Source organism: Juglans microcarpa x Juglans regia, chromosome 3D, assembly GCF_004785595.1.
Source record: "Juglans microcarpa x Juglans regia isolate MS1-56 chromosome 3D, Jm3101_v1.0, whole genome shotgun sequence".
NCBI lineage: Eukaryota > Viridiplantae > Streptophyta > Magnoliopsida > Fagales > Juglandaceae > Juglans > Juglans microcarpa x Juglans regia.
The window spans coordinates 25,967,701-26,111,879 of NC_054598.1; the positions used below are offsets into that span (position 1 = coordinate 25,967,701).

General features: G+C 36.1%; 5 protein-coding genes across 13 annotated transcripts; 4 read left to right on the forward strand and 1 right to left on the reverse strand.

Moving 5' to 3' along the window:
- The first annotated feature begins 10,813 nt into the window (after positions 1 to 10,813).
- Positions 10,814 to 18,349, forward strand: LOC121256340 (microtubule-associated protein 70-1-like). The gene is made up of 11 exons (XM_041157107.1): positions 10,814 to 11,398; positions 11,497 to 11,582; positions 12,299 to 12,364; positions 12,458 to 12,628; positions 12,797 to 12,967; positions 13,086 to 13,241; positions 13,382 to 13,528; positions 13,646 to 13,717; positions 13,808 to 14,350; positions 14,561 to 14,748; positions 17,746 to 18,349. Exons 1-11 carry the CDS (start codon positions 11,140 to 11,142, stop codon positions 17,783 to 17,785), a joined length of 1,899 nt encoding a protein of 632 aa, XP_041013041.1. The 5' UTR covers positions 10,814 to 11,139; the 3' UTR covers positions 17,786 to 18,349.
- A 2,709-nt stretch (positions 18,350 to 21,058) lies between these two features.
- On the forward strand, positions 21,059 to 47,800 carry LOC121256341 (dynamin-related protein 1C-like). 2 transcript variants are annotated; one of them, XM_041157108.1, is made up of 17 exons: positions 21,059 to 21,453; positions 21,559 to 21,622; positions 23,035 to 23,142; positions 32,393 to 32,494; positions 35,390 to 35,440; positions 35,548 to 35,609; positions 36,907 to 36,997; positions 37,107 to 37,171; positions 37,348 to 37,542; positions 37,645 to 37,764; positions 37,858 to 37,928; positions 41,417 to 41,642; positions 42,628 to 42,678; positions 46,182 to 46,410; positions 46,581 to 46,720; positions 47,512 to 47,570; positions 47,653 to 47,800. In XM_041157108.1, the coding sequence occupies exons 1-17, from the start codon at positions 21,322 to 21,324 to the stop codon at positions 47,753 to 47,755; spliced, it is 1,869 nt and encodes a 622-aa protein (XP_041013042.1). In that variant the 5' UTR covers positions 21,059 to 21,321; the 3' UTR covers positions 47,756 to 47,800. The 2 variants fall into 2 exon arrangements, with proteins under 2 accessions (XP_041013042.1, XP_041013043.1); XM_041157109.1 differs by having other exon boundaries at positions 21,061 to 21,453; positions 47,512 to 47,800.
- An 18,896-nt stretch (positions 47,801 to 66,696) lies between these two features.
- LOC121256304 (protein VAC14 homolog) lies at positions 66,697 to 92,487 on the forward strand. Of its 8 annotated transcripts, XR_005938967.1 has the most exons (23): positions 66,698 to 67,114; positions 67,274 to 67,387; positions 67,527 to 67,592; positions 74,312 to 74,401; positions 74,495 to 74,614; positions 74,733 to 74,761; positions 74,895 to 75,037; positions 75,134 to 75,228; positions 75,486 to 75,572; positions 75,751 to 75,858; positions 76,036 to 76,127; positions 76,334 to 76,415; positions 79,862 to 79,927; positions 86,044 to 86,112; positions 86,335 to 86,450; positions 86,577 to 86,697; positions 87,030 to 87,191; positions 87,316 to 87,486; positions 89,475 to 89,543; positions 90,180 to 90,476; positions 91,006 to 91,178; positions 91,559 to 91,633; positions 92,157 to 92,487. XR_005938967.1 is itself a non-coding variant. In XM_041157052.1 (21 exons), the coding sequence occupies exons 1-21, from the start codon at positions 67,025 to 67,027 to the stop codon at positions 91,102 to 91,104; spliced, it is 2,205 nt and encodes a 734-aa protein (XP_041012986.1). In that variant the 5' UTR covers positions 66,697 to 67,024; the 3' UTR covers positions 91,105 to 91,452. The 8 variants fall into 8 exon arrangements, 6 of the variants coding, with proteins under 6 accessions (XP_041012986.1, XP_041012982.1, XP_041012984.1 ...); XR_005938968.1 differs by lacking the exon at positions 91,559 to 91,633; XM_041157052.1 differs by lacking the exons at positions 91,559 to 91,633; positions 92,157 to 92,487 and having other exon boundaries at positions 66,697 to 67,114; positions 74,733 to 74,744; positions 74,959 to 75,037; positions 91,006 to 91,452.
- Positions 91,893 to 96,080, reverse strand: LOC121256305 (ankyrin repeat-containing protein At2g01680-like). The gene is made up of 3 exons (XM_041157055.1): positions 95,550 to 96,080; positions 94,261 to 94,670; positions 91,893 to 92,973 (listed from the first exon to the last, which is right to left on the reverse strand). Exons 1-3 carry the CDS (start codon positions 95,857 to 95,859, stop codon positions 92,095 to 92,097), a joined length of 1,599 nt encoding a protein of 532 aa, XP_041012989.1. The 5' UTR covers positions 95,860 to 96,080; the 3' UTR covers positions 91,893 to 92,094.
- Positions 96,081 to 136,248: 40,168 nt separating this feature from the next.
- LOC121256333 (probable calcium-binding protein CML25) lies at positions 136,249 to 137,278 on the forward strand. Its single transcript, XM_041157101.1, has one exon. It carries the CDS (start codon positions 136,543 to 136,545, stop codon positions 137,116 to 137,118), a length of 576 nt encoding a protein of 191 aa, XP_041013035.1. The 5' UTR covers positions 136,249 to 136,542; the 3' UTR covers positions 137,119 to 137,278.
- The last annotated feature ends 6,901 nt before the right edge of the window (positions 137,279 to 144,179 follow it).

Consider the following 144,179-nt stretch of genomic DNA (forward strand, 5'->3'; position numbering starts at 1 on the left):
CATTAGAGATCTGTCGACTGTGTTTCACTGACCCAAGGGTTAACACTTCCAACTTTATGCACTCTAGAGTGAACAAAGGAGATCCACTAGAACATTCCCCCTCCTAGTATTTGGGGTCATGACAAAACATATAATGAACTTTTCTTTTTGAAAACAATGCACAATCCGAAATGCATGTGACATGAACTTGGGACTCCTTCCTTTCATATGCAACTTGAATATGTGGATGTTGTGCCTATGTAATCATAACATTTTATCAAACAACATAGCAAAACGTTTCCCGTTATGGCTTGAAGATATTAAAACATGCAATTTAATTATCACGAAACATGGGAATAACAATCGATGCTCAACATGGCAAGAAACACTTTCTTCATCATGCAAGTATACATGGTCGAAACATCACATACATGTAAGCATGGCAAACATCACTTAAAATCGAATACAAGACATACCATATCATAGATTCCTTTCTATGCAATCGATATAACAACATTGCAAAGATCACATAGTATCAATAATAATGCAAAGTTCACACCTCATATACAAACATGATCCAAGGGTAGGTTAAGAGTCAACTTACAAATATCCAAAGCAAATACAAGTTTCACAATCAAGCAAGCTGAAAAATATAATTTGAACTAGACGTAGCAACAATACACACACTAATCCAAGTAGGTGTAGGTGTGTGTGTCGTGTCTAGGGTTTTTTCCCTCATGGTTTGTGAAACCTATTTCATGGCTAGAATGGCTCTCCGTGAACTCGGCCTATAAGAGGTTGTTGCCCTAGGCCGAATGTTATTCATGTTTCCTAACAAGGCTTGGTCATGACATGAGGTCTGGCATAGCTGTGTGTGTTCTTCACTCTTATGGCTGAAACCCTATAGAGAATGGAACCCTATCTTGGCTTCAAAAGGTGGCCATGGGTCATTTTTCCCTTCGAAGCTTTACCACATGTTCATACTAGTGGTAATTTGGTTTTTCTTCTTTGAGGAAAATCCTAACTCCTTCATGGTTTTAAAATAATCAAGTGAAATCCTCCAATCCCCTTCAAGCCTCAGGATGGAGTGTGTGTCCTTTCACTCAAACCAAACCATTTCTTTCCCAAGAGAATCCTCGTGAACGTGTGTGTTTCAATGAAAAGTAACGTGTAGAGATGTAATGGTCGTTATCGTGCGGGTCTTCTCTCAACGTGGGTTCCTTGCTCCTCTTTTCCTTTGTGTGGTTGGATGGGTGGATATGGTAGAGTGTAAATGGGGTTTAGAAGGAGAGAAATGGTGAGAAAATGGACAGGTGAGCTTCTATCCAAGGTGGGCAGAGTGTCCCCTTGGCGTGTGCCTCCATTGGGCTCCGACCCTTGAGCTACAGTTTATATAGACCACCGAGTTCCCACCTTCCCATGACATAGAGAATCTCAAAAGTTGGATGCATGTATGCCATTTGTCACTAATCCCTTAACTTCCACCGAAACCCTTTCTCTTCTCCTTCGGGATTGTTCTTCCTTGGTAAAGTCCAAGTGACTTATGTAGCTTGAGTGACAAGTGGCTTGCCTTCTTTTTTAAGAAATCTGAATTCCCTAAGTGCCCTTAGGCATGTGACACAAAGTGGTCTAGGTTCATTGAAACTTTTGGGGCATGTTGGTCTTTTTGACAAAACCTTAATCCTAGACTTTGGCTTCCTAGGCGTGTACATGTTTGGCAAGTGGCAAGTGGCGTGTAGGGATGTGTGTGTTTGTGCCTCTTTGTCGTCCACCTCTTGCTCTTCCCTCATAGGAATTCTTCTAGAACCTCAATGGGTGAGTGTGTGAGTTCCCCATGTGCCCTTTCCTTTTCCCCATGCGTCCTTTCCTTTCCCAATCATCACCTCTTTCTGGAAAGCTCCAAAATCTAGTGCATGCATGACACTTGGCTAAGTAAGGGTTGGTGTCCCCTAGGTAGGCGTAAAGCCCCTTTGGCCGAAACCCTAAGGCCTCTTGGGAAATTATGCAAGTGACTCTTGACATCTACCATGCGCCTCCACCCCTTCTTCCACTTTTGAGTCTAGATTCAATGCATCTAAGGGATGAGTTCGCATGTGTGCCAAATGGCAAGTGATTGGGTGAGTGGGGCTTGTGCCCTAGGTGTGTCGAACCCTCCATGCCCTTCTCTTCCTTTGGCTTCTTCTAAAAGCCCTCATGCATGGTTGTCAAGTGGCAATGAGGTACTTACCAAGAAAGCTTCTTCCTTAGGTTTTAAATGATGGGATTCCTAGGGAAAGAGTAAAACAACCCTTTCTCTTCCAAGTCGGCACCACCATGACCTAACCCTAGTTAGGGTTTTTGCCTATTCCCCTAATTGCCCTTCCCTTGGCCTACATAGCCCCTTGGGCCTCAAATGGACTTGAACAAATAGGCTATTAGGCCCAAGTAATCTCTTCAAAATTCTAGTTAATCAACCATTGGGCCAAAAATTCTATCAAACCAAAATTAAAATAAAATAATAAGTGAAGGTTTTGGCAAAAATATTGGGTCGTCACAATGCTACTCTGAAGACAATATGTTATGTTCTATTTCATGTAATGAACTATTGGATGTAAGAAACAATGATGGGATGTTTAATATTATCTAATGTTTGTGACTTAATTTATAATGGTACAACTATTTAAAAATACTTTTCTTTTGCGATTTTTCACACTGCAAGATGCATGTTAAGTACTTTTAATTTTAACTGTCATGTACGATAGGGGTATGTAACACAATGTTACATGCCCTGATATTTCAATCTTTGCCAAATTCCAAGTGGGGGTTGAGATTGTTTGAAGCTGGCCCTCTACATTAACTTAAAGTCTATAAATGTTTTATTAGGTTGTTGAAAGCTTGAGGACCCATTTTGTAATTGTTTTTAACTCTAGGGTGTTGAAATCAACTCAACTCAACTCATTTCAAGCCAATCATTGATATGGCCCACTACTTTTTAAATTTTCATAAAAAAGTTAAACTCATCTTAACCTACTTCATACATTCAAACACATATCTCAATCTATTTATATTTAAATACATCTCAATGGGATCCACAAAATATTACTATTAACAAATCAATTCAGATCATCTAAAATCACCACAATATCCAAACGCTGCCTAAATCTTTTTTATCCATGGACTTTGGATTCTCGGTTTTGATATCATAATGTCATGTAAACTGAAAGGAGATTCGTATAGTAAATCCAAAGTAGTGATGAATATTATATTATTCATTGGGGGAGGTGGGTCAAACCCATGATCTCCATTTTGGAGATGTGAGTCTTGTGCTTAAAAGAGAAGTTAGTTAACGAGAATAGATGATGTTAGAGATAATAGGAATATTAAAATTAATAGTAGAGGATAGACCAAAAAAGAAGAAAACAACTAGCAAGCAAAAGAAAAAAAAAATGACTAGTAGGCCAAATCTCCATTGAAATCTAGCACCACTAATGTCCATGATTGGTTAGGTCCCCTGCAATCACTCTCTCGGGCGTCTTGATGTAACACCCCTCTCCTTAGGTTTAAAAATAAAGTCACTTTTAAAAATTCTCAAGAGTTGAAGTGTTACTACTAAACCTTGACTTAAAAATATTTTCTTTTATTCTAAGGGAAGCGCCAAGTATAAAGATTCTTTATAATAAATAGAGTCATTTTGAATTAAAATACTGAAATCATAAATGAGAGTGCGCGGAAGCATCTATTAAGATTTCTCAAAATCTGTGTCATAAATATCATAACTAAAAACCTCTATAAGTGATTTAGGCCACTGTCACGCCTCCTTGGACTAAGTCTCGTCCTGCAGCTTTATCGTCATAATTATCCTGACCTGGAGTGGTTTAAAAAATATAAAAATAAACTAAAATGAGTCAATGACTCGGTAAGAAACCCATCATAACGTAAACATATTTAAGATAAGATTGTTCATAAAAAATTTCATGTTGAGAATTTAAAATCAGGATTGATCAAACTAATGTTTATGTTATGCATGACTGATTTATCTAAATTAACTGACTAATCTGATTAATCTGACTAGATAACACTTAACCATGTGTGCAAGCTTATGCTCTAACTTCTTCTCCTACATCAAAGGAAGCCGACTGTGCAGTCCTCCTCTGCGTACCATGGTGGACCACGTTTGAGTCTATGGCTTGCACGCCAACCCTGAAAATTGCATTGGTACCATGCATCTGAATAGTCATCTGATTAACTATTATGAGTTTATCCTACACTTGATTTTATGATAGCTTACGTGTCTTATGCAACGTGAGATGCATAATACATCTATAACTATAATATGCGAAATGAAACATGATAAATGACGTGCTTGCAAATATCATGACATGCGTGATATGTAAACACTGGCTTCGAAAGAAATGGCTTTAATAATAATATATATAACTAGCTAACGTATGTTAATCCTAATTTATGATCAAGCTACTTACATTGTAGTGTTATTTCCTAATATTTTTCGACACAAAATCGATCACGGTGCTGGACTGGGAGGTTTATGGTTTTTTTCAAAATAACATGCGGAAGAGAGATATTTATAGAGAGATTTGAGAGAGAATGACGACCAGTTTGGGTTGGACTCGGTTAAAAAGTGTTAAAGTGAATATGATTTGTAGAGTTGTATCCCTATTGGAATAGTATGCCGACAAGTTCGAGTTCAAGTTGGACTTGGTCACGATCATTCAAGAAGAGAATTTGAATTTAAAAATATGATCTAGTAATTCATTCAATGTAGGATTGGCAATGACTGAGATTACGTAGGGAAATTCAATCAATGATGATTTTGAATTGAAATAAGGTCGATCTTTAAATTTTAAAAGCAGTCTAACTCGTTTAATAAATATTGAATGAGATTTAACTTAGTTATTGAGTCTAATTAAAACTCTTAATCAACTTTAATAATTCATCGCACGTGGGCTATCCAATATGACCCATTAAATATAATTTAGGTCCAATAAAAATTATCAATATTCCATCTTTAAAATTATTAGGTCAAATCGTTACACTTGAAAACCCATGATTTTGTACCCAAAACATGGGGTTTCACTAAGCCATTCTAATAAAAGGCTACAAAACAAACCTCCAATATAATATATCGTTGGGTGCCGGCATCCAAAGTATGTTAAAAGCACAAGTAATAATGAGACCTGGCCATTGGTTTCTTTTGATGGGTGCTTGCAAAATGTGAAATTGTGGGTTGTGCAGTATGTGACATCCTTCGAAATGGTTGGGGTACTTATGGAGACTTCCTTCGGAATAAATATCATCAGATTATAAGATCATTGATACAAGGACGAAACCTCTTGATGTGTTTGATTGAATTCAATTTTTTATTGTTAATGTCAAAAATTGCACAGCAGATCGGAATGGAGGAAAGAATTATCTTAGCTCACAATAGTGATTCGGGCGTTGATACGGTACTCTTCATGTTTATCCTAACATAAATAACAAATAAAAATAAAAAGACACAGAAATTTACGTGGTTCGGCATAATGCCTACCTCCACAGTTGTTTAGGGGCAAAATCCACTATGATTGGTGATTTTACAATCTCTCATAGCCTCACATATCTCTCTATATAATAGAGGAATTTAATCTAAGCGTAGAGAAGTTGTGCTGAGTTTGGGCATATGGAGTTTCTGTCGAGGGCATGTGTAGAGTCTGTGGAGAGTTCTTGTTAGATTTATGGGGGATCTGCTCTTTATATAAAGGTCTATTTCTTTGGAGGGGTTGAGTACAACTTCCCTTGTGAAACTTTTTCTTTTTAGAAGTCTAAGTCCTTTTCATTTTAGGAGTCTGAGTCTCTTTCCTTTTAGAATTCTGAGTGTCTTTCCTTATCTCTTCTTAGTCTTATCTCTTAGCTTGATTTTTGACTTTATCTCCAATATAAATTATAGGCTGTTGACTTAACCCCTATACTTATTATGCCAACTTGCTACTAGAAACCAAATCCTTATCATACCAACTTGCTACAAGAAACCTTTCTATTTTTTTCTTAAAAAATAAAAACAAGTCCTTTCTTATGAGTTCTTATTTGTTGTAAAACTCATATTGTACCGAATTTTCTTTCAGGTTTGGAACCTCTTGGGATCAATGTTTTGAATACCGTACCGGACGCCGTACCGGTCAAGGCACTGGAACGAAATATTTCGGTACCGGTACCGTTTCAGGATAACGTTTGGGGATAACGTTTTGGGATAGTCGATATATAAATAAATTATGTATATAAATATATATAAAAATTATATTCCAAAATAATAATCTATATATAAATAAATTATATATAAATACACATATATATATATAAATTATAAATAGTCTAGTCAAGGGTTAAAAAATAAGTTTGTAGTTTGAAAAAACGAAAAAAAAAAACACACAGGCCGAAATATCGGCTGGTACAGGCCCAAATTGAGGCTGGTACGAAACAGATATAGTACCGGCCGGTACGAAAAATTTCAACCGTACCGGCCGGTACGATACGAAATTTAAAACACTGCTTGGGATGCCCATTAAACAAAATTATGGTACAACTATTATGATCTTGAGGGTTAAAAGTTTAATTAAATTAGTATCCAATAGTTCTAGAATTTTTGGATCAATTGTTAGATTTTTAACAATTGGTATCAGAACATGGATCATATTACAAGTTCAAGTCATAAAGAGGCAAACTATAGGCTGGATTAAAATGTCTTGGTACTATGCATGTGCATGGTGTTAAGTCATTGGATACTGATAGATGAATGAAACTCTCAAAAGGAAAAGGGCTAGCACAAAGTCAGTGTCAATTGATTGGGACGCCGTGGACGTCAAATTCGGAAGCGTGTTGGAATGTTATGATTTTGAGAATTAAATATTTAATTAAATTAGTATCCGGTTGTTCTAGGACTTTTGGATCAATAGTTGAGTCTTTAACAATAACAAACCCACCGTGAGTGATAGTATTAACCTCTATTGCCAAATCAAAACTCCGCTAAATTCTTTGAGTGTTTCGTCTTTGAGTAATTCTTTCGATAGTTTTCCACTTCGAAAAATAGGTGGTAATGATTTGCCGTAAATTGTAATTTTTCCAATACTCTGCATTTTTTTTTTTATCTCGTTAGATTAAACTTCATTTTTGGATGAATCAGTTTGATTTTATATATATGATTTAATCCATCTCAATGTTAAGACCTACCATGCAAGAGGTGATAAAGTTCGATTAAACTACTAATTGTAGGAAGGTAATGGCAACTGTGGTAATTTTCGAGCCGATCCACTAAACTAGGAAAAAAGTGAGCATTGACATGGAGGTATTCGTTTAAAATATTAAACCTTCCTTACCCGACCGACCAAATCCAAGTCCCCACCAATTTGCCTTTAAAAGGAAACCCCATGCACTAACCATTTATGTTGGTTTTGCTGTCAATTCTCGATGTTGAAACCCAAAAAACTGAATTGAATATTACACCAAGCCTTTGATGCCTCGTGTTCAAATCCTGGCAAGGCATCCACGTGTTTTCAAACACCTAAATAATAAAAGAATATAGATCTGAAAGATTACTGAAATTAAACTCCTAATGGGTAGTGGAATAGTAAAAATAGACCAAATATAGTTACCGGAATTCTTTGAATACATGAGAACATCCCCATTTTGAAAGGATTCTTATAATCTAGGGAAATGATACTCTTCTCGTTGGGGGGCTATTGTCGATAGCTTCCGCTTTAATTGTAATTTTTTTAAATTTTTTTTAATATTTAAAAATGTTAAAAAATACAGGTGTGAAAAAATATAAAATAAATATATTTTATAGACGAAATATTCAGACTTGTAATCATAGTTTTGTAATGAAAATAATTTTTTATATTTATGAAAGTCTTAAGAAAAAAATAAAATTGTTCAAATGAACCTATCAACTGCCACCACAATCACAAGTGGTTAGCGGTTGGGCGCTAGAAGGTTGCTAGAACTTGGCCGCCGTGCAGGTGGCCATTTCTCAGTCAGCCACTCGCATGGTGTCGAGATTTGGCAACCAAAGGGTGGCCACTAATGTGGTAACCGTCTTAGGTGAATTGAAACATTTTTTTTTTTCTCAATTTTAAGTTTTTCATGAATATAAAAAAAAAAAAATCAGATTTTTTAATAAGAATATATTTCTAAATTAAGAAATATATATTTGATTAAATCATTTTAGGGAGAAACTAAATAAACATGTGCCAATATTTAATTAGACTAGATATTATATGTTTCTCGTAAACATTGATAGATGAAAAAAACTTAATGGAAGTTCCTATGTCTAATAAACTAAAACCGCGACACTGTCCTAAATCTAACAAACCCATATCACAACAGGTGTTTCAACATAATACATATGATCTACTACATAATAATAATAATAATTAAATTATTATTATTATTATTATTATTGTAAACCTAATATTTTGGTGGGATGAATCTCTTATAAAGTCTAAACAGATAGGATTAGCCGGGTGGATAATATTGTCTAGAGAGAGAACCTCCACCTTCACCCTAAGAAAAAAACCTCCCCAAGCATCAACGAGCTTGAAGATGAGGGGGTGGGAGCTTGGCTCGCTCCCTTCCTTTTTTTCCAGTTTTTAGTTTATGTTTTGTTCTCTTTTGTGTTTTTATTAGGTCTAATAAACGAGGTGATCCATTCTCAACAATTTTTTTTTTTTGTTCTTCATCACAAACCCACAAATCCTTTGTGTTTGGAAGTGCGGCCTGATGTATTTTGTTCGAAGGTTTTTGGATGTGCCGGTTGGGTTTGGCGCGATGGTGCTTGTGTAGTGCGCGATGGTCGTGATGGTTGTGCTCTGTGCAATGGACGCCGGTGCTCATGATGGATGCAATCTGCTGGAGCCGCCTAGGTGGTCGTTATGGTCATCGATGGGTGGTTGTGCGATGGCAATCGAAAGGTCGTGCGATGGTCGGGCTCATGATGAGTGCCGCCTGGTGCGATGGCCATCGGCTGGCAAGTGTTCATGAGGAAGAAGAAAAACAGTAAAGGGAGGGGGTCACGGGTATAGCAAGAGGTAGAAAAAAAAAATTAATGAGAGAGAGAGAAGAGGGGTGGTGGAGTAGAAAAGTCAGTTTGAAGGCCTAGAATGGACGTAGCGAGGCAAGAGCTACTCGAGAGGTCGGTGTCGTGCGGCGGAGCTCATGCATAGGAGAGTCTTCTGCACAGTGGAGGCTGATGTTCGTGCGAGCTGGGTGCTTGTGCCTTCTTGGCTCGGAAAGCTGATGCTTGCGGTGGGCGCGCCGTTTGGTTTCATGTTGGTGCTCGTGGTGGGCAGCGGGAACAAAGAGCAGGACGGGCTAGGGAGAGAGCAGCATAGGAAGGAGAAGAATAAGAAGATAGTAAAAGGAAAAGAAAAAAAAAATAAAGAATAAAGATAGTAGAAGGGGGCGGCGGGCAGAGAATGAGATGATGCCCTAGTTCCTATTTGTAGTTTTAAGTGTTTTATGTAGTTTTTAATGTGTTTTTGTACTTATGTTTTTAGTAAATGGACTTGGTGTCTATAGCGCTAGTGCTTCTCTTCCTTGGAAGAGGAGCCGTTTAGTTCTGCTTTTACAGAGCGCTCTTCTTTATTAGAAAAAAGTTTTATAGAAGTTAAGATAATGTCCGTCACAAAGAAATTTACGTGCGGGGTGCCCCAAAGCAGATGAGTAGTCTAGCTTGTAGTCTAAATTTTTCCTATATTGATAGGTCATAGTTGTAACTTCGGTTTCATTAAATGAAATGAAGTTTATTTCTATAAAAACTAAAAAAAAGAAAAAAAAGATAGGACTCTAATTGGCTATAAATACATATTTTTATAATATATATACAATATCGAAGTCAAATTCGAAGAGTAAAATGGGAGTCAGAGTTGGAGTCGGTCCAATGACATCTTTGACTTCGACTAAAAAACTAAAATCCCAGTCCAATTCTATTTTATCAAAATTGAAATGGAACTGAAACAAAATCCAAACAGAATCTGATTTGAAATGGAATTTTGGGAGTTTTGCTCCCTACATAATTGCTTACAGATGAAAAATCGTTTAGGCAAAGCGATTTGAACCAAGTTTTAAAGTCAAATTTACTTGTAACCATAGATAGAGCAAGTCTTAAGTTTATTTTTTGGAACACTCTCTCTTCTCTTAATATTTTCTATTAAAACTATCGCAGTTTTTTTTCTCTAATTTTAGATGAGTTTAATTAAACATTTGTGATTATTTGCATTAAATGATCATTGAAAATGTGATTTTTTAATTAATAATTTAATTATAATATGATTACTAATTAATATATAATCGGTAAAATGGTAAAATATAATAAAATTAAATAAATTAAAAATTAAAAAATATTATTTTATTATTATATAATAAATAAATGAACAATCTAATATAGAAATTTGACCAAATAGATAAAGATAAATTTATATCATATTAAGCTAAATCTTTTTTTTTTCCTCAGCATATTAAGTCATGGAATGGTTTGGATTCAGAGATGGGTTGAGATAATTTGTGAATAGTAGAATAAAAATTGAATTATTTATTCTATTTTATGTGAAAATTTGAAAAAATTATTTTGAGATTTAAAAAAGTTAAATTATTTATTATATTTTATATAAAAATTTAAAATAATAATAATAATAAAATAAAATGAGTTGAAATATATTGAGATAGATTTTGAATGCAAACTAAACTTAAATTTGACTTTAAATCTTAACCGCAAATATAGTAGCGGAATTTTTAAATTTTGTTTATTTATTTCCCAGAGCCATCGGATCCGGGTTAAGGTTAAAAACTCCCCTAACTAAATGCGCTACTCCGATTAACAACAAAGCGTCCCTCTGTCTCTCTCAGTGTACTGACACACTCCTAGACCGAGAAACAGAAACCAGAGCCACAATCAGATTTAAATCACAGTATCTTTAGAGAGAGACACATACAGAAAGCACTATCTCTCTCTCTCTCTCTCTCTCCCTCTCTGACCATTTTCAATCCCACAAGCACTGTCGTTACATCTACGTAAATATACATCTCAATCATTTTATATATACATCCGATTCGAAACCCTAGCTTTTGGATCCTGAGAACGAGGTGCATTTTGATGTGAGATACGTAGGTAGTGTGGAATCGGTCAGATCAGCTATGGTGGAGGTGTACGAAGGAGGAACAGTGGCTCCTGAGACGGCGGCGCCGGAGGAGAGCAATGGCAGTGCCGAGCCGACGCACGCTCCGACTCCACCGGCGCCGCTGATGGTGTCGGGATCGTTCAAGGATGGTAAGAGCTCGTCGCGGAGAAGGGTGTCAGTGAGGCCCAGCCTGGACGCGGACGAGTTCTTTAACCTGCTTCACGGGTCGGATCCGGTCAAGGTCGAGCTCAATCGGCTCGAGAACGAAGTCCGAGGTGCGGAATGCGGCTCGATCCGCTGCGTTTCAAGCTGATTTGGAAGAGATGCGTGTTGATGTATTTCTTTAATTGGTGTTTTTGTTGGTATTGTGCAGACAAGGACCGGGAGTTGGGAGAGGCCCAGGCGGAGATCAAGGCCTTGAGGTTATCTGAACGACTTAGAGAAAAGGCCGTGGAAGAGGTCATTTCTATTTTTCTCATATTATCTTGGTTTTTTTTTTTTTTTTTTTTTTTCTGCTCGTTCTTATTGTTAGATGAGATATTTTTTTATATTCATTCGTGGTTGTTCTCTTTGCCATGCGCATTAAAAATTACGCCAATGTATCTTCAATTTATATGGATTCTTAATGATAAGAAACACTTATAATAGGGGTTTGAAGCCCATGGAGGATCTCGGTTTTTGTTTGATTAAATTGGTGTTATTTTATTTTCGAATTAGTTTTTTTTTTCTTTTATTTGGAAATGCAGATCACAGGAATTGTATAAGAAGGCATTCGTAGAAAAGAACAACTGCAAAAGAAATTTCCAAAACTTCAGTTTTTAGTGCAGATAATGTGTCCGTTGTTCTTTAAATGCTCATCGTGCTTTCTTTTCGTCCCATGTCACTTGGACTTAATTTTCCAACAGCCTAATATCTCACTTCACTTTTCCTGATTTTGCTGGCTTTATGGTTGTGATGATTCTAGATTGCTTGTTGGTATTGAGAGAGTTGAATATGTTGTATTGAACCATTTTCGAGGCAAGTGAAAGTATTCTAGTTTTACATTTTCTAGAATATTGGACTCTCTTAATTTCGACAAACATAATATACTTGATCAGGCATTCTAGTCTTTATTACCTTTTTCTGTTGAGATGAATACTGACTTTGTTTTCCTTTGCATTTTGATCACTCTGTAGCTCACTGAAGAACTGTCAAAGGTTGAGGAGAAGCTGAAGTTAACAGAATCTCTTCTAGAAAGCAGAGTATTGCTCAAAGCCTCTTTCTATACTGCTGTGGTGATTTGATTCCTGTTGCACGATGCTCTATTTATTCTACCAAAAACAAATGTTTTGCAGAATCTTGAAATTAAGAAAATCAACGACGAGAAGAAGGCTTCCATGGCAGCTCAGTTTGCTGCTGAAGCCACTCTTCGAAGGGTTCATGCTGCTCAAAAAGATGATGATATGCCTCCAATTGAAGCCATTCTTGCCCCTCTAGAAGCTGAGCTCAAGATTGCTAAACAGGAGGCATGTGCTGTCGTTACAAACTATAATGATACTTTAAAATGTTGCCAGGAAAAAAGATTGAACTATAAATTTTTCTTCTTTCTATCACTATAAGAACTAAATAAAAAAAGGGAATTAATTACAGGTAATATGAGTTTGCCATTGATTTGTCACCTTGATTTCTGACAGATTGCAAAACTTCAAGACGATAACAAAGCATTAGACCGTCTTACAAAATCAAAAGAAGCAGCTTTAATTGAAGCTGAGAGGACAGTTCAGGTTGCCCTGGCAAAGGCCTCTTTGGTGGATGATCTCCAAAATAAAAACCAGGAACTAATGAAGCAGATAGAAATATGCCAGGTAAATAAAATTTTGCATGATGTTCTTTTTACCCAAGGTATTGGATCTTGGGAAGTGTAATCTTTCTGCTTATTGTTTAATATTAGAATGGACTTTAATCTGTACTTGGGTGTGCTAGGAAGAAAATAAAATCTTGGACAAAATGCATAGACAGAAGGTTGCAGAAGTTGAAAAGCTTACTCAAACTGTTCGGGAGTTGGAAGAGGCTGTTCTTGCCGGTGGTGCGGCTGCGAATGCTGTGAGGGATTATCAGAGAAAAGTTCAGGAGATGAATGTAATGTGCCTAACATAGTAGAATGCTCAATGCTGGAAGTTGCATATATTTACCCATAATCTTCCTCTAGCGGATGCATTCCTTAAAATTCTGAGGGTTTTATTTTTGTTTTCTTATAAAAAAAAAAAATTGCTCCTCAGGAGGAAAGGAAAACACTTGACCGGGAGCTGGCCCGCGCAAAGGTTACTGCTAATAGAGTGGCTGTAGTGGTTGCAAATGAGTGGAAGGATGCTAATGACAAAGTGATGCCTGTGAAGCAATGGCTTGAAGAACGAAGATTCTTGCAGGTAAATGGTGACTTTTGTTTCTTTCTGATTTAATACTGAGCTCTTATGATATGCTTTCTTTGAAACACCCCTTTGTACTTTCCATCGTCTAATTATTACCAAATTATGTTGTTACAGGGAGAAATGCAGCAACTACGGGACAAGCTTGCTGTAACTGAGAGAGCTGCAAAGTCTGAAGCACAGTTGAAAGTAATCATCTGGTTTTATAGTTATTGCTGTTTATTTGTGCCATTGTTTTCTTTGTTGGTGAATATAGAGTTTTTTTCTTTATTTATTTAGGAAAAATATCATTTACGACTAAAAGTGCTAGAGGAGAGTTTGAGAGGATCTTCTAGTAGTAATCCTCGGAGTACACCAGAGGGACGAAGCATAAGCAATGGGTCTTCTCGTCGACAGTCCCTGGGTGGAGCTGATAACATCTCAAGATTAACCTCCAATGGTTATTTATCAAAGAGAACACCAGCCTCTCAGTTTAGATCCACTTCTTCGTCCTCTAGCAGCAGTGCAGTATTGAAGCATGCTAAAGGCACTTCAAAATCATTTGATGGTGGCTCAAGGTCTTTGGAAAGGAGTAAGATTATTTTAAATGGGACAAGCCCCAGCCATTCATTCAACCAATCTTGTGAGGGAACAAAGGATGGTGAGGCAAATAGTAACTGGAAAGAAAGTTTGGATGAGAAACCAAATGAGTTCCAGATGGTGGATACAGATGATAGTGTCCCAGGGGTTTTGTATGATTTACTGCAAAAAGAGGTCATAATTTTGAGGAAAGCTGGCCATGAGAAAGATCAAAGCCTGAAAGACAAGGATGATGCTATTGAGGTTAATTTCTTATCTCGACTGTTATAGGGTTGTATAAACTGGTAGTTCTAGTTCTCTAAGGCCAGTGAAAGCAGTCTGCTTTAGGTAGTTACTACTTATCCTATGCTTATCTGCTTGTAGCTCTTAGTTGTAATATAATTGCCTTTGGTAGCTGATCAAAAAATAATAAATGCCTCTGGTTAATATTAAGTTTTGGTTGGTGCTTTTCAGATGTTAGCTAAGAAGGTAGAGACATTGACCAAGGCAATGGAAGTCGAAGCAAAGAAGATGAGAAGAGAAGTAGCTGCCATGGAAAAGGAGGTAGCTGCCATGCGAGTAGAAAAAGAACATGAGAATCGGGCGAAGAGGTTTGGTAATGCAAAGGGCCCTGTCACCAGTGCTCAGCTGCTTTCTGCAAGGTACTTGATATCCTTTTCACCTCAATCCTCCTGCTAAATTAGTTGTATCAATTACACATTGCAATGCTGTGACATGCATCTGTTGTTTGGTGATCGTTAGATGAGCAGCCAATATATTTCTTGCTCCCACATCAGTTATGCATGTTGATCTTGAGGTTTTTGTGTTGCACCAAATCTTCAAATTTCATCCTTTGATTCTATTCTCAAGTTGAATTTATTTTAATCAATTCTGGACATATACGTTTTACCTATTATGAGTAAGATTTGCCTTAGTATCAAAACCCTTTCAAATTTTAATATCCTGTTGGTATGCCATCCCAAGTGTTGCTCATTGTATTCCGTTTAAGTTTACTCCTATGAAAACATTCATAGGCTTTAGTCCGCATAAATTCACAGTAAGGTGTGGACTCTCATTTGCACTTTTAAATACATTTTTCATTTGTAATTGAGTATTATTTCCATTAAATGAAACTTAACACAAACTTACCATGGAAATTAGACTAAAAACAATATAAAAGGACAGAAGCTTGAGCAACCTCAGTTGACAGTTGCATTTGGTGTAGAAACTAAGATAATTCAACTCTTTCTAATGGGGCCTTAATTTTTAAAGTGCACATTTTTGTTCCCTTGAATTTAGCTATGTTTGATTTTGGTTCCAGAAATTTGAAAAGTTCATGTTGTCCTCGAGTAATTTAAAAGATAGAATGTCGTTTTTTTGTATGTCGGCCATAATTCAAATGCACACTTGGCTGACAAGGTTGATGTGATATGGTTATAATATGATGTGGCATGTACAGTTCACTTACAGGATTGCATTGCTGCTTTCATAATTTTCGAGGATGAAAATGGAACTTCTTAAATTTCAAGAACCAAAACCAAACTTGGCCCAAATTTAAACCCAAGCAAACTTGTCGTGAGAGCTAGTCTCATTAGTAACCCCAAGGGTGACTTAGACCTTGTTTGTTTTCATGAAACTTTTTAACTCATCATCTCATCATTACAACTTTCTCAAATTCTCATACAAAATAAAATAAACAATTTAACCATCTCAAATCCCAAAACAAAGATAATATTAAAAATATATATTTTAATAATATTTTATTAAACTTTTTAACTTTAATCTCAACTCATTTCATCTCATCTCATCTGCGAAAACAAATGAGGATTTAGTGGTCCTTGGGCGAGCTATAGAAATTGAATATCCTAGGTTCGAAAACTTTGCTTTCACACTCTTGGGGCTATTAGATTGGGAGAATTTTCTCTTGAATTATCCGAGGTGCACTTGCCGGAAGCTCATTGCTGATGGCCTATGAACCCTGGGTTTAGTTGGTACTTTGTCCTTGACACCTGATGCCAATAAAAAAAGGTAGTCTTGTTGGTACTATTGTCTACCTGATGTTCTATATGGTTAACATGTATCATTAATGTCTTTTGCTATATATTCTAAAAGGACTAGTCAATGATATAATTAGAGTCTCATTGAAATCTTATAAAGAGCAAGAACTTCTCATTCCTAAGCAATGTGAAATCCTATACACTACCTACCCTTATCCTTAGCATATCCCCTCACAATTTTCCCCTCTTAAATTTCCGACGTCCTCGTTGGACCCCTCCGTCGTAGGTGGCATGGCTCAAGTTCCACATTTCTGGTTGGGATAAGCTCTGATACTATTTGTAACGTCCCAATAGAAGGCCCAAACCATATAGCCTATACTCCAAAAAGACTAATCAATGATACAATTCAAGTTCCATTGGAACCTTATAAAGAGTAAGAGCTTCTCCTTCCCAAACAATGTGAGATCCTATACACTACCTATTATTATCCTTATCATATGGGGTATCACCTATCTTTATCCCATACACACCATTTCTTGTAGTTAGACATTCCTCACATGCACACAGACACATGTCATGGATAAACATGTCCAGATAGGTACACACTCCACAGGTATGCACAGGATCCCCTATAATTAGCATTCTATAAAGTGAAAACGTTGTGTAGTCGACAATTTTTAAGGAATCATCATGGCTTGATAGTTTAATACACTCATATCATATTTAATATCCGACATCGAATGTCATAATGGTTGTATTTACATAATATAAGAATCCAGTGGTTTTAAAGACCGAGTCACAGCTACATGTTAAAAAAAAAAAAAAACCGAGAGGCTTAATTCTTAAAGAGAATTAGGTTAAGAAGTTCATTTTAGTGATAATATTTTTTTTTTTACGAGTAGTTAGTGATAATATCGTAATTCATTTTGTTAAAAATTCAAGTAAAACAATACTATGACTAGTTAAATGTACGCATACATACACAAGCTTGACATTGATTTATAAGGAAGCATATAATGAATAGTTGAGGGTACAAAAGTGATTAATGACTTGTAGCATAATATGCATAGCATTTTCTGGCACTAAATTATCGACTGTGAGCATAAATTTAACTTACAGTAAATTCCTTTCCTGTATGAATTGACACAGACCTTTTACATCCTTTATCCAAGGGCAGTGCAAAAGTTTTCAGTCAAGGGCTTCGTGGGGTTGGCATTGCTTTATTCTAACTTTATGAAATTCTACCTGTTTGAGTACATAGTTCTGATCAGTTTGGTGGCATTGGCTTGTTTGTTAGACGCTTGTATAAAAAATTATTATGTATAAAAATGATCTAAAGCTCTTTTATTTCCCCCAGTAATAAGAGGACAATGACCCTAAATAATAGTCACTGAGGTTAGGTTTGGATAATGAGTTGAGATGAGATAAGTTGAGATGAAAGTTAAAAATTAAATAAAATATTTTTAGAATATTATTTAATATTATTATTATTTTGAGATTTGAAAAAGTTGAATTGTTTGTTGTATTTTGTGTGGGAATTTGTGAAAGTTGTAATGATAAGATAAGATGAGATGGGTTGAGATTATTTTCAATCCAAACCAAGCCGAAGTGCTATCTTTGTTGAACTTATTATAAGTTGATCGAGTCCTTGAACTTGTGCAGAAACGTGACACGAGGGGGGTTGACACGCAGCACCCAATGACAAGGAATCCTTATTGCAGTCCTTCAGTAAATCTGGATAGGCCTTGCTCTTTTTTTATTTTCTTTCTTTTTATTTGTATTTCTAAATTTCCCCTTCTTTTGTGATCGACTATATGTAACCGGCATGCTGACGGTCAGACACGTCTCTACATTCACTGAAGTTCGCATAGAGAAGAAAATCCAACGGACAAGAATGTGATGAAGAAATCAGTGTGCTGCTGACGTAGATTGTAATTCCACTGCTTAGGGATCGGTAAAAAGAGAAAACAAATGGGAGATAAATTGACTTTGGGCTAACATTTTGTCAGGTTTTCTTTGTCTGAGTGGCCAGTCTGGTGGTTGTATAGGTAGTGTATTGTTTTTTTTTTTTTTTTCTTTTTCTTTCAGTCTATATTTTGTATTCGGTGCCTAGTGTGATTGTTCTTGGGTTCAGGTTTGTTAATATTTTTGTAATCAGATCAAGATCCTCAGATCTTCTATGGTTGTGTTATTCCTTTGTAGTTCTCTTGTTGGCTGGCTATAAATCTCTGGTAGAATAATCCTGGAAAAGTAGCAGTTCTTGATTTGTTTTATGTCGCAATCATACAAAACGGTAATATGCTGCCTTTTGATTTTTACTGATTTTGTTCCTTTTCCGGACAGAGTCTTGTCTTTTATAGCCTGTGACTAAATAAATACTAAAATGTTATGTATAGTCATTTTCTTATTGCCAAATTATGACAGGAAATCTTAACCCCTCTGATGTGAATGCAATTAAAGAGGCGTTTCCTAGATCAAGTTATGCGACCCAAATAGAAGTGACAGAATAGATGCTTGGCGTCGATAAATGCAAGCATCGTTCTTCCCAAAGCTCGTCCTCGGCGTGGTTCATATTTACGTCGTTTCGAATCTTGATTTGTTTGCAATCGATCCTTGTAGACTAGTTGTGTTTAAGGTGACATTGCTGGGCGGTAGCCTAGCAGTGACAGCTGGTCATGATGCTTAGGCAAAATTTATATTTTTTATATATATTTTTTTTCACATTTTTTTAACATCTTTAAATGTTTTTAAAAAATAAAAAATATATCAATACACTATTAGTTATTTTTTTAATTAATAAGCAAATATATATATATATATATATATATATATGAGCGGTCAAAATGAGAGGATAAAATAGTATTTTTTTCATCATTTTCTTATCATTCATTTTCTCATCATCTATGTACTCTTAAATTATAGGGATTGTTCGGGACTAATGGAATTTGGTGTGTTTTATTTTGGAAAAAATAAGTGCTGCAACCATAAATAGAATTTTTAAAAATAAATTTATAAATTGACATGATTTTACGTAATATGTTAGATTTATTTTATAATAAAAATAATTTTATAATATGATGTAAAACATGAAATCATGTGAGTATATTTTTATAAAGCTTTTTTATGGATGAAACATTTCTATTTAGAAAAAAGGTAGAAAAAGGGAGATGCCATATAGGCTTATAGCCCATTTCTGTTCCCGAAGAGCCCTACCCAAAATATGCAATGACAAAATTATATCTAATAAAACTATATAAATAATTAAAATTTCTTTCTATTATGAATACAGTATTTATAAATAACAATCAGTTGTATTTACTAAATCATATAAAAAAGTGTGTTGATAAAAACACTACTCTTTTATAGCCTTATTTTAATCATTTTAAATAGGCGATGTTTTAGTAAAATAATATTAATTTTATGATTATGTTTTTATAAAAATATCCTTAATTTAAAAAAATATGAAAAGTCATATAATTCGATCATACCTCTTTTAACATTGAGAAATGATTTGTATAAATTTTAAATAGACAAATTTCATACAAGCTTTTGTAAAAAAGTAGACCTCACCTTAGAAAAATGTAAAAAAACTATTATTTATTAGTGAGATCTATTATTTTACAAAAATTTTATATAAAATTTATCTATTTGAGACTTATATCTAGTATTACTCTTTAACATTATGATTTCAATGGTGTTATTGCGATGGCCATGCTAGAGGCACAGAAGAAATCCACCCAAGATTTATACCGTTATTGTCAAAAGAAAAAAAAAATTTTGTTTTTTATGAACATTTTTTTAATTTTTTTAAAATATAATATCATTAAAAAATAATTTCTTAATTATTAAATAAAAAAATTCAAAATTCAATACAAAATCTAGATAGAGATTTTGATGGAAGTACTATTTTCTATAGTGGTTGATGTCTTCTTTCGCACATATTGAAATCCATGTCAGAAAAACAGTTCGAAGCCATGCTTCCTATTGTCTACGTGGCCATTTCCCACCGAAGTCTTTAAAGCACTTTCATTAAATTAATTAAAAATTAAATTTAATGAATATCTAGTTATTAGAGAGTAAAATATACTCACATTATATTAGTTAAATTTTAAATATTTAGAATTTAATTATAGTGATTTTTAATTTTTTTTTTAAATTTAAAGGTTAATGTACATACATCAAATACATATTTTATTAATTATTTTTCTCTCCCTTTCTTTCTATCACATATTTTATCACAATTGATATATTAATTTGAATTAATGATATATTAATTTAATAAGAATATGATTATTAATTAATATATAATAGGTAGAATAGTAAAATATGATAAAATAAAATAAATTAATAATTAAAAAAATTAAATATTTTTGAAATTATTAGTTATTCATTACTATATAATGAATAAATGTATAATCTAATGTGGAGATTTGATGTGAATAACTAAAATCAAATTCATCTTATATTATTTTATTATTATATAATGAAAAAATAACTATTCTAATATAGAGATTTATGTGAATGAAATAGTCAAAAATTAAATTTTTCTTATATTCATAAAAAATGTCCTTTAACTTTGACTAATCGAATGAGAGTACTCTTAGAAAGAGCGGTGCTACTTGCCGTTTTGACCGATAGGTTAGAATTGTGTTTTTATTTTTTCTATTTATATATATTTTATTATTTTAAAATATTTTTAAAAAATATAAAAAAAATGTCAATATTTTAATAGTCAATTCTATAACTATTAAGTAAAAATAAATAATAAAAATATATGAAGTATTAAAATGAGAGAATAAATTGAGTGGACAAAATAGTATTTTTTTTCTTCAAAAAATGGAAGAGAGATAAGGAAAATGCAAAAAAGTAAGCAAAAGAGAGGAAAAATAAATACACAAGTAAAAAGGAGCGAAGAGGTTATCATGGAGGTCATAGTTTGTCGGATAATATATCACATCTTTTTCATAAATATTCTTTCTAATATTAACCTAAGCTTAAGCAAATTACATAAATATTCAAGCATGCAACTATAGTATTATAGCAGTTTTTTCCGTTTATTCTTCTTTTCTCTCTCAGATTGACGTAGTGCATGCGATTGAATTCAAAGCCTCATTCTTGATCCTGCATTTTCTTCTCGGATCCAAATCATTCTATACCCTAAACCCAGATCCCATATTAAATCTCCTGCGATTCTACTAGACCATTTTGATTAGATCTTCGATCTCTTTCAATCCCAAGATGGCAACGATGGAGAGCTTGATCGGCCTCGTCAACCGCATCCAGCGAGCCTGCACCGTCCTAGGCGATTACGGCGGCGAGGGAATGTCTCTATGGGAAGCTCTTCCTTCGGTCGCTGTTGTCGGAGGCCAGGTTCCGATCTTTCAACGTCCTTTTCTTCATTTTACAATTTCTGGGTTGGTCATATTCTTGTTTGCTTGTTGGTTTCGAAATTCTTGTTCTGTTTGTGTAAATCAGAGTTCCGGGAAATCTTCGGTTTTGGAAAGCGTGGTTGGAAGGGACTTCCTGCCTCGTGGATCCGGTAATTCTTTGATTGTTGTGCCCATCTTTCTGAGTACCCACGTTTATTTTGTTGCTTGTATTGTTCTCTTTAGTTATGACGCTGGATCTACGGTTTTTTTTTTGTATGACAATTAAATCTAGTTATTCATCGCATCTTTGGTACCAAAGCTCATTTCTAAGTGAGGCATACGTTCAGCATTGCATTAAGCTCATTGGAGTGTGAGCAATCGATTATCGGGTCCTAAAATGAAGCCAGAATCCAGAAACAGTTTTTGGTTTCTTTGCTAGCTTGCTAAGATAAAAATTTATTTATAGAAGTTTTTATAATATTTTTATATCGATCTGGATCACAAATATTTATTGATATAGGATATGATATTTTTATTAAAATCTAAATTTGCTTTGCTTATCCTTCTATTTTTTAATTAGATGTGATAATCAGTACCTTTGCGAATATGATTATCAATGTAATTTTATTTTCAATATCATCTTCTAATTATATTAAAATGATTCTTCATTACTAATTATTTGGTTGAACTTTTTGTCTATTAGTTTTTTTTATATGTAAAATAAAAAATTTTATTAATTACAAGAATTTTGGGAGCTCCAATTTTAAAATTGAATAATATTTTCTATTTTTTTGCTCTTTTTTTAAAGTATTTCATAGCCAAAATCATATCATGGAATCAAATTTTTAAAAAGATGTTGAAAAGAGGGAGATATGAAAGGCAATTCCCTTTAAATTCTCAATTTTCCTTAAGTAGATATTAAAGGCACTTCATATAGTCAATAGATTTCGTTCTAGTACAATTTAGACTTCTGTCTAGGATTCAATTTGCTGAATTTTTTAAGCCCTCCACGTCTCTCCTCTCTTTGATACAATGGTCTGAAATGAATACAATTTATACACGTCTGCCATGGTAGCCATTTTCAACCTTTTTTCCCTGATAGATTTGCAATGGCTAATCACTAGCTTTTTTGCTGTAAAAAAAAATCAGAATATTTAAATTAGTGGGTATCTAGGAGGCAAATGATTTTTACTGAAGAAACATGTCTGAAATAGTGCACTTATTGCAAGTGAATGTCTTACTTACATAATTTTCTGGAAAAGTATGCAAAGCCTTTTTATCTTGTCAGGGGGCCTTGTGGTTTTTGGGGTCTTGGGCAGTTCCCTACCCCTTTGCCCAGCAGTCTTTCAAGTCACATTTCTCTCCATCTTATTGATTATTATTATATCGCCAATATTAGAATAATATGGTAGGATGATATGCTCTTCTCTTGGACAAACACAAATATTTGGTTTGTAGTTCCTATTTGAATAGCTTCTTTTGTGTGCCCCCAGTGTAATTGGGTTGCGCCTTCTGCGCTTTTTAATTAGATTACTTAGAAATTAAGATTTTTTGTTCTTAATTAAAGTTCTCTGATTCTAAGGTATTGTTACACGGAGGCCGTTGGTGTTGCAACTTCATAAGTTGGACAAGGGGCAGTCTGAATATGCAGAGTTTCTGCACGCACCAAAGAAAAGGTTTACTGAGTTTGGTATGTCTACTTTCAGTAAAAGCTGCAATTTTCTCTTGGATTGTAGTCTATTTTCTATCAGTTGTGTTTTTCAAATGTCTAAATTAATGTATAGTTATCCATAAGGATTCAATTTATTGTGGGTAGCTACTCCCTACGTACCTGGATATCAACTTCCTTGTTTATCAATAAAGCTTAACTTATTTATAATAAAAAATTGAGGGTAGCTATTCAACATTTTCAATATCTTTAACATAATACTATATGTTCATTTTAACTATAGGAATTCTTTGCTAGCTAGTTTTTATTAAATTCTTTGATTTACCCAAATTCATAGATAAAGTTGTCTTGATAAAAGGAATACATGGGTTGAAGATGAGGTTGGGTCTTTTGAGACTCCATTTGGCATTTTGATATGAGATGTAAGCTTAGAGACATATAACTTCTTTTGGTTATATTGAGGCATGTGACTGGGAGGTGGATTACTTCACTTTTTTTTTTTTTTTTTTGATTGGCTGCATTCCAAACAAGCTGAGATAGGTTTGCGAAGCCAAGCTTTGGTGGGCACTTTCAAAGTGAGGGGGTATCTGAAGTCAGATCGTTCTACAAGGCCATGTCCCATGCTAGCACTCATCAATAGCATTTGGAATTCTAAGGTCCCAATGAATGTTTTGTGACGCCCCCAGACTCCCGCTTGGTATGTAACGGAGACTTAGAGTATCGGGACATGCTACACATGGTTACATACTCCCCGTTTATGACAGTTAATATGTAATGCATCCTAGTATGCAACTAGCAGTATGTAATAATCGCAACGGAAATAGAGTGACTAATAAAAATTTTATGCCAAAATGAACTAAACATCCCAATAGATTAAATTAACCATAAATAGATACTGCCTTACTTCAGAGGTCCAGATAGTAAGGCATGAGTTCAGACATACAGTGAGAGATAGAATCTTTTTACTACAAATACTACATCAAAGTTTCAAATCAATTTTCTTATCCGCTCTATGGTGTATAGAGTCATTGCTATAAACACTAAAATCAAATCCAGCCTCCGTTCAGGATCGAGCTCATCTTCAACCATCTGAAACCAACGGTTCATCGTGTTCGTCGTATGCCGGTCCTAACACAACTTCTACCATTCAGGAGGGAATGGTAGTGGGACTACCACAGTGAGATTCCTTGAAATCTCAGTAAGTGAAACAACCAACTTGCATAAAGATAAGTTATGCATGATTAATGATAAACATGAGATGCATGTAGAAAAATCCATATTTGTCTCCCATCTAGATTCCTACATCTTTTAGAAAAATTTAATACACATTTTTTTGCAGAGAATATTTTTCACTCCATCTTTTAAAAACCATAACATAGTTATTAAAGCCATAATTAACATAACGTATGGTATTGTCATAGCTCCCTATATGCACTGTGAGCACCTGCCAGTGACCGTAGTACAACTCATATTGAAACTACGTCTAGACATCGTAACCCAATGCATTGGTATCATAATATTTGATTATAACATATCATCATAACGTATACAACCACTAACATTAGGTGCCATATACAACTTCGCTCTAGCATTCTTTAAAAAGAATCCATTCGAAACCTATTGACGTTTCTTTGTCAACCTAAGGGTTACCACTCCACTTTTACTCACTCCAGAGTGGACAGAGGAATTTCACTAGAATGATTCTCTATTCTAGCCTTTAGGGTGGTGTTGCCACTTAGCCTAAACTTTCACTATTTGCATTTTGGCCTCAAATTTCACCAAATTTCACAAACCTCATATTTTCCAATTCTAAATCCATATATGACCTTGAAATTGTAGGAATCAATCAACTATGCAAAAGTCTATCCAACCCGTGGCATGCATTTTGTGGGCCTTTTTGTGATTTCAAGCCTATAACCAATTTGGATGCATGTGTGATCAAGATTCATCAAGTAGAAAACCTTAAATCTGATCTTGGAAACATGTTTATAACTTAGATTCAGGTCACACAAGTTTATCCCAATACTTATGCATTGATTAACACCAAATCATCATAAAACCTTGAAACCGAGTGCATGTATGATGTTTATAGCTTCTTTTTATCAATGTTGGTTTTAAAGCCTAAGTGAATTAGGCATTCAAACTCTCATCTTGATAACAAAGCATTTCTAGATGTTTAACACTCATGCTTTGGAAACTTAGCCAAGATTCCTCAAGATAAGCTTCAACCAAGTGTAACCTGAAACATGCTTGACGATCAACACAAGATATTGATTTATAAACCTATCATGACATGCTGTTTTCCTCAAATTTAAACCTCCAATCAATCATTCAAGACATTGGTAAAACTTGTAAGATCATATCCAGACATGTCATGGCTAAAATTTCATCCAAAAATAATTTATTTAAGCAAAAATCCAAATCTGAACTGAAATGCATGTCTTCAAGTTAAACCTCATATAACCCAATAAAATCTTCATTCTCATGCCATGATTCAAAGCCTAACATGTCAATCTAACACCCAACAAAAAGATAGGGTAGGATTACTCACCAAACAGTGGCTTTGATGCTCCAAAAAATCAACTCACTCCAAGAACTCACTCTTAAACACTTGGTTCCACCCTTTTCTCACACTAGGAGTATTTTGCTCTCCAAAATGCTAGGAGAATGCTTGAGGAAGTTGTGTGAGGAAGTGAGGGGTGAAGGGGGTATTTATAAGACTCAATGGAGGGGTGAGAGGCAAGGAGGGGCATGACATGGCTGAAGGGTGAGGGTTGTGAGTGGAGGATGTGGACGGTGGAGGGTGTTGAGTGCAATTTCAGTTGTATCATGGCTTGGTCAGTTGAATAGTGGCCTAAAGCTTCATGATTACCTCATGGTCAAGTGCTAGAAGATAGCCATAGGTGCAGGGGCTGAGTAGTTCTAGAAATTTGAAACAAAATTCACAAGGAAATACAAGTGATGGCCGACGGTTTTGGTTCCACCCAAAAGTGTCCAGTTTTGATCCCTCTCTTGTCCCATCCTCTTGGTCTGATTTGTGGGCATAATTACCACCATTGAGTGGCTTTCTCAAGTGGGTAAAGAGGTGGGGTTGGTTGCCAATTGATTGGGTTTAAGCAGAAAATGAAGACGAGGTTTTGGATGTGAATGGGTTTTGGTCAAAAAGATGTGCTTCACCATCCCAATTGCCAATCGGTTTTGATGCTCATGGGAGGGGATTGGCCAAGCTTGTAATGGAGTGCTTTGAAGCACTTTCTTAGGGTGAAATGGGCAGAGGTGGTGGCGTGTAGAGGTGGGTAATTTAGGTGCAGAAAACCCTTGAAGGAACGAGGGTACTCGGTTGGGAAAAAACTTCATTTCCTAGCTGAAATAGTTGTGATTTTGGCTTGGCTTATGGGGCTTTTTTTGGCCACCTCTTAGGTCTAATTTTAGGTGACATGATGAGGTTTGAATGGTGTAGAAAACCTCTTCAAAAGCTTGTGGAAGAGGCATGGCTTTGGTAGCTTATTGAAGGGTTGCATGGTTTTACACCAAGGGTGCCCATTGGTGGGTTGTTGTGGTATTGACATGTCTTTGCCTCAAGTGACATGGGTTGGGTTAGCTCTAACCTTTAAGGGTTGTCTAAGAGTGATGCAAAACAAGTATAAAAGACAAAAATTTCAGATCTAAAATTATGAAAAAGAGAGTTTCAAGAAAACCATGCAAGTCATAATGTTTGAGTTACTATTCATTGGTGTGATGAATAGTAACCTTAATTGTTAGAAGTCTTACCATGGTTGAAAGGGAACCCTAAAGGCGTGTGGGTTGGGTTTGAGAAGAATGGAAACCAATGGTATGGTGTATGTGGGTCCTACATGGAAGAGTGATATGAAATACAAGGCTTGGACTTCAAGTGTTGGGTTCTTATTGGGCCATATGAACAAACCTTTTGTGTGGGCCTAGGAGTGGACCTTTACTTGGCCGCATGTCCAGATTTATTGGGCCTTTCCTTGGCCTCAATAGTTTACTAAGTGTCCTAACTTTGGCTCTTTCCTAAATTGGGCCAATAGCTTTGGATCTTACTGAGTTGAGCTCAATAGTTTTATTTCTTCTGAGTGGGGCCTAATGTCTCGTGTCCAGCAAGTTGGGCTTAAAGTCTTTGTGTATATCCTTAGCCCATCTCATCTTAGTAAGCTGGGGCCCTTTAAAAACCACTTTTGGCCGTCTCCAAATTCATCTAATATTTTAACCAAGTCACTTAGCCCACCATGGCGGCAAGTCTCCACAATGCCATGTGTCATTCTTCCATTGGCCTCTTGACACATTTCCTCAAATTTAATGAAGCACTAAAATTTTCTAATAATTCTAACTAAAGCAAAGGTGTAAGTTCTTTTGCCAACTCAAGCTCCAAAATTTCCTTTCTCAAGTATCACAACCTCTACTTAGCTAGGGTCATACCTACTAGGGTTAAGGCCTAAGGTGTTTTTAAGTAGGGTGTTACATGTTTAACACCCCGTCCCCGTGGGTTAAAAATAATGCCATTGTTAGAAATCAAGGGGACTCGGAATGCTACTAACCTTTAAAAAGCATTACTTAGAAGCCAAATATAAAAGATTCCATAAATTCAAATAAACCAAAATCATCCTTTATTAAAATACTAAAAATTTAAAAGAGAGTCTGCGGAATCATTTATTAAAAATAATTCAAGTATTGTGCTTAACAAAATAACTTATTAAAAATTAAAATATAAACAAAAATCTCCATGACAATCTAGGCCTCTGCCTTCACTTCTTGAGTCATCTCTCGTCCTGCCGCATCATTCTCACATTGACCATAACCTGGGGTGGTTAAAAATTTAAAATATACAAAAATGAATCAAACACTCAATAAGCAATACATCACAGTAAATGTAATATAAACATTGGTTTTCCTTGAAAACATGCACTTTTAAATGCATAATCAAACTTGTACATGAATTGTGCAAATATGCCTTAAATTATCTTACACTTTCCTTATTGGCCAGTACCTATTGTTGACCCCAGTGAGTTAGGGTTAGCAATCTTGACTATCTCGATTCCGCCCATAGCCCCGGGTTAGGAATCCATACATAAGGATGACATCACTAAGTGCACTACCAATGTGCCCATCTTGGCAATGCAATATGCCCTTATCTTATAGTATCATCATACTTATCATAACATTGGCCATTACATATCTAACTGTCATCCATTCACTCATGATTATACTTGCATGCTTTCTTGTCATACTTTGTCTTATTATATCTTATCAAGAGGCAAGGAATTCACACAAAATTATGATAGTCATAACATATCATGATGCGTGTACAATAAAAAATAACCTAAAACATTTGCATAAAACCATGGCATTTACTCTTCATCATGGCGCTCAAAATCACTTTCATCATGACTTGGGTACGTAAAAAGGGGCTTCAATGAATAGGATTTACATATAATAATGCTTTGAAAACCATGATATGAGCAACAAGCTTTTCATTTCTAAAATGCATTCATGATTGCTTTTAAAAAATATGCAATTTGAAAGATATGATCATAATTTCTCACATAAATTTATAAAATATACGTGTCCAAATGACATGATCTTACTTATATAGCTTAGAAAATATGCGTGATAATGAAGGGTGTGATCATATTGCTTACCTCGCAACTTTAGACAACAATTAGCTCATTGATAGTCACCTATTCAATAAATTCTTAATATCACATCAATTTATAATCTCGTACATGATCACTTTAAAGACTAAAACCTCTCTTAATTGGACTACTTGAATGCCTATTGATTTACTAAACATTCAATTAGCCCTTAACTTTTGCTAGATCACTTCAATTATTTTGGTCCATCATCCTCCATCACAATGCATACCTATGCACCTAATCTTCTCTAAGCAAATCCCTGACTCTGCATGCTATTATCACTAGTTTATGATAATTCATATGACCCTAAGGCTGGGTTTGGATACACAAACCTCCTTATCTCATCTCATTATTACAACTTTCCCAAATTCCCATGCAAAAATATAATAAACAATTCAACTCTTTTAAATCCCAAAATAAAAATAATACTAAAAAATTATATCTAACAATATTTTATTCAACTACTATTTAAAACATCTCATCTCATCTCATCTCATCTGAACTATCTATCCAAACCTAATCTAAGCTTAATGCATCCATCCGTGTTCAAACCTATACTATATGTCACCTGAATTGCTCATGATTTCTCCTTGAAAAATCTGTCCCTATGTTTAAACCATCAAAACCGAGGGTCTAAGTCCTCAAATATGCATGATCTCATCCAAATAATCATCCTATATGTATGCTTGCCAAATCCCGTGTATAAACATGCATTCTAATGCCATAAAACCTAATTCTAGCATGTGACCCTAACCTTAATGCATCCATCCATGTTCAAGCCTATACTATATGTCACCCAAATTTCTCATGATCTCTCTTTGTAAAATCTGTCCCTTTCTTTAAACCATCAAAACCATGGGTATGCTTGCCCAATCCAGTGTATAAACATGCATTCTAATGCCATAAAACCTAATTCTAGCATGTGTATTTCCTAGCCCTATATGAAACCCGAATTTCACTAATTTCATATAATCTCATAAAATTAATCTAGCATACCTATCATAAAAGAGGGAGGGAGAGAGAGAGAGAGAGAGTTACCTAATGGAAGTCCTTGCCAAGGGTTGGGTTGGTGTACACGGCTTGGCTAAGTGATTTGGGTCTTGATCTTGTTGCTTAGGGTGTGAGTGTTGTAGCAAGGGTTATGGGGCTTAGGGTTTTCAGTTTTGGCACAAAATATAAATTTCGTGGCCTTGGAGTTGGGCAAGCTTGGGGTTCATGTGATGGGAGGTATGCTCTCATATGGGGTGTATAAATAGAGTTTAAAGGGTATAGAGTCCAAGGGGTGTGGCAGCCCTAGTATTCTGGGCTTAGTGGAGTGTTTGAATGTGATTTGGAGCCATAGTTGCCATAGCAGTTGGGATCATTGGGTGAAGAGAGAGTTGTGTTACCATAGGTCTTGTAGTTGGAGTAGAACTAGACTTGTGCATGCAATTAGAAGTGTAATGCTAATAGGTTTCGGGTATGATATATGTGGGCTTGACTTCATGGGCTATCTATGGGCTTGACAATGGTAATACTTGGGTTGCTCATCCTTACATGGGCCTACTGGGCTTGTGTAACACACCCCAGGTGTTTGATAAAAATACACACAGACCTACTTACTTCGAGGGGAGTACCTCCAAAAGAAAGAGAAAGAGAAGACCGTAAAAAGCGAAATAAATTTTGGATTCCGATTTTGCATGCTATTACAAGAGTCTCGTTCCCCTACTTATACTAACCAAACCATTAACTAACTACTGGGCCAAAGGCCAGCACAACTGAAAAAAAGGAAAATAACATAAGCATAACAAGTCTAACAAAGTAAGAAATGGGCCATGGCCCAACCCCACTAACCCAGGCATTAAACACTCAAAGCCACGGGCCGAGTCTAGCAACTACCCAACCCACTATGGCTTCAGCCCATATTGTCACTATAAACAGAATTGTGACAGCTTGGTGGGCTTAAAGGCTAATTTCAAACCTAACCCTAATTCACTCTCTACAAAGAGAAATCCTAATTATAATGTAACTCTAATTTTCCTAAATTAGAAAACTCAAACTTTCGGGTGTGTTACATAATGACTTTATTTTTTGTTTGGATGACTGCTTTAGGGAAGATACTCATTGGGGAAACGGTGATTGTATTGGTTGATTGGTGCAAGATGTGTTAGAGAAGTGGAGATTTGTAGACCATCTCTTGCTTTGTGTTATCTACTATCGGTTTATTGAATTCTATCTTTTGGATTTTTCTTGGGTTAGCTTGGGGTTGCTTCATCGAGTGAAGGATCTTCTTGTGTGCTAGAAATGACAGCTTGGTAATCATAATAATCAGTATTTATGGAAAGTAATTTTGTCTTGTCTGATGTGGCGCGTTTGGAGAGAGAATGAAATCTATAAAGATTATGAGAAGTCAACCCCTAGGGGTTGGCTCAAGTGGTAAGGGTCTTGTTCTTGATAGTATGCTCTCTCTAGATCTAAGGTTCGAACCCTTGGGTTCAAAAAATTTCTAGGGGCCAAGTCCCGTGAAAAGCCAATTGTTTTTACTAGTCCGTATGATGGGGACGCGTTACACGGATCTGGGTTTAACAAGGTAAAAAGACATATTGTATTTGTACAGTCTCTGAGATTCCCTGTCATAAAAAAAAAAAAATTGTGAGAAGTTGGTACTCATAAACAAAAAAGAGATTGTGAGAAGTCAGTGGTAAATCTAAAGGTCTTTATATCCAAAACCCTTTATATATGGGTGGCTGTTCATTTTGTTTCTAGGTTTTAGAGTTTTCTTCTTCCTTTTACATTTTTGCTCGGGTGTATTTTGTGTATACTTCCTGTGTACTTGAGTTTTAATAAAATCTTCATTTCCTTATCAAGAAAAAAGGTTGCCTTTCAGGGTTATATCCTTAAATCTTTTACTTGGTTCTACAAAACATGATTGTATATATGATTAACACAGAAATCACCATTCATATTTGCCAATTATAATTTCATTTAAGGCTAATATCAATGTGGAAATTTGATAGGATGGGAATAAACTTGGAAATGTTTATAGGACCCTATAAGTCCTTACATCATACTGTAATTGTTATTAATTTAGTAAGTATCAACAGCTAAATCATCTAATAGTCTGTTCACTTGAGCGAATTGGTGCAGCAGTCACCTTGCTCTCATGCAAGAAAACTCTATCATTCACCGAGTGAGGCAATTGGAAATGATGTTGGCAATGAACTCTCTTTCTACTCTGTTTTGGGTATCAATTCATGCTGTTATTGGTCCTCCAATGGACTCTAATGCATGCCAAGCATACAATATGGCAAGTCTTTGTAAAAGCAGATTGCTCAATGGAAATAATTGATGGCATTTTGTTCTTCAAATATTTTCTTTTCTGTACGCATTGAATTTGAATATTAAGTCTGATGCACTGACGTAAAGAGGCTAGCTTATGTAAAATTAAGGTGAGTATTGTCCTCTTTCTGTTAAGTACTATCTTATCTCCATTCTTTGACTGGGAGGATGTACTTGTCATATTTTTTACTTTCTTGCCCAAATTAAGAAGTTTGAGACTTTTTGAGGTTTCTTCATCAATCATTTACTTTTTCTTGCTGTCATTTGAAGTCAAATGATGTGTGTCCTGTGTGCTTAAACAGCTTCGGTTCGTAGGGAGATCCAAGAAGAAACAGATCGAATTACTGGGAAGACAAAACAGATCTCTAACATTCCAATTCACCTTAGCATATATTCTCCAAATGGTTTGTATTTACATATTTTTCTTAACTGCATGCTGACAAGTTTAAAATGAATAGCGTTCTCTTATATAAACCTCTTTCATGAATTCAGCAGAGTCACTTGTTCTTGTTCCAGTTATCCTCTCTGATTTACATTTTTGTTGTAAAGAAAATGAAATAGTTCCTATCTCTTGATGTACCAACTTCGAACTTGTAAATGGTCTGTTATCCTAGTTTGTTAATACGAATGCACTAAGTTGCCTTTTTTTATGCGTGTTTCTATATTTTATTAGTATTCTTGAGGCACTAGTAATATCTGATCTTATTTTTATTTGTGTATTTATTTATTATTAAGGGAGTTGCATTCTAGTTGTTGAGTTTTGAACATGTGTGTTTTTCTTGCAGATTTGAAAATTATCATGTCATAGGGGAAACTACTTCAAACTTTGTTGAGATAAAAACTAAGAGCAATATTATTTTTTCTGAGGTTGCGTTTAACATCTATGGTGGCCATCTATAAGTTCTTTGGTGTCAGCATTATCATTTCAGTACCAACTCTTATGGCTAACTTTCTCAGACATGTTCAATGCTACCAGGATCATAATGTTTAAGAAGAATAGTTAAGTATCATGATTTTGAGTATGCATCAGAGAAATTTAGCACAAGATATTTATATTAACTAACATTGAACCGTAATGTATGGTAAATCTTACTATTAGGTAAATAGTGAATGACACATGATATTTAAAATTAAAAGATGCTGGACTGCTGAGTTTACAGAAAGAAGATACCCTGGCTATGAAACTACAGAAATACACCTAGTGTGCATCCACTGCCAAGTATAGGTGCTTGAAGTTAAATGGAAAACCCTAGCTGTAGTGAGCATGTTGATGAAAACTTTCGGGGTACAGCTCTCACATTTTTTGAAAGTCTTGCACATTTATCTTGCTTTACGAGATGAAGGAGGTGAATATTTTTCTTTATTAAATATTGAATAGTGGATAATTAGTCAAATCTAGAGAAGTTATATGTATGATTTTTATCTAAGACCCAGCTTCTGTTGCTTTAAAAATTGGATTCTGTACTGTAAAGAACAAGCTTGTCTGTCATCATCTTCATCATGAAAATTGTCATCATCATCATCATCCATCATCATTATATTTCCATTCACGGAATGCAATCTGGGTCACAATGGGAGTTTGGTTGCCTCGGTAGGAAAGAGATAACCACAGTATAGCACACACAAGAATTCCTTTTCTTGCTCCTTCCTTCAGCTGGGTGAGCCTCAAGGGAAGAACCTTTATAAGGGAGCTGTGTTATAGACCCCAACGATCCCTTCCCTACAATGACACTTCTGCAACTCCAACTCGTGACCTCTAGTTTAAGTACTACTTATAAAATCACATTAGGACCCTATACCACTCCTAGGGGATGAATAGCTATGTGACACAATCTTTTTTTTTTTTTTTATATGTCGGGGAACCTCTCCAAGGCAGGGCCCTTCAGACCCACCCTTGCAGAGTAAACCCCGGTCTCGTGCACCGCACCCTTTGAAGTTTTCCTACATGGAACTGGTTAAATCGCTAGTTTTTCACTAGAGGGTGTGGCCTAAAAGGATTGCTTGCACCCATGAGGTGTTGAACCTTGGACCTTGAGGGAGTGATACCCCAAGACCAAAGCCTTCACCACTTGGGCCAACCCCTTGGGGTTTATGTGACACAATCTACAAGATGTGACACAATATACAAGATGTTTAAAAATTATTACGGACTAAATTTAATTGATTAGAGCAGATTTTTAAACAGTTTCAGTTTTGATGAATATACAAAGCCATCCATAGATATCATTAACAAATTCATGAAAATAAATAATATCAAGAGACAATATATTTGTTGCCAAGTGAAAACGTTTAAAGCAAGCGAGGGATGCTACTCATCATCCCACACCACACACGTTACATTTTTTTTTTTCTATTTTATATTATTCTTGCTAAACTAATTGAGTTGTTCTGCTCATCATCCATACACTACATATTTGTTATGGGAAAAAGGGAAAAATAAAATTAAAAGAGGTGTGGTGTGTGGCGTATGGGATGCTAAGTAGAATTCTTCAAAGCAAAAGAACACTTTAGGGCAGTCTACCTAAAAGGATCCAATGCACCATTTATAGGTTTACATACAAGTAGTCCAATTAGAAAACCTTTACAATCATCCCCTTCCACAAAACCTTTGTAAAAGAAAGAATCCTACTTGTACCGATCTGTTTGCCCCTACCATGGCAGCAGTGAAAATTCGAACAATCTTTGAACTTGGCCTTTTCTATTGGAACTTCAGTGGCTGAATGTGTCTCAGATAATACAAATCACCAACTTTGCCTTTCACGTGGTTTTCAAAAACTCTAGAGATTAAATGTAGAAGCATGGGAAATCCCTCTTTTTGCGTTTCTCTCTATTGGCTCATGATAATGTTGTTCTAATGAATGGGTCACTTTGGAAGTGAGAAGAGAGCTCCTGTGAAAACTTTAATTTTAAATTGCCCAATCTCAGACTTGAGAAATCAAGTTGTGGCTCTCACGACAAGTTCTTGACAGGCAAGTATCACAATTTATTGAATTTCTTAAAATTATATAACTGTGACCTGTAAGCCTCTCATTAGAGGCATTTAATTTACATAATAGACATGAAAAACCTTATGCGTCGATACATTTTTCTATCTTTCTTTCTTATGCAGGCATTTGTGAGCTTTTCTTATATTTTTTCTACACAGTATTTCTACTTTTCTTTATATTCATTATTCTTCATTGTGTTTTCTGAGAAACTCTAATTACTATATAAGCTCTACGTTGTTGGGAGTTTTTTCTGTTCGAGTCTCTTTATTGTTTTGTGTTATGATGATTATGTGTGTAGTTTTTGTCTGGCAGTTGTAAACTTAACCCTCATTGATCTTCCTGGCTTGACAAAGGTTGCTGTAGGTAATTTCTATTATACTTTGGGTTTGATCTGAAGCAATCGATCCCTTCTGTTTGCTTAAAAGTAGTCAATGCACACATTTAGATATGCAGAATTTTGGCTTTTGCAGAGGGACAGCCGGAAAGTATCGTTGAAGATATTGAGAACATGGTTCGTTCTTATGTTGAGAAGGTGAGGATGCTTTACATTGTCTCAATGAAAGATATAAATTTACTAAAGAAGAATTTGCATTGCTCAGAGATTGGATATCTAGAAAATAAATTCAATAAGAAAGATTTCAACCAACTAGATGGGTTTTAGTAAATTAAGAAAAGAAGATCCAGCTGCATTCCCATTTCATCCCCTTCACACTAGGATCCATGCTTCAAATAACTTTGTTACTTCACAGTAGTAATATATATTATATATATATATATATATATATATATATATATTCCATGGGCATAAGTAGCATCTCCTTAGGAGGTGAGAAGCAGCAGATTCTACTTCCTAGCTCGATGAGTTTAGCTTGATAACCAACTCTTTAATGGGTCACCATAAATGGTGACCATCCCAACTCATGTCCATACTTTGTATTTGCAACCTTCATCTCTGTATGCCAACTACTTTGGAATGTCAAAACAGTTTTCTATTAATCTTCTTTCTCCTCAGAAAATTATCGTATCATTCTAATTACAGACTTTTTCATGACCAATAAATGCCCAGAGCTTGATCCCCAGTCATAAAGGGTACTTTCATTTGGCCAATATCCCCGTGCACACTTTCTCTACAAGTTTTTAACAGTTAGTACAAAAGGAGTGACATAACCATAATGTTGGGAATGCTATGAGAAATGAGTGTGAAAGCCAAAAATATTGTAGGGCAGCTCCTAAAGCCACCCTACGCTCTGCCCAATGTCCAGCTAGTTTCAAAATCAATCTCCAAATTGATCCTTGTAGACCTAACAGTCTCACATCACCCATTCCACTGATCTGTCCTTCTCCATTTTGAAGTAGAAACTCCTCACATCTTACTTAGAGAGTCGTCCATTTTTTATTGGCATGTTGGTCTTTGGTTGGAAGCTTTCAATTGTGTCTATGTATTAATGAAAAATATATTGGGGTGGGATTTTTCTGTAAGGGAAGGGTGGGACTAGGGGTTGAGTTGAAGCTTTCAATTGTGTCTATGTATTAATTAAAAATATATTGGGGTGGGATTTTTCTGTAAGGGAAGGGTGGGACTAGGGGTTGAGTTCATACATAGACCAGAAAACTGAGGAATCTATGCTTTGAGATTTTTTGTCATTGATGTATTTCGTGTCTTTGGACTGTAATTTTGGTTAAGAGATTGCATTAGCTAGATATTTTCTACTTAGAATATCTAATTTGATTGTAAGCGTTTAAAACATAGGAAGTTGTTTGCACAGTAAATTATTGCTATACGGTTTTTACATCTGCCTAGTTCATCAAAGACTTTTCTGATTTTGTAGCCCAACTGCATTATATTGGCTATTTCTCCTGCTAATCAAGATATTGCCACCTCGGACGCTATAAAGCTTGCTAGAGAAGTTGATCCTGCAGGTACTATGAAGTAGTCTCCATAAGTTTAAGGCAAGAGTTCTTTATTAACAATCAGAATGTATTGTAAGCAAAAGATTTATTTATTTTTTGTTTCATTTTGTATTTTCAGGTGAAAGAACTTTTGGTGTCGTCACAAAACTTGATCTGATGGATAAAGGAACAAACGCTTTGGATGTATGGAGTCAATCATGCTTTCAGCAAAAACTAATGAAATATATATTAAATTCATGACTGCAATAACTTTATCTTCACCTGGTTCTTTTGTGTTTGTTCTTCTGTATGATTTCCTGCACTACTGAATATTGTTAGCTCTTGAAGTCACATTAAGTCTGGTTGTATTAATTTTTAAGGTTCTTGAAGGGAGGTCATACAGGCTGCAACATCCCTGGGTTGGAATTGTGAACCGTTCACAAGCTGATATCAATAAAAATGTAGACATGATTGCTGCACGTCGAAAGGAGCGTGAATATTTTGAAACAAGTCCTGAATATGGACACTTGTCACATAAAATGGGCTCAGAGTATCTTGCTAAACTTTTATCGAAGGTTTCTTTGATATTGCCTTATGGTTGTTTTCTCACTGGGTATATGCTTACACTGAAAAATTACTGAAATTCACCCCCCCCCCCCCACCTTATTTCTCATCAGCATTTGGAGACTGTTATCAGGCAGCGGATACCAAGTATCATTGCTCTGATAAATAAAACCATCGATGAGCTTAATGCAGAGTTGGACCGTATAGGAAGGCCAATTGCAGTAGACTCTGGGGTACCAATTGGACCTATTTGTACTCTTTTTATTAGACACAACTTGATATCTTTTTTATCTTACTGACTTGTAGTGTGTTACCTGTATGTACAGGCCCAGCTGTACACTATTTTAGAAATGTGCCGCGCATTTGACCGGGTATTTAAGGAACACCTAGATGGAGGGTAAATTCTATGAATTATTTCTTTCATAATCTACTTCATATTCCAATTAAACAATTCTTGACAGGTTCTGGTTGATGTTGTTGTTTGGCTTCATTGATATATTTGATTCATTTTTTGAATTTTTGAACAAATTTCTGGTAGTGGGGGAAATATGATGTACTTCAAAAAATATTTCGTAGAAGGGTGTTCAGATTTTGAAGGCACAAGCACCCATATGCCCACTGTTCACATGGATAACTTATTTGAATGGGAAACTACACATTTATAAGATTGACTCTTTGATGGCCTGATATAGGGTTTAAATCCTTTGCAGTTAGCCTTTAGTGGTAGAATTATGTTTCATAAATCACCAGTTTTTGTCATAAATTGTTCTTTTCTTTGAGGGGAAAAATCAATGCCACTTGGAGTACATTGGCATACTGGTAATTGCAGGGGTTGCAAGAGAAACAAATATTTAATAAAATTGCACATACACTGAGTTGGAATTGCTAGTCTGCGTAGCTTAAAAAGAAAGGTGTGTTAGGATTTTATCGAGCCTCTCTCTAATTGAACTCAGGCTGGTATAAGAAATCTTGACTGATGACCACATCTTATATTTTTTTGATAAATAAGAAGACAATTTTATTATACAAACAAAATAAACGAAGCCCATGTACACAGGACATACACAAGAAAAACATCTAAATACATTCAAGGAAGCAGAGAATGACAACGAAAAGTCGTGAGCGGAAGCTGCATTAATCACTAAAGCAGAAAACCATTGCAATAAAGAGTACACAAAAAAATTCTGAATTTCCTCCAAAGTGCACTCCTTATCATTAAAACACCACTCGCTCCTTTCCAACCAAATGCACCACATAAGACACGGAGGAACAATCTTCCACACTGCAGCCACTTGAGAGCAACCATATAACCCGTGCCAACAAGCAAGAAGATCCACCACTCTCAAAGGCATCACCCAAGCCAACCTAACTGCTAAAAACTCCATCCCACAAATCCTTTGCGACTTCACAATGCAAAAGTAAATGATCCATGGATTCCCCATGCTTCTTGCACGTGAAGCACCACTTCATAACAATTAGGCCACGCTTCCTCAAATTATCCATCCAAAATGTTCCCAAGTGTAGTTGTCCATGTAAAAAAAGCAAAAGCAACTTTGGAAGGCACGTGAGTCTTCCAAATGCGCTTCCAAGGAAATGGGGGGCTATGCTGAACAGTCAACACCTTATAATATGAACGAACCATGAACTTTTTACTTCCTATAGGCTTCCACATCATCTTATCTCTCTCATTACCCTCTATTCCCAGAGGATATAAGAAGCTGAAAAAAATCTGAAACATCATCAAGTTCCCAATCCTGTTCATCTCTAATGAAACAAACATCCCACTGCAAAGAACCATTGGAACAAACTAACAAACAGAAACGAAAGCGTGCCGATCAGAAACCATATGGAAAATAGCTGGAAACACCATGTTAAGGGCTTGATCTCCACACCTTCAAACCAAAAACGGATCTTAGAACCCTCTCCAACATCATGACTAACATGTTTAACAAAACTCTCCCTTGCCTTTCTAATGAACTTCCAAAGGCTCACACCATAGGTCCATATCCCCCCTAGCCTCCTTAGAGCACCAAATCCCCCAATCACACGCCCATATTTCCGCTCAATCACATCCCTCCATAATGAATCCCCTTCTGATTGATATCTCCACAACTATTTTCCTAACAAAGCCTTATTAAAAGTTCTCAAATTATGAATCCTCAACCCTCCATTCGAAATAGTAGCACAAACTTTATTCCAACCAACTAGATGAAATTTAGTTTGCACAGCTATGCCACCCCATAGGAATGCACGAAATAACTTCTTAATCCGGTTTGTCACCCGTGCAGGCAATGGAAATAAAGAGAGAGAGTAAGTTGGAAGATTGGAAAATGTACTTTTGATTAAGGTAATTTTGCCCCCTTTTGATAAATACAACCGCTTCCAACTAGCCAATCTTTTCTCAATCTTCTCAACCACCCCATTCCAAATAGCCTTAGCCTTGAAAGATGCCCCCAATGGAAGACCTAAGTATTTCATTGGTAGAAAAACAACTTTACAGCCCAAAAAGTTTGCCAAACAATTTATATTCCGCACCTCCCCCATCGGAACCATCTTAGACTTACCCAAATTCACCCTAAGGCCTGAGGCAGTTTCAGAACATAACTATGACGGCTGGGCCTCTTGGGACGTAATAGAGACTTAGAGCATTGAGACACACAACACAAGGTTAGATACTCCCTTTTCTATGCAATGCATCCTAGAAATGCAACTAGCAGTATGCAATAATCGCAGCGGAAAATAAGGGTGAAAATGAACTTATGCCAGAATAACTAAATCATCCCAATAATATAGATTTAACCATAAGTTTCAAAACATCAGGTAGCTTAATCTTAGTACAAAATATCAAGTTCTCCAAAAGGATCTAAACTTGCTGCTTCATGCGTTCTATAGCATGAAAGGTTAGGCCTAGAAATTTCATAATAAGATCAAGTCTCTTGTCGACGTATGGTTCATCCTCAATCCTCTTGATCCACTGGTCCATTGGGTCCATCTGCATCCAAAACCTTTTGCTTTGATATCATAGTAAATCACCACTTGTGCTTACTTGATGGGAAGAGGTGAATTTATTATCTAAATATATTCTAACTTTTTGTTCATCCAATAATGAGTTGAAAAGAAACAGGATAGGGACTAAAAGGGATTGAAATGTTCTCAATTTTTTCTAATTTCGCTTGTATCATCTATAGACCCATCAAAAGGAAATTTGTCCTACTTTTCAACCACAATCATTGCCCTTTTGTAGCCATCTGTAATATCTGATGCTCACTATTTCTAATACTAGTCAGCAAGTTCACACTTGAATTTGTGGTTCTGTTTCTGTGCTAGATAACCATTAATTTATAATCTCTTGAATATGATAGGGAAGTCCAAATTTTGCTTGGAAAAAAGATTTAATGCATGAAAAGTCTCTAAAGTTTAAACATGGGAATTACTTATAAAAAAAAGAAGTTTAAACATGGGAATTCAGGTAGAACAGAGGTTGTAATTTTGCTAAACTGGATGCAAATATACATTCACATGCTTGTCATGTAGCTTGTATATATATTTTGTGAAATATAGCAGAAGATTCATAGAGAGTAATTGGTTTCGTTACCAAAAAAGCATAACGTACTAGCCTTTTTGAGACTCATACAGACTCATATACATGTTGGACATGTATTGAGCTTGATTAGACACAATTTCTTTTCTTTTTTTTAATAAGTATATTAGAAAATTTTGTGTATGTGATATTTTCATTCTCCCCAGATATTTTTTAATATTTTAAATTCTTTAATTTTTAAGTGAATATTAAGCTAAAACTTCCAGTTCTTTTTTTTTTTTTTTTTTCTTTTGGTCACCTATTGGGAAAATTTATTATTACTTAAAAAATTCATACTACTTCAGGCGGCCTGGTGGAGATCGGATATATGGGGTTTTTGATCATCAGCTACCAGCTGCTCTAAAGAAGCTCCCCTTTGACCGCCATCTCTCTTTGAAAAATGTCCAAAAAATTGTTTCCGAGGCTGATGGTTATCAGCCCCATTTGATTGCTCCAGAACAAGGATACAGAAGACTCATTGATGGATCTATCAGCTATTTTAAAGGCCCAGCTGAAGCCTCTGTGGATGCTGTAATGTTCTTTATTTTATTTTATTCTAACTGATTATGTTTTCTTGGCATGCGTGTTTCTGCTAAAGATAAAGTTTCGCAGATTTATCATAGGAAAGGGTGACAATGTCATGATGTGCATTTAATGCAATAATTTTTCCCCCCTTCCCTGTTATTTACTCTTTAGACAAGTGTACAGTATGATACTCGGATTGTGTGAATGTTGTTTTATTGTGTGAATGGTAAAGTAGCACACCACGTGATGGCTGTGCAAAAGAAAAGAATATTTTCTTCTCTCTCTCTCTCTTTCATTTAGCTCTTTTGTTGGTCCATGTCTCTTGTATAAGAATTTTGAAAAAAGTGGTCATATGTTATTGCAGAATTAGAGTTTTTGAGCATCTTAGTTCCTTCATGCATAGGGAATCCTGCATGGAATGTTCATAAAAAGTCTTTCTTCAGATCTGCACTCAAGTTAATATTGATCTGTTAAATTTTGCTTCTCTGAATAGTACGTTGAGCCAGCTCATACAGCCTGTGAAATGAAGTGGGTAAGATCTCTTTTGCAACACTGCTCTTAGTGCAGTGGTGGGGGAGAAAAAGCTTGATATTAGGACCTTTTCAACGTTTTTATCATATGTTAAAAGAGTGGGTCTCTTGTATATTTCCTTTGTATTAAGGCCTTGGATTTTTTGTAATAAAATATTCTTTTACTTATTGAAAAAAAAGTTAAAGGAGTTGGGTTCCAATTGTGAATTACCTGAGTTGGAGCAAAAGATAATATTTCTTAATTCGGACTGCATAAAAAATATTAATAAGTATTGAAGATATTAATTTGCAGCAACCATCCATCACAGATTTTAGTGGCTTCTTTAGACAGTTTAATCCATTATTAGGGTGATAATAGACTATCAAGACAGCTTTTGTTTTATTTGCAGTAATGCTCTTTATGAGAGGGAATTCTTAGTTAAATCCCCATCATTAATTCTTTTCCCCTGTTATTTCCACAGGTGCACTTTGTTTTGAAAGAACTAGTGAGGAAATCAATAGCTGAAACGGAGGTAAGCAATTCTGTGGTTAGTAATTTTTTCCGAATTCTAGTAGAGTTTATGTAACTGTAATCTTTTAAATGCTCTGTGATTGGTTTCCATCTACTCTGCTCTGACCTTTATATGGCAAACAGTTGTCATTTTTGTGCCTAAGACCATTCTTGACTTCACTATTAATACTCCTACTTCTGTTCCCATCAGGTAGAAATCAGCATAAATATTTTTTTTGATAGGTAGAAATCAGCATAAATATGAGAGAGGAATATGGAATGTATTGTCAGTTCATTAGCTTTGAAAGTTACTTTAGCATGTGGTCATCCCATGGTGTCAAGTTGGTCTAACTATTAAATCTGGCCATGCTACTTGATAGACATTGAAGTATCCTTTACCCATATAGATATTTTACCTTCTTTTCTTTAGCTTCAGGATTATGCATTAAGAATAGAGTTTCTGTGGTCTCTAGAAAGATGTAGCCATTTAGTATATGGCTTCATGAGTTTTTCTTTCTGATGAACATGACAGCTGAAAGATGAAAAGAGAAACGGAATAGTAAAAAATCACTTTGTGGTGCTAGCTATAATATGACCCTGCTTGTCAGTGGAATAATGACGTAGGACAGCAGGTTGAGGGAACTTAGCAATGTTTGGGGGTTTTCTGGTAGAAAGGCTGGACAAAAGTTTGGCATTTAGGGTTTCAATTAGGCTAAGGAAAGGAACAGTTTGAGGTTGGTATACAGGGGATTAACTAAGGTTTTCAGTTGGCTGTCAAGGTTGTGAATAGTAACAAGAGAACAGTGTTTTTGTCACAGGAGTTAACTGTTTTAACGGCTAGAAGGCTGAAAGAAGAAAGCTGGAGAAAACGGAGTGTTTAGTGTTAATATGACGGTGCGTTTCAATGTAAAGGACTTTAATAAAAAGGTGTGTTTTATGTAGAGAAGAAGAATAGAGGGTGTGTTTTATTCTTTGTTTGCTGCGTTTTACATATTCTTGTAACGGTGCATTTTGATTCTTGTAATTAGCACTTCCCACGAGTATATAAGTGAGACAGTGTTCACTGTTCATCATCTTTGGACAGTGAAGGATTTCAGTGGAGGCTTTTAAGAATTCTTCGAAAATTCTCTCCAAGATTTTCCATTTGAATCTTGGTTCCATTCTTGTATTGTTGAGTCATTAGTTCAAGTTCTTTTCTTTCATTCTTTCCATTCTTTCGTGGGTCGAGTCACTGAAGTTTGAAGGCAAACCATGACAGTTTTGGCCTCAAGTATTTGATGGATAAGTGGGTCTTGGGTTTCTAAATCTTTTATGTTAAGGAAAGAGAGGGATTGCAACTCAGATCTGAGTTTGGTAAAAATTTATTGAAATTGGTAGAAAATCAAATGGAAGAAGAAAAAGAGAAAGGATCCAGAAATCACACCTAATTTTCCTAAGTATCTCACTTGTGTTTTCTTGGCATCATACCTTAAAGAAGGATGGCATCACACAAAACTTAAGAGCATAATTGCTGCAAAATTCTCGTAAAATATATTTACTAATTTTCACTATAATAGATAGAAGCCTTTTTGTATATTATTTCTAGTCCTTTTCACCAGAGACTAGGGTTTCAAACTAAAAATAATCAAAATATCTTCTAAACCAAGTAAGAAACTACTGGAACAAAATAAACAAAAACAATAACATAAAAGAAGACTCATGGGCCTCTAGTACAGCACAGTTCATAAAATCTAGCAATTACTATATTACTGCTACTTAATAAAACTGATTAAAACTGAAAGAAAATAATAACATAAAAGAAGACTCATGGGCCTCTAGTACAGCACAGTTCATAAAATCTAGCAATTACTATATTACTGCTACTTAATAAAACTGATTAAAACTGAAAGAAAATATTAAATAATACTAGTACAGCAGCTCCAAACCTAAGAAAATTAATATCAGTCATTAGTAGAGTAGCCTAGGAAGGGTGAATTTTAGGTCCCATATTAAAACTAGACCATATTTCAAATTGCTTTGACCTAGTTTTTCCAAGAGCTTTTTGCTGGCTTCATGGAACAAAAGGTTGTTTTTGTAGTTTGTAGGGGTAATATTCTAAAGAAATTTTCTATCTAACTCAACATTTGTTACAATATTTTCTGTTACTCCACCATAGCATTGAGCTTATAAGTATGGCAGCAATTGTAGAACTGCGTAGTGCCAATATGGCAGCGGGATGATAATTGTAGTGAACAGTAGTGTTGAGTACCACAAATGACGGGCATGATCTGGATTATTTGAAATTTTTCTATTTGTATTAACGTTTTTAGTAGTCACTTGTCCATATTGCATTTTTTTTTTTTTTTAAATGAAAGATCCTTCCTAATTCACAAGCGATGATGTTATTGGTTGCTTCCTACATATGTGATACAGTTATTGGAGGGTTGGATCTCTCAGTTTATACTGTGTTGTCGTTCTTGGGTATCATCAGCCCCAAAACAGAGTGCAAGCAATCAATATATTTATTGAAATATTAATTAAATGATTAAATTTTTCTCTTCCCATCAGCTTAATTTTTGGAGTGTTTTATTATCATACATTGCAGTAATCTTAAATTCAGAGTCTCAGACCCTGAATTTACACCTTTTCTCATTTTTTTTAAATCATATTCCATGTCTTGAGTTCACTTTCTAAGGGAGAGTCTGGCACCTGCCTGAGGGGGAGTTTATTTATTTGATTATATTGACTCCTCTTCTTAAGCTTTTAAGACAATTGTGGTCTAAAAATATTCTTGAATGGGTCTTTAGCATTTTTCCTGAACAATTCTTCTTCTTTTGGATACTATGTTGCATTTGGATGATAAGACTATCTCAGATCATCTGAGATAATTTTGTACGGATGGATATACTCTCCATCCAACACACGACTTGTTTCATCTGAAAGAACCTCACTTCTTCCATCTTAACTCAGCACTGTTCATTGAAATGACTTTTATTTGTAAAACATATAAATAAAATAATTATTCCATCACTACAACAACAAACCAATTATTGATGGGACCCACTACTTTTTCAATTTCCCATTAAAAGTTAAACATATCTCAACCTACTTGATACATCCAAAGACATCTCAATGAGACCCACAAAACCTACTCAAACATCTTAACTCACTACTATTTACAGATAAACTCAGATCATCTAAGATACTCTTAGCATCCAAACGGAGTTAATGTATTTGCATGTCTGTCTTTAACTAGCCTCATAAGATGAGTTTATGACCAACACATGGCAAGAAATGACGGAGCCTTGAAGATGCTTGTGAGAAATCAATGGAGGAGTTCATGACTTTTTCCTCAAAATTCATTATGGCTACTTATATTTTTGCATCTCTCCCTTGTTTTCAGAACTTTCTTCTTTTTCCTTTTCTTATGTTTAGGTGAATGTCTTGTACGCTTTCTGTATACTTGGTTGGCACTTTTTTTTGAGTTTGAATAAAACTATGGTATTACAAAAATGTTTATGCATTTCTATGTTATGGGAAATGCAGGAATTGAAACGATTCCCATCACTTCAGTCTGACATAGCAGCTGCTGCCACAGAAGCATTGGAAAAATTTCGAGATGAAAGTCGGAAAACAGTTCTGCGACTTGTGGATATGGAATCTAGCTATCTGACTGTGGAATTTTTCCGGAAGCTTCATCTTGAACCAGAGAAAAACTCAAACCCATCAGGCCCAAATATGGACCGTTATGCGGACAATCATTTCAGGAAGATTGGTCAGTTATTTTCTGCTTATTTTTAATCCACATAAAGATCCTCTTTAGGTGGTTTGGTTTGTTTCCTTATATTTCAGATACACGAGTTGTGAATCTAAACTTTGAAGCACATAAATATATTCTCAAGATGCAAGCTGTAAGTGCTGAATATACTATCCAATTTGATACAGGTTCAAATGTTAACGCTTACATTAACATGGTTTGTGATACACTGAAGAATTCAATTCCCAAGGCTGTGGTCTATTGTCAAGTTCGAGAGGCCAAGAGATCACTGCTCAACCAGTTTTATGCACACGTTGGAAGGAGGGAGGTAAGGTTTTCAAATCCTTGTGTGCCTTGTCCTTAAATCCGCCACCCCTCTCCTTAGAAGATACATCTATTGAATGAATTTTCGTGAGGGTATATTCCCATGATATTGGAAATATAAACGAGAAAGTTATATATGAACAATTTGAACTCAATTTTAATATATTTTTAATATGTTTATACTTGATCTAAAAAAGTATCCATAGGGTTTGGCAAAATCTTTACATGGATAGTGAACATCCTTAGAAGTTAGTTCTCTTCTCTCCACTCCCCTTCCCTTTACCAAGTTCTGTTTATACATGGCCCAATTTATCACAATTTCCACCCCCAAGCATCTTCATTTCCCTTCTATAGAAAACAAATCCCATTATTTGCTCATTCTTCATCAAATCATATAGATTGATCTAGCAATGATAGAATTTCTATTCCATTCACTGAATATTTAGCATCTTTTTTATATAAGCCTGTTTATTCATCTTTACAAAATTTGAACTTCTGGAACTTATTTCTTAATGTGTGTTCCCAATCGAGTTCTTTGGGGAAAAAAATATTAAATGTTGATATAACATGTGTTTATACCATCCTCTAGTTTGTCCAGATTTCCTTGTACTATTTTATTTCCTCAAAATTTGTTTCAGCAAGAAAATGGGACTGAATAATATTCAGACTTGAAGTAATAACACTATGAAGGGTTGGCATGGTCAGTTGTCGTTTCCTAGTGTTCCAAAGGAAGTAAAAATAGGCATCGTTGGACATATGAAAAGTTAACAATATTGTGCTGTGATGTATGTTCAGAAGGAACAGCTGGGTGCAATGTTGGACGAAGACCCAGCACTAATGGAAAGGAGAACAGCCATAGCTAAGAGGCTTGAACTGTACAAATCAGCCAGAGATGAGATCGACTCCGTGGCCTGGAAATAATTGCATACTACAAATCATTGCATATTCTTTTTGTACACTAAAAATAATGGTAGTCTACATCAGTGTGATTTGGTTTTCCGCCCCCTCTTATCGTTTCCTTTGTCAGCATCATTATTAAAAGTTGATTTAAGTTTTATGGGTTTCTCAACTCTCATTTTTAAAAGATCATATACTCCTAATCATGTCTGTGTGTACGTGCAACGTAGTAATCATGGTTTTTTCTTCTTTCTATATTGGATTGGAGTTTATATTGGGCCCTGGGATTGTAATTGGTTGATGGGTATTTTGTGGGGTTTATTTATTTATTTTTTTTTTCCCTCAAATTGATATGTTTGGTTCCTTTCACTTTACAATTCACAAACTGATATATTATATTGTTAAGTTTTTTTTCCCTTTAATTATAAGATCCTAACGTAACACAACCAGATTACAAGGGAATCGTAGTGTAAAAGTTCTTTTGAGGGAAGCACCTCCAAAATTAAAATTTATTTTATTATTTTGATTGCTATTACTATGTTCACTGGGCAGTATACAGATTGTCAGACTAACTTAATTCGTAACATTTCAATGGCCCATGAAATGTTATCTATGGTCCTTGGCCTGGGATAAAATAAGCGAAAAGCATTAAATTAATTCGTAACATAAATGGCCCATGAAATGTTATCTAAGGAACTTATTAAACTTAGATCAGTTACTTGGGTTATGTTTCATGTATAACTAGTTAGCTTAGGGGATGCTTAAGAATGAGATGAGATGAGAATTTTGAAAATAGTAGAGAAATAGTTTGTGAATAATAATGAATGGTTTGAATTAAGATTTCGTTGAGTTTTAAGAAATGAGAGATAAAAAATTGAATAAAAAATATTATAAAATTAAATATTCTTAGAATATAATTTTTACTATAATTTTTACTTTGAAATTTGAAAAAGTTGATTTTTTTTTAAAAAGTTTGAAAAAATTGTATTGATTAGATGAAAAAAATTAAAGATTTAAAATTAAAGTGTTTATTTTTTAGTGATGTTTGAAAAGAAAATTATAAAAAAAAATTTGAAATGAGATGAGTTATATTTCCAAACAATCTGAAGTGGTTTGGATTCAGAGATGAGTTGAGATGGTTTGTGAATAGTAGAATAAAAGTTGAATTATTTATTTATTTTGTGTGAAAATTTAGAAAAGTTGTTTTGGGATTTGAAAAAATTAAATTGTTTATTATATTTTGTGTGAAAAATTGAGAAAGTTGTAATGATGAAATGAGTTGATGTGTGTTTTGAATGCAAACGAAGCCTAAGAGTAATAGACATGGATAACCAAACAAGGAAAAATTAGAACAAAATGATGAGAAATAATAAAAATAAAAATCAAGCTTAAAACATGGTTTCAATATTACTAATCGTGTGGTGATCGATCAATGCTCTTAACCAAGATTCTAAACTTAATTTAATTCTTTCTAAAACTCCTAGGGTTGTGGACTACTCTAATGAGCTAGTTTTCTAAATTCAAATGTTGATCTATAAGGGTAAACAGGCGGAATGTTATATCACAACCATAACAAACTCATCAAGGCTGAAACACACATAGGCCATTTTTATTGATTTTTATTATAATTCTATCAAACCTCATTTCTAATGCTTAAACCAAAATATTATAACATGGAAAATCATATCTTATGTCCAAATAGCATACTAAAACAACCAACAAAATCCACTTCACAAAATCGATAAGAGATGAGTCGAGATGAAAGTTGAAAATTGAATAACATATTATTAGAATATTATTATTATTTTGAGATTTGAAAAAGCTGAATTGTTTATTATATTTTGTATGAAAATTTGAGAAAATTGTAATAATAAGATGAAATGAAACAGTTCTTGTATCCAAACAGAGCCTTAGTATTTAATCACTTGATTAAATTACTTTCACATGCTATTAACTAATCAAATTCATATTATGACATTATTATTCAACCTTTCAAATTTTAGAAATTTTATTGACCCAAGAAAAATCGGATTTGAGCTTGATAGCAACCCAAACCTTAGCCAAATCCTCTTTAAACCCCAAATTAAGACCCTTAGGTTAAGGACCATTAAGGCTACGTTTGGGTAGTGAGAATACTTAAGAAGTGTTGAAAATGTTTGTGAATAGTAGTGAAAAAATAATGAAAAAGTAAGAATAAAATATTAAAAAGTAGGTGAAAAGTAATGAATAGTAAAAAAGTAGGTAAAAAGCAATAATAAAGTAAAGAATAGTAGTGAGAGTACTTGAGGTACTCTCACTTGCCAAACACAGCCTAAGGCCCACAAAATTGAGCTACTTTTACAAGGCTTGTAGAGGAAGTTTTCTCCCATTTATGGCTGACCAAACTCTGCCCAACATAGCCCCTAATTGTACTTGATTTGAAGGCCAAAGCCACCTCACTCACCAAGTCTCACACAGCAACTCTAGGTAGGAATAACTTGGGCTGGTTTTGCCCATTGTTTTAGGCTGACACAACCATCACTCAAGGTCATTCACAACCCTCTTATCACCCCTTCAATTGTGTAAGAAAGCGTCCAGTCCATTTCTCTTTCATTTCATCCATTTCCAACACTTTTCTTGGAGACAAACTTAAAAGTACTTTCAGATAGTTTTTCTAAGTCACTTTGTATGACCTTTTTAAAAATTTTTGCAATAGTTGTTCCTCTTTGAGTCTATTTTCTGTAGATATCTTTTGTGTTGATTTACGTTGTTATTGTTCAGTCAAAAGTTGTTTTAACCATGAAAAGGTCGTTATGGCCAATAAACTAGATAGTTCTTATTATTTTAGAGTTTTTGATCAAGCTATTAAAAAGTTCTTGGTCCGAAATTTTTTAGGAGTGTAGTTAACATATTTATATGAAATTTTGATGAGTGAGCTTTTGATAAAAGTTTTTCTTAAATCTAAAAAGTTGGAAACTAGAAGTAATAAAACAGTTTCTGTTTTGTGAAAGCTTGAGTCTTTTGTTGTGAAATCATGCTCCAATGGGCTTTTATATTTTTATATGATGATCTCAATCTTTGATCGATGTATTAGGATGTTATTTTGAATATTTTTTGCTGTGATTTTAAAGTTATGATGTTTATGCATGAAGAGACACGGTTAGGCCATAAATTTGAGGTTTGTGGTTATATCCATGTTTTGATTTACTTTTGGCCATGTGATCTTGAGTTTAATTCTTGTCTCTACTCTAAGACACAATTTTTAACCATGTGATGTTGTTGGTTTGTAACATTTTTCATGGTATGTTTCGGATAAAAGGATTTGATCAAAACCAAACCTTAAGGTAATCGGTTTTGAGTTTAAGTGTTAAAGCCAAAAGTTTGGTGATGGATTTGTGGTTTTTGTGGTTTTTCGTGATGATTCAAAGCATGATATTCCTTAGGAGTATGTTAGGAATATATTAGAAGTGTATCTTTAAACTTTTGGAGTTCTTAGAGTTGTTTTAAAAGGGACAAAACCTTGAGAATCAAAAGTTTTGTTTTTAGTTAAAGCTTTGAGTTTTATTTTAAAAAGATTTTTGTGATTTTTGTAAAATGAGTTTTTTTGGTTGATCTTGTATGATTTTGAACATAGGAAGTGATTATCCATGTTGCAATATTTCGATCTTAAGCATGAGGAATGAGATTGATAGAATTGCAACAAAAATCAATGTGTTTTGCCCTCGAAAGTTTCAACCTTAGTGTATTTGTCATGGTTGTTATTTGTTTTAATTTTTTTTTAAATTAGATATTTGGATTTAGGACAAAAATTCTATGAGGACTGTAAATTTTGGCAGGTTTTGGAGTTAGAATGCAAAATCCTTAACTTAGGGGTAAAATTGTCATTTTTTCACATGCGAAGAGTAAAATGACAATTTTACTCGAAGATAACATTTTTCATGTTTCTAAGTTATTAGTGATTAAATTTTAACATTTATAAATCCTTGCCTATAGTTTCTCGTGTTTCATGTGTTTCTCTATAAACGCAGCAATCACTGTAAATTAGTTTCTAACTTACTGTGAGATTACTATATATGTATGTTGGTAAGAAAACTATTATTTGTGTATTTATGTTATCATATGTGTCATGCCACTATATGTTATTATGTAACGCATTATATTCTAACTCTACATGTTTATCTAGTTACACACTATATTCTGTCATGTAATTTATATCTGTTACACATTATGCCATGTCATATAATGTTAACTGTTACACATTATGCTATGTCATGAAATATTTATTTGTTTCATATTATGCCATGTCACAAAATTTTTGTTTGTTTTATGTTATGCCATGTCACGTAATGTTTATCTGTTACATGTTATACCATGTCATGAAATGTTGGTCTATGTCATGTTACGTCATGTAATTTGTCTTACATATATGTCACGTTACGTCAAGTCATCTAGCATTTTGTTCCATGTCACGCTATGTCTCGAGTATAGTTTGTGTATCTCGAAAACAATATTTTTCAAATCTAGTCATGTTACGTCCACGCACAATCAAGTTATTGTTCAATTCATTATCATTAAATCATGGTAATCCCATCAGACAATACTACTCTATCATGGTAACCCTATCTGACAAAACTACTCTATCATGGTAATCCCATGAGACAAGACTACACTATTGTGGTAACCCATGAGACAAGGACATCATGACAACTCCATGAGATACGGACATTGTGGTAACCTCATGAGACAAGAATACAATTCAAGCTCATAATTATTTCAAGTTTATGTTTAATTTCCAGGATCTCTTATAATAATTCAAAAGGTAATGGTCAGATAGGAAGAAACTTTCAAGAAATTCAGAATTTTGGTTATAATTATGTAAATTCAGAAAGTGAGTTTTGCATCGTGACATGAGTGACAGAGCCTTTGTTAAAGGTATAAAGTTAGACTTTCCAAGATTTGGAGGTAGAAATCCATCAGCTTGGATTTACAGGGCCAACCAATATTTTCTTTATCATCAAGTACCACCAGGGCAAAGAATTTTTTTTTGCATCATTTCATATAGATGAGGAGGCTCTTATCTGGTTTTAAGATGCAAGTGAGACCGGTTCTTTTCATTCTTAGGAGGAGTTTACTCAGGCTGTGCAAATTAGGTTTGGGTCATTTGTGTATAATGATCCAATGAAAGCTCTTATAAGATTAAAATAAGTAAGCTCTGCTACTCATTATAAAGTTGAGTTTGAGTTGCTATCCAATAGAATAAAAGGAGTTTTAGAAAAGCAAAAAAAAAAAAAAAAAAAAAAAAAAAAAAAAAACAAACTAGTTGTTTCTTGAGTGGCTTGTGTGATGAGATTGCCTGTAAGAATGTTGAATCTTACTTCATTAAATGATGCTTTTGGGTTAGCTAAAATCCAGGAGCAATATGTTTGGAGTACTAAGAAGTCATGAATAAATAGTTTTGTCAATTTTCATCAACAGAATTCTGAAGCCAAGAATGGTCATTTGGGATCTATTTTGGGTAATCTTAACTCATCACTAGTTACTAAGTTGCCTTATCAGAAAGTGTCTGAGGCTCAAATGCAGGAAAGAAGAAGAAATGGTCTGTGTTATTTTTGTGATGATAAGTGGCATCAAGGCTACAAGTGTGGTAAGCCAAAGATTTACTTGTTTGAGGGTATGGAGGCGCTTGATAGTGAGGTTGTTGAGGAGCAAGGTAAAATAGAATTCAATGAGAATTCTGAAGAATGTGGAGATATTGCCTCTATCTCTTTATATGCTATTGTTGGTTCCCCAAATCTTAAGACAATGAGAATTGTGGGCCAAATTAACAAGAAAAATGTGGTTATTTTAATTGACACTAGTAGTACTCACAACTTTGTAGATATTGTAGTGGTCACAAAATGTAGATTGGCTGTAAATGGTGATCAATCGATTTAAGTTAGAGTTGTTAATGGTGATGTGGTGCACAGTTTGGGTAGTACTATTGTTGTAGCAATGCATATGCAAAGAACTAAGTTTGTTGCTAATTTTTATACCCTTTGTTTGGGTGGATGTGATGTAGTAATGGGGATGCAATGGTTGTTATCATTGGATCCTATATTGTGAAATTTTGGTGAACTGCAGATAAAATTTTCTTATAAAGGCAGCATTGTTGTTCTTAAAGGCCTCACATCTCCTAATGCTGAGTTGGTTGATGATGAGGAGATATCCAGCATTTCTAAGATTGGATCTAAAGGGTTTTGGTTGTAATTGATGGCTGTGGAGACTAATCAGAACCTGTCTGGTTCTTGTGCTGAAATTGAGGAGTTGTTGCATAAGTATGATGGAGTCTTTGAGGAACCTAAGGGTCTTCCTCCTCATAGGCCTCAAGATCACCAAATTTTGTTGAAGAATGAGTATGTGCCCGTTTGTTTAAGATCATATAGATACCTTTTTTTTTTTTTATTAGAAAATCGAAATTGAAAAGATTGTTTTAGAATTGTTAAAGACTAGTGTCATCGGCCAAGCTAGTCACCGTTCTCTTCTCCTGTGTTGCTGGTCAGAAAGTCAGATAGCTCTTGGAGAATGTGTATAGATTATAGGGTGCTTAATGAGGCTACCATCAAAGATAAGTGCCCAATATCAATAGTTCATGAATTGTTGGATGAGCTATTTGGCTCAACTGTGTTTTCTAAACTTGGCCTAAGGTCAGGTTATTGTCAAATTAGAATGAGGCTTGAGGATGTACATAAAACTACATTTAGGACATGTGAGGGATATTATGAATTCCTTATTATGCCATTTGGACTCACTAATGTTCCCTCAATCTTTCAAGCTCTCATGAATGATATTTTTAAACCATTAATGAGAAAATTTGTAATTATATTCTTTGATAATATTCTAGTGTATAGCAAAGACCTAGAATCTCATTTGTTGCATTTATCAATTGTCTTGGAGGTTTTACAGCAGAATCAATTGTTTGCCAAGAAATCTATGTGCCATTTGCATGCCAAGAAATAAAAGTATTTGGGCCATTTAATTTCCATGGAAGGTGTGAGAGAAGATCCAAAGAAATTAGATTCTATGGTAAATTGACCAATTCCAACAACTCTTAGAACCTTTAGGGTTTTTTTGGGTTGACTGGATACTATAAGAAATTTGTTCGAAATTATGGACAAGTAGCTGTTTCACTTACTATCTTACTGAAGAATGATGCTTTCTTGTGGAGTGAGGCAACCATTGTGGCTTTTGAGGAGTTGTAGAAAGTTGTTGTGAATCCACCAGTTCTTGCCTTGTCAGATTTTACTCAGAAGTTTGTAATTGAGTGTAATGCTTGTGCAGTGGATATTGGTGCTGTTGATGCAGAATCTGGCCAATAACTTTTCTGAGTCAAGCTTTGAAGGGTAAAAATATGTCTTTCACTTATGAAAAAGAGTTATTACCCTTGGTGTTGGCTATTAAAAAATGGAGGTCTTACTTGTTGGATTCTACTTTTTTCATAAGAACTGACCACCTAAGTTTGAAGTATTTGTTGGAACAAAAAGTGGGTACAATAACTCAACAAAAATGGATCTCAAAGCTGTTGGGCTATGAGTTCTCCATTGAATATAAAAAGGGAGTAGAGAACAAGGTAGCCGATGCCTTGTCTTGAATGGATTTCCAAGAAGATGAAGCTGCAATGTGTTTAATTTCCTATCCTATACTAGTTTGGTTAGAGGAATTGAAATAGGCCTATATAATTGATCCACTAGTCCAACAACAGTTGCCTTTGTTACAAGATGGCTCTCATTCGACCTCTTCTTCCGCTCTTAATCATGGGGTTTTATTTAAGAAGAGGAAGATATATATGCCAAATTGTCAAGAACTGAAGTTGAAGGTGCTGCATTTCATACATGCTAGCCCATCTGCTGGGCATTCTGGTTTTCATAAGTCATTGCAAATGGCTAGGTATGATTTTTATTGGCCTGGTTTGAAGAAGGAAGTCAAGAATTTTATTAAAAAATGTGAGGTTTGTCAAAAAAAATAAAGTAGAAAATATTCATCCTGCTGGATTATTACAACTATTGCATGTTCCTCAGCATATTTGGATAATCCATGGATTTTGTTGAAAGGTTGCCAATCTCTAAAGGCTATTATGTAGTAATGGTGGTCGTGGATAGGCTCTCGAAATATTCACAGTTTATGCCTTTAAAGCACCCCTTTACAACAACAAAAGTGGCATTGGTGTTTTTTTTACAATGTCTTTAAATTGCATGGGATGCCTCAGAACATAGTCTCTGATAGAGGAGTTACTTTCACAAGTTTCTTTTGGAATGAGCTGTTTAGACTGCAAGGAGTCACTCTCTCTTATTCGTCTGCCTATCACCCTCAAAGTGAGGTCAGACCGAGGCAGTTAACAAATGCTTAGAGCATTTTCTGAGAAGTTTCACAACAAATAAGTCAAGATTATGGTTTGAGTGGTTAACCTTGGATAAATGGTGGTGTAACACCAATTTTCATATTTCAACAAAACTAGCCCCTTATGAGGTGGTTTATGGCAGATCACCAAGCAAGCTTCAGTCTTATGTTCCTAATTTAACTGCTAATCAGGTAGTGGATGAAGTGCTGAAGACAAGAGAGGAAATTTTGACCACACTGAAGGGTAATTTGAATGCTGCTCAAGAAAGAATGAAGTATCAAGCTGACAAGAGTAGAATTGGGAGAGAATTTCAATTTGGTGACTGGGTATTTCTCATATTATAGCCATATAGATAGCAGTCATAAGTGGCTTGGAGAAATTTTAAATTGTCTGCTAGGTTATATAGACCATTCCAGATTATTAAGAGAATTGGCCAAGTAGCTTATAAACTGAATTTGCCTCCAGAATTCTGTCATTCATCCAGTGTTTCATGTATCTTGTTTGAAGAAAAAGGTTGGGCAACATGTATCTCCTTTGTCAATATTACCACCAGTCAATTTTCAAGGAGAATTGATTCCAGAGCATGAGAGTATTTTACAACGCAGGACCAGGAAGTTGAATAATAAGCCAGTTGTAGAGGTGTTGGTGCATTGGAAAGGGTCTGCAATGGAGGATGCTACTTGGGAAGCTTAATGGCAGTTGTGTGACAATTTTCCTCACCTTCTGGGCAAAATTCTCTGAAAGTGGAGGGTATGTTATGGGCTGGAAGAAGATGAAGGCTGCAGTGTGGGAAGAGAATGAAGGGTTGGAGGTCTGAAGTGAAGTGCAGAAGCTGAAGAGAAACTCTGAAGTGCAGAAATGGAATATCGTGGCAGTTAGTTAGTTAACGCAGATTTCATATGGCATCGTTTTGTTAAATGAGTTTAATAAGTATTGTCAACGGCAATTCGTAAATGTGTTGTATAGTGATTAGACACTGTCATTTTGATCATCATCTTTCATAATCAATATAAATCAACCATGAATTGGAAGAAGAGGCCAACCATGGTATTCAGTCAAATTCCTATTGTAATATCCAAGTCCTACTACGTAGGTCCTTGTGTCATTTTATTAATTTTTTATGTTAAATATTTTGAAATAAAGATTTTTATTATTTTATTATTTTATTTTAAGATGAGTGTGCTTTTATTTTTATGTGGATTAATAAAACAATTTAAGGGCATGATTTTAAGGCCTTATAATATTTTCTCTTAAGTCCTCAAATTTTCTTTTATTCAATAAATGACCCAAGCTCTCTCAACCATTGGATGGGTAGGTGAGAAGAATATCTCCTCGCATTCAATCTCTACCGTTCATCTTCCTAGCTTATGGGATAAGTTTTGACCAAAACAATTGAGCCTTTTCTCCCTTGAACCCATAAGTTTCTTGAGCAAGCAATTAAATCATTTTCCTTCCTTTGCACCCGTCAGTTCTAAGGCAAGCCAAGAGAGAAAAATTTTATCTTCCTCTCCAAGCAAGCTAAATCCGATGCACACCTTCCTCTCTTCTTCTTCTCTTTTCTTTTTATCTTCAATAAAGCAAGCTCCTCTCATCTCCTTCAAACTTTATGACTTCACAGCAAGGGAAAAAGAAAAATATTTTTCTTCATCCTCATCAAGCCGTGTGAGAACTCTTTCCATACTCAAATTCGGTTTTATTCAAAACTTGGAACCAAAACTTGTTTTCATCTTTAAAAGGGTGAAATCTTGACAGTAATAAACTTTTGGTTCACTTCCTAACATGATTTTCATATGAGTTTCGATTTTCATCATTTATCTTATCCATTGATGTTACGGTCTTGGGGTAACATAATGCTATCATTTTGCTCTTCATCCACACGGCTATACCACTATTTGGTCTTCTGCTTGTGTTTTGAAAGGGGCTAAGAGCTCAAGATAAAAATTCTAATTTGACTCAGTTGTTTCTAATGTGATTTTGGAAGCCAACTAAGTTGTTTTAGGTTGTGTTTTGATATGTTTAATTTTCTACGTTGAAAATAAATGTATACTATGTTTTTAGCCCAAACCAAATGGTATTATGATTGTTTTGCTATGCATTTTCCTATATTTCAAAATGCTATGTTGTTACTAAACTTGGTAATCTAAGATTGGTACTATGTGTCTTGTGTTGAGGTTGGTTGGTAATCTGTTCTTACAATGCTAAGAGGTTCGGTCAAAGGTTTTGCTTAGTTCTATAAATTTATATTTTGCTTTTAAAGGGTATTAAGTGGATAAAGCATAAACTTGAGTGTTTAAAAGTTTAAAAGTTTGCTTAATGAGTAACTTTGTTATACCTTATGCTACTTTAATTTTAATGAGAGGTGTTATCTAAACTAATTAAAATATTGCTTATGTAAATAGGTTATAGTTTAGTTAGTTTAAATATAAGAAATTATTTAGGCATGATGTATTATGATATGTAAAACTGTCCAAGTATTCTTAAGTCCATGTCATGTCATGTCTTGATGTAAAGATAACCTATTTATGTTGTCCCTCGTTTGGTTAAATTCTACCTAATCCAAGAGTCTAAAATATTGATAAGCTAACCTTTTTATAATGAGGGACCACAAATTGATTTAAATGGCATGTTTCCTAAACTTGTTTAACCTACTTGAGATGCCTAAATTTATTTTAAAGCTCATTGTTGAGAATTTTCAGATTTTATCTCCTAATGTCTACAACCCAAAGTGAGCTTGAACCAAAGAGACATTGCTTGAAGCCTATGAATTCTTAAATACTTTTCATGTAAACTTTTAAAATAGTCTTTCCATAGACAAATAGCATATCTTAATATTTAAGTTATTTCTCTTGTAAGTTAAGGTGAGAAGTAGTCACTTGGGTTAATGCTAAGCATAGAAGGGACATTAGATTGTAATATTGTGGCTTTCTCTTTTAAAGGGAGGGAGCTAAAGAATATTGTATGGGTATTAATACGCTTATACTATTTATTGGAATATGACCTATATTGATGTTGGAAGTATCGAGGAACATAAAGGTAAGTAACTATGACCATACTTCTTACACAAAGTTCCCTTTATGAAAAAATGTTTCTCTCTCTTCTTGCAAATGTTCTTCTAAAGCAAAGAGTAAATAAATATAGTATGTACAAGTCATTTCTTGATAACCACTGTTAAGTACCCTATCGATTATAATTGTGTGTATGTGTATAAGGTAATGCATGCATGTAGGTTCTAAATCATGAGATTTTCATACATACTCTCTCAAGAAACTTATTGATTATCCCTATATCTAGTATAGCATAAAAATGTACCTTGTCCATAAAAATGCATGTGCAGCAGACTAAGAAAAATAATGAAAATGTTTTGATTGCAAAGGAAATGAAAGGAATGTATCATGCCTTATGCTTTAACTAATGCTTTAAATGATGCGAATAAAGCATTTTAAAATGTCTCTATGAACTGATATTTTAAATGATGCGAAGAAAGTGTTTTAACATATCCCTATAATCTTATGCTTTAAATGATGCGAAAAAGTATTTTAAAATGTCCATATGAATTGATGCTTTATGAATGCCATAAAAGATGATGTTTAAATTCATACTTTTAAATGACGTTTTTCCATGAATGAGCTATTAAATGAAAATGATCGAAAGGACTAAAATGAATGAAATAAAGGACTGAATGAATGAATATCTTATTGTATGAAAATACGTAACGACCATATGAATGAAAATGGTACCAAAGGAATGAATAGATTGCAATGCCAGGTAAGTAGTACTGGTAGTGCACTCAGTACTATCCCCTTACTGAAAGGGATTCTCAACCTATGGCTATGGGCGGAATCCAGGTTCAAAGGAAGACCGCTAGCCCTAACACATGTGGCGTAATAGTATGTACCGGCCAAAAGAACGTGAAACATGAAAGTATGGTTATTTCTTAAAATGTTATACATGAAAGCATAGTTATTTCTTAAAATGTTTATGCATAAAAGTATGGCTCATTGCTTAAATTGTTTATACATGAAAGCATTGTCACGATTAGCAAATGTTTACGTATGCATGTTTTCACAAGAAAAGATTATGTGATTAATAAGTTAACAGCATAGTATACTACTTACTGAGTATTTGACTCACTTTTATTTTAAATGTTTTAAACGTCCAGGTAATGACGAATAGGTTGGGGAGCACGACATTATTGCAGAGAGAGAGACGGGCGCTTAGTGTCTTTCCTGTTGGTTCGATTTTGCATGGATGATGGGTTATGTTTATGGATGTTGTATGTTGGTAGGGATGGAGTGCCTTCCTAACTATAACAGTTATGTTTTTATGAACGTATGATGGATTCTGAGTCTCTTATAGATGAATGTTTGGATAGGATGTCTACCAGGTGTTCCCCTTTATTAAATTAAAAATTTAGAATACATGTGTGTTATGTTCATGCTGATCGCATATTACTATAAAAGAAAAGGAAAAAAAGAAAGAAAGAAATGACAGGTATTTACGTAGCGATCCCACCCTTTCCGGGATGGGGTTGTTACACCTATCTCTCTTTCTCTACATTCACTTTCTCTCTCTAATTCTTGATCATAATTCTGGAGGTTGACTCCCTTGAAGTAGTCTAGTTCCATTGCAGAAGAAGTGCCCATCACAGTTACCACCGAGTTAGTGTCAATAGAGTGGGCCGCCATGGATATTGGATTCGGAAGCATGGTAAAATGTTATGATCCTGAGGGTTAAAGACTTAACCGAATTAGTATCCAACAGTCCTATGATTTTTGGATCAATAGTTGAGTCTTTAACAGATTAAGCTATCCTAATCGAGTTGCACGAGCTACTCCTTAGACTAGTCTAGTAGTTATAATGTTTGTCTAATAATGTATTTGAGGAGCTCTGTCTCCAGCACTAGTAATGTTGTAGATATTGTGGACAAATCACTATAACCATTGGATATCAATTATCATGTTACTTTTATGAAGTAAGTTTACGTTAATTACATAGTATTGCTCAAAGAAAAAAAAAATATCTGTTTTGAATATTGCATATTATTAATTGCATGCTAAGTACATTACATCTTTATCTGTCATGATCGGGAGTAGATAATACATCTTTATCTATTATTTACAAAATTTTCCTCTCATCTTATTCACCAAAGATCCCTTAATTAAATAAATATGAGCCATCTTAAAATATAGTTGATATAAATATAAATATCTACTTATATATAAAGTGCAAATGTTGGATCAACAGTGTTTTCATCTAACACTTTTTTTCCCGATTTTACCCTTGCTTGGTATACGTTATTACATTTTTGTCGATTCCTTTTGCTTTTAAACCAACAAAAATCTCTCCACCCTGTCATCTCTCTCTCTCTCTCTCTCTCTCAGTAGACAACCGTCTCTCAGTTTCTTTCTCCATTTGTTAAAACCCTCTCTTTTTCATTTATCCATAGTCGTCATTGTCCTCCACAAATCTTGGCAGAAATAGTCGATCTGTTAGTCTCCATCACCGACTTGTAGTTAGGCCCCGTAGTTCTTTAGATCTATTGCAGATCTTCAGCCCTGTTCTCTAGATCTGCTTCAAATCTGTTCAGAATTATGTGCTTATATTTTTTGTATAAACATCCTACAGGAATGATTTTTTTTTTTTTGGTGTATTTGTAGGCATGGTTGGTGCAAATCTTAGATATTTGGTGGACAAGGAGGAAGTGAGGATGAGGATGATGGATGGTCAGTGGTGTGTCGCAAGCCTCGTCGTTTGACAACATCTGAGTTTTTTTTTCCTGATCTTTTACCGTAACCGTATGATTTTTCTTTGTTTGGTTGTTGGGTAAGAGAGTGTAGGAAAGCAAACAAAGAACAAAATTTCTCTCCTTCTCATTCGATTCTCTTGTAAGATGATGGGACTTGGGGTCTTAAGGGAGGAGATAGAGCTAGCGTTTTTATTGGAACAGAGGAGGTTTCTGCTTAGTTTTAGCGCTCCCAGGGCTGAGACTTGAGCTTTGGCTTTCACCAAGATTAGAATCATGGCCATGCTTGGACTCTATTTGTTGCCAGGAGTGGAAAAAAAATTAAAAAAAAAAAAAAACAGTTGGACTTCCGAGTTTGTGTTTAGTTATAATAACAAGAATAGCTTTAACTTTGCACGAGCAAATGTTTGGTTCTCTGGCGGTCTCGGTTTGGCTCAATCAAGGAAGAAGGGCTCGGAATTATGATACTTTTGTTATTTTCTTATTATTTTCCCACGTATTCATTCATCCAAGCCCTATAAATAAATGGAATAAAACTTTTATATGGAGCATTTCACACCTACCTATTATCGCTCTAATTTAATTCAAATGAACTTTGATTTAAAAAAAAAGTCCCATCAGCCTGTACTAGACGTGACCGATTTAAGTAGCAATGCAATGTTATGCAGCAAGGCATTAATTGGTGCGTAAATGAATACACGTTCTTAAGAAGTTCTTGTCTCTACTACTCTTGACCTTTGTTTGCGAGTCCCTTTACTGATATTCCTTCCTTTGCCACTTACCGAATCTCTTTCCACTAGCGATTGAGTATTGATCCATCTTTCATACTCTATAATTAAGATCTCCACCATCTAAATTAGATTTTGGATAATTGTTAAGTCTCTGTCCAACTCATAGTTGAATTTTTGCATTGAAAGTGTTATACACAAATTACATAAAAGTAAATGAATATATTGATGTGATTTTATATGCACATTAAGTCACGTTAATTTATAAGAATATATTTTTATATACTCATTTTATAGTTAAAGTATTTTTACAACATAATGTTACGTACAATATTAAAATGTATAAGTCTAATATTGCATTTAATTTAATTTAATTATGAATAAGAATGATACACGCTTCAATCTTATATATATATATATATATAATTTAATTAAAACTATTTATTTTAATATTGATTCTAATTAGCATGATGTCTTATTATCACGTAACGTATCCTTGTGGAGACGGCCAGTTTCCTAAGCATTGAGTAAAGTCTTGGTCGCTTGTACATGTTTTAGGCCAAAATAACCCTACATCTATATAATCCAGAATTATCCCACCAAAGACCAAACATATACGACAAGTGAAGGAAGAAATTAATCTTGGAATCAAGCTGCTAAAGTCCAGAGATCATTCATGCACCATACCAAAACTAATTAATTAAAAATTATATTTACTAATAATTTAAACTACTTATAATGGTCGGATCTGACTCATGAGAATATATACGACTTTATTATCCCAAGTTTGAACAAATTAGCAAATCATTTGTTGTTCACTTGTTATTGTCCTTGGATTTTGATTTTTTTTTTTAATGTCCCTTCTAAGGGCAACCCGAACTTGTCCACCAAACATTATTATTATTTTTTTCATTTTAAATTGAAATAATAAATATCCGTGTTATCATTTAATTTTCAATCTGTCTTACTTCGATGCATGCATGCACGTTTGCATATTACTTCGAGGTGTTTTAAATTAAAAATATTTTTATAAAAATAATATTATTTTATAAAAATATTCTCATTTAATAATATTATTTAATAACATATTGTGTGTATATCATTCTACAAATATATTAAATATAGCAATCCAACGCCTTTGTACCCAATTCACAAAAACATTTCTTTAATTTTGGAGTGAATTTCGGAGTGTTGCTTTTTTTTTTTTTTTTTAATTTACCAACTTTTCAATAAAATGGATCAAATAAAGATAAAAAAAGAAAGCAATTTTTTATTTAATTATATCTTGATCTGCTGTAATAATTTGCAGACCAATAATAAATCCTTGGTATAATAATGGTTAAGACTACAATTTCCTAACATTACTTAATTTAAAAGAATAAGAGAATAAAGTAAAGATATATCATATGATTATTATTTTATTATGAATATACATTTTGTCCACGAAAAGTAAAGAGATATTTTCTCTCAACTTTAATTTCTCTTCTACCAATGCCAACAACCTACTTTATTTACTTTGAACAGGATGGATGCCTTCCATCTATTTACAAATAAAATAATCAAATTAACATTTTTAATGATTTTTTTTTTATTTTTTAAAATATATTATTTTTTTATTTTATATATTAATTGTTACAATATATTATATATTAGTTTATTTATTTTTTCTACGTATTATTTAAATATTATATTTTTTCATATTTTTTAATGAAAAATTAACAATAAAAGAGAAATTAATTTAAAATATTTACAATAATAAATACTTACTATAACAAAATGCAAAATAAGAATCAAATATAAAAAAGAAAGTTACATTTAAATGAATCTATTTATATTTTAAAAAAAATTATAATATAGAGTAGTGCTAAACTACACTCATCCATTACTTTTTTGGATTCATTTTTTTGGTTCCCCATTTTATGGAATTGTGAGTCCAAGGCTTAGAGCTTTTGGAATAAATTTCATTTTTTATTTTTTATTTTAAAAAGAAATATCTGCACCAAATCTTATATTCTTGGCTTTGATTTTAATTTAACCTAATCGATGCATGCCCACATTAATTATTTCTTGCATTTAATTCATTTCAATGCATACTAGAAATCATTGTGATTTTACATTTTTTTTAAAAAGAAAATAGGAAAAGAAAAATGTAATATAGATATCTTGTAATTGTATTTGATGATTCATAATTTCATACAATAGAAGTATAGAACCTCACCAAGTGACGAAACAATTAACTTAAATAACATCCTAACAAGCTGAGGGAAAGTATTTCTAAATGATTTATAAATATATATATTTTTATTTTTAAATAATAAATTTAACTTATTATATAAATTTATGAATTTATTTTAAAAAAAAATTCTATGTGGTTGTCCTTCCTACTTCTCAAGAGTTATCATTTATACGGCATAATCCCACCTACTTTAAGTAATTATTTATTACAAAAAATAAAAAATATACCAAAAAATACAATAAATATCCTAAAATAAATTAGATATTAAAATATTGGATTAAAGTCTGTGAAATAATGAAATGTTATTTATAATTTTTTAGCACGCAAACATTGAAGAGAGAGGGAGGGACGAAAAATCAACAATAATTAATTTCTTTATTAAATTCTCTGTTTTTCAAGTGATAGTGATAATTTTTTTAACAGAGAGTATGATAGTGATAATTGATAAATTTACTTACGTAGGTAAATAGATAAATAAAGTACGCATGATTTAGGAGGGAGTGAAGTTTTGATATAAAAGAGAGAACTCACAAGATCACCCGCGTCTGAAATTTAAGATACACAATGAGCCATCGATGCACGCAATCAATCTGTAGGGATGCCAGAAGCCTTCCACAGCCCAGATCGGCAACATCTCCTTTACCTTGAAGTTCCACTATATGTCCCGTGCAAATTATAATAAAGCAATCAGATACGACTACAATGAAAAAATTGTGTGCTATAATTGCAAAAATATGAGCATCTCATAGTCACGATAAATCATTTTATCTCAATTTTTTAAATGATCATTCCTAACATGATAAATATAACATAATAATTGTTAAAATTATGCAATTACTAATATTCTCATTAATTTTATCTGTCGAGTCTATGTAGAAGTAGATGAAGATACTGGACGTGTAGCGGTTGTTGTCTTCAGATTGATATCAAAAGAAATATTGAATCGTACAATTGTTGATCTCTTTGAACACACAGACGAGGTATAATGTTTAATGCATATATCTTTATATCTTTTCATTATTACAGGAGCACCTATTATATTTAGTAAATATTGCAATTACAGTTTTAGAAAATGAATAGATTATGTACTTTCATTGGGTAGAAATTAGGGGTGTGCAAAATTTCAAAAATTCCGACTCCGTCTGACTTCCGCTCCGACTCCGACTCCGACTTCGTCGGAGTCATCAGAATTCGGAGTCGGAATTCGGAGTAGCTCCGAATATCTATTCGGAGTCGGAGCTCCAAGAAGCTCCGATTCCGACTTCGAAATTTTTTTTACTGTACACTTGCGCGAGCGAGGTGTCGAGCGCAAGTCGAGCACACGTTGTATTGAACATTGGCTCGAGCGACATGTCGAGCGGAAGTCAAGCGAACCTCTCTGGAAGAGTTCTGCTCGAGCGACATGTCGAGCGGACCTCTCTGAAAGAATTCTGCTCGAGCGCCACGTCGAGCGCACGTCGAGCTCCGATCGGAGTCGGACTCCGACTCCAATTCAGAGTCGGAGTCGGAGCTCCAATTTAGCTTCGACTCTTGTCGGAGTCAGAGGTCAGAAACGAGCACTCAGACTCCGTCGGAGTCGGAGCCTAGCCCTAGTAGAAATGAATCGACATGGATAATTACGTTAGAATAAACTCAACGTACTCTCTGCTTATCTTATATATCAAATTACGTCATAAGCACTCAAAATTTTTTCTTCTTAAACTTCTCACTGTTATATATTTAAATAATTAAAATACTAAATTATATGTAAAGTCTTAATTCTTTCTTCACTTTGTATATTTTGTTCAATTTTTGATTAAGTTTCTCTTTTCACCTTCTCATTTACTTTCTTCACTTTCTTTTTTCATTTTGTATATTTTTTACTTTTGAATATCAAGTTAAATTTTAACTAATCTAAATTTTATTTTTTAATAATTAAATAGTCATGAGATTTAATTTTTAACTAATCTAATAAAATTACTCTTACTAGTAAACTAATAAAGTATTATCCCTCGGCGAGAAAAAAAATAAAAAAACAGAAAACTCAGACCAGACTTGACAGTTGACGCAAACGTTTTACGAACGGAAAAAAAATGAAACTGTGGTCTGTGGGAGAAAGTAGACTACGTAAAATTTTCCCGATTTCTTCTACCCTTTTTCCTAGATCTGAAACAGTCAAAGTTAGGTCAGTTTCCAAGTAACAATTACGATTCCATTGTCAATTTAATCGGTCCGTGATCTTTGGAAAAAGAGGAAAGATTAAAAACCCTTGAGATGTTCTGATTCGAGCAGGAGAAGACCCGAAAACGAGTTTGAGTTTGATTACTGGGGGAGAATTCAATTGGAGAGACTTCGAAGGGGTGGGGTTTACTATGACCGACGCGTTCTCTGTGATTCCCGCCTCTGTGCTGCGCAATCTCTCCGACAAGCTTTATGAGAAGCGCAAAAATGCCGCTCTTGAGGTCCCCTCTCTTTCTCTCTGTGGTTTTTTCTTTCCAATTTGCTCAGTCTTTGTTTCTAGGGTTTTGGGTGGTTTTGTTGCATCTTGGAGGACTTTTATGGATAACGTTTGTTTCTGTTGGATATATATATATATATGTATGTGTGTATGTATGTATTAGGTTGAGGGAATTGTGAAGCAGCTTGCAGTGGCTGGAGATCACGACAGGATTACGGCGGTGATCAATCTGTTGATCACAGAATTTACATATTCGCAGCAAGCGAATCACCGGAAGGTATTTCAGTGAATTAGAATGAGTAATGAATTGGTGAACTTGTTTGGAACTTTCGTTTAAATGCTATGGGGTTTGCATTGGATTTTGATTTGTACTCAATGAAATTTGAAATTTGGTTGCATTATTTTCTATGTTGTAGGGAGGATTGATAGGCTTAGCTGCTGCAACAGTTGGGCTGACTGGTGAAGCGGCTCTACATCTCGAGGTAAGGGGTTGGAAACAAATTTCTAAATGAGCCTAATCTCCGTAGAAATGAGCTTTCTGTAGCAGTCTTTTCTTAGAATTAAACACGATTTAAGTTGAATGTTGTTAATCTCATCCAGTGAGAGGCATGGACATGTGCAAAGCAGTGATTCTGGATTACTGGAATACTGAGTTTTTGACCTGCGGATAATATTATTGCGTGTCCAGTAGGTGGAAATGATGCGTGGTCCTATACCTTAGTATCATAAATTGGAAGAGGTGTGCTTGTTTTGGTCCTTTTACCAAAATTGCTTATGGAATTATGAAATGGTTATTTTGGCAATGAACGTATGTACATGATGAGACTCTTATGTGTTTGGTGCCTCATTATTTGACTTGGAGAACAGGCTTTAGCACTTGTAGGATGGGATGAGTCTGTTAGGGATGGTGAATTGGGCTTGCTTTCAGTCATTGTTTAATTGTACTGGGAGTAGCGATCCCTCTATAACTTATTTACTCTTTTTAAGCTAATATGGATGTGAAATGCCCCAAGGGAGCTCAAGCTACATTTGGGCCCACACTCTGAAAGGACTAATTAATGGTACAATTGGAACATTTTAGAATCATTACAAAGAATAAGAACTTCTTCGTCTAAAGTAATGTGAGATCCTATTGCCACCTATACTCACTTAGTACGGGGTATCACAACCTTTCCCCCTCTTAAATTTCCGATGTTCTCATCATAGGTAGCATTGCTCAAGTCCCACACTTCTAGTTATGATTGATTTTGTTACCATTTGTAACACCCCAAGGGGGTCTAACCCAAATCCGGGCCCACATTCCAAAATTACTAGTAAGTGGTACAATTGGAGCTTCTTGGAATCATTACAAAGAGAAGGAAATTCTCCCTTCTAAGCAATGCGGGATCCCATTCACACCTATACTCATCAGTCAGTTGGGGTATCAGAATCTCCCCCTTAAATTCCCGATAGTCTTGTTGGGCCATTTCATCATAAGTGGCTCAACTCATGGTCAATATCGTCACCATCATTAATAAGAAAATCCTTAGTCTTATTATCCATGAACTTGTTCGGAAGTACTCTAATGAAAGGAACTTATTTCTAAAATATGTTCCTATAGCATATTGTAGTATTTGACCAAATAGCATTGTCCAATTACTGCATAACCTATTACTAAAATACCCAGAGGGGGATGGGGCTAGGCATAGTGAAAAGGGATTTCCATGAGATGAGAAATCAAAATGATTACCCTACACGAAGTTTGTGAATAAGTGATTGTGCGCTAAACAAGATGTATTTTTTTTTTATATAAATAAAAATTTATTAATATCAATATGCGTAGCCAAGTATACTGGATGTATACAAGAGAAAATACCTAGCTAGAGAGCAGAATTAGATATAAGGAAATCATGAACATTAAGCTCGTGATAGGGAGATGATTCGAACAAAGCCCAAGAGTGAGAAATTAGAAACCTATCCAATCTAGACCAAGCCCAATCGAATGACCATATGAACATCCTCCAATCTCTTGCTTGGGATGAAGATGCACCTCCCACGATCTCTCACTTGGGAACCGGGTAATGTTGAAGCCACCACCAATGCAACAAGGCATGTCCTACCAATCCAGGTTTGGCCCATAGACTCCGGCCAAGCCCACTCAAAATCATCTACCGCTTTTTCTAAAAAGAGAAATGATATTTGTAGTACTAGGATGAGCAAGACTCACGCACTCCATTTGAAAAAAGTGGGTAAATCTGGGATCCACATGAAAAAATCATTTTTTTAATGGCTCACTTTTTTTTCAAAAGGGGTACGTGGGACTTGCACACCCTATATCTAACATTATTCTTCTTAGATATTGATTTTGTTCCAAGTAAGTGACCCACCTCAATTGCAGTGAGTAGTGCTGTGAAATGGTCCTCAAATCCTCCACATGTAATCCATATTCCTCCTCGCAAGGCACCAAGGACAACCACACCATTTCCTCCACACCATCTCATCCATACAAATACCACACCTCCTCAACAGCACCATTGTTGTTGTCACTACCTTGTTCGAAACTTTGTGTTGATCCACAAGGTGCCTAAAGAGATATTGACAAATTGGTTCTCTTTGTCATGGGTGGTGGGGCCATGGTCACCATTTGAAGTTCTGGTTTGGCAGCAAACCCAAAAAAATCCCCCCAAGTGTCGGCAACACATCAAGTTCCTTCACCTTCGATGTGGGTGTCATTGTTTGAGAGAGAAATTGACCAGGGGTGTGCCATGCCATTCATCGGTGATCCTTTATGTGTCACTCTGACAGACCCTACTCCTCCCCAAGCCTTGGCGTTACACCTTTTTCCTTCAACTCCGGTGTGGGTACCATCGTATTGTCGAAGAGAACATTGACCAGGGGTGTAGCACTCATCGGAAAACTTTTGTGTGCCACACGTGGTGGGGGGCAGTCCATTTCAGCCATCTCTACGCCAATACCCTATGTAGAACCCATTTCGAATATAGATGGCTGATTTTTCTTTTGATCCACCACATTCTCTCGTATTTGGATATAGAAATTGGGCCAAACCCAACTTCCTTTTTCCCTTTATCCAGTTTTATGGAATTCGGCCCATCTTTGATCACACCCATCCCACTCTTTTGTGTAAATGACTTATGCTTTGGGCCTATCTTGGGCTCCTTCTTATTGGGCCTTATAGCCTCATTACCACCTCCCGAAAGCAAGTCAAGTTTTGTAGATAACAAGGCAACCGCCGAAAGCAAGTCAAGTTTTGTGGATAACAAGGCAACCGCTGTCTTCAATTCGAGAAGTTGGTCTTGCATCTCTTTTAGTGTACTTTGCATCTCTCTTTGGGCCATACTGCCATTTGGAAGACCAAAACCATCCCTTGTTGCATAAGAAACGGTTCTTAAGCTTTTAGAGGAGTCAGACCCCTTATGCCTTGGGTTATGTCCATGTGTGATTTGCGGAGGCTTCAGACCAATTTTGCAGTTCCCCTTCTTGCCCCTAGTATCTAATTGAGTCACCGAACCATGACTCGTATTCAGAGCTACCACATATGATCACCTTGCCACTGTGGTTGCCCTTAGGTCTTTTTGCTTAACCTCCATATTGTTGTTTTCATGATCGGATGTGTTCTTCTGGCTTTCCCCTCATGACCCATCATCATGAATGGGGAAAGACAGAGTGGCGAATTTGTGTAACTCGACAACAAATTTCTCCCAACCAAGACCTTCCGGAATGACTAGAATAACCTGCCGGCTTCCTCCGCCATATTCGGTAATAGTTGAATATCTACCATGTACGTTGGAGCATTCTTGAGCCACAAAGGCTCTATTTCCGTTGCGCATGGGTTTGATGAATTTTGGTTGTCTCTCCGCTTGGAACATTGCTTCCACTGTATCCACCAACCACCCTATACCACTACGACTCAAAACAATGGACTTCTAACCCTTATGCTCTTCTCCAAAATTTTTATTGAGGACCTCCATGTTTCTGGTGAAAACTTGAAAGCCTTCGATTCCATCCAAAAGCGCACAAACTAACCCACAATAATATGTGATCTAAAGTAAGGAAAAAGCAGAATGAAATAGAGAACTATTTCTGGCAATCATCACCAAGAATAACCAGATGTATTGAACTCATAATTCATTAGATTCTTTTAATGAATGCCAACTAAATATCATAAGTAAATTTCTCGTGGTTGTTCAATCATTTGATATCCAGAGTCACTCTTTGATAAATGATCGCTATGAGCCGGACTCAATAGAATTTGATCAATCCTTTGTCGTTAGGGTGGAGAATTGAACCAAGAATTCTTTTTCTATATCATCAATCCAATCATTGTTCATTTTTTTTTTATCAATAAATGGATCTTTTTACTTGTATGACGTATATGTCTCGTATTTTTTGAAAAAGCGATTCGATTGATGGGATTTGGTATTATACTTATAAGATCGATAAGATTGATATTCAAATATTTCTTCTTAGAACGTATTGATTTGACCCTACAGGTGGGACGAATTTGGATCCCCTAGAGCTCTTAACCGTCTCTAGAGCCTGAGATAGACACATCAAGGGAACCCCACAATATTTCTAGTTGCCAATTAAATTTCTCTGGCAACACTTAATGCTCAATAAATGATATTGGGGGGGGGGGGAGGGGGACCTTAAATATGGAAGTCGGTAATAGACCTTAAATATGGGGGGGGGGGGTGTGTGTGTGTGTGTGTGTGTGTGTGTGTGTGTGTGTTTGGAGAGGGGGGGGGGGGGGGAGCACTAGAGAGGTGAGTGGGGCTTATGGAGTGGGAGTTTGGAAGCATATTAGATGAGGGTGAGGGGTTTTTACTTGTCACACCAGACTTATGTTGGGAGATGGTTCTAGAATTAAATTCTGGAGTGACCTTTGGTGTGAGGATAACGTCCTTAAGGATTTATTCCCTTCAGTTTTCAGTATTGCTTGTGAAAAAGAAGCTTCAGTGGTTGATGTTATGGTACTATCTGGGGATTAAGTCCAATGGAATGTGAACTTTAGGAGGGCTGCCCATGATTGGGAAATTGGTAGCTTTGAGGATTTTTTTCATCTTTTATACTCCATGTGGCCGAACATACAAGGAGTTGACAGGTTGTGGTGGATACCAATAAGTAAAGGCATGTTCTCGGTTCGATCTTTTTATAAGTCTCTCACACAATCGCAAGACAATCAATTCCCATGGAAGAAGATTTGGCGAAATAGGGTGCCTCCTAAAGTGGCATTTTTTGTTTGGTCGGCTTCCTTGGGTAAGATTTTGACGACGGACAACTTACAAAATGGGGGTGATCATAAGAGACTGGTGCTGCATGTGTAAGAAAAGTGGTGAGACTGTGGATTATCTTATACTGCATTGCGAGGTTGCTAGAGAGCTATAGGATGATGTGTTCTGCAGGTTAGAGCTACCTTGGGTCATGCCTACCACAGTGGTTGAGCTCTTGGCCAGCTGGACAAATCTAGGAGGAACCCCCAAATCATAGTTGTGTGGAAAATGGTGCCTATTTGCATCTTGTGGTGCCTATGGAAGGAGCAAAATGATTGGACATTTGAAGACAAAGAACGCTCTTTAGAGGAACTTAGATCACTCTTTGTTAAGACATTATTTTTATGGGCCATAGCTGTAGATTTTAATGGCCTTGGCATTCATGACTTTCTTGTTTCTTTTTCTTCTTCCTAGATAGGTGTTAACTCGTGTATACCTTCTTGTGTACTTGGGCTAAGTCTATTATTATCAATACAATCGTTTACTTATAAAAATAAATAAATAAATAATATAGGGTCCACTTCGCATATGTATCTCTTCCACTCACGAACTCTAGGGAATTTCTATCCAAGTAGGACTACCACCCCATAGCATGTTGCCACCAAAAGTTGGATTAACTAATGTACTCAATAATGGCGACCACCATGTGCAAAAGAAGAGCAACCCAAAGAGATATCAAATGGCCTATTTCTCTTGAAAACAATTGTTTGGTAGCTTGGAGGAATGAGATATATGATCTCTCTCTCTCTCTCTATGTAATGCCTCAATGGAAGGCCCAAATCACATGACCTATACTCTAAAAGGATTAGTCAATGATACAATTGGAGCTCCATTGGAATATTATGAAGAGCAAAAACTTCTCATTCCCAAGTAATGTGAGTCCCATACACCACCTATCCTTATCCTTATCATATGGGCCATCACTCTCTCTCTCTCACCCCCCTCCCTTCAGAATATTGGAGTTCTTGTGAGATGGATTATTTTGGAAGTTACTTTGGATTTTATTTTTGTTTAATTTGGATTCCTATATTTATTTATAAAATGTTGGATTAACTAATGTACTCAATAATGATGTCACCATGTGCCCTTGTCCAATTCTGACTGTTAAGATGGATATAAAATGGGTCTTGTGTCACAATCTTGATGGTTGGATCCTAATGGAGGGTGCGAATTGTTAGCTTTTGGTAGAAAACTAGTTAAGTGGGAGTTGTTATGAGCAACCATCCATACATAAAGGGCATTTAATATTATGGCTTTTACCTCTGATTGTCAACTCATAGTCATCAAAGGTTCAGGCATTATGTTCCTACCAAATATATTACATTAAGCATAGAGGGGCCATCCTCTAAACTTCTAATTTCTATGATTTTCAAAAGGTTTTAACTAAAAAGCTGATAACTTCAATTGCTGGGGGCATGAACTACTCTTACCTCAAAAGTATTGAATATCTATATCCATAAATACATAGCTATGCTACAGTGAAGTAGAAGAAGATTGAACTTGCTCTGCTTATACTTAGGCCTCGTTTGGATGTTGAGATGAGAAATATGTGAATAGTAGTAAAATAGTATGTGAATTGTAGTGAAATAGTTTGAGTTAAGATGTTTTATGGAGTTTTGGGAAAGGAGAGAGAAAAAGTTGAATAAAAAAATGATAAAGTTAAAATATTGTTAGAATGTAATTTTTTAATATTATTTTTGTTTTGGGATTTGAAAAAGTTGAATTGTTTTTTGTTTTTTGTAGTTAAAATACTGAAGAGGACCAATCTACTGTTATTCTTTGTCCCTAGAGGTGTTAGAGTTTTTAATGACATAACTGTGGTATATTTGATCAAAAATTTCACTGAACATATAATTCTTCCTTCTTCATTCTTTATCTCTCATTGGCATTATATCCATAATCATGCTTTCACTTGTGATCTATTTTTCCAGCAAATTGTGTTGCCTGTGCTTAATTCTTTTTCTGACCAAGATAGCAGAGTTCGGTATTACGCTTGCGAAGCATTGTATAATATTGCAAAGGTGAGGTTGGATCTATAGAATTATAATGAGATTGTTCCTCTGGATGTGTCTTGGGCTTTATACGTTATCTTTTGCTGATGGCCTGATGCACAGGTTGTAAGAGAGGATTCCATCATATTCTTTAATCAGATTTTTGATGCATTGTGTAAGCTCTCGGCAGACTCAGATGCAAATGTACAGAGTGCTGCTCATCTTTTGGATCGGCTTGTGAAGGTAAACAATTATTCAAGTATCCTCCCTCTCTTATCTTTTGGATTTTTCCCTGTAGTTGTCTGAAAATAGGCTTTCTTTTTTGTCAAATCAATTCTCAGATTTTACTATAATGAAACAGGACATTGTTACTGTAAGTGATCAATTCAGGTGTGCCATCTTCTTATTCCTGTTTTATACCTTTTATCTCTTCTTTTATAAGATTCCATACATCTTTTGAAGAGCTTGTCAACTGCTTTAACATTGTAACTTACCCAGCTTTACAATGTTCTTTTTTCCTCAGCATTGAAGAATTTATACAGTTGTTGAGGGAAAGAATGAACGTCCTAAATCCCTATGTCCGGCAGTTTTTAGTAGGATGGATCACTGTATTGGACAGTGTTCCAGAGTTTGACATGCTGGGTTTCCTTCCTGATTTTCTGGATGGTATTTGTTCCATTATATATAGCTGATAATTATTTTTTATATCTCCTCTTTTCTTGAAATGCATATTGGACTTATCACATCCTCGATAAACCTCAGGTCTGTTTAATATGTTAAGTGATTCTAGCCATGAAATAAGGCAACAAGCTGATTCAGCTCTTTCGGAATTTCTACAAGAGATCAAGAACTCCCCAGTAAGGCTTCTGCTAATGTTGAATCCCTATACTTTCTGTCTGTAATTTTCCATGATTGGGTAACTTGCCACTGGATTTCTTTTGTGTGGCATTATGTTTTTTGTTTTCCTCTGATACTGTTTGAGCCCTAAGATTGTTGCATTTTGACTTGGGGTTTGAACAAATATTTTTTTATAATGCATCAGTGCCAAATATTTTGTCTGAGACAATATTTGTTCATTTGTAATTTTCTGACTCGAGCAGTGCTACTCTTGAAGTCTGTAGATTACGGTCGCATGGCTGAAATACTGGTGCAGAGGGCAGCTTCACAAGATGAATTTACTCGGTTAACAGCTATTACATGGGTGAGTGGAAACACATTACGAAGTTAATCTGCTATGGTTTAATCACTACAACCATCTGATATAGTTGTCTCTAATTGTAGATCAAGTATTGGTATATTTTCTAAATTTCCACACAGCACTCTGATTTATTGCAATTTAATTTAATTTTGATTGCATTTATATACTTTTTGTTGTGCAGATAAACGAGTTTGTAAAACTTGGTGGGGACCAGCTTGTTCTTTATTATGCTAATATTCTTGGCGCCATTTTGCCCTGCATATCTGATAAAGAGGAGAAAATTAGAGTGGTTGGTTGTTTTGAGCTTTCCCTTTTTCGTTTTTTATTTATTTTTTAGTTGGGGGTAGGGGGAGTCATTTCATTTTCATTATTTTATTTTATTCCTTAATTATGAAATGTTGCTAACTAGTTTAGCAACGAAGTCTTTATTTTCCCTGTTCCACTAAATACACCATATTTGTACAAGGTTGCTCGTGAAACCAATGAAAAGCTTCGTTCAATCAAGGCTGATCCAGCTGAAGGATTCGAAGTAGGAGCAATCCTCACTATTGCAAGGAGGTGTAGTTTTTGAAACCTGGGAAAAATCTGGGCTTGAAATGTAACTAGAGATTTGTATTACTATGGGCACTATGTATCATGTTTCCTCATGTGGAACCATAACAGAAGTGCTTACAATTGCCCCTTATTTATCTCGATTATGATGGTTAAAAGGATTACTGTATGGAATGATTTTATGATGATCGCTGGCTATTTTGACTGATCAGGCAATTGTCTAGTGAATGGGAGGCTACTCGAATTGAAGCATTGCACTGGATTTCAACTCTTTTAGAGAGACATCGCATGCAGGTAACTTCCCAGCTATGAATAATGTGTATACCAGAGTGTGTTCATGTTTAACTGTCTTTTGACATAAATTTGGACGGTTATGCTCTGTTGAGGGATGTGCCATTTAACCTTTTTCAATTGGTTTCTAATCACAATTGACTCCTTGAAAGGTCTCTTGGGACTTAAGATTGACCTAAATCTATTCTATGCCTTTTTTGTTTGCCTAATTGCCCATCTTAGCTTCTTGTCATTCTCTCATCATATGGTTTAGTCCCCTTGCTATTTATTGGGGGTAGTATGTTAGTTTTGTGCAAGATACTTGGTTAGTTTGATGGAAAATGCTTGGTCTACAAAGAAAATTTTCAAAAGTTTATAGACAGATGTGATTTGGTATGGTACATTAGATTTTGAAACTTTTTTTTTTACTATAAAGTAAATATGACATCACATTAAGCTAGATCAATTTGTAAACTTTATTTTGTGAGATCTCTTTGTAGACCTAGTACTTCTCAAGTTGATTTGGGGTTAGTTGTAGGGCTTACATTTTTTACACAACCTGCAAACGAGTTCATAGGGTTGACCCAATTGACCTGACTAGCAAAAAAAAGGCACTCGGGTCAACTTATGCCCTAAGTGACCTGCCATGTGAGTTTTTGCTAGAATTTAGTTTTGGGTTGAAAAATATATCACTATTTAAATATTTTCTTAAAATTTTCTTGTATTTCGTTTGCCTTTTTATTCAATAGTACGAGGGAGTAATTTTTTGTGAATATTTTTTCTTTTTCTTTTTTCAATGGTTCAAACCCAACTACATAAACGGGTCAAATGGTCGTATCGGGTCAACCTGTGAAACAAATGTTCAGGTTCGGGTGATTGAACCTTTTAATTATTGGTTGAAGTTTATGTCAACTCAGAAATGACCCAAACCTGAATGACCTTACCTGAAATCCACATGATCCGATTGACAGCCCTAACATGGGTGTTTGATGATGGGTTGTCATATAGGTTGTTTTTGGGATTTTCCTATGCTTTCCTTTATATTATTTAATGTCCAATCTTCTTTGCATTATGTGTATAAGGATCAGAAGTGGGATAGATACCAAGGCATATGATGACAGTCTCATTATATAAAATATTGGCAGTCGCGGGGAGGCTACTCTAGAAATTTTATTTCAAGAGCACCTATTGAGAAATTATGTAAATTAAGTACATTATGTATTATTAAAACAATCGAGCCTAGAATATATTAAGGTAGACTCTCCCTCTCTTCTTCGTTTTCTCTCTCTTTAACTTTTTCTCTCCATACAACCAAAACTTTGATGAAGAAAAATCTTTTCTTTTCCTTCTGGTGATTTTCTGGTGCATGTAGTGGTGAGTTAGTGTTTGATTTTAGTGAGTTATGGGTACTGCAAAGCAGGTTGTCATTGAATCTAAGGTTTTTGAGGTAGGAAGGGATGGTAGGTTTGTATTCTTGACTGAGAAAGGATGGAAGGTGGTGAAAGAGATTAGACTGGGGCTAGGCACGACAAGCTGGTTCATCAAAGCCTTGGAGGATTGCTTGAAGGCTGCAAGGAAGGAGTTTTATTCTGCACATAGGGAAGGAGATAGGGGCTATGTAGCATAGAGACGCCACAACTCAAGAGGATTCTTCATGGCACTGATGGAGTATAATGGAGGTGGGTATTGGAACTTCTTATTCATACCAGAAGGTAGGGAGGGAAGGGGTTGGAGGAAGCTGGTGGAGGTTATGAGGGAGGCTGGTTGTACAGGTGGTCCTGTGTTTCAGCCACCACAACAACCACCATTTCGGTCGTGCCGGGAGGCATTGCTACCCAAAGGTAGTGTTAGGGGTGGCCATAGCTCTGACACCTCGGCATGCTTGAGAGTAGGCCTGCAAAGGAGTGCTGCCGCTTATGTAGGAGATCCTCTAGGAAAGGGAAGTTCTCGGTACGCTCCTTCTATGACTCTATTACTATGCAACAAAGGCACAATTTCCCTTGAAAGAACATATGGAGGAGTATAGCACCAACCAAGGCCGCATTCTTTGTCTGGACAATAGCTCTAGGGAAGATTATGACCATAGATAATCTTAGACGACGTGGCCTTATAATCACGGATTGGTGCTGTTTGTGCAGAAATAGTGGTGAAACGATGGACCATCTACTTTTACATTATGATTTTACTCGAGATATTTGGAAGTACTTCTTCAGCAGAATGGAAATAGCTTGGGTAATGCCGGGTAGGGTGGTGGAACTGTTAGCAAGCTGGAGAGGGATCACTGGGACACCACAGATTGTGGCCGTGTGGAAGATGGCTCCAATATGTATTTTTTAGTGTATTTGGTGTGAAAGAAACGAGAGGCTTTTTGAGGATCATGAGCGCTCCTTGGAAGAGTTTAGGAGTTTTTTTCTGGAAGACTTTGTTTTTGGGGGCCACTGCTCTAGATTTGAATGGCCTCAACTTCCATGATTTCCTTGTAACTGTTTCTAGTTCTTAAATAGGTGTATTCACATGTATACTTCTACTGTACCTGGGCTATGCCTATCTTCTTATCAATGAAATAATTTATTACTTATAAAAAAAAAAAAAAAAAAACAATCGAGCCCGAGTATTACTATAAGGCTTGTTATAGAAAAGGGGCAGAACTTGAACATACTGCAATTTGCTTTGGAAGCTTGGCTTTGTGCCAAACTAGGGAAAGAGGCTTGTAAGATTATACTTTTCAAATGCAAATCTGGGATTTCATGCTTCCTTTAGCTTTTAGTAGGAAACATGACGATGTATCTGACATTGGAATAGATTGCAATTGATGTAATGTGTGGTCCATAAGTGATAAATTACCTTTTCCACCTTTCAACTTGCGTGGACTTTTGTGGAGCCGAGGGCCTATCATGGACTTGTCAGTATCTGGCGACTAATTATGAATTTTAGCTTTAAAGTTCGAGGAGGTGCTTCGAAGTGTGTTTCTTACCAAACCGTGATCAGATGTTTGCTCAAAATTATTATCGCTAGGAACTAATCTTGAGCATATATTTAATGGCTTGTGCGGAGTGAAGCTCCTTTTTCTTATTGATTGGCTCAGCTCCTTTGCAACAACTGTGCTTAGTTCATTTGCACCTGTTGGAGTATGTTACAGGGAGAGATATGAGTGGCATACGTGGTACATATGCGACATGGCCTCTGGCTAAGTCATTCTTAAGAAAAACACATGAAACCGCCCAACCTGGTTATATATAATTCATTAATTTCCATTTATGGTTTATATTACCTAGAAAGGATGGAAAAATAAGTGATGGATCAAATCAACGGATGAGGCGAAAGTTTGTAACAACCTAGCTTTACCAATTAATTACTGAACCATTTCTCCTAGTTTACTTCTTTGGCTCAGAATTTCTGTTTATAATTATCTGTTGACTCTTATGTTTTGGTTTCTATAGGGTTATAATTTGTTTTTCTACCTGCAACAGGTCTTAAGCTCCCTTGGTGACATATTTGACGCCCTTCTGAAAGCACTATCAGATCCTTCTGATGAGGTAATCCATTCATCCAGATTGTACATTTTTGTTTTGTATTGTTTTGTCAAGTTGATTTTTCTACAGAATTGGTAGCACTGTTTTCCTTCTCCTTATTTGTACTAATGTCACTTTTCTTTGCTTGGGCCTCTGGGATTAGCTATGAGTTTAGAGTGAGTTGATTCTGCAAAGATGGCAGTTGAAAATGTTGTTGAGGGGTAAAAAGATGAGGCTAGATTGCATGTTCTGATTGTGGGAATGCCATATACTGGAGTATTATTATCTAGGTAAAGTCAATGGCAATTTTTCCCCCTATTAGTGGCCAGACTTGATAATGTGCAAGTTTGTGGAGTGATCTTTCAGCGAAGATGATGTGAAAAAATGAGCAAATAAAAAAGGGAATGTATGGAATTTGCAGTTGCCAATGAGGGAATTGACATAATTCGTAACCTCTTTGCAAACTTTCAGTGATATGGATACAAAGATGAATATGGAAAATGAATCCTACCAAAAAGTTGCAATGTGTCCCCTTTGTTAAGATATGACTGTTAAGATTGTATCACTTGCCTTTTTTCATCTATCTTAACAGAAAAATTGAAGAAGGGTGCTAATTTTTGGTAGTTGGAGGATGTAATGCATCAATTTTAGTAGTCAGGGTGTATAGTGTAAAATGCATATTAGATAAAGGGTGGAAAGTGTGTTTTCCCCTTACAATATTTCACTAGATCATTTGCTTATAAAAAAAAAATATATATATATATTTTCTGTGTACTTGGGCTATGCCTTTTTCTATTAATGAGGTTTTATTTTATTTTTATAAGTAAACGATTGTATTAATAAGAAGAGGGATGCCACTCATCATCTCACACCACACACCTTATCTATTTTTATTTTTTTAATTTTTAATTTTATTTTATTCTTACTAAACTAATTGAGTTGTTCTACTCATCATCCATACACTTCATACTTGTTATGGGAAAAAGGAAAAAAAAAAAAAAATTAAAAAATGTGTGGTGTGTGAGATGCTTAAGTAGAATTTTTCTAATAAGAATAGGCATAGCCGAAGTGCACAAGATGGTATACAAGAGGTAACACCTATTTAGGAAGAAGAAATGGAAACAAGAAAATCAAGAAAACCAAGGCCGTTAAAATCTACAGCTATGGCCCATAGAAATAAAGTTCTAGCAAAAAGTAATCTAAATTCCTCTAGTGAGCAGTCCTTGTCTTCGAGTATCCGGTCATTACGCTCATTCCTTAAGCCCCACAGGATACATATAGGAACCAACTTCCATACAGCTGTGATTTGTGGAATATCTCCTAAATTTGTCCAACCACTGTGGCAGGCATAACCTAGGCTAGCTCTAACTTCCTGAATACATCATCCCATAACTCTAGCTACCTCACACTGCAATAGAAAATAAGCTACAGTCTCCCTACTTTTCTTGCACATATACACCAATCCACTATAATCACTTTGCGTTTCCGTAAGTTATCCATCGTCAAATCTTACCCAGAGAAGTTGTCCAAGTAGAAACTGCCGCATTTGGAGGCGCCTTATTTTGCTAGATCCTTTTCCTTGGAAAATGATTATTTTGTGATTGTGTGAGAGACTTATAGAAAGAGCGAATCGAGAATGTACATTTTCCTGCGGGTATCCACCACAACGTGTCAGATTCTTGAGTGCTCGGTCTCATGGAGTATAGAAGACTAAAGAAATCCTCAAAGCTGCTTACTTCCTTCCCACTCTTGGGCCACCCTAATGAAGTTCACATTCCATTGACTAGGTCCTCAGATATCTCCATAAAATCAGCCATGAAAGCTTATTTCTCACTTGCAATCCTGAAAATTGAAGGGTATGAGTCCTGAAGGGTGATATCTCTGCACCATAAGTTGCTCTAAAATTTTATTCTAGAGCCATCTCCCAACACAAGTCTAGTGTGACGAGCAAAAATCCCCACTCTCTTCTAATGTGCTTCCAAACACCCACTCCATAAACCTTATGTACCTCCCTAGTACTCCAATCCCCCTCCCCCAACAAACCTCCATATTTGCAGTCAATCACCAACAACCATTTCCCAAGTAAGGCATAATTGAAAATCCTTAGATTTCTAATTCCCAACTCACCATAAGAGATTGGGGAGCATACCGTAGCCCACTTAACCAGATGGAATTTGAAATCATCCCCTAAACCACTCCGAAGGAAATTGCGATGAAGCTTCTCAATACGGGTCGCCGCACTTCCTAGAATTAGAAATAAAGGTAAGAAATACGTTGGTAAATTGGACATAGTGCTTTTGATTAAGGTGATCCTACCACATTTTGACATTTACAATCTCTTCCAACCTGCTGGTCTATGTTCAATCTTCTCAATCACTATATCCCAAACCAGTTTAGCCCTTGAGGTTGCTCCCAAAGGAAGACCAAGGTAATTTATGGGAAGAGAGGAGACTTTACATCCAATATTGTTAACCAACTATTTGATGTTGTGAACATTACCAATTGTCTGAAGTTTTACTTTTACTTATCCAAAACAAGAAAAAAAATATTTCACTTGGATATTTGATGATTAAGCTATCAATAGTCACAAAAGATTGATAGATATTTTAATGCTGTGGAAACACATGGGGAGCAAAAAGTTTTCAGTTAAATCTTATTATAAGGTGTTATTTGTTCAGCAGCCATTCTCTTTTCTGTGGAAGAGCATTTGTAGGGTTTTTGTGCTGTCAAAAGTTGCATTTTTTACTTAGACAGCCGCACTCGGGAAGATTTTGACAGGAGACAAGTTGAGGAAACGTGGCATGATTGTTTTGGAGTGGTGCTTCATGTGTAAGAAAAATGGTGAATCGATTGATCATTTACTCTTACATTGTGAGGTGGCTAGGGAGTTATGGGTTGGTGTTCTTAGTAGAGTTGGGTTGAGTTGGGTTTTGTCAATGAGAGTGGTGGATCTACTAGCATGTTGGAATAGGCAGCATGGTAGCTTTCAGTTGGCAGCGGCATGGAGGATGATTCTTTTGTGCATAATGTGGTGTTTATGGATGGAAGGGAATGAGAGGTGCTTCAACAACAAAGAGCGAAATGTAGAGATATCTGGAAATTGTTTTGTCTTCTTTGCTGCAGTGATTTTCGGCTATTGTCCTCAAGGGTGGGAATGCTCAGGAGTTTTTGTTTTCTTTTCTGGTTTCTAGAATGCAATTAAGTGTTTCTTTTGTATACTTCCTGTGTACATGATGTTTGCCTAGTTTCATTCAATAAAGTTTCTTGTAAAAAAAGAAGAAGATATTTTAATGTAAATTTTGCACTTTTCTTTGTTTTGTTTTGTTTTTTTTGTTTTTTTTGGGGGGGGGGGGGGGGGGGGGCTTGTTGCAAGTGTGTTCTTATTATTAAAATGTGGATGCTCTACGAGATCAATTATTTTTGGTCTTTAAATATGAGATATATGCTTTAAGTTGTATGAGAGCAATCTGCAAATAGTATGCTTGGAAGTATTCTCGTGAAGCTAGATCAGATGCTGGTACTTATACCATCTGCAGCCTTTGTTAATCCTTGTTCGACAAGTTACTTCTATCAGTACCTAAAAGTTGCATCTGGTTATGTTTAGAGTTTGCCTTGGCTATAATGATATTTGTTGGCACGAGTATCATGCATCAGAAATGCTTGTTTGGTATTATGGTCATTGACAAAATTTTCCCTCATATACTATACTAAGTGGCTTGATTGGCTAATCTTGACCTTGATATGTCGATCTACTAGATGAGATTGGTGACCTCTCTCTCTTTAGGTGTTGTGAAGTTGGTATTTTCAAAGGTCATATTCAACTCTTAAAATGCTTTTTTTTAGTAGGTTATCAAGAGGTTTTATTCATAATAAAAGGCATAGCCAAGTACACAAGATGTATACATGAGTAATACCTAACTAGGATTTACAACCAAAAAAAGAAAATTCATGGACATTAAGCCCATTAAAATCTATCGCCCCATCTCAAAGGAACAAATTGGTTGTCTATAATTCTTAAAATGCTTGTCACTGCAAGTCGAGTTCTTGACTGGCCAGTGGGTGCATTGATAGTAGATTGAGATCAAGAGAGTTGTGGATGTTGTGTAATTTGGACATTGAAAAGGTCAATGATCATGTGAATTGGGGTTTTCTAATTTATTTGTTGATGAGAGGTGGTGCATATCTTCTGTACCTTTTTTAGTATTGGTGAATGGTATCCCCTTTGATTTTGTGGTTATGTGGAGGCTTTGAGCAGGATGATATCTACTACGGTGTGGAGGGTATTCTTAACGATGAAATGGATTTGGGCTCAATAGCTCTCATCTAGGATTGCAAATATACCTTGGTGTTATGTGAGGCAAGCGAAGATCATTTTTGTTTCTTGTGCTGCTTATTCCTTTGCTTTGAAGCCGTCTTTGGTTTGAAGATTAAGTTGTCTAAGTCTGAATTGCTTCTGATTGGTAGGGTTGAGAATGTAGCTACCTGATGGAAATTCTTGGGTATAAGATCTTTAACTTTCCCGTCACTTATCTTGGTCTTCCTTTAGGAGCTCCTTCAAAGCCAAAACAATTTTGGTATGGTATTATATAGAAAACAGTGTCGATTAGTGGGAAGAAAGTAGTTGTATTTGTCTAAAGGTGGTAGAAGCACATTGATCAAGAGAATGCTATCCAAATTGCCTACCAATTATATGTTTCTCTTCCCACCAATTTTGAAAATTGCTAACCAATTGGAGAAGCTGCATTGAGACTTCTTGTGGAGAGGAATGGTGGTAGAGCCCAAGCCCCATCTCTTGAAGTGAACAAAATGTATGTTCCCCGATTGAAGTTGGTGGAATCGAGATTAGAAATATCTCTTTAACTGTACTCTTTCCAGGAAATAGCTATGATGCTATGCTCAAGAAACAGAGAGCCTTTGGAGGGTACTAGTGGACACAAAGTATGGGAGCTTGGGTGGTGGTTGGCATTCCCATGAAGTAAATGGGCCTAACAGGGTTGGTCATTAGATAAATACAAGGAGGGCTTGGGGGGTTTTCTGGCTTTCCTAGAATTTTTTTGGTGATGGGTCCAAGATCCGCTTTGTTCATGATGTAGGGTGTGGTGACCAATCTCTAAAAGATCCTTTCCCAAAGTTATTCAAAAAGCATCCAGAACCGCTTGCTCCAAAGGATGCTTATGTGGCGGGGCACTATCAACTTTCTCTTGAATCATTTCAGTGTGTCAATTCTGTCAGGGAGGCTAATGTATTGGGTGGTGGGCCTCTTCCCATAGTGCTTGATCAGTTGTATTCGAGGTGGGTGGGATGCAATGGTGAAGATAAAATTGTCAGGGGCCCATCCAATAAAGGAAGGTTCTAGGTATAGTCATATCCAATGTGTTACCTGCCCATGTTATCACCCCTTCCTCATGGAAGCTTATCTGAAGGAATATGACTCCCTTTAGAGCGAACTTCTTGACTTGGACTGTGGCTTTAGGGAAGATTCTTACCCTGGATAACGTGAGTAAACGGGACATCGTAGTGATTAATTGGTGTAGTGTAGGGAAGAAGAATGGAATTTTGTATCAGTTTCTTTTGCATTGCAAGGTTGCTAGTGCCTTGTGCAATACGGTTTTTGGCATAGTTGGGATTGATTAGGTTATGCTTGCCGAGTGTTGGATCTTCTAAGATGTTGGAACGAACAATTTGGTAGCCATCAATGCACTTTATTGTGGAGAATGATCCCTCCCTTCTTGCTTATTGGGGAGTCTTTGGTGAGAGAGAAATGAGAAATGAGCATAGCTTTGAAGAATGCAAAAAGTCAATGTCAGAGCTTGTCATTATTCCTTAATACCCTTTTTCACTGGACAGTGATCCAAAACAATGTAGCTTTTTCTGTTTCTTCCTTTCAAGATCTTCTCGCCCTTTTCCCCTTTTCTAGTTTCGTGGATCTATTGTATACTTATAATGGGGTAATACTCTTTTTTCAGCTTAATAAGATTTTTATTTTACTCAAAAAAAGGAACATATATTTGGGACCATAATATGTTCAGTTCAGTGGTAGATTTCGTTACTAGATGAAGAGATTTGTTTCAAGAATGCTTGTTTGCTCTTATGGAGTCTTCAGCAAGTGCTTTTTCAAGACAGCTTGTTTTCCCTTGTAGTGGGTAAACCCCTTTTCCTACGCAGGTGTAAGCTATGGATGTCCATTTGAAAAAGCACTTGCTGAAAAGGTAAACCCCTTTACCTTTTCTTTCCACCCTAGATCTCTTTCTGTGGAGTCGTCATTTTCTTGTAACGGTATTCCTTTGAACTAAAATCTTTATCCATATAAACATACAGATAACGAATTTTGATTTAATACGTCGTCACTTTATTAAAATTTTAAACTATATGGATAAACCTTTCATGTAAAGAGTACTAAATGGCATCAAATTGTTTTCCTTCTGTTAAAGGTTGTGCTCCTTGTTCTTGAGGTTCATGCCTGCATAGCAGAAGATCCTCCACACTTCCGCCAACTTCTTGTTTTCCTTGTTCATAATTTCCGGATAGATATTTCTCTTCTGGCGAAGTGAGTTTCTTACCTTGTCTCGTTCTTGCTAAAGTAATCCTAGTCTACTTAATGATTTGTTATGAACATTAGCTTGAATATATTATTTCTCTCGTTTCATTTATTATTTTTATGTTTGTTGTTCAGGCGTGGTGCTCTAATAATCTGCCGGCTTTGTGTACTTTTAGATCCTGAAAGGGTCTACCGTGAACTTTCAACAATACTAGAAGGAGAATCTGACCTGCATTTTGCATCTATTTTGGTTCAGGTTCTGTCAATTATGTGATTATTATGTGTAAAAAACATATCTGATAATTGTATAAACCTTTATCATTGTAGTTGCCAAAGGACAAGATGATTCGATTTGCTACACTTTTCTGAAATAAAATAAGCAACATCTTAAGATTATATGCCTAGAGATAAGAAGTTGTCGTATAACAAGGATGTCATAAAACAGATCATATTTTCTTCAAATTGTCTTTTTTTTTTCCTCTTTATGTCGTCGTTATTTATATTCTTTCCTTTTCCCTACATCAAATATCTAGCAATTATGTAAGGTGAACTTTTGTTTATCCTTTTGATCTTTTCTGTTTATTTCAGACTTTGAATTTAATTTTACTTGCATCGTCTGAATTGTCTGAGGTCCGGGATCTTTTGAAAAATTCACTGGTGAATCTGGCTGGGAAGGACTTGTTTGTTTCTTTGTATGCTTCATGGTGTCATTCGCCCATGGCAATTATAAGTCTTTGCTTATTAGCACAGGTGAGTATTTTGAAATTTCCATGTAAACCATTTATTTTTTAACCTCTCTCTCTCTACTCTCTTTTCCCCTTTTATCTTCAAATATTCTTCCAGCATTAAGCGATCTTGTTTGTATGACCTTTAGGTTTTCGTTGCACTTAGTGATCATGTTTATTGTGCTTGGCAGACGTACCAGCATGCAAGTGCTGTGATTCAGTCTCTGGTGGAGGAAGATATCAATGTCAAATTTTTGGTCCAGCTGGATAAATTGATTCGCTTGCTGGAAACTCCAATCTTTGCTTATCTTAGATTGCAGGTGCATAAGTGAAAGATGAGGCTCTAACCTGCCTCACTACTTGTTATTCTGTTTCTCTTGGAATTTTCAACAAAATATTTCCTATTGTCATTATTACTGAAAAGGTCTCTTACTACTGCTGATGTCTTTCCTTTGAAAATATGGTGAGAATACATTGGGTGAGATTGTGGAAAGTGATAAGGACTAGGCTGGCTGGAGTTTGTGGAGTATGTTTCTATTAATCCAGGCACAGATTCTTAGTACGTCTGGTGGGGAGAGGTGTCATGAAAGAGTTATTTATTATTCATTAATGTTTATGCGGCTAACTCCATAGGATAATCAGGGAGTTGGATGCATTGGAATTTAAGCATTTTTTTGTCATATTGACAATTGGGATTGGCATATTGACAATTGGGGAACATTAAGTTGGAGCTGTGAGTGATGGGTTGCCAATTGTCTCTTGCATTATTGTTCAGGGTGGTGGGAATGGAAAAGTGTGATCTGATGGAAATCTTATAGGAAGTCACACGTTCAAGGTGAGGAGTCGTAAGTGTGTACTTTGTGCTGTGCGGTAATACAGTCAATTGTACTTGGTGTGTAGCGCTCCCACTAAAGTTGTTTCCCATGTAGATTTAGAAGAGTTTCTAGGAATTTGAACAATCCCATTTTCAACTGATGTTACATGTGGAAATGGGACAAGGAAGCAATAGACCATTTTCGAATCATTGTTGGTGGAATAGGTGCTTTCGATGATGGTTTTTTTCTCTTTTTGGGTGCACTGGATTAACCTTGCTGAATGATCGATATTCTGGCTTCTTTCATTGCCGGTGGAAGGTGTTTAGCTGTTTGGAGAGTAGCACCTCCATGTCTTGATGTGGAATATTTAGTTGGGATTTTAATTAAAGGAACTCTTCTAACCCCAAAGGGTTGGCCCAAGTGGTGAAGGTCTTGGTCTTGGGGTATCACTCCCTTCAAGGTCCAATGTTCAACACCTCATGGGCGCAAACAAGCCTTTGGGGCCACACCCCCTGGTGAAAAGCTGGCGATTTAACCATTTCCGTGTAGGAAAACTTCCGAGGGTGTGGTGCACGAGACTAGAGTTTACTTTGAAGGGGTGGGTCCGAAGGGTCATTCCTTGGAGTGGTTCCCTGACATAAAAAAAAAAAAAAAAAGGAACTCTTCTTTTGTGAGATAAAAAATGTGATTCCTCTCTATCTTTTTGGCTTTTTTTTTTTTGAGTTTATTGACCAGTTGAACTTTAGGATCTGGTTTGCATCTCTTTTTTCCCCTGTTGGAGGTGCGATGTTTTTTTCTCTCATTCCAGATATTACGTGCAATTAATAAACCTACTACTGAATCTAATGAGTTAAAGTAAAATCAAAGTGTTGGTTGGTCAAAGGGTGTTATTTGTATACTTCTTGTGTTTAGGGTATTCCCCCTCACGGACTCTAATGAAACTGAGGATAATTTTGTTAATTTATTCACAGTGTTAGCCTCTGATGAAAAAAAAAAAAGAGTTTTTTTTGAAATAAAGGGGAAAATTGTTGCTGAGGCAACCTCTTTTTTTGTGTCCATTAAGGCAATATTACAAGTGCAGGCACTATCACACACGACCTGATGGAAGTGTCTTTTTTTCTTTTTAGCTAAGAGGGTAGCATGCCTTATTGATGAATAAAATTATTATCCTTTCTTTGTCTTGCGAACAAACCCATATGCGTGGAAAATATTATTTTATTCCGTTGGTGTGTTTTTTTGCAAGTATATGTTATGCTTTTGATGTATTGCTAGTTGAACATTGTGTGACATATGAGCATTTTGCAAGCACTGTTCTTTGGGTTTGGATTGAAGTGGGAGTTTTGCCGTCCTGATATATCATGTTACTCTTGTACAAAGTAGGTGGTTCAATTCTTATTGCAAGTAAAGGGATATCTTTGCTTCATTTTTCCTGCATGTCACCCCAAGTTAGAGTTTGTGTGTTCTGTACCTGACCCATTATGTGGTTCTTGCAGCTTCTTGAACCTGGAAGATATATATGGTTGTTAAAAGCCTTGTATGGCCTTTTGATGTTGCTTCCCCAGGTATGGTTCCCAAAGAGGGTTTTTTTTTTTTTTTTTTTTTTTTTTTTTTTTCATATAGCTTTTTGTTATTGGTAAAAATATTCCCCTTTTTCGAAACCCACTGATACACTGAATTATGTATGTAAGTGGGTATGCACACTAAATTATGTACGCAATGTACATAAAATAAACAGATCACAGGTCTTGATTTACTTATCTTACCCCATCTTTCATAACATATTCATCAAATCATTGTGGATCATCAAATTTGGGGAATTGGAACTTGGAGTATCATGAATTAAGATGCATGATCTGTTTGCAGTTTGTGAGATGGATAGGAAAATCTGGTAACCCTCAGCTAGAACTTGATAAATTAAGAGACTGAAAACAGGAGTTGTCAAAATGTATGTGATTAATTCAACTTTGTTCAACTAGTATGATGCTCCATAAATTCTAAGGATATTAATCTTGCTCTAATGCTAGTTGCTTGGGTAGTTTTTACTCCAAAATGGAATAGAATTTTTGTGCTCTTAAGGATATTAATCTTGCTCTAATGCTAGTTGCTTGGGTAGTTTTTACTCCAAAATGGAATAGAATTTTTGTGCTTTAGTTGTGTCATTCATTCATTTTTACCTTGAATTTGACACTTGAATGCAGCAAAGTGCCGCATTTAAGATACTGCAAACCCGTTTAAAAACTGTGCCTTCATATTCCTTCAATGGTGAGCAAGTTAGGCAAACGTCATCAGGGAATCCCTATCAAATTATACATCACGTGCCAAGCGGTTCGCAAATCTCTGAGGATGAAGATGGGATCCAGGATGGTGCAAATTCACATAATGGAATTAACTTTGCTTCAAGGCTACAACAGTTTGAGCAAATGCAGCGGCAGCATCGTATGCACACAAAAGTGCAGGCACTATCACGCAACAGTTCTACCACTTCATCATCAAAGGTCTGTTGAGCTTCTCTTTGACATTCTCAGCACCGGTGAGCTTGATAATGAGAATTTTTCAGGCGATGGTGATTCAGATGAGTTAATTCCAAGAAGTGGAATGACAATTTTGACAATCAATGAGGTGCAATATTCTTATTTGTACAGAAAATAAAAGAAGAAAAATATTGAGAAATAGAAATAGTTCACTAAGCTCTGGAGGGAGAGCCCCTTCTATATCCTTTGGTTCAAAAAAGGAAAGAAAACAGATCTCAGGTCCATCAGAAAGGGATCTCCCTTTCCACTTTGATGGCAATCACAAAATGTAGCAGCAAAGATTACATACTTGTTTCTCCTTTCAGACTGGGTATGGTTGTGTGGGGCCGGATTCACAGAAGCTAAAGTTTCTGTTGCCTGCCTCAGAAAATTGTAAAAGACACCGTTATATCTAATCTGCATCTTTGTTCTTTTGTTTTTCAAGTTTCACTCTTAATTTCCATTTAAGAATGCTCTTGATATTTTGTCAATCACATTGATGCTGTGTATACAGGAGGTGCAAGGACCTGAAGAACCTCCAGACCCTGCTTCATGGGACATGAGTGGACCTCCGTCAAGATCAAGGAGAGGGTCAGGTCAATTACCATTATGATTTTGTTGCTGCTTCCTGCCTCTAATCAAGGTTGATTGTACACTCTTCTCGGCATGTGCCATGGCAAAGATCTGGTATAATTTGCAAAATTGTATATCGTAGTTTGTTTTGTTGTCATAGAAATTGGGACAATGAAAAGGGTTTCAAAGTAAGATAAGCTAGGGTTTTCCTGAGCTATTCTTTTTTACTTTGTAAGCAAGATATACCCATGTGGTTCTGTTGTATTTTTTTAATCATAAACCACGTGGGCTAGAGGGAAACATTGTTTTAGAAGATGCAGCATGTTTCTTTATGTGCATCTGTTACAGCAACCTTATACAAAATAAGAAGTAATCTAATTCATGTGCACAAATTCTAAGAAAAATATACATGCATTTTGTTGTTTTTCTTAATTCTTTTTTTCATGTTTTACCCACCGGAATGTTGCTGGGGCTCGTGGGCACATCCTGGATAGCACCTTCGGTTGCAATTCCCAGGGTCTAAGAAAGAGAATTATTCGTATATGTTATTGTACCAGAAACGCTGAAAGGTACGTGAGCTAAAACTGGTTCTCTTCTCAAGCTGAGTGCTCAAAAAAGAAAAGAAAATGAAAGTTTACAGGTGCTTAGAAATCTGAGAAACTCAACTTGGCGTGTGTGTGTGTGTGTAGATTAAATAGATAGCCAACCACAGATATTCAACCCCTGATCCTGATCTTTTCCCAAAGGTTCCTACCAGTATTTTACCTAAATGCTTATTATAGATTATTTGGCCCAATCAAACGAAACCATATAAAATGCTCATCTTGATTGCACTTAATAATATACTTCCTCATGCATAAATATACAACATTTTTTGTTTGTCAACCATGATACACACCAATTTCCCCTTGCACAAACTCAGAAATAGAAATTGCTTAACCTTACATTGCACGAGCAACTACTTACATTCAAATAAACACCATGCATTTGAAGATGTTGTGCAGCTAACTCATAGTTCTAAAGATTTTGTCTACAGAGCATATATTTTCTCGAGGTCTGAGTTATAGTCATCAAGATCTGATATATTTGCAGAGTACACTGACCATGAGAAAGACTTGCTCCCGCTCGCCCTTCTGATGCGTCTCTGGGAGTCACCGCGGAAAATCCCAAAATGTTGTCGGAAAACAAAATAGCACATACTTACAAGAGTCCCAACAAGAATCGGTGCTCCCGTAAGGGTTATAGTAATAGCCATCCAGGTGCTTCCCTTTCCAACAACTACGAAAGCTATAGACAGAAACGCCCCACAAGTACATGCGCAGGCAGCCCACATTAGCTTGTTAACAACTGATACAACCCGCTTCTGAGCCCTAGTGTCCCAGGCCACCAAAGTAATCTGAACCACAACAACTGCGAGAGAAATGAAGAGAGATGTAGCATTTAAAAGGTAGAACACTTTGAAACCAACACTGCCAGCTATTTCAGACTTCCCTGCATTTGGTTGGTCGGTAAAATACTGGCCAGGCAAGTTAAATATAGCCAAGAAAGCTATTGAGGCAAAAAGAACAGCGACAACTGTTATCGAATTTGTGGTGCTTTGAACAGCTTCTCTGTGAAGTTTCTTTAATTCCTTGGCAATACCAGAAACTCGCCGCCGGGTTTGCTCATTTTCTTTGAGTTGCGAGTGCACCTCATGCTTTATATCACTGACAGTCCTTTTGAGTTCCATTGTTTCATCCTCTTGGCCTACATGTCTGGCATGCTTGGCACCAGCTTCCACCAGATAATCCTTGATTTCAAATGCCGATTCTCCATATGGCAGCTTATCTGCCAAATCCATTGCGGTCTCATGCTGATTGTTAATTGCGTTGACATCAACAGACGTATAGCTAAGCAACAAGCTCACTATCTGAAATTTTTTGAATAGTATTCATTACAACAACCAACAGGGGAATAAACAAACACAAGCAGAGGCATCAAATTTTCAGCTAAGCTTAGTCTAAGAAATGTGATCGCACAAATTACAAGGATATGATATGGCGCTTCTAGAATAAAAGCAAGATGCATAAACATGGTAGTATAGCCATGGTTACATATTAAAGTAATTAGAGTAAATTTAGAAAAGCAATTTGGCAATACATGTATGATATACCTATATTTATTTATTTACTATATAATTTCTACATCATTTCCTTCACTCTCATCCGGCCATCTCGGCATTTTCCTAATTGCCTTTTTTTTTTTTTCCTATTTTAGTGGTTCCTTAATTTTATTATTGTTTTAATTACAACACCAACCTTTCCACTTCACCCGTTGTGATTATTCACTTATCCATCTCTTACACTTCTCTACCATTTAAATGATCATTTGTTGCACAAATGATTCTTCTATTTTCACTTCCCATAAGATCCTTCCGGTTCTACTGCAATCGTATGTACCACAAAAGTCAAAATCTTTTTAATTTTTCTATTCTTATAACGAATTTAGGGAGTTTTTCCTGCAGATAGAGCGTGCATGCGTGCGGACTAGTTGGTATGAAAACCTACAGGATTGCTAACAATTTTTGTCATAATTTTGATGTCATTTTCTTTCAATTGATATAACAAGAGCAAAGTGTTTCCAATAGCTTTAACTGCAGCCACGATAAGAGCCAGAAGAAGGACAGGCAATGACAAAAGACGATAAGCACCCAACAAGACTTCACATGGTACATCTACGGATTTATATCCACTTTCATGGTTAATGTTAAATTCCTTTTTTTTAATAAGTAGGAAAATGGTAAATGCTAACAAATGTAAGAGGTACTGAGGTAGTCTTTTCACTTATGACTTAGCGCCTCGCAAACTGTCACATCCTGCCTTCAAGCAATGCCACGTGTTAAGGAAATGATTAAATTATTCTTATCTTAACCCTCTTCCTCATCTTAAATTACTAACAGGGCAATATGCATTTGTATAAGAGGTGATTAAAATACTCTGGTAGGTCAGAGGTGAAATTGTGCAGGAGAATGCTACTTGACAAGTGCTACTGATACTGCAAGATGAGTTCTTACAACATTGAAATGGCAAGCTCCTAATCTTAATAATCTAAGTTTCAATATTAGCTGAGAAAATGGAAGCAAACTTTCTAGAGAAAACAAATCCGATAAGAACACAAATGCAATTAGATATTTTTCTTAGAACTAGTAGAAGGATACCTGTGAACGGCCTTTTCTTGTGGCTATATGCACAGCTGTATTACCCTTCTTGTCATGTTCATTCAGTATAGAACAATCGGCAAGCAATAAATCCTCTACGACTGAAGGGCACTGACCTTTTACAGCCATATGAAGTGCTGTTTGGCCCTTCTTATCTTTGATTGTGATAATTCCTGAATCACGCTCAATAAGTTCTTTTACAATACGAAGGAGGCCATACCTGGCAGCCGTGTGCAATGCAGTCTTTCCATTTTTCCTTACCATCCTAACTGAGGTGGCATCAGCATCCAAGATGGCACTCACCACATCCAAATGGTCCTTAACAGCAGCTGAATAGAGGGGGCTAGTGTTTGAGGAGTCACATGACTTGCAAAGCTCAGGCCAAATGCCCAAAAGTTCCTTCACGATACCTAAAGAAAATAATAGTCAATACCATACTCCCAAAAAGGAAATCCTTCTTTCTTTTAGCAGATGAAATACTTCCAAGGCTGTAAGGTAAAATCCTACCAACACTACTTAATAAATGTAAAATAACTTGAGCAAGATGGACTGGTAGGTTACCTATGGTAAAGTCCTAGATGCATATGTTAAATGTTAATGGTCAACATTTTGTCACTTTCCAGTAGGATCTTATAAATCTCTGGGATTTATTGTAGCTGCTTGTGGTTGCTTCTGCGTTTGTATAACAGAATAAGAAAAAAATGATTTTCAATTAAACAACCATTCAAATGATTTTTCTCTCTTTTATTTTTTTTTTCTCAAGGCTGAAATAAAATCATAATATGCATTCCCTCTAGAACGGCATGAAGATTGCCAAAATCGCAGATAAAAGCATTATGCTGCAACAAAAAATTTGATTCCACAGTTTTTCATTGAAGCTAGATAAATGCAATCATTTCATGATGAGTTTGATGATCGAAGGTTCAATTCATTCATTCATTCATACGAAACAAAATATTAAGCTCTTCCCTGGAGAAGAAAAGCCTTAACTACAGTAGGTACTTCCTCGCACCCATGTTCATAATAGAGCTATGCATCCTATCAATCAGATTTCAATCTCCAAACTTCTAACATGAAAGCAAAAATTTATTAGCTCAAGATTAGCGCTTAAAAGTAACAATGAGTAACAATTAGGTTACCATCCTTGCAGCCAAAGCAGTAAACCCCAGAAATAATGATCAATAAATAAAAAATAATATAAAGAAAAAGAAAATTTTAGCTACTTCCAAAACAAAAAAAAATGGAAAACCAAAGCAAAGGCACGCACAGTATGACTATGAGAACAATACCCAAGTGGCCGCGCTTAGCGGCGACGTGGAAGGCGTCCATATCAGACTTGGACCTGATCTTTAGAGTCTGAAGATCAGAGAACCTGAGCAAGTAGGTGAACAGTTCCGGCAGATTATTGTCTGCGGCCACGTACAGGGCGGTCTCGCCCTCGTTGTTCTGCAAAGTCAGTAGATCAGAGACGGCGGACCCATCGGACGATTCGCCTCCCGTAAGCTTATCAAAGAGCTGTTTGAGAGAGTTGAGGTCGCCGGATCGGACAGAAGAGAAGAACGACTGGTGGGTGATGAAGCGCATAGACTTGGAGTCCATCTTGTAAGAGAGAAGAACTAAATCAAGTTCCTACGTTTTTCATTGACAGACGGAACAACTCAAAATAAATTAGAGGAAATGGATAGTATTGTCGTTACCATTCAATGGGATAAAAGAAAACTCCGCAGGTTCTGTTCGATGTGTTCAGAAGGACTAATGAGAGAGTGCGTGTATGTGTGTGTGAGTGCAAAGGAGGAATAAGTCGTGGCCGGTCTCTTTCAATAAGTTGGAGCTTCTTTATTGTAAGAGCATTGTCATTGATTTATCTATATGTAAATGTGAATACAAATTTGCAAAACTAGGTCATAAATTGACTATATTGAATTATGCATATGAAAATATTTTCATAATTATAAGTGTCAATACATCTTTAGAGATGCACTATTTACTTCTAGAATGCTATTTTATTTTATTTTTAAAAAAAGAATGCTATTTTATTAATTCTTTCTCCTCCTACTCTCTCTTTCTCACAACCCTTTCCTCTTTTCCCTCTTTCAACAACACAACAAAACCTTCACCTTCATCTATATTTTATTATTATATTTTACATTTATATATAAAGAAATTAGCAAACGCTAATGCTCTTATAATAATGGAAGGGTCTACTTCGTGGAGAAATCTGAGCAGAGACGATTATGATTGACTTCTTAAGAATACAGCCTCACATGTAGCTTCCATGTTGTCCACTGCCTACTCGCTTTGCTTTCCAAGGATAAACTGGCCGTATCAATTCAGCTATTAAATATTTGTCATTTAATATTTTATTTTGTTAAATAAATATATATTATATAAATAAAACAAGAGTTGATATTTTCAAAATACTAAGAGAGACAAGTGCTCGGACCAAAAGACAAGCAAACAATGCTCACATCACGGTATGAGCAAAACTGCTTGAATCCAAGGTGAAAAAGGAGTGCTAGTATGGGTGTGTCTACACCTAAGGCGGAGTGAGTAAAGAGTGCTTGGACCCCGGGGTGAGCAACAACGTCTTATACACAAGTCAAGTGAAAGTGCTTGCGCTCGAGGCAAGCACCATGAAAGAGAATCTTCTGATAGGGTTTTTGTTTGTATGTTCACTTTCTCTACATACCACAAAAGTAAAGTACGTAAAACTCTTGTTTAAAGAGACTTCTAATAGGGTGGTTAATTACCTACTGATGGGGAATTAATTAATAGCTTTAACAACCCCACACATGTGGACACCACATGGGTCATGGGGTGCCCATTTACTAATATTTTCCACTTGTCCATAATGGATGCCACACCCATTAACAATCTTCTTTATGATCTATCAATCAATTATCCCTCATGCAAAAAATGATGCATACGAGCTGACGAGAAGACAAAGGGTAGGAATACTCTATTAAGTCACAGTCTTATTAACATAGTATATCACTCATAACATCTTATCTATGCCCCAGACTATTTGATCTCACTAGGTCAAGGGTCCTTAATCTCTCACAAGTTTATATCTCAAAACAATTATTGACCATACATTATAAATAAATATACTCATGATTATATCGAGTCAAAACGATATAATCGCCAAGGCTATGAGTGATAAAATAATAAGTAAGAATCCAAATAATCTTCCCTAGACATTCATGTCAATCCAATTAGACTTAACCGATTTCCTATAAATGCTTTACGAGATCGTATTGTTCGTGGCTCTGAGATAACATGCTAAAGTAGTGATGTCAAGTTTTAATCTCATGACATGGTTTCAGGTTCAAGGGAATATGAATAGATCATTTATTGAACCATTAGGGCTCAGATAGTGAAGGAGTAGGGACTCATCCAATCACTCCCTCATACGGTTGTTTATAGCATATACAATTTGAAATGTATGTTTCAGTGGAACTCTTGCTGTAATGACCAGAAAGAAATTTGATAGATGAATTTCTTTAGACCTTAGAAACGTTGTGAAAGTTTACGATCCACTATGGTAATGGAGTTGGCTTTCTATTTAATTAAGACACTTAGGAGTATAAGTTTACAAAAAAAATTGCACCATTAGATTCGTATGAATATATAGGATTTTATGGTATAGTAATACGTTTCCTAGATGAGTAGTAGTCGGGATTGGCTTTCTATTTGATTAAGACACTGAGGAGTATAATTTTGTGAAATGAATTGCACCATTAGACTCATAAGAATATTTAGGATTTTATAGTACATAAAAAGTTTTGATTTTTTTTATGAATAGTAACTACTGGAGAAAGCGCCACGTAAGATGTCCAAATCCAATTAGGATCACTAACATCACTTGTTAGTTGGACATATGGCACAATCCTAGCCACCCATTTGGAAACCCTAGGACACATGTAAAGAGGATGACAAAGTGTGTAAGAGATGGAGTGTGATTCAAATTTGTCATCATGCCTCTTACATCAATTACTATTCCTTTCAACCAAACACTATTTAGTCAACCAAAAAGAGTATTTCAACCCTAATGAAACCCCAACAAGTTGGAAGCCAACCGGAACTCTAAATCCTTGGAGGAAATTGAAATCCCAAATTGGTTTCCAATCCCTAAACCACTTGGTTTTGATTAAGTGTTTTATCACTTGGTTAAATCACTTCCTCATGCAATTAACCACTCAATTACACACTTTACACTTTTAAGTACTCCCTTACATCTTGGTAATTTCATTTAGCCAAGAAAAGTTTGATTTGAACCAAGCAATGACCGAAACCCTAACTAAGCCCCAAACTAGACACCATTTAGTTAACCCAATTTAGTCCCACTGAAACCACCCATTTTGGCCAAGCTTCTTGAGCAAGCATCCTCCCACTTTCAAGGCCATGCTTTGGCAAGGAAAGTCAAACCACCCCACATCAGCCCTCACCTACTAGGCCAAATTGTAGCAAGAAATCAGCTGCAATTTGTAGACCATTATTCTCCCCTTTTCACAAGTTACCTTCACATCACTTGGACATTCAAGCACCCCCCATGTTAGCCCTTTATCTATACCCCACGTCCACCCCATTTTCTTTCCACACTGTACATTTTTTTTACTTGTCTACAAGGAGAGAAATCGAGAGAGGGTTGAGAGAGTTTTTTGGCAGCTTTTTGTTCCAGTATTCCAACCCTTTAAACACCCCAATCTAAGGCTAGGACTTGGAGGTTTTGCTGAGTCTTTATTGGGCCTAAGTAAATAGGGAATTATTTGGTCCTAGGGCCCTTAGCATTAGAACCCTATGTGAAAATAGGTTTGGTTACCTTACTTTGGGTAGTAAATAGACGCCTAATGCCCAAGGGAGTTTAGGCCCACCAAATTTTCATCCAAATAAGAGAGAGAAGAGGCTCATAATTGATGAAGGCTATTAGGGTTTTGGTGGCTTATTGGAGGCACCACATGGCATACATGCAAGAGGTGTCTTTGGTTCCCAAAGCAAAACAATCATGAAGAGAAGCATTAGGGTTTCAGATTCAAGGGAGGCACATACCACCTCCATAATTCTTGCCACATGGCATTCATGCATAGGGATCTTAGGATTTCTAGAAGATGCAATAATGATAAAGATGAATGGAGTTTCAGATTCCTAAGAGATACGCGCCACTTGGCAAGCATGCAAGATGGGTCTTAGGGTTTCTAGAAGAATAATGATGAGGGAAAGGAAGTACCATTTTCTACAATGGCAAAGGGATGCCACTTGGCATCCATGCACATGTGTATATTGGAGTTTCACGAAAAGCAATAATGAGAAGGAGAAGAAGAGTGGTCAGTTTTGGCAAGAGGCATGCCACTTGTCACACATGCATGAGGATTTTAGGGTTTCTAGACATACACTCATGAGGGAGACAAAGAGAGGGTTTTGGCGAACAAGTAAGAGGTGCCACATGTCCACCATGCAAAGAAGCTTCTGAGTTCCAAGGGAAACAATGATTGAAGAAGGAAGATGGAGCGAGTTTCGGTCAAAGCAAGAAGAGCCACTTGGCGTCCGTGCATGTAGTTTTCTTTTGGTCTTTCACCTTCCAGTAGAAGTAATGATGGGAGAGAGAAAAAGTGGAGACAAGAAGAACCATAAATAGGGCCATTAATTGTCGGCACTAGGGCTGTGCATAAAAGATCCTGGACTCGATCCGTCCATGGTATCCGACATGGCCCACCACAATAAAGTCGGCTTCATCGGGTCTTAACTCTAATATGGGTTTAAACATCCCATTATTGGTCGAAAGACTCGAAATCGATCACCAAAAACTCATTTCTTCTTCTCAAACCCTAGCCACCCTTTTCGTTCTCCGTTTGTCATCACTGTCGCTGTTCTCTGTTGCCTTTCTCCGTCAACCTTCAGTTGTTGCTCCCTTCTGTTGCTTCTCCCCCTTGCGTCCAAATCTGCCCCACTCTCTCCTACTCCGACCCATCACAGGTTACTCTCTCTCTCTCTCTCTCTCTCTCTCTTAACTCTTGATCTTTGGAGAGTCATTGCTAAGTTGATCTTCGTGGTTCCTCTCTTCAACATTAACTGTTTCCAGTGTCCATGACTTTCTCTTGTGTCTATGAATTTTCTTGCCTGATTTGTGTCTCAATTGTTCTCTTATGCTTGGGTTTGAAGAGGACAAAAATAGATTGATTCTCTGGGTATTTGTTTTTAAGATTGACTTTCCCTGGGATTTACCATCTTCAAGTTCTTTTTATTTTATTTTATTTTGTTTTATTTTTTGCATGGTTTTTGGGTATTGGGGTTGGAATTAAGAAATCTTTTCTGATCCAAACTAAGATTGAGATGATCAGTATTCATGAGTCCCTTCCCTGTATTAAGAAATCTTTAGTAATCCCCAAGGCGCTAGTTCTGGAACCAACCAATCCCAATATCATTTGGACTCTATTCCGTTTGGAATCCCAAACAACGATTATAGGTATCACATTCCCTGCAATTTGCTTTTGCTCCAATTGGTTGCTTAGATAGCGTAGGGAAAGGAAATAAATCGACAGTTTTGAATTCTTCAATTACATGAGAAATAAAATTCCACATTTGAGCTCATAGGAATTTATGGATATGAACTTCAGATATCAGTAGTTTGGAAGCACCAAAATATGTCGACAAACTGTTCCATGGTTCTAATATTTTTTTTTTCTTCTCTCAGTTTTGAATTGTAGTGCAAGTTATTGTAATTATTTCCACATTGTTGTTGGACATCTCTGCATTGTTGGACTCTTTGTTGGCCTTTAGACCAATTACTTAGAGATACAAATTGTGGGATTGCTCTAGGAGTTTTCAATTTGCTGTCAGATCCAGGGTTCGTGGCCCTGATGTCTATAAGGATATTTCTCTAGGAGTTTTTAAGGTTTTTACATAGGGAGATGGTTTTTGACAGTGTTATTTTTGGTCTGGTTTTTTGCCTTATGTTTTTTTTTTCTATAAAATTTCTTGTAGAGGTCTGACAACCATTTGACATGGTCCTTGGCATTTTTGTGCCTGGGAAGGTGCCTTCTGTCTTCAGTCTCTGCATAAGGGGAATGACGGGAATGATTGGCCTTTGCAGAATTTTGATGTCCAAAGTATTGCTTGGCATATGTGGAAGAAAGGAATGTGTTGGTCTCTTCCTGGATTTTGCTGATTCTAAAGTTAGTTATAGAGAGTTGATAACTTTTTTTTTTTTTTTAAAAAAATTCTCAATAAATTGGTTAGTGTCTGCCATATATCTCTTAAACATATCACTCAGTAGGAAAGCTTTAGCTATTGGTATAGTGTTTGTTGGGTCCATTCCTGGATTTGTGTGGTAGGAGTAATATGTTGCATAAACTTTTTGATTTCTGCAAGGCTCATGCTTTGATGGACTCATGAAAAGAAACACGAGTGGCTTTGAGAACAAACAATTTATCTATTATTATTGTTGTTGTTTTTATTATTCATTACGTTGTTTGGCCCAAATGGTAATATCATAATTAGAAAAATTCTTTTAGCATCACTATTATCTTGATTTTTGTATGTTATATTATACGTCAGTTCATATATGGATTGCTTCGAAAGTGACACTCATACAAATTTAAGAGATAATGAGACTGCTACTCTTTTGCAAAACTAATCACAAATGGCTTTAAATATTAACTTGTTTAGTGACACAAGTCTCCCTCCTCATAAAAGGAGGGGAAATAAGGACCCTTTAGTAGTGTATGACCATTTCACTAAAATAAATGGATGCCCTGATATGAAGCGATACATTTGGTGGGAAGGCATGAAGAAGGATGTGGCAGAATGTGAATAAGTGTTATGTATGTAGGGTAGTTAAGGCAAAGCATTAGAGACCCATTGGAGAGTTAGAACAACTTCCAATCCCTGAACGAAAGTGGGAGGATATTTCAATAGACTTCGTGGTCGAATTACCAAGGACCTCAACTAACAATAACTCTATTTGGGTTGTACTCGATCCATTAACAAAAAGTGTTCACTTTCTGCCAGTAAAGAATACCGACCCTATGGAGAAGTTAACCTAGTTGTTCAGAGCAGAAATAGTGCAACTGCATGGAACTCCGAAGTCAATAGTATCATATAGGGATACGCATTTTACCTCTTATTTTTGGCAAGGACTTAAGGACACCATGGGCACCAAGTTGAAATTCAGTAGTGCTTATCATCCTCAAACTAATGGGTAGACTGAATGAACCATCCAGACTCTAGAAGATATGTTAAGAGCCCATGTTCTGCAAGGAAAAGGTAATTGGGAAAAGTACTTGCCACTAATAGAGTTTGCTTACAACAATAGCATCCAAGCCACCATTCAAATGGCGCCCTATGAAGTTTTTTATGGAAAGAAATGCAGATCTTCCTTATATTGGAAGGAAATAGGAGAAGGAAGGATTTATGGCATGGAGATTCTACAAGAAATGAAAGAGCAAATTCTGTTAATAAAGGAAAGAATGAAGGTTGCTCAAGATAGACAAAAGAGCCATGCCGAATGTAGGAGGAGAAGCATCGAGTTTGAGATTGGTGACTGGGTCTACCTCAAAGTATCACCAATGAAAGGAGTAGTTTGATTTGGGAAGGGGAAACTAAGTTTGAGATACGTGGGACCGTACGAAATACTGGAAAGAGTGGGATCAATTGCTTATAGACTGGACCTTCCAGCTGAATTCCAAGGAATTCATGACATATTCCATGTATCTTCTCTAAAGAAAAGTTTTGAAAAGCAAATGCCAACAATCGTAGGTGCAGAAGATATTTTGTTACAATCCAACCTAACTTATGAGGAAATTCCTATTTAATTACTGACTGGAAGGAGAAGGAACTCTGGAATCGAAAAATCCCTCTGGTTAAGGTGCTTTGGCAGAATCACGACATTGAAGAAGTTAATTGGGAAAAAGAATCATGACATTGAAGGCCAAATACCCTTATTTGTTTGGATTGTAACTTGTGTGGCATCGCGTCGCATCATAGAATTCGCATCCATTCATGCACTCAATGCATCCATTTCTTTTTGCGCATGTAACCCTAACTCCCTCGTTATTTACAACATCACCATGGCTAAAAATGGAAGAGTTGCACAACGATTCTCCATGACACCTAGTTGAGTTTGGAGGATTAGAGCTGGACGTTGACGCAGAAGATTGAACTGTATAGTTGACACCTATTGGACCCATCAAGAAAGATTTGAGTATCATCAAACTCATATTTTAGATCACAATGAAAGTCCACCTTTTGACTCCACTAGATGGATTGGTGAGACTACCTGTTGGCTTGGATGCCAAAATAGCTAGACCAATCTCACTATGCACTACCAACCTGAGTCCAGTCAGGCAGCAGAGTTATGCCATGTAGAGCAAGAACAACTATATCTTGCTCCCCCTTCCACTGATACTTCAGAGATTTCTAATTCTTCAACGAGTTGTGTGCGCTACCAAGAATGATTATTTTAGCACCTAAGATCCTAACTAGTTTAAGATGTGATTATTTTATTTTATTTGTTTAGAGTTTTAGTTGGCATGAGATTCATGCATTGGGTTTAGTTAGAATTAATGGAAGAATTTAGTATTTTTAATATTTGTTTAGGGTAATTACCTAGAGGCCAATAATGGTATGACACATGACATATTGATGGGCTAGGCTAAAAGGCTTAGTGTGGATGGATTTAGAAGTAGCCCAAGCATGTTTTATTTAGGGTCCTAATTCACTAAGAATGAGATGAGTTAAGAATAGGTACCATAAGCCTAGACCCATTTGGGAAATATAAGGTTCTAGGCCTTTCTTGAAGAACCTTAGAAATTAGGCCCAATATGCGATGAGATTGAAGCCATTAGGCCTAACTTAATGAGAGTAAAGGCCACTGGCCCGACCTAAGAAAGATACCCAACTTAGTAGACTGTTGAGTCCATAGGTAAGCCCCAAAAATTTGGACATAAGGTCCATATAAGAACCCACACCAAAGCCCACATCCAAGACCTACACAAATGACCCAACAAGCCCAACCCATAAAGCCCAAAAGCCCAAAAGCCCAAAAGCCCAAAAGCCTTGTCTTTCATTTTAACCTTTCAAATGAGACCTACATACGCAATACCATTGGTTTCCCCCAAGCCCAAGATGAACCACATGCCCCTAGGGTTCCTTCCTAACCATGGTTAAACTTAAAACTTGAGTTAAGAAGCACTATTAATCTCATCCATGATTAGTAACCTCAAATCTTGATTTTAGCATGGTTTTCTTTAAAATATGTTCTTCACATTTATGATCTGAATTTTATGGTTTTTATTGACCCAACACATGTCATGTAACAACCCGGGCTTAGCCAAGTCTTCGCCTATCTTAATTCATCATGTTATACCTAAGTTCGGCCGTGCGTAAGGTTTAGAGGCCTTAAAGAACCTTGGGTTTTTATTAGTTAATTATTTGCTTTAGTGTGTTTGGCATCTAAGCCTATAAGATAGGCCCAGCAAGGCCTTAGAAATTTGGCCAGCCCATTGGGCTAAAGCCTAAAACCCTAGTGGAACCAGAGAATCACACCCAACACACCAAACCTTTAGACCACTTATCCCACATTTAAGGCTCGATGAATCTAGACAAGATTGTGGGAAAAAGGGGTAAGAGACTTTAGGGTTTTGGTAACCCAAAAGCCCCAACACACCAACCATGACATAGACCACCTATTTTGACACTTGTCACACATGAAGAGGGATAGGAAGAGTTTCTAGAAGAAAGTAATCATGAGGCGCCTAGGGAAGACAAGGGTCACTCGGCCAATGCACCCATTCACCAACCACCCACGTTTTTCACGCCACTTGTCAGAGCCATGTGAGTTCCAAGAAGATTTTCATGGGGAAGCTCAAGAGACTAAGACACATTCCACTAAGAGATTAGGGTTTCAGCCAAAGAAGATCTAAGAGGATTCCAACCACCTTTTCGTCAAGTGTCACACATGCAACCAAAAAGAGGGCTTTCTAGAAGATGGCTATGATTAGAATTGGAAGAGGCGCATTCTTGGATGTCGCCAAGTGTCGTGTGAACTTTGCATTCTTTTGTGCTGTCATATGAACTAGTTGTTTGATTATAATTGGAAGATGTGCATGGGATAAAAAAAAAACCCTAGTCTCTAGGTTTCGGCCACTAGACCACTCTCCCTTACAAATACCACATGTCACTCACTTGGGAACTCTAGAAGAAGGTTCATGAGGAAGAGGAAAGGATGCCTAGGAAATGTTCACCACAAGCCACCCTAAATATCTAGAGAAGAGGAAAGGTCTTGTGGGAAATTGAGATGGGCGGCAAACCAACACACACCCACATGCCCTTGCTAAGTGACAAGCATGCATATGCCCACTCTCCAAAGGGAAGCAAAGATATGGAAAGATGAAAGGGGGGATTCGGCCAATGATGAGGGATATGCCACATGGTGTCCACGCAAGGATTTCATATATTTCCAAGTATGAGTGTGAGAGAAAACCAAAGGGGCATATATAAGGATAAGGGCCGACGGTTAGAAGGCCTTTTTTATGCCATTCTAGTTCATGCTTTGCATTTTCTACTCACACACGCCCAAGCTATCTTTCTCTCCATCTTCTCTCCAAACAAACATCATTTCTCACTCTCTCTTCTTAGTCATGAGCAAGGAAGAAGCTAGGAGCCATATCGCACGGTACCCCTCTAACTCTCACTACTCACAAGTCGAACATGCACACACACAAGGGTGATGGGGTCACTAGGGTTTCAGATCAAAGGAAGACCACCACCATCACGTCCAAATTTTCAACCTTTTCTTTTGAGAAATTTCTTGAGGGAAAACTAGGATTTTCCCAAGGGGGAGGTCGAAGCTAGAGGTGAAAATCTCCATCCCGTTTCTAAGGAGTCTTGGCCACTAGGCACACATGAACACACCCAAGATCTTGCCAAGGCCAAAGGAAAGACACTACCACCTTTAACCAAGGGCCTTTAGGCAGAATTCTTGGAGTGTCACCATGAACAAGAGAAACCCTAGCACAACCACACACGTCAGGTTAGGGTTATGTTTTCTTATTTCTAATTAAGCGAACACTTTTTACAACTTGCTTGATTATATTGCTTTGCTTTGGATTTCTGTAAGGGGACTCTCAACCTACTTTTAGATGATATTTGTATATGTCATGTGAACTTTGCATTCTTATGTGTTATCATACGAACTAGTTGATTGATTATAATCTCTTGCTATGTGATGCCTTGTAATCGGATTTACATGATGATCTTGCTATGTTTACTTGTTCATGATATTTTGGACATGCTTAGAAATATTAGCTCAAGTTGCTTGTTATAACATGCTTGTGTAAGTCTCAAATGAATCGGCCATGCATATGTATTCGGGTTTAATACATTGCTTTCAACTTTGGTACGTGTCGAATGTTATTGCCTATGTTTGTGAACTGAGTATTTGAATGTTCTAATATTTTCAAGCCGTAAACTGAGATGTTCAATGTTGTGTCACATGGTCATATGATTCTTGACATTTACATGTTCACATGATTCACTAAAAGAAAAGTGTCACAAGTTCATATCACATGCATTTGGGTTGTGTACTATTTTCAAAGAAAAAAGTATGTACATTTTTTATCATGACCCCAAATGCTAGAATAGGGGAAATTCCTAGTGTAACTCCTATGTCTACTCTGGAGTGCATAAATTGGAGTGGTAGCCATTGGGTCGATGAAGTATAGTCGGCGGCCCTCGAATGGATCCTTGTAGAAAGGATATTGGAGCGAGGTAGCACCTAAACCTAGTGGGTGCCACATGTGTTGTATGCGGTGAAGGCGAAATGGCAAACTACCGCATAGTAAGGACTATGATGTAGTCACCACGATCAAGTGGGCTGTTGGGTGATGCAGTAACTAGCAGTGAACCCACAGTGCATAGGAGAGCCGTGAGATATCCAAATCATATGTTACAAGAAGTAAACAAAGAAATGAGTTAAAAGATGTGTTATAATTGTTCAATGTGCAAAGGAAAAATATGTTTTATTGAAAAGCCAAAGGATCTCCATCACTTGTTTTTGAAAAAGTCAAATTGCATGAACTAAGTTTTGTGTCAAGTACATGTCCAAGCATTCATTTCATGGTTTGCCTTATGCTCATGTTGTGTGTGGTATATTGTTTGTTTATTTACGAAGGTTATAGAAATCTCACCACGATAGTTTCTACTATCATTCCCAACCCGAAATGGTAGAAGTTGTTTTAGGACAAGAGACCAGTTATGGGGAAGTGCAAGAGGCCAACACCCCCAATAGTCAAGGAGGCCCCAAAGAGCCTTGAATGCTCGGCAGAGCCATCTTTAATGGATAGGCTAGAAGCCACCGACCAGTTCATCTGTGAAGTACTTAAGCTATTTGGGGATTTGCAAAAAATTATCAACAAGGACAAGATGAAATAGAGAAGGTCTTGTAGGGGTTTGAAATTGATTTTAATTTTTGTTGCTTAAAAGAGGGAAATAGTTTTTAAGATGTTATCTTTTTGGACTCTCTTGTATTTTGAGAAATTTGAACAATGAAATCTTTTTAGGATTTTAGTTTAATGGTACCATGATGTTTTGCAAAATTGCTCTCATTTTTACTTAGACTTACATGAATTTCTGCCTAGAATTACAATAGATACATTGCATCTTAATTGTCATGTACGGGAGTATATAGTCTTGAGCTACATGTCTTGATGCGTCAATCACTATCCAATCCCAAGTAGGGGCAGGGGGCGTCACATGTCAATTGGAACCAAGCCATGTCAATGCCCAAATAACCATCAATCGACACCCAGGTGCACCACCATGTGCACTTCATCAAACTAGCCCCTAGCCCACGCCATTTCCACCAAAGTTTCAAGGAAAACTTCACTATTCACACCTCACCACATTCGGACTTAGCATTGGAGAAAATGGCTCCAAGAAATCTAGCTAAAAACCCAACCATGTCCTTAGGGAGTTTAGTTGGAACCAAATTGAGGACCTTCAACCATTCAAGAATTTTCTACTCTTTGTTGAGCCACCACCCCTTCCCTCCAATTCATAAGAGGTCCTTCAAGTACTCATGAGATTATTGACCAATTTTTCCCCAAATAAATGCCAAAATCGATTGGCATTAACACAAGAGGTCACTCGGCAACCACCCCCATTTCACCCCCTACCATGACCTGCTCCTAAATGATCACTTGGTAGCCAATTCCTCCACGCTCCACCACCTGAAAAAGCCATCAAAAGGAGTCATCATACGAGTAAAAAAAAAAGCCATGAAGATAGGAAAAAGAGGTGATGAAATTTGGTCGGCCTTTGAAGACCCCTATTCAACGGCATCTAGCATGACCTCACTTGCAATCCATTTCATTTTGTTTTGATTTTTTGAACCATGGAAGCATCTACACCCTTTTACACAATGCAACACCTGAAAATGTAGAAATTATGAGAGTTTGAGCACTATTCACCTGCACAAAGATGTCACAAACTAGATTTTTGCACCTCTACACTCCACCGCCTACTTCTACCAATCCCAGGCATCTTCTTCATCCAAACCCATGACCCCTACCCTCCACGAAGCCCTATAAATACCTCATTCACCTTCTCAATTCCTCGCACCACTCCTCAAATATTTCTCTTGAGTTCTTGAGATCCATCCCCTCTTAGTGTGAAGAAAGAGTGAAACTGAGTGTGTTTGAGAGAGTTCTTGAAGAGAGGTTGTGTTGGGAGCTCAAGGGCCACAATCTTTGTAAGTAATTTTGCCATATCCTTTGTTTAATGTTAGCGTAACATGTTAAGCTTTAATTTATGGCATGAGAATGAAATAGGGGTGGGCTCCGACTCCGACGGAGTAGGAGTTGTCATTTCCGACCTCCGACTCCGACAAAAGTTGGAACTGAATTTCCCCTCCGACTCCGACTCCGAACGTAGTCGGAGTTCAATTCCGATCGGAGGTCGGAGCTCCAAACTCCGATCGGAACTCCGAACGGAGGTCGGAGCTTCGACCTCCGATCGGAACTCCGAACTGAGGTCGGAGACCCGACCTCCGATCGGAGCCCCGACCTCCGATCGGAGTTCAGAGGGAGTTCTGAACGGAGGTCGGAGCTCCGACTCCGAACAAAATTTCCGAACTCAATTTCGGAAATTTTGTTCTTTTTTTATTATTATTTAAATTTTATTGTTCAATTTCGTTTCAGATAGTGAGCAACATATATATTTTTTTTAAAAGTGAACGATCTACAAATATTTGGTTTATTCAAGAGTTTTCAATAATTTAAATATTCGTTCTGATTTTGTTACTGAATTTTGATTATATCTTTAATTTGTTTTATGTCCGCCTGAAATTTAGCATTAAAAGTGCTCATGACTCATGAGTTGAAAATTACATAAATTTAAAATTTTATAAAAAAGAATGATGGTATGAATTTCTATAATTCGATTAATTTCAATTGGATAATAAATTCTAAACGTTTGAGAGAGGATGGATAAGTACTAATAGAAATTATAGAATAAAGAGTACTTATCTCACGTCTTTACTCGGGATATAACTACATAAATATAACTATATAAATAGTTTAAAAAGTAAATAACATGTATGATGTAGTCATAAGTTATAACAGTCTCATTTATAACGTAATAACAATATGACTATAATTTGAAATATAACTACAATTCGATTAAACACGAATTTCACTCAAATACTTTTTGTTCCATTGGTCATGCCTGAAATGAAGATAGAAAGTAGCAATCAATAGATGAAAAAAAATTGATAATAAAAAATTGAATACGGTAAAAGAATAATTTGATTCTTACCAAGAAAAGAGGTTCTCTCAACTCCATCCCATCTCTCAAGTAGCGTTCATTCCAGACTCTCAATCATCGGTAATTATGTTAGGGTTCACAATTAGATCTATAAAATCATAAAAAGTAGAAGTTAGAAACATTAAAAATAATTAAATCATCATTTAAAAGCATATAAACTTACCCGATTCAAGCCTATAGCTCTCGGCATCAACGCCAACGGTATCTAGTCCAATAGGCATTTCACTTATCCAATTCTGTGTGCAAACGAGGGCCTCCACAGTTGACGGTGACAATGAACTCCGATAAGCATCCAACACGCGACCTCCAATGCTAAATGCTGACTCTGAGGCAACCGTAGTGACAGGAATGGCTAGTACATCTCGGGCCACACGGGAAAAGACTGGATACTTGGTGGAATTAACTTTCCACCAAGTTAATAACTGAAATACATCACTAGGTGCCTCGACAGCTTCCATAAAATATCGTTCAACCTCAGATATACAATGCATAATATTCCTTGTTGACATGAGTTGATGATACTGCTGTATAATACGATTGCCTCTAACCCCTACAGATGGGTTAGTATCACCTGAGAAAACTGTCAATCCTGTCGGCCTCGAATGTGAGGAGCTACCAACTGCGGATGAAGGCTGAGCACTAGTACTGTAGTGATGATATAAGTCATCAACATCACTTTTTAGCAATTTAATAAACTCTGCAGCCTTCACTGCCCCGAGGACGGAATTTACCCAAAATTCTAGAACGGCCAACTTAACTCGGGGGTCAAGGATCACAGCCACAAATAGCAATCTATTTATCTTCTCAATATTCCCCCAATATTTATCATATTTGATCTTCATCCTCGTAGCCATAGCAGATAACAATCCAGCAGAGTCAGTACAACTATTTTCCAACTGGTAGTGAAGCTCTGAGAGCTCGCTGAAAAATGAGTTCGTAGTCGTATATTTGGATCCAGATAGCCGCATGGTTATCTCATAAAAAGTTCTTAAAAATTCAACAAAATAACTCACACTGGTCCAATCATGTGCGTCCGGCGCATCGAGCCCCTGTCCTGCTGGCTCCAACAAAGCATACCTCAGGCCCCCATCCTCGACCTCCATCCGCTCGAATGCTTTTTGGTACTTCTGTGCCACATCCAATATCATGTATGTAGAATTCCATCGAGTCGGAACGTCCAAGCACATCATACTAGAACATTCAATCTTCAGATCTTCTGCTATTGCCTTAAACTTGGCAAGCCTTTGAGGGGAACCCCTCACATATCGTACAATGTTGCGGACTCGGGTTATGGAATCATGAACCTCTTTTAATCCCTCAACAACTATGAGGTTAATGATATGAGCACAACATCGAATGTGAATAAACTCGTGGGCCCGAATGACATCATCTCTCACCGTCGTGTTCCGCTTAAACCAATCAATTGCTGTTTCATTTGCACTGGCATTGTCAACTGTAATACACAACACTTTTCAAATTCTCCAGTCCTTTAAACAATCATCCATCTTCGCCCCAATGGATGCACCTTTATGATCCACAATTTCTTTAAAACCAATAATTTTTTTATGTAAAATCCACTCACTGTCAATGTAGTGTGCTGTGATACACATGTAGCAGACGTTCTGTATGGAAGTCCATGTATCAGTCGTAAAAGACACTCTCTGGCCAGTGGTAATAAACATCTTCCTCATCTCCTCCTTGTCCTTCGCATGCCTCTTCATACAATCTCGCATCACTGTATACCGTGATGGAATGGGAAATCGTGGCTCAACAAAATTTAGAAACTTTCGAAAGCCTCTTTTCTCGACTGTGGTAAATGGCATCTCATCAATAATTATCATCTCTGCAAGCATGTCCCTCAACATCTTCTCACTGTATTGAGGGATGACCAATTTCTTAGTCTGTGCACCATCAGTGGCTGTAGAAGTTTGGTAACTGAGGTTGGTCTGATCAGTGGCTTGCAATCCCTTCGCTATCTTATATCGTTGACAACCATTTAGATGTGCTATTAACACACTGGTACCTTGCTTCTTCGAATGGCATCCACAAAGTGATCCACAGTAATGGCAACATGCTACTGGGTTTGCAATTTCACCAGGAATTTTGGTGAAATGCTCTCATGTTCACGACCTCTTTTTAGAAGGTCGTGGTGGTTGATCTTGCTCAATGGGCATCTCCTCCTCTTCGTTGAACATATCCTCATCCTCTATATCAACTGGGAGTAGGAGTCGAGTACTCGCACAAGATGTAGCTGCTCTAGATGTAGCTGCCCTAGATGTGGCTCTAGGGGTGGAAGTACCCACCGGTGTAGGAGTTGTAGCATTGGCATCCGCCACATCCCTTTGTGGACGATCATCTCCACTATGTCTAGGATCCATATCATAATCAATGAAGCTGAAAAAATTAAATTAGAAGCAAAAAATTAGTTTAAAAATAAACTAGGCTATTGTATTATACAATAGGATATGTATTATTGTATCATAGTATATTATTGTATCGATGTATTATTACATCGAGGTTCGGTTGACTTGCGCTCGACTCAGCGGAACCCATCCAGAGAGGTTTGCTCGATGTGCGCTCGACATGCGCTCGAGCAAAATCCATACAGAGAGGTTCGCTCGACATGCGCTCGACGTGACACTCGAGCAAAACCCATCCAGAGAGGTTCGCTCGAGGTGCGCTCGACGTGGCGCTCGAGCAGAATCCATCCAGAGAGGTTCGCTCCACTTGTGCTCGACGTGGCGCTCGAGCAGAACCATCCAGAGAGGTTCGCTTGACGTGCGCTCGACGTGGCGCTCGAGCCAATGTTCAATACAACGTGCGCTCGACTTGCGCTCGACACCTCGCTCGAGCGCAAGTCTGCAATACAATGTAAAATTCAGAGTTTTGAGCGCCGTGTTGGGACTATATTGAATATTCAATACAACCAATTCACAAGAATCACAACTGCTGGCTCCAATTCATAAGAGATGTGCTTGAATTAAATTTAGGGCTCACCGTAGGTGGAAGCTGAATAGAGGAGCAACGAGGAACGGCGGCACGGAGGAGCAACGACGAACGGCGGCAAGCCGGCACTGGGACGGAAGACGCGAGAGAGAAGGGATGGTTCAGTCACTGGGACGGGAGACGCGAGAGAGAAGGGAGAAGGAAGAAGAAGAACTGAAGAAGGAAGAAGAAGGGGGGGAATGTATGAAGGAAGTCTTCCTTAGGAAGACATATGAAACGACGCCGTTCCATATTAAGTGGAACGGTGTCGTTCAATAATTTTTTTTAAACCCAGCTGTAAAACGACGTCGTTTTACAGCTGGGTTTAAAAAAAAATTCGGAGTCGGAGTCGGAGCTACATGGAGCTCCAACTCCGACTCCGACTCCGACTCCGACTCCGAATGACTATTCGGAGCTACTCCGAATTCCGATTCCGAATTCCGACAACTCCGACTCCGTCGGAGTCGGCGTCGGAGCGGAGGTCGGATGGAGTCGGAATTCTCAGAATTTTGCACACCCCTAGAATGAAATTTTAATTGAGTTTTATTGAGGACTACCATGCTAAATGCAAACCAGGTCAATGTGGGAATATTGAACGAATAAATTACTTTGGGTTGAATTTTTAGTCATGACATGTCTTAATATGATTTTATTTGATTCACTAATGTCTTGGAATAAACTTTGAAGGTTTAAATTTGAGGTTGAAAGCATGTCATGATAGGTTATAAACTCATCCTGTGTTGATCATCTAGCATGCATCGGTTTTACTTGATTCAAGTTTAATTTGTGGAGTTTTGCTTAAATTTCGTAGGCTTGAATAATGAGAATTTAGAAAAGCCATGTGATTGGGATAAGAATGGAAAACATGATTTAGTTAGGTTTTAAAAAATTTCTTGGTAAAAGAAAAGCTAGAAACATCATGCATATGCTTAATAGATGGTTTAATGATGTTTTGGCCTTAATCAAGTGCTTAACGGTTGGATGAATTTGTCTGACCTGATCTAAGTTTTTAAGGTTATAATCTTGGTTTCCACTTGATGCATTTGAACACACATGCATCCATAAAGGTTTTAAGCTTAAAATCACATATAGGCTGTAAGAGATGCATGCCACGGGTTGGATATTGTAATACTCCGCTCCCCAGGTTTAAGAATAAAATTACTTTTAGAAATTATTGGGGAAGCCAGAGTGCTACTAATGAACTTGATTTTAAAATATTTTCCTTTATTCTAGAGGAAGTCCAGCTACAAAGATTCCTTATAATACTATCTTTATTAAATACTTAAAATTCAAAATAGAGTCAGCGGAAGCACTTAGAGCACTCCTAATGGCTTTTGTATTATACAAAAAATGTAAATAATTTGAAAAATTGTTCTAAAAAGAAGCTCCATCCGATTATGTAAAATGAAATGTAAAATACATTTAGCTACAGTACCCCGCTACATGTAGCGGGTACTGTTCATCCTGTAAAAAAATTTTTATTGTTGATATTTCATTTACTCCCTCATTTTTATTTAGTTTGATTTTTATCATATAAGCAAATTCTTTTTATTGTTCATCATTTAAAACACATATATTTCATTTTCTTCTAAAAAATATCTTGGAATTATTTTTAAACCAATTTTTTCATATTTAATTTGATTTTTAATTTTTATTTGGCTTATATATTTTTGTTTTCCGTGTATATGACTGAATTATTTTACATTGTATATAAAAATAAATTGCAAATATAAAAAATATATGGATATTGTAAATTTATTGGTAGAAATGAAATATTTAAAAAGAATAAAAAAATAATATTTAAATGATATAGAGAAAAAATAGATGAGCTGATGGATGTCATATTGTAAAAGTCAGTATGTAAAATATAAAAAGTGAATTTTGGTGATGTATTGTAAAGGATAAGATAAAGAATCCATTGGGAGTGCTCTTAGTTAAATTCAATAAAGTCTCATGTGATTATCAAAATAAATTATTAAACTTTAAATCATAAAACTGAGCATGACATAAACTATCTAGGCCTTCGCCTCATCTCCTTGGCCAAGTCCTGTCTTGCAGTTCCATCCTCATAAATATCATTACCTGGAGTGGTTACAAAAATAAAAACATACAAAGAAATGAGTCGAATACTCAATAAGCAATACATCATACAATAAATACAATAAATATAATGTTTCTTGAAAAATATGCATACTCATAAATACATACGTAAATAACAAGAACATAAACTTATCTTTCACTTGTCATAGGTCAGTACCCACTGTTGACCCCCATGAGTTAGGGTTAGTGAATTTAAATATATTTCAATTTCGCCCATGGTCGTAGGTTGTGGAATCCATACATAAGGAATACACGATAGGAGCACTACCAGCATGTATAACCTGGCAATGCAATAGGCCTATAACATATGGTACCATCTTCATATCATAACGTAGGCCGTTACGTATCTTATCATTCATACTTCATCATAATCATATTTGCATACTTGTCATATCATAAATTTCAAATAAAATCGCATTCTTTCATAAAATTTCATGATACATATCCTCACATAAAATCGTTTTTTTATAAATCTTTCAATGCACAACTCCTTTCATAAAACTATGAATTTCTATAAATAATTTACTGCATAAATCTTTACATAAATCATGGATTTTCATAAAATATTTAATGTATGTCTTGCAACTAAAACGAAACTTATACATAAAATCATGATATATATGACTCGGGTACATAAAAAGGGGTTTCCAACGGAGGGCGTATATGCATAATATTTTTATATCTGTTTATCTTACTTACGTGTAGGGGTATGATCATGCTACTTATCTCACCGCGTTAATCCAATATTTCTAGCATGAAACCGATCACGCGAACTAGAAGGAGAGAGAAAATGTGAGGAATGCTGGTGGACTAGAGGTGCTCTGCGCGATTTTGGATAAGAAGAAACTGCACTGGGGCTTGAAGAGGAATAAGATACACGTAATGTGCATGGGGCTGAGTGTATATATAAGGAGTCGATTTAAGAGTTTTAATATGAAGATGATTTGTAGAATTGTAAAAGAGTTCTATTGAGGCATGAATCCTAGTGGAAGGTGGAGACGTGCATGGCTTAGAGTTTGACAAGACAGTCGGTTAAAGAGTTTTAATGTAAAGATGACTTGTAGAGTTGTATCCTTGTTGGAATAGAATGTCGATGAGTTCGAGTTCAAGTTCAAGTTGGACTTGGTCACTATCATTTAAGAAAAGAGTTTGAATTTAAAAATATGATCTAGTAGTTCATTCAATGTAGGATTATCTATGGCACTGACTACGTAGGAGACTTCAATCAACGATGATTTTAAATTGAAATAAATTTATAATAGCCGATATTTAAATTCTAAAAAGAGTCTAACTCGTTCAATAAATAATAAATGAGATTTAACCTAGTTATTGAGCTTAATTAAAATTCCTAATCAACCTCAATAACTTATTGCTCGTGGGCTTATCCAATATGATCCATTAAATATAATTTAGACCCAATTAAAATTATCAATATTCCAACCTTAGAATTATTGGGTTGGATCGTTACATGTATGTTTGGCATATTTGTAACTTAAATCTTGTAATTCTAAAGGTATAGATGATTTTAGAACATAGAAAATATAAGGTTTGTGAATTTTGGTCAAGTTTGGGGTCAAATTGCAAATAGTGAGAATTTGGGGTCCTTAGTGGCAATTTTGGAAAGTTTAAGGGCAATTTTGTAAATACTAATTCTTTGAACCCTTTTGATTATAAACATCTTCCTTAGTGGTTCAAATCTTAACTTAGAATAACTTTGATTACAGCCGCATTGATTTTCTAACTTCGGAAAGTTTATAAGTTAGTCTCTAACTTACACTTTGATAACATATTTATGATTTATTGGTAAATGCCATATTCGTGATATAAATGTCATCTTGAGCATGAAACATCATATTATATGATACATTGAGTATATGCTACTTGTCAATACTCAATGTAGCATATCAAATGAAATTCTCATTTTCACATGAAGTATACTTTACATGTCATGAAACATATTTTCAAGCATAACATGAAAATATAAATTTTTTTTATGACCCCAAAGGCTAGGATGGAGAATTATCCTAGTGAAACTTCTTTCTCCACTCTAGAGTGAGTAAAAATGGAGTGAGTAAAAATAGAGTGGTATCTCCTGGGTTGACGAAGAGCAGTCAACGGGTTTCGAATGGATTATTTTTAAAGAATACCAAAGCAAAGTCAAATTTATGGCATCTAAGGCTGGTGGGTGCATATATATGATGTTATGATGAAGTACTCTTTCTTTAGTAGCATACGGTGAAGTCCTTTTTCCTTTTCGAACTATCTTTAGTAGCATATGGTGAAATTCTTTTTCTTTCTGAAATCATCTGGCCAGTTAAACCCTTATGTTCTACCTCTGCTATGGCAGCAACGTTTACCAACTCCTGGTAGTTCTCAATCCTATGACAAGCCACTTGGCTATGGATTCTTGGCTAAAGTCCTCCCTGGAACTTCCATGTTTGCATCTTCTCCGTAAAAATTAGGTGAGGTGCGAACCTCCCCAATGTCATAAACTTGGTAGCGTACTCTTCCACAGTTAAACTACCTTGGGATAGAGATGCAAACTCTTGTGGCTTCTGTTGTTTAAACGAATTTGAGAAGAATCGGTTGTGAAATTCCTCCTTGAATCTTTCCCAAGTCAAAGCGGCTAGAGTTCGTAGCTCCCTCACTAGAAGCTGCCTCCATGTATCCCACCAAATGCCAGCTTCTCCTTGAAGAAGGTACCCAGCATATAGTACCTTATGTTCCTCCATGTATTCGCCGATCTCATATGTCCTTTCGAGATCGATAATCCATTTTTCTACTTTCAGAGGTCCTTCATTACTGAAAAAGTTCGTGTAACGGTGGATCAAGAACTTCTCATACAAACAACCCCTAACTTCAGGTCTAGGTGCGTGCACTTGCTGCTATTGCTGATATCTAAGCATGTCAGTTTACAGACGTATTGCTTCAGTGAATCCTTGCCCTCCGTCCATTGGAGGATTCTAATCTTCCTAGTTGTTATCTCCACCAGAGTTCTTAGCTAATCTACCACACGTCATGTGTTACTTCTTGAAACACGTGTACACGTATCAGATACATGTACTAACTCTTATACTTCAAGAAATTCAAGTTTAATGAAGACTAAAATTTCAAGCCTAATATTTGGTGCATTTCCTAAGGACATGTGGATTTATAACCTAGAGACGTATTGCTCTAATACCACCCGTGACGCCCCTAAATTCTCCTGGGGATCAAACAGACATTTGAAGCGTCGTGACATGCAACACAAGGTTATCTGCCCCCTTTCATGATAGATAAAGAAACAAAGTTCCTAACATGTATGCATTATGCAATATTTGTAGCGGATAATTTTTTTCTTGAGCAATACCCAAACTAAAGATATCCCAAATACTTAAAATATAATCCATAAGCATTAAGGTGGAAGACCTTCTTGATTACACATGAGTCCAAAAGGTATGTAATCGTAAGAGTACTGGAGACAAAGCTCCTTAAGTACAAGCAGAAACTCAAGAAACTACCAGGCTAATCCATTGAGTAGCTCGCACATCTCAGTCAAGGATGCCATAATTCTAATGATAAATGGGAGCATTGAGGCTATGAGCTCTGCATCATGTCGTCGTTATTTAATCGACCGTCTCCAGTCGATCATCTTCTGAAGCACCTCCTGATTCTGTCACACGATCTACCATTCTGGGAAAATAGTAGTTGGGACTACTATACGGAGATTTGATTACAAATCTCAGAAAGTTATTAGATAACTTAACATATAGTTTACAAATGCAGGCATGACAGTAAAATCATGAATGCAAAATCATAATCATAAATAAGCATAACGTGACTTGCATGACATGACATGAACTGATATGACTTGAACTTGAGCATAGACTGAACTGAAACTAAACTTAACATGACATGAACTTGAACGTGAACTGACTTGGACATTAACTTCTGAACTTGTACTAAACGTGAACTTGAAACATGAACTGAACGTGAACTTGAAATATGAACTAAATGTGTACTTGAGCTTGAAATATATTCTTGTCTCATGGAGTTACTACGATGTTTTTGTCTCATGGGATTACCATAATGATATTCTTGTCTCATGAGGTTACTATAATGATAGAGTAATCTTGCCTCATAGGATTACCATAATAGAGTAATCTTGTCTCATGGGGTTAACATAATAAAGTAACCTTGTTTTATTAAACGTGATAATTAAAAGTGAAATGTGGGTGCTACACGGGTCCCCTTGAGCCATGTGTCCCTACCGATTACTGCATCACAATACATGTATCTGTATTAACTGTGAGTGTGTTAAGATACGTGCTAGTTCACAAGCATATGCACTTGTTGCTAACACACGTATTATAAGTGCCAGTTCACGAGTATCTGTACCCGCACGAGTATGTATAAAAAGAAATTGAAATGTGGGTGGAACCATCAGAATTAGTGCATGTTGCACTCCGGTGACTAGTTAATTAGGCCTCATTCGCAACTTGTTGACCTTATTTTGTCAACTTGAGGAATTTCACACTAATTTAAACATTTTAGTGTGAACAAGGGAGTTCTACTAGGATATTAACCCAATTCTAGCAGTTAGAGTCGTGATAGACGTAAACAGACTTTACATGACTTGAAAGGTCGTTCCCAAGATACACAAATTGTACTCGAGACAAACTATGACATGAAATGAAAGGGTAGAAGTCCTGACGTAATGTAACATGTCATGACCGTGAGACGAAAGATATGACATATAATGAGACAGAAAATGTTTCATAGCATGTAATAGACAAAATTTCATAACATGGCATAACATGTAAGTACAAAATTTTGTAACATGGCATAACATGTGATAGACAATATTACCTGACATGACATATGTGTAACAAATAACATTGCGTAACATAATATACTTGTAATATTATGAAGTGATATGGCATGTATGATAATATACATACATAAATTATAGTTCTATTACCCATTACACATACACAATAATCTAATAGTAAGTTAAGAGCTAACTTACAGTGATCGTCACATTTTACGACGTAAAATACGAAACACGAGAAACTGTAAGTAGGAGTTCTAAATGTTAGAAACTTAATCACTAAAAAATTAGAAACATGAAGAAATGCTATCTTAAAGTAAAATTATCATTTTACTCTCTACATGTGGAAAAATGACTACTTTACTCATAACTTAAAAATTTCACATCCTAACTTCGAAAGTATCAAAATTTATATTCCTCATGTATTATTTTGTACTAAACTCAAATATCAACTCAGAAAAATTTAAAACCAAACATAACTATGAAAAATGACATAGGGTTGAAACTATCAAAGGCCATTTCTCTTTGATTTTTGTTACAATTTTATTCAAACTTTTGACCCAACCGTATAATCTCTTGGATAAAAACTCACATCTTTGAAACCAACGTCAAAAAATTTTAAATTAATATCCTAACATGTAGATAAAAGGCTTATGGTCATCAAATAAAAATATCAAAGCCATTAGAGTAAGATTAAACTACAAAAGACTCAAATTTTCTTAAAATAGAAACTGTTTTTCCTCTTCCAGTTTCTAAATTTATAGATCTGAGAAAATCTTTCATCAAAAACTTTAATCATGCAACTAATCTCCAACCAAAATTCATATATACATCTCAACAATACTCCATAAAAATTTCAGACAAAGACTTGTCCATTAGTTTGGTCAGAAACTCCAAAACTCATCACACTATCCAAATTATCGCCTGGATTGAGCTTTCTACGGTTAAAACAACATTTTACAATCAAATGATCATGAAATCAAACAAACAAGCTACCCACGAAAACTATATTCAAAGAAGAACTACTTTAATGAATGAATCATAGTGGGACGATACTTACAAGGGTTCCAAAAAGGGCATGCAAAAAGTCGCTGGATGCCCGATAGAGCTTCTAAGGGTTTCTTTCTAAGAATGTGAGTGAAAAATGGTGAAGTGGGGGAAGTAGTGACCTGAATGCCTCAAGTACTTCTGAAAAGGGAGGTATGACCTTGTATGATACCTTGATGTATGGTGGTTATGTCACAAAAAGGCAAGAATAGTGAGTGGTTTTCAACCAAAGAAATATCCAAGAGATGGGTGGTGGTGAGGTGGCCTTTGACCTTCACATCATGCACGACTTTGGCATGTTATGGGCAGAGGTTGGTCTGCCATAAGTGGGGAAAAACTTCTTCAAGAAACTTTTCCAAGTGGCCAAATTCATGGGCCTTAAACAAGTGGGCTTCATTTGGGGTTTAGAGTGGGTTTGGTTAGGGTTTGAGATGCTATCAAACCTAATTCCAATTTTTCTTGGCCCAATCAAAATTTCAAGGTTTAAATGGGTGGATAATGATGTCATAACATGGATTTGAAGAATTAATAGCATGTAAAAGTGATTAAATACAATGCTAGAAATCGGATCAAATAGGATTTAAATAGGGTTTGGCTTAGGTGACTTGATCTCACATCTTGATTCCTTCACAATCCATCTCATGGTTCCTCTTGGTGACAAGTGTCCAAATAAAATTTCTCTAACCTAATTTGGATATTCTACACTGTGATTCTGAAAACACTACGCTAGGTGCTACTATTGAGGTTACTATTCACTCCGAGAAAGTGAAGAACAAACCGAGTCTAATGGCGTAGACCATATCGCATTTTAACACATCTAACTATCTCAAATAAATAAAATCGTGCTTCTAATACCATAGTGAGTGGCAACACTGACAGACTAAAACCTATACTATTGGTTAATTCATGAAAACTTATAGAGTTTTCACGAGATTTCGAAAGCCTAAAGAAATTGCACTATTGAATCTCTAGCAGGCTGTTACAATAAATGTCATATTTATCATCTGTCATGTATAATTTATCTTTGTACATGGTAGTTGTAAACTTAATGAGATTTCAAGGAATATCACTGTAGTAGTCTCATACCATTCCTCCTAGAATGATAGAAGCTGTATTAGAATCGGAGGAGACTGACCAGGATGGACCAATGGACACAATTTGTTGAGGAGGAGCTAGACTTGGAGCAAAGATTAGATTTGATTCTGATGTTCATGGCACTAAATTTTCATACCTTAGAGCGTATGAAAGAGTTGATCTAACTATTGAGACTTGGTTTAAGTACTTGTATTAAGGAGGTGCTATCTTTAAATTTGAAGTTATGATGATTATTAATACAATTGTGATGTTTAGTTCATTCTGGCATGAGTTTTATTTTTGTCACCCTTATTCCGCGGTGATTATTCTATATTGCTTGTTGCATACTAGGATGCATACTAGGATGCATTAGATAATAATTGTCATGAACGGGGTTATGTAGCCATGTGTTGTATTTTTTGACGCTCCAAGTCTCCGTTACATCCCAAGCAGTGACTAGGGGGTGTCACAGGGCATGAATATCAATGTTTTATATTTTGTTCTGGTGATTATTCCGATTTAAGCATTGAAACGATATATTCTAGTACCAGTGTGTTCTAATGTATCGTTTCTTGATTAGCTATATATATAAATATAAACTGATAATTAATAAAATAAATACATATATATTTAAAGCATTAGTATTGGATTATGCATTTGCATATCCATCTACATATTTGCATAATATGACATTAAACTAGTTTGCATTGGATTATGCATATTCAAAAATTTGTATAGGTATGAACAGTGTTTCTACAAATTTGAAGATGCACTGTTCACTCTCCAAGTCTTATTTTATTACTTTTTTCTCTCTCCTCCCCTCTCTCTCCACCAACAGATAGAATTTTAAGAAAAAAAATTCTATTGAGTGTTAAATGACAGAATTTGTAGTGGTGTTAATTGCAAAATATAAAAAATAAATTTAGGAAAAAAAAGGAAGATGCATAATCCAATGTATGAGTTTTTCTTGATATGCAAAATCAAGCTCTATATGCGGACGCGTGTGTGTGTCTGTATATATATATATGGAAGAATTGAAAATTTATAAAATAATTATAGGTTGAAAACATTAGAAAAATGTAGAGATATTGTGTTACAATATAATATTAAAAAAAATAATAAATTGAATTGAGATTCAAAGAAAACAAAAGACGAAAAATAAAAGAGTAGAGAAATTATTAAAAGTAATGAGATTTGAAAAAAAAAAAAGAGAGAGAACCATATGACATATTTAAAAGTTCAAAATATTTAAAATCATTTAAATGCTTTTTAGATTTTAAAATCACATGAATGCCACTTAGATTTGGAATTTACAAGAATACTATCCAAACTCGAAAAGACAAGAGGAGTCTTTCATCCCGATCGAGAGTCTTTCCACTCGGTAGGCGAGGAGAGGGTCGTGTGGTCTTTGTGACCTCCACGCCCGTTCATTTATGACCTCCACGCTACTTATATTCAGCTCACACAACATCTACTCAGTGAGATAATTCATCTCGACCAAGATCAATCTACTGTTGACTACGAAATCCTTCTGAGTTTTGCAAACAATCTGTTGGCGACCAAATCCTCCCGAACCCTGAAATTCAAGTCACATATCACTGAATCTTTCATTTTAGATAATCCCGTTATTCTTGGAAGAATTTCTTTTATGTTAACATTTATATTTAGAAATTATTTTCTAGATCTTTAGGCGAGATTTTAGCCGCAGTTATCTTGTTTCTATATTTGAATTTCAACATCTATTTAATCCCATCTTGTGGGATGAATAGAGAGAGTTATGAATCGGAGTCGAGAGTTTTTATGTTTTAGAGTCTGAGTCTGAGTTTAGAGTTCCAGAATTTATTCTTTAAGTGTTCTTTCGAGAAGGTGGAACTGGAGAGCAGTGGCGAGAGCCGCATGCTTCATCAACCGAATTCAACGAAGAACACTAGTTTTATTCTTTTTCTTTTCAATTCCTTTATGAACTAATTCTATTTTCTAGAGCTTTGATGTAGCCTAGCATTGAGCACATTTTATATTTCAAGTTATTTTATTTTCAATATTTCCATGATTGAGTGTTTATTTCTTGTTCGTAATGTTTACAATTTTCTGGCTAACTATTGTTCGATCTTTTGGATTGCAATGAGACCGATATGTGATTTTTGATTAAAACTCTAGAATTAAACACCATAAGTTGAGCAAAAGCATAGATGCTTTACCGTGACTAGTGTAATTTTCAAGAAAAATCCAAAGAGCTTAATGAGTCTCCAATTAGTTAAATTTACATAAAAATATAGAGTTGTTAGTTGGAGATATTTTTGATATTGTTCGAAAGAAAATACTGAATAGTTAAGGAATTTTTATCATCAACTTAGAATAATTGGGATGCTATAACGAGGAAGAATAAACTGTGTGAGATTTGTTAGGTGAAATCAAATGTTCTAGATCTATTCTTATTATCTTTAAAATCTTAATTTTAATCCTTTTGTCTTCAGTTTAATTTAGATAATCAATTCTTCAAATTTCAATTTTCCAAATAGTAATTAATTTAGTTAATTTCAATACTCAACAACATAATTATTCCCTGTGGGTTCGATATCTATTTTCTTTAAAACACTTTACTACTTATTATGATTCTGTGCACTTGCAGATATATTTTTATGCGAACACAATTCAAAACAAAATGTAGTCTGGAATAGCGAGATGGAACTTGGAACGAAATAGAATGATGATGTATAGTATACCAAGTACTACACTAAACAAAAAATTCCAACCGGAATGAGACAGAATTCAAAACTATGATTAGTACATATATACGAGTGAAGCTAAAATATGAAACTTGATTGAAAAGTGAAGGCACTTATAATTATATATAAGATGCTATGCTCAAATCATATCAATTGAAAAAGTACTTCAAAATTGATCGAATGAGTTGCTGTTCAATTGGTATGTTCTTGTAAAATTAACTAAGGGTAAGGATCATGGGTTCTAGTCCCTATAGGTGTGTTCTTGTAAAATTAACTAAGGGTAAGGATCATGGGCTCTAGTCCCTATAGGTGTGTTCTTGTAAAATTATTAGGCACGTGACTAATGGGCTTCAATTCATTGCACCATAATTACTTTTTCTTTTCTCAAAGCAATAATAATTAAACTTGAGAAAAAACTAAACTGCAATTGTGGACTCGTTCGATTCTTTGTTTCTTTTTTGTTTTTCCCCTTAACTGCCTAAGCGAATCTAAACTTATTGTTGATTCATTTACAACCTTCGAATTATTGATTTATTGTCACGATATTGTGTAAATTTAAACTTTAGCTATCATGCACTTCAATTAATTGGAGGTAGAGTCGTAGGTTCTAGTCCCTGTAGATGTGCCGTTTCTTTGTAGTAATAAAGGTGGATCAGAAGTTGTAAATCTAATCACCATGAATTGACGTGCAAGTGCTGCAAAAGGAGACATTATGCTGGAGAAAAGAGGAGAGCACATACCGAAGAAAGTTATGGAAAATAAATCATATAATGTGAGGAACTTGCCTAATCAAAGGGACGCACGAGTGGTGAGGAAGGCGAGTAACAGATTAACAACAATGAGAGCAAATGCAATCGGGATGAAGGTAGTCAAGCGAGCAATGCAGTATGGCGATGGCGACAAGATGAGAAGCACAAGCGAACAAATCGAACGTCGCCTTAGGCGAGCAATGATCAAGGGGAGACCAAAGGGACACACATTTTATATCGAGTGAGCAAAGGCGTGCTGACAATATATAAGGTGAGAGTGTAGTACAGAAGTGGTTTAGGGAGAGCCATGGTGTGGCGCCCTCGGCCATTGGTAGTGTACTTGGCGAGGATCCAAAGTGCTAGGGGTATTAGCCCGCCGGCAACACCCCAGATCTTACTCAGGGTTAAGTGTGAATTCTCGATTGAATACATGACAAGTGAAATAATTTGCAGCGGAATAAGTGAAGGGATTAGTTAGAGACTAATACTAAATTTACCATATATTTGTAGCAGTTATATTGTACATTGTCATTAATTCATCACTTACATTAACATACAATAAACCGCACATGATTTATTGCCTAACTAAAATATAAATCTTAAAAAATAAAAATATCTATTAATTGAAGACAGGCCTCCGTGTCTAAACCTTGGGAAGGGTTGGTCCTTCTTCATCGGGAAACTCTTCCTGGGGGGAATTTGAATCAAAATCTACAGTTCTGGTAAATGAAACTGCAGATGGGAATACGACAGTGAGACTTCTAAGAAATTACTATAGTTAAAAATCATGATAGTACTATTAATGAGAGACAATGGAGATGAATATGCATGCATTATGTCATGTCAATAAAGCCATGAACACATAATTTATACATGGCAATGAATCACTCTCCAGGTAGAAACACATGTATTCATAGTCATGGCAAAGAATCACCCTCTTCATAAGTCTCATGGATAGAAGTATGGCAAAGAATCATACTCTAAGCAAATTCCAATATGCATAGTCACTATTAAGTTGAGGAATTACCCTCTTATTAGTACACGTCAAAACCAAAATTTCTCATTTCATAAGCACCAACAAGAAATCACCCCACTGTTTAACACGCGGAATTACTCTACCTGCCCAATGCGCAAGCTTAAGCACCAAATCCAGAACCAACCAACTTGGGGAATCACTCTGCCTGGTCAACGTACAAACACACACAAGGACACCATCCATGATAAACTAGGGGACTCTCTTTAAACGTGTTATCAATTGAGGCCAACACGAAGACGTTCCACCCTAATCATCAAGGGGAATCACTCTACCTGTATGAAACTCTAGGTAACATGTTGTAGTAATATTGCAGGGATTCTTCATGTAAGAAGGAGGTGAATTACGGAATATACAAAATCCTAAACTTATTACATACTCACAAATATTTACCTCACATTTCCAATATGATCATAGGAGCTAATCTACATAAACTGTATTTCTAATATTACCATAATGTTGGTGCTGATCCTTCCGTCGCCAGCCTTGAAGTCCTTTGTTTTCTTGAAGACTGTGACTAGAAGAGAGAATAAATAATTTTTGATCTCAAAAGTGAGATTTTAGCTTTTTTCCAATGCTTTTTATACTGTGGGACCATCAACCCTAGTTATGACGTTCGCCTGACTTAAAAAATGCTTGAATGAGAGACATTCAATCTTAGTCGTCCATTTGCCCTTTGGACTTGTAGGATGGCAAAGACTTGCAGGGATAAGGCATGCATGTAATCTACATCTTGTCTTAGGTCAAATCTCACAATCCTTCCCCTATTAAGAGTCTCCTATGTGGCATTGGACCATACCACTTAGATTATATAATATGGCTTGCATGTTCGTAATTCTTTTTCTGCGGGCTCACTCCAGATGTGACATCTCTTATGGAGTAATGGCCTTTGTGTACAACACCTACCACCCTCTGAGCACCTCTGTGTTATCTCAAAGAGCTCTCACGTCTACATCTAGTGTGTCCTTATCCGTCACTCACCTTTGTACGGTCAGCATACTTGCTCGCTTGGCACAGGGTGAAAAGTCCTTCATCACCGGGTACTGAACCTTGCCAGGCAAGCTTTCTACATAGTGCCGCTCTCCCTTCTCCTGGACTAGTAGCACTTTGCTCGCTTGGTCATCTCCTTGTTGTTGGCCTTTCATCCTCAGGAGGGGATCTTCTCCCTTGCATTAGTGCAGTCCTCACAAACAGACAACATAGTATGAAGTCGAAAGTGCCTAGAGATAGCATAATAGTGCTAAGATGGTAGCAGGTGATCTACAGAGGCTTGTACCCCAAAGATGACATTTCAATAGGAGCCTACATGGGGAAAAGAGGAATATGGGTTTGTAGACCATACGTCTAACTATGCAAATAAGGCTCAATTCCACATGAGAGATTTTCAAAAGGGGGTATGTTTTCAAGGCCTGTTACAAGAACGTATAAATATTGTCTCATTAATATAATCAGTCTCTACCATTCTTCAATCAAGCATACGAAAGGATGACCGAGGTTCACGATTTTCTCTTTGACCAATCAAAAACAAGAACTTTCGGAGCCATGACTTATAGCACGACATGTATAAAAGATAATTTGCCGTCAATCTTCATCATATTTTCATGATCTCTATGTATTTTGATACACACTCATTCTTTCTTCCTTCTGTTAGGGATTTCAAAGACGTAGCTAAGCTTGAGTTCTTCATTGAGAGAGGAGCCAATGATTTTAGTGTAACTCTCAATGTGCATTCACTGTTTAGGTAGGTTCACTCCTACGATGACACTAGTGATATGGGGTAAACGTCTTTAGGTATGTGTAAGTATTCATCTTCTACTTCTCAGTCTCTTTCTCTCCCTCTCTCTCATAAAAGTGCATGTTCTCTCATTACGATTACTAACTACTTTAATGATGTGATTTCAAAGTAATTAATATATTGGTTTCAAGAGGAGTTTTGGGTGCATGTGTGTATGATGAATCCCAAGCCAGAATGTGACATTATCGCGGTGGAACTTTTCTGGTTACTCGAGAGTGCTTAAGAATTTAGTAGCGTCCCTTAGGTTATCGTTGGGAAACAATGAGATTGGGCAAGATGGTAGCTGGGCATTGCTTGATGTTGTTACCTCTCTACTAGCGGAGGCTAGAAGATACTTGGCCACGAACGTGCTTGGTGTGAAACTGAGCATCACTTTTTATGAAGTCATTCGCTTGGTAGTAACCCATGATGTGGCAAAGGGAGCTAGAGTGTGTACAAGGCATATGATGGGGAGCTGTGGTGACATGCGTTAATAAACCAAAAAGGGTGTGAGTGGTGGAGTGATTCCACGTGTTGGCTCGAGTTGAGAGATGTTTCATGTTGATGTAGTGGAGTGAGTTCACGTGTTGACTTGGTGTGTTGACTCGGGTTGAGAGATTTCTCATGTTGATGTGATAGAGGGATTCCTCTTGTTGATTTGGCTGTAGGGTCTGAGACATAATATGTTACGAGATGTTTACTATGATTTGGGCACTGGGTGCTCTATAAGATTTACGATGTTCATGGCTATATTGTTTTACTTGGAGGTTTTGTTCCTTAGTATACTTACCATATATATGGTTTTAACTTTTATTTATATAAAACTTATGCATTCATATTCATCGCCATTGTTTTACTTTGTTAGTGTTGCATGTTATGAGTTTTAACTTATTGAGATTTTATTGAAATCTCACAATGGTAGTTTCATCCTTCAAAACCGTAGATTATGATGCAGATATAGCTTAGGAGGATTACTTCGAGGAGGGAGGACCAAGGCAGCCTGAAGAATAGCCATGGGGGCTTCCCATTAAGTTTATAATCTTTTGTAGGTCATTCTATTTGGGTGATGAACAATTTGTTATGTAATATTATTTTGGGTGATGAACAATTACTGTTATGTAATTTCTTTATAGATAAAGTGTAGCGACTTGTGAATATTTTTATTAAGGGAAAAGTAATATACAAATCTTTGGTACTATTAACATCAATCTCCGGCTAATACCTTACTGTTTTCTGCTGTGACTTTGACGCACACATATGCTTGGCATATGAGCACACAAGTTTACGACTTCATGTGAGGGATGTAGCCCATGTGGCATGCATCCTAGACACTGAGGTTCCTCGCCAAACAACAACCGGGGGTTCCACATATATTGCAATATGTGACTATATTACAATGAGACTGAACATGTCGTATGGAATTTTCTTTCTTTTAAAAAAGAAGCTAGAAAGTGAGATGTATTTTAAAACCTCCTCCTATTTGCTTCATTCTTTTCTAAAAAATAAAGAATAACAAAAGTCAGAATATTATCAAGAAAAAAAATGACTTTTTAGAAAGACTTCTATCCTTATTTTCAATTTTAGTGGAAAGTTGTATTAAGGGGCAAAGTAAAGAGAATTACACTTTTCTTAGCCTAGCATCCCCAACTACAATTGAAACTATGATTCTTTGATTTAAGTTCAACGATTGCGAAAGTGTTGAAATAGCTGAGCGAAAGGAAAACTATCCCAAAAAAGATCTTTACATGTGATGATGAGTACAAGGGAGGATAGTTCAAAACCCAAAATGACATAGAGGTCGAAAATGACAAAAAGTATAGCTATAGATATTTTGCATCTTTTTCTAGATAGTGTGTATGTTTCACTTTATCAGGCACGTGACTTGTAAGCTTCATTCTGTAATGACCCAAAAGAAATTCAACGGATGAACTTCTTTTGACCTTAGAGAATGTCGTAAAATCCTAAAAAGATTTCACGAATTGAGCGAACGATTAAGTTTTAGTCTGTCAGCATAGTCGAATCCCAACCCACTATGGTGACAAAGTTTCATTTCTATTTATTTAAGGCAATTAAGAATACAATTTGGCAAAAAAAATTGCACCATTAATTTCATGTGAATATTTATCATTTTACGATGCAATAATACGTTTCCCTGTTTCCTGGATGAATAGTAACCAAAAATGGCTTTTTATTTGATTAAGGTACTTAGGAGTAGAATTTGGAAAATGAATTACACCACTAGACTCATATGATCATTTAGGATTTTATGGTGCAATAATAAATTCCATAATTTTGGGTGAGTAGTAACACCAGGGATAGTGCTAGGTGGCAAACGGTTTAAACAATTGTCAAATTGCCATATAGAATGTCCAAATCCACTTAGCCATTCATTGGAATAATAATAGGACACTTGCCACATGGAGAATGAAGTGTGATGGAATGAAGGGTAAATCAAGCTATGTGATCATGCAACCTAAGCCAAATACTATTCCGACCAACCAAAATACTATTTGGGCAATCAAAAGAGGGTTTCAACCCTAATGAAATTCCAAACCATTGGAATTCAACAAAGACCCTAAATATCATGTGTTGGCCGCAACCCTAAACTTGGTTTCCAAATCCTAAAGTGGTCGATTTTGATTAAGTGTTTAATCACTTAATTAAATCATTTTCACATACTATACTACTTAATTATACACTCATACACCTTTAACCACTCTTTTATATATTTTTAATTACTTTGTGCCAATAAAATTTTAATTTGGATTTAATCCAACCAAAACCCTGAATGAAGCTATATTTATACCCGAAATTGAAGCTCACTCAATTAGGCTCAGTTTGGCCCACAAAAAACCACCACCAAGCCAAGCTGCCTGAGGAAATTTCTTACCTCACCCAAGGCCAAGGCTATGACTGACACACTACTCAGTTTTGAGCCTCAATAGTCATTGGAAGAGAATAAAAAAGGCTACACAAACCCAAGCCATCCTCTTGGCCAGACTACAATGGGAGACAGTAGCTGTGTAGCTCCTTTGTCCCTCTCCTTTTGGCTGCCATCTTCCCAACCAAGGGTCACTCAACCATACTCATATCAGCCCCTCTCTCCATATCATATGCCCTATCCATTTTCATTATACACTTGGCATTTTCCCATCACTTTCCTAGAGAGAAATTGATAGAGCTCTTGAGGAAAATTTTTGGCCTTTTTTGCCCCTACATTTCTAGCCCTTTGTATGTCAATTTATATGACATAATCTTCATGTATTATGTTCAAAGTTGAGTCTAGTTTACATCGTATATGTTGGAAGATATTTCATGAAGTTTTAGTTGTTGAAAGTTTGGTTGGATGATGCAAAGATCATGGTGGTGACAGTTCTTGATGTTTGGCTGAAACTTTGAAAGTTTTGTGCAGTGTTTGGTTAAATCTTGGATAGATCTTGCTATAGTGAAGTGTTGACATATTCATATGCAAGTTAGGTTTGGATTCATAGCATGCTAGTATTTTTATAAAAGAGTTTTGCATGATTTTGAAATGTTAGAAACTAGATGACTAAAATTAGTTTCTGTTTTGGTGAAGCTGTGATTGTAGGTTATGGAAACTTGATCTAATAGATTTGAACTTCACATATGTTATTCTTGAAGCTTTGATATATTTTTTAAGAGTTTATTTTCAGAGAATATCGGTTTATATTTTTTATGGAATGATTTAATACATGCAAGAGTTTGTGTAAAACGCAATCTAGAGGCTCTTGGATATGTGTTGTTGTTTGGATGCCATTTTTGTCAAGACGTGCTAGGTTTAATTCTTAGAACAAGTTAGAAATTGAATATGAGATATATGGTTATATTTATTGAAGAATTTTTGCATGAAAATCAATGATCTAGTGATTTTGCGATTTTGGTTGTTTAATCAAGTATGATATCACTTAGGTTTGAATGATGAATATCTTAGGAGAGTATTTATGAAATTTTGGAGTCCTTGGAGTTGATTTGGAAAATGTTAGACTGAAAATATCAAGGGTTGGTTATATTTGACCTAAACTTGGTGTTTTGGCACTTTTGTTGATATAGTGAGCTTATGATTTTTGTGAAATGTGAATGTTGATGTTTTAGTAAGATTTTAGAACCTAGGATGTGATTTTTTAGTGTTGTAAAGATCGGTTTAAGCAATTAGTTGATGGTTGGTCAAATTGCAACAAAAATCATGTTTTCGCCTATGAACATGAATCGGCCAAGGAGTGTTTCTCCTAGTTGTGCTATTTTTTAATTTTTTCTGATTTGATATTTGGTTTTAGGATAAAATTTACATGAGGAATGTAAATCTTGGTAAGATTTGGAGTTAGTATACAAAATACTTATTTTAGGGGCAAAGTTGTAACTTACCACAAGTAGGGTGGTAACTTTGCAATTTTAGCCAAACGTCAATAATTTTTTTGTTTCTAAATATTTAATGAGATATTTAATGTTAGAAATATCTCATTTCAATTCATGACTTTTACGCTCATTTTTTGTAACGCTAGTCATTGTAGGTTAGCTTTTAACTTACTCAGTGTATTTATGTATACACTGGTAAAAATGATACTATTTAATTCTTATCACTTATGATTGTTATAAATTATTACAGTTTATGCTTATTGGTTACATGCCATGATATGTCACATCATCTGTCACACATTCACTTTGTTCCATGCCATGCTATGTCACATGCATTGAGTATTTCATGAAATATTTTCTAGTCATTTGGAGTCTTTTATTTTTATCATCACCCCAAGTGCTAGGATGGGGAGTATCCTAGTGAAATTCCTTTGTCCACACTAAAGTGTTTAAACTAGTTATGCAATTATCTGGGTTGATAAAGTACCGTTATAGGTTTTGAATGGGACCTAAGTAACTGGTTGCCGGAGTGAATTCAGGCACCTAACGCTGGTGGTGCCAACTACATGTTTATCAGTTTTAAATTAGTTCAGTTATCAAGTTTGGCTTCCACATATGCCCACATACTCCTATTCATGAAGTACTCACAGCTGGCACAGATGTCTGTGATGTGATACGGTATCGACAGGAGCACATGACTCAATGGGACTGGTGTAATATCCACAGTTACACATTTAATCAATCATGTATATGTTGAACAAGGTCTCATGTTCATGTCAAGTTATGTAATGTTCAGTTCATTCAAGTCACGTTATGTCCATGTGCAGTCACATTATTTTCTCAAGTCAAAGTTATGTCATGCTATTTGCTAAGTCATGTCACGCATGTTCATATCCATGTCATGATGCATCCAAGCCATTTTAGTATCATGCTTGCATATGTCTAATATTGGTAACTTACTTGTTGAGATTTATAAACAAATCTCACTTGGTAGTCTCGGGGAATGGTAGATGATGTGTCAGAATCTTGAGAACCCACACATGGCAGACTGAACAAGGTTAAATAGTCCTCAGCACGATAGCGACGACGAGGAACTGATAACTTTGGTTATCCACTTTTTGGATGTGATTTTAGATATCATAGCCAAGATGCGCAAGAGGCTTAGCAATTTAGTGCAGTAGTTCTATTTTCATTTTCAACCTAAGATTTAGCTATTAGGCACTTTGATTAATTGAGGGTAGAGCTTGTGTTCTAATCCTTATAGGTGCATCCTCTGTTTGCAGTAACAAAAGTAGGAGAGAAGTCATGGATCTAATCACCATGAGGTGGCACATATGTACCACAGAAGGAAATGATGTGTCAAAGAGGAAACGAGAGTACACACTGCAAAAAAGATTAATTGAATTAAAGTATATATTGCAATATAAAGATATGTGGGATTCGATACATGTCTTATTTTCTTACCTTTGTTGTGAAATTAGATACACATATTGTGAAGATAGCATAGCAAATCTTGGTGCTTAAGGTTCCTTTGTTTTTTCTCTTCTATTGATCATTTACTAAAAGAATTGATGGTCACATTAAGTTAGACAAAGCTGGATTCTGTCAAGGTGGGGTGTAGAAGTAAAAAGGTGTCAATTTGAAATTAGGGTAAAATCAAGGACCAAAGTGCAACTTAGGCATCCTTTGGGGACTTAATTGCAAAAGTCAAATTCTTTGGGTAGATTCTATATTTTTAATTTCTTTTTAAAAAATTTATTTTGCTACGAGCCTACGACCTCAGGCGAACCTAACAGCCTCGGGTCGCAGGAGTCCCCTTCTTGTTAGTGGAGGCTAGAGAAACTTAAAACGAAATTAGAAGGCTACCCAAAGTCTTAATTGAGACGAAGTCTTATGTGAATGTGCGATGAAAAGAACTAGGCATTTGCACATGCTTATTAAGGGGACCATAGCATATTGCTAATAACGAGGAAATGAAAAAGAGAACAGAGAAGACTGATATGTATGTGCTTGTGATCTCATATGCATGCATTGTTTTATTTATTATAATTGTCATTGCATATTACTATTTTCCTAACCAACTTGGGGTTAATTTACTAAGATTTTATAATCTTACCGTGGTAGTCCAACTTTGGTGCCAAATATCAGAATCATAAACTTTGCAAATCACTTATCCTAGGGAAAGGAGTACAAGGAGGAATCGTAAGGAGAAAAAAGAGGAATGAAGCGAGGGCATGTATTTGATTTAAGTTGGAATAAGATGATGTATTATAACTTTTGGTGTTTGATTTAATGTTGTGTTTTGATATCTCTAGTACAAGATTTAGTTGAAGTTTTACCTATCCGTTGCAATTATCATCCTCCTTAGTAACATGCTAGGTTGCATGCATGCATTATCTGTATGAGAAGGGATTTGTAACTCGGTGTTATATGTTCCGACATCTCAATAACCCGTTAATTAGCTAACTGTGAGTCGGAACTAGGGGTGGCAATATGTGACACAGCCCATGAACCCAACACGAATACGGTACGAAATTAATGGGTTTAAATTTGGGTCAAAATGGGATTAATCGATTAAGATATGATTAATAAACGGGTCAATAATAGGTGAACCTATAATAACTCGTTTACATTTTACTTCAAAATTATAATTATATTATTGTTGAGTTGTAATATCGGTATTTCTCAATATGCTTATGTTTTCATTGTTGGGATTCTAATTCTAGACCTATACTCATATTTGTTATGGTATGTTTTGTGATATTGATTTTATTATATATTAAAATATGAAAAATATTGATATTTTTTATTAGTACATAGTCATATTTTTTTTTTAAATATCGTAGATACTAATAAATATAACTTTTAACTTTTATATAAAATTATGTTAATCGTGTCAAATAGGTTATGCATGTTAGTTCAATCCATTTACATGAAATGAGTTGAAATGAGTCGTATCATGCTGACATATTTTTAATTAATTATTAAACATGTCAAAATGGGTAACCCGACACAACCCGCTATTTAAATAGGTTGGATTAAGGTTTGACATATTTAGCTTAACGGGTCGAGTTCATATTAATCTATATAGTCGAATGTTTTGATTGAGAGAAGGTTAGTTTCATAAAAATAAAGCAAAATTTACAAACTAATATGATGTGATGAATTAAAAATAGTTGATTTATCACAACAAGGTACGCGGACTTGTAAATAAAACATTTATTTGGTAATAAAGGACAGGGAGAAACTTCTTTCAAAATAAATTAGTCGGTAGGGAGGACGAGTACCCTAGTGACTTGTTCTTTGTATAATGAATGGAATCCTGCACCAAACAGAAATTATCTCGAGAAAGTTCAGGATTTTGAGCAATTACATGAGAATAATTAGGAAAGAGAGACACCGCATAAATTAAAAAATAAAAAATAAAAAATGATATTGCGAATCACTGCCAAATATATATCTATTCATGCCCTAAATGTAGAAAATGACTACACAGATAAACTTTGAAGATACTGACCTTACAACCTAACGGCCAAAATCCCGTGCACCAATCACGCGCACTGTCTCTTTAAATTTGGCACTCACGTTTGTTGGGCACATCGAAGCAAAGATCCAGTCCGTTACAAACATACTCTCTACGATTCTCATTCCGTTTTTTCCCAATCTCCCCCAAATCCCGATCTCCCTTCAACTTCCTCTTCCCTTTCTTTTATCCTTTCATCTCTCTTCGAGACTTTTCCACCACCGATCGAATAGTACCATTGATTTCTGCTTTTCGATTTGTGTTAATCATGAATTTCAAATCTCTTTGGCGCCGTAGGAAGAAATCCGCTTCTTCTGCCGGTGCCTCCGTCGCATCATCAGCTATCAGCGCCAACTCGTTACCGTCTCGCTCCCCGTCTCTGAATGGCAAGGCCCAGATCGCGGAGCTGGAGCAAATTTTTAAGAAGCTAGACGTCAACGGTGACGGCAAGATCTCGTCCTCCGAGCTCGGATCCATGATGAACAGCCTGGGACAAACGGCCACCGAGGAGGAGCTTCAGAAAATGATCCGAGAGGTAGACGCCGACGGCGACGGCTTCATCGATTTCCAGGAGTTCGTCGAGCTGAATACAGAGGGCGTCGATTCGGAGGAGGTGTTGGAGAATCTGAAGGACGCGTTCTCGGTCTACGATATCGACGGGAACGGGTTGATATCGGCGGAAGAGCTCTATAAGGTCATGAAGAGCCTGAATGACGAGTGCTCGCTTGCCGAGTGCAGGAAGATGATCAGCGGGGTCGATCGCAACGGCGATGGAATGATCAGTTTCGATGAGTTTAAGGCCATGATGATGAACGGTTCGCGCATGGATTTGATGGACAGATGATCATCATCCTCAACATTCGCACATCCGATCCACGAATGATCCATCCTTTGATTGACCGGACGTAAGTAGTCGGATTTGTTTGCTTTTCATTTTCTACTAGCTAGGCAGAAGGGTATAAAATTAATTCCACTACGCACTTGATGGTGAAGATTTGTGAATATTTTCAGGATCTTCTCTGAACTAGATCGATCTAAGAAATTTCTTCAAAAATTTGTAATTTTCCTTTCTTTATAACATCTAGAATTTCTTATTTCTTAAGAATATGCACCTCTCAAATGCCCAGATGACAGACATTAATACATTATCACATATGTGATAATGTAAGATCGATTCAGATAAAAGTTGTTTGGATCGGGAGGAAATCTTAATTTGTTAATGAGGAAATCTTAATTTGTTAATTTAAAATCTTAACCAATAATAAGGTATTTCACTGGACAACGGCACACCTATTTTCTATGATCTTCGTTCACACCCATATATTCCGGAACTGAAATTATGGCTGCAGTGCTCATGTTGTTAATTTTGGATTATGTGCATGGAGAATATGGCAGTCCTCTTGTCATTGTTGTCAATGATTTTCGTTATTTTTTTCTTCCATCCTCTGATCTGTTCTCTCAAACAGGAAATTTTGTAGTCAATTTGAATCGCTTAATCATATTACTTTTTTCCCTTTTTTCTTTCGCTTTTCTATACTCTGAACAAACTCATGATTCCTGTTGGGTAGGGCTTGTGCCGAGAAAATTGAATGGACGCGTGATTATTAATTCTCAGCGTTTACATTATTGTGTTGGTTCCACGCGAAACAAGCTGTGTATGTAACGGTTTATTATTTCCTCAATTTAAATCCATAATTGAAATAAAAAAATGTCCACTTCACAAAAAAAAATCCTATAAAAATAAAATTCACAAGTTGACGTGATTGTGCAAGAGTCACGCACTCTTTTTTAAAAAAGGTGAGATCTACTAACAAAAAATTAATATTTTCATGAGTCTAATGTTTACTCACTATTTTCAATTCAAAATAAATGTATGCGTAACGCTTGTACACTCTGTGACTGCAAATATAATTTCTCACAAGTTTATGAGTCATTCTTTTGTGAGATTTTTGTGTTAACCAAACATTTATCTTTTTAATAATAGCAATAATAGTAAATCTAAACTAATTCACAATTATGTTCTTTTATGAATTTTAAAATAATGTATACGAAATTCAAATCTAAACTAATGGCCATAAGTTTCCCAATTGGTTGCTTGAAAACAAATTCCTTGCCCTTTACACGGACGTCGACATTAGCATCCCAAATGTAAATTAATAGACTAGAGATTCAAACTTTAAAACCGTATGAAATTCAGTTGGCATATATAATAATATACAATATCATTTAATCTATAGAAAATAACCATTACGAAAAATAATATTCTCAATCCTGTAGAGCACACCTAGTTATAAAGTGTTTCGATTTAGAAGATAAATTTTAAAGTTTGAATCTTACCACTCAAATTTTACTATTTAAATGATATAGATAGTTTGTTCTATACATTGGATTAAGAATAGGATAACTCAATCATAATATTACCTATAGCGGTGATAATACGTAACACGAATACGATATGAAATTATGTGTTTGAGTTTGATGTTAACGGTGTAGGATCAGAAGGAGTTAACCTGTTAAGACACCATTTATTAATAGGTCAACCTGCCTAACCCTAAATCAATCCGTTTTTTCTTTTTCTTTTTCTTTTATAAAACATACTGCATTCATTAAAAACAAGCATTACAACTTTGACCTAAAACATACATAACAAGCCAACTACAACATTAATAGCTCCCAAGTACATAACTGTGACTAACATGGTTTAGTTCATACTATAAACTTCTACAGACCACAATTTGAGAGACATCACAACTCTGTTCAAGATAGAGTTTACAAACTCCATACTCTGTCTAAGACGGAGTAGAGAACACACTCTATGGACAAAAGTCCAAGAGACTGTGCTTTTTGTTTTTATTTTTCTAAAACAAAAGACATAATAGAAATTAAAAATACATGGGAATAAATGAATTACATCTTGGAAAGACATAGAATTGCATTTTCAACCTTAGAGGAAAAAAGACAAAGAAAGTGACTGTGATGGCGCGTGAGAGTCATTCGCCACCCTAAGAGTACGACGGTCAATCAAGTATGAAGTAAGCAGTGGCCTTGAAAAGCCGCGCGTGGCGGCAGAAGAGCACCTTTAGCGGTGGCGCTTGGATTTCACACTCCCACTTTGGACAGCACGTATGGCTCACGCATAGCACCGTTAGGCACAATTTTCGCCCATCTGAAGGATCGGCATATTGGGAAACCTGCAGTAGGGCGCGTGGTGGTTGCCAGACGTTGGAGAGCAGCAGATAGGCATTCCACCATACTTAGCCCTATAAAAACAACCAAAACAAGAAAAGAAAAAAAGAAAACTAAAGAGGAGATGAATGAGGGATTAAGGAGGGAGGAGCGAGCCTCCTTCCCCCCTCTGTGTAGGTTTTGATTTGGTGGTAGTTTCTAGAGAGAAGGAGTCTCTGTCTCTAAAACTAGGGTTGACTATCACCTCAAATCAATCCGATTTAACCGGTTTAGATTTTATTTCAAAATTATAATTTTATTATTGTCGACTTATGCTCATCTTGTCTTTTATTTCATTCTTTCAAATAGGACTCACATACACCATGCTATTGGTTTCCCTTAAACCCAAGATGAACCACATGCCCCTAGGGTTACCCATTCAACCATGGTTAAACTTCTAACTTGAATTAAGAAGCATTATTCATCTCACACATGAATAGTAACCTAAGCATTATGATTTTTGCATAGTTTTCTTTAAATTATTTTCTTCACAATTACATTATGAAATTTTTAGATTTTATAATTATTTTGCATCACTCTTAGACAACCCTAGAAAGTTAGGCTTAACCCAACCCACGTTGATTGGAACCAAGTCTTGTCAATGTCAACGCAACCACCAATTGGCATCTTGATGCATCACCATGCACACTTAATCAAACGAGCCCCTAATCTACGCCATTTCCGCCATATTTTCAAAATGTAATTGCACCATTCATACCATCTCACCACATCACTCAAGGACCAGACCTAGCAAGGGGCGAAATAATTCCAAGAAGACAAAAGCCAAAACCCTCTAGGAGGTATAGTTGGAACCAAACCGAAAGCTTTCAACTCTTCAAGGATTTTCTGCTCTTCAAAGAGCCACCTCCACATGCCACCACCTCTACCCTCTAATTCCAACGAAGTGCTTCAAGGCACTCAATTACACATTTGTTCATTTATCTCCCAAAGAAAAGTCAAACTGATTGGCATTAGGAGAGGATTTGCTCATGTCACTCGGCTACCATCCACTTTGCTTTCCTTTCATTTTCTGCACATATATGATCACTTGGCAACCAATCAAGCCTCATTTCCTCACCTGAAAAGCTACCAAATGAAGTCATTATACCAGCAAAACAAAGCCATAAGGATGAGAAAAATAAGTGATGAAAAACTGGCCAGCTTGGAAGAACTCTATGCTTCAAACATGACTTCACCTTGAAATCTTTTGATTTTTATTTTATTCTCTGAACCAAGCTAGCCCCTACACCCATAGATTCATTGTAGCACCTAGCCTTGAAGAAATCATGAGGAGAATAACACTATTCACCTTACCAAGGATGACAATCTAAAAAACTTGCACTCATCACTCCATCGCCCACCTCCACCACTCCCAAGCCTCACCCTATTATGGAAGATTGCAAAAATCCAGCCTAGCATCAATTCTGCCCAGTCAACAAATTACTATCCAAGTTTAGCATTATAGTTGTTACGAATCTTTTCATTCATTGTAAATTTAATTCTTGCAAAATTACTGCTAACGTACATATGTATTAGTTAGCTAAAATAGGTTCCGCTCTTGTATATATTTCATTCAATAGTTAATGAAAATTTGTGGTGGTTTTTCCATTGAAACCGTGTGTATCTTAATTTTCTATATGCTTTCAGTAGAGCCTTTCTCCTACGAGCAAACATATCCTCTTCTCTAAAATGTCGTCTTCTGCAGAGCAAACCTCCGAACCCCACCCAAACACTCGCCCCATCTCTCCCACCGAAAATTCCCTCATTGCTCTCAACATCACCACACAAATCAATGAGAAATTGACACCATCCACCTTTCCTCAATGGAGAGCACAATTTGAAGCTCTCCTTATAGGATACAATCTCCTTGACTATGTTCATGGAATTTCCGAGTGCCCCTCCCCTACTGGCATCTCTCCCACCAAGTTAAATAAAACTCATCGGGTTTGTCAGGATAAATTAATCCTGAGCACCATTCTAACTTCCACCTCAACCACCATTACTCCCCTCATTGTCACTGCCAAAACCTCTCATGAGGCTTGGAAAAAACTTCATCACATGTATGCCAATAAATCTAGAACCCGAGCCATGCAACTCAAGGAAGAACTTACCTTGATTCAATGAGGAAATCGCTCAATTCCTTATTATTTGCATGCGGTGAAAGCCCTTGCCGATGAGATCGCACTCATCGATCATCCAATATCCGATGATGATCGTACCCTTTATATTCTTAATGGTTTGGGCTCTGATTTCAGGGAAATTGCTGCACCAATTCACGCACGGGAAACATCTCTGGCCTTTGAAGAGCTTCACGATATTCTAGTGGGGCATGAAACTTACCTGCGGCGTTTGGAATCTTCCACTCAGTAGCTTGTGGCATCTGCAAATTATTATTATTGTCACAAGCAACACTCTGGTTCTTATGGTGGATCTCACCCGAAAGGCTCCTTTAAGACTAATGGGTCTTCTCGGCCTCCATGCCAAAATAAACCTCCTCAAGGCCCATCCAAAGACAACCAAAAATTCTCAACCAATCAGTCCACTCAGAGGCGTTATCAACTGAAATGCCAATTTTGTGATCAAATAGGCCATACAGACAAGTCTTGCCCACAGCTCCATCCATCAGAGGTCACGGCTAATTGTGCAACTACATCCAGTCCACAAGATCAGAAATGGCTTCTTGACTCTGCTGCTTCTCATAATATTACTGGTGACTTGACAAATTTATCTATTCATTTTGAGTATGATGACACTGATGAAATTGTTATTGGTGATGGGTGGGTCAGGTTTGGCAGTCTCACATATTGGTTCTTTGACTTTAAAATCACCAACAAAGACATTTGTTCTTTGTGATACTCTTTGCGTTCCCAATGTTTGCAAAAATTTAATTTTCGTTCATCATTTCACATCTCAAAATAATATTTTTCTTGAGTTTTACCCCTCTCATTTTCTTGTGAAGGATTGGACTACGAGGGCGACCTTACTAAGAAGTGCATGTGAAGCGGCGTTTATCATTTTCCGAACTCACTGGTGGACTCCTTTCCTCTAAAATTGTTGCAAATGTGCATGAACGAACCTCGTTTGATGGGTGGCACAAGTGTCTTGGACATCTGTCTTTCAAAGTCGTCCAAAGTCTTGTCAATCATTTTTCTCTTCCTATTGTGATTAATGAATTGAATTCTCTGTGTTCATCTTGTTCTATTAATAAAGCCCATCAACTACCATTTCAGTCCACGAGTTTTCAAAGTCATGCTCCTCTTGACATTATTTATACTGATCTGTGGGGACCCACTCATTGTGTTGGTCTAGATGGTTCTCGCTATTATTTAATTTTCATTGACCATTAAACCAAATATATGTGGTTCTATCCCATTAATGCAAAATCTTGTGTCAAGAGCATTTTTCCTCAATTTAAAAATCTTGTTGAGAAACGGTTTCAAGCAAAAATAAAAAGTCTTTACTCTGATAATGGTGGCGAATATATCAGCTTAAACCATTTCTCTCTCTTCATGGGATTAGTCACTACACAACTGCACCTCACACACCTCAACAAAATGGTGTCTCTAAACGTCGTCATCATCACTTAGTTGAGACTGGTCTCACCTTACTTCATGATGCTGATCTTCCTCTCTCATATTGGCCACATGCTTTTCATACTGCCACGTATCCAATCAACCGTCACCCCACTCCTCTTCTTCAAAACAAATCACCATTTGAGGCTCTTTTTGGACAAAAACCCAACTATCTTAATTAAAAACCTTTGGGTGTATTTGTTATCCCTTAATCAGGCCTTACAACACACACAAAATCCAGCCCAAGTCCACTCCATGTGTTTTCATTGGGTACTTTAACCCAAAATGCTTACCGTTGTCTTGTGCCCACAACAAATAGAGTCTATCTCTCTCGGCATGTGTTTTTGATGAAGAAAAAACCCTAGCCTCCATCGGGGTCCTCTTTCTCTCCGTTTGCGACATCCTCTTCAAATGCTGCCCAGCCCGCATCTATTCTCGTGCCCTCACCATCGGCTACACCAGTGGTTTCGAAACCTGCTATTGCCGTGGATCCATCTCCTCCAGGTAATCCTTCTCCCTCTTCCTCTCCGATTTTTACAAATCCTTTGGACCCTTTCACTACTTCATCTACGTTGGCCCCATGTGTGAATGAAAACAATTGTGAATCTGTTTATTCACCTCATCCTGCTCCACAGCTAGGACCGATAGATACATCATTGACTCCTTCACCTCACTCTGTTTCTTCCTTAGGTCCGATAGACATTCCACCGTCCCCAAACCACCGCACACACTCCATGACTACCCGATCAATGAATAATATTTTCAAGCCCAAACAACTCAATATTGTCACTAAACATCCTCTTCCTCAAAGTCTAGAACTAATGTGTGTGACCCAGGCCTTATCCATGCCACAGTGGCGTGCAACTATGTCTGATGAGCTCACTACTCTTATGAGACATGACACTTGGGACTTGGTTCCAACCCCAGCAGGTTGTAATCCCGTGAGTTGTAAGTGGGTTTTTCGTGTTAAGAGAAAAGCTAATGGCTCAATCGATCACTTTAAAGCTCGACTTGTTGCCAAAGGATATCATCAAAGACCTGGGATTGATTACACAAAAACTTTTAGTCTCGTTGTAAAACCAACATCCATTCGGTCTGTGCTTATTGT

Bases quoted from the DNA above. Each gene is read 5' to 3' on its own strand.
- LOC121256340 (XM_041157107.1), top strand. From the start codon at position 11,140: ATGGTGGAGGTGTACGAAGGAGGAACAGTGGCTCCTGAGACGGCGGCG. The intron at 13,529-13,645 runs GTAAATGGTGAC...ATGTTGTTACAG, and splicing joins AAGAACGAAGATTCTTGCAG to GGAGAAATGCAGCAACTACG. The intron at 13,718-13,807 runs GTAATCATCTGG...TTATTTATTTAG, and splicing joins AGTCTGAAGCACAGTTGAAA to GAAAAATATCATTTACGACT.
- LOC121256341 (XM_041157108.1), top strand. From the start codon at position 21,322: ATGGCAACGATGGAGAGCTTGATCGGCCTCGTCAACCGCATCCAGCGA. The intron at 21,454-21,558 runs GTTCCGATCTTT...TGTGTAAATCAG, and splicing joins TCGCTGTTGTCGGAGGCCAG to AGTTCCGGGAAATCTTCGGT. The intron at 35,441-35,547 runs GTAATTTCTATT...TGGCTTTTGCAG, and splicing joins CTTGACAAAGGTTGCTGTAG to AGGGACAGCCGGAAAGTATC.
- LOC121256304 (XM_041157048.1), top strand. From the start codon at position 67,025: ATGACCGACGCGTTCTCTGTGATTCCCGCCTCTGTGCTGCGCAATCTC. The intron at 74,615-74,732 runs GTAAACAATTAT...ATAATGAAACAG, and splicing joins TTTTGGATCGGCTTGTGAAG to GACATTGTTACTGTAAGTGA. The intron at 86,698-87,029 runs GTTCTGTCAATT...TGTTTATTTCAG, and splicing joins TTGCATCTATTTTGGTTCAG to ACTTTGAATTTAATTTTACT.
- LOC121256305 (XM_041157055.1), bottom strand. From the start codon at position 95,859: ATGGACTCCAAGTCTATGCGCTTCATCACCCACCAGTCGTTCTTCTCT. The intron at 94,671-95,549 runs GTATTGTTCTCA...TATTTTCTTTAG, and splicing joins CGCTAAGCGCGGCCACTTGG to GTATCGTGAAGGAACTTTTG. The intron at 92,974-94,260 runs GTATCCTTCTAC...AAAAAATTTCAG, and splicing joins CAAGAAAAGGCCGTTCACAG to ATAGTGAGCTTGTTGCTTAG.
- LOC121256333 (XM_041157101.1), top strand. From the start codon at position 136,543: ATGAATTTCAAATCTCTTTGGCGCCGTAGGAAGAAATCCGCTTCTTCT.